Source organism: Eschrichtius robustus, chromosome 11, assembly GCF_028021215.1.
Source record: "Eschrichtius robustus isolate mEscRob2 chromosome 11, mEscRob2.pri, whole genome shotgun sequence".
NCBI lineage: Eukaryota > Metazoa > Chordata > Mammalia > Artiodactyla > Eschrichtiidae > Eschrichtius > Eschrichtius robustus.
In genome coordinates this window covers 67490643-67593766 of record NC_090834.1, presented here as the reverse complement: position 1 = coordinate 67593766, position 103124 = coordinate 67490643, and the positions used below count along the sequence as shown (strand labels likewise).

Here is a 103124-nt window from a genome sequence, read left to right as displayed (position 1 = left end):
AAATGAGAAATGGTAGGACCACCACCCATTCGTCCTTTAAGTGGTTAATGGTGGCATTCGTTTCTGCCATAACCCCTGGGATGAGATGTCATTTTTTATTTACTACCTTGAGCAGGGTGAGGGAGTGAGAAGGCAGTTTCAGAAGTTTCCACTTGGCCTTCTCTACTATGAGAGCTCCTACCCACTGGGCCAGGCACCCAAGGCGGGGTTACCCCTACTATCAGAGCACCTGAATTCTAGTTAAACACTGGAGTACAAGGGACTGCCGGGTGGGTTGTGGACCCAGTGAGCCCACTGCAAGCCAAACTGTAGCCGGGATTCCACTTGCTACCTGACCTCCATAGGCCCCGCTCCGAAAAAGGGCCTGTGATGATGCTTCGGGTCTCCAGGTGTTAATGTCAACTCAAACTCTGTCTACTGCTCCCCTTCCTCTAGTGGACAGTCACCCAAACAAATGGCCATAGACCTTTGGGGAAAAACTGAAGGAGTCCTCATGATACATACTGGTTGCAGTTTTGCAGGGTCCTTCCTCCTAGAGACTTGGCCACCTCTTCAGTCGATGGGCTCCATATCTGAAAACTGGCTCAGGTCTGGGGACTCAGCAAGGGGCCATGACTTGCTATTGCCCCTGCCTCCTGCTCCTCCCTTCCTGTCTGCTTTCCTGGCTGTTGATATTAAGCAGAGCCTACTGGCTGCCCGTCCGTCTTGCCTCTAGGGACACCATGCTCTGTTCACCATCTCTACAGCTTTCTGTAGGGCAAGCCCCCTTGTCTGCCCTCTGTCTTGCCCGTCACTACTGGCCTTACATAATACGTCATTCCAGGTGCCCATTTCCCTCAGCTGTCGTAAATTTCTTCTCTACCATCTGCCAGGGGAACTTGGGTATTTTCATTGCGTTGAGGGGCAGCCTCTGCTTTGTCCAGACCTCTGAGAGAGTCTGCTCCATCCCCTGGCATCCTAGCTAGGGTATTAAACCTTGTGTCTCAACAAAGTGTCCTCACGTCAATGGAATCTTGCTTATCCGGTCTTATGCTCCAGCTGCCTTAATCAAGCACTCTCAGAATCCAATCCCAGGAGCATCCCCTCCTCCTGCCAGTATCCACGATCGTTCCTATTCTTTCACGAGATAGTCTCTTTCCCCCTTATCAGGTCCAGCACGTCCCCAGCCAGATCATTCTGGAATTCAACCCTAATCATTGTCCTTGGCAGACAGGAGAGGAAGCAGGGGCAACTCCTGGGAGGGCACTCGCGGGGGCGAGGCCTCTGTGGCATCTTTCAGTGCAGCAGAGATGGCAGTTCTCATGAGGAAGGGTGGGTCACCCCTGCCAGCCCAGAGGGTCAGGGAAGATGTAGCACCAGTGACCTCAGGGGTGCCATGCAGATGCCTTCAGCTCAGGTCTCAGGGCTCCCGATTTCCCCAGCTGGGCCCGGTCCTCACACAGCTACCTTGGCTGAGGGCTCAGACTCATCTGGAGCTCTGCAACTCTATTTGTCTTCACCTGCCACTCAGCTGGACCTGTCCCCCACTCCGGGGGTAAGGGCCCCTTTTCAGGCACACCCCCCGCCCCCGGGATCCCTGCTGTCACACTCACCCACCGGCTGCTTGTTAGTGGCCCACTGTCCTTCTTCCTCCCTCTGTGGGGCATCAGGACGAGCGAGCAGTAACCAGCCGATCTTTAGAAGGCACTCTTCCCCCCTTATTTTTCAAATGCCTGAATTATCACCCCTGCCACAGAATTCTTCTCCTCTAGGAAATTTTCCCAAGTCCTCACCAGTGAAATATTTAGCATTTGAGCTACTACCTGCTCTAGGGACCATCTGGGGCGCCCACCAACCAGGACGGCATCCTCCTCCCCTGCCCTCCGAGTGAGACAGTCTCAGGTCCTCTTCTTACACTGCTTCCTCAGACCATTTATGTCAGTTCTGGTCCTTAAAGGAGTAGACAGGAAGACGGGATTCTATGTGCAAGAGATTTCCAGGGCTAACACCTGTGAGGGAAGGTGGGCAGGGAGCAGGGAGTGGGGGGCAGCTGGGAGGGACATCAGACTCATGTAGGTTTGACCCCTACAGAGGAGAGACGGGAGGACAGAAGGTGAGCAGAAGAGTTTTAGGCTGCGGTTCAGATCTAAGAAAGCAACAAGGCCAGTGGGGGAGACCTCGTGCCAAGACTGCCTGTCAGGGCAGCCCGGGAACCTGAGAGCAAATGGTGACGGGGGTCAGAACACTGCAGCGGGGCCAGTCTGAAACCTGAGAGGTGCCTTTTCATGGCCACCACCAAAGGTCTAGGGGCTTGTCTCTCTTGGAGCTCCAGACTCAAAGGAACAAAGGTGTCAGCCTTGTCTACCTGAGGTCAACGTCCACTGAGCTTCTGCTCTGTCACTTACTCTTTGGCCTTGGGTGGTTCCTAACTTCTCTGAGCCTCAATTTCCTCACCTATAAAGTGGGAACAAAAACTGTGATGATATATGTAGACTTACCCAACACAAAATGGTTTCTCCACAAATTGTTGGCTGAATCAGATTTATCCAACAAATATATAATAAACACCTAGTGCGGGCTGGGCACTGTTCTGCTCTTGAGGCATCTGCAGATGTGTAAGACACAGCACAGGCCCAAAGAGCTCACAAGTGAAAGAAGGGACAGACCATCTCTGATGTGCAGAATAATGTCGTCCCTGCACCGCCCCCAAAGATGTCTGCGTCCGCATCCCCAGAGCTTGTGAAGATGCTACCTGATGTGGCAAAGAATTAAGGTTGCAGATGGAATTAAGACTATTAATCAGCTGACCTCGAGAGACTACCCCGGATGGGCCCAATGTCATCACAAGGGTCCTTCTAAGCAGAAGAGGGAGGCAGACGCGACCGTCAGAGTGATGTGATAAGAGAGAGACTCAGTCAGCCATCGCTGACTTTGAAGACGGAAGGGGCCATGAGCAAAGGAATGTGGGCAGCCTCTGGAAGCTGGGAAAGCCTCCACGAAGGAACACAGCCCTGCTGACACCTTCATTTTAGCCCAGTGAGACCAATTTTGGACTTCTGACCTCCAGAACTGTAAGATAATAAATCTGCTGTTTTAAGCCACTAAGTCTGTAGTAATTTGTTACAGCAGCAACAGAAAACTAATACAGCATCATACAGATGAACTGCCGTGATACACAAAATTACAGATGTTGTGTGTAGGGCACCGGAGCCCTGGGCAGGGATGCCGCATGGGGGATGGCCCAGGGAGAGGCAGGAGGGAGGCAGAGGGCGGAGGTGTTATGGAGGGTATGGCCTCGGGGGGCTGGGCTGGGTTGGGAAGGAGTTGCTGCAAGGCCCTGAGGGGGGCACTCACACACACGCAAACACAGTCCTGACACACAGGCAACAGACAAGGGCTGCGTGTTCACACACGTACACTTGCACGTGTACACACCCCAGTGACATAGGCACTTATACATGCAGACGCTTTCCGACACGGGCCCACCCATTGCCTCTGTCAACATCCAAATTTCCTGGGGGCAGCTGAGTTTAGCAGGTGGGGCTGGGGGTCCCTGCCATGACCCCATCACTTGAGCCTCACCAAAGGGAGGTGACCAGAAGTTATCTCTCTGCCCAGGGCCTTGGTATGTGAGGTGCCATGGTCAGCCCTAATAAGGGGCACGTTCCCCCAAACCTCCGACTGTAGGACGGAACCTACTATGAATGGGCCCATCACCCCAAACTATGGTGTGTCCATCTTTTCAGGCATTTGTCCATCATTCTTGCTTGCTGTGTGCTGATGCCTGTTCTGGCTACGCTGGACCCCAAGTAAAATAAGCCATTATCCAGACATGCAAAGTTTGATATCTAGTGTAATCAAAGCTGTGACAGGGTTGGGACAGCGAGGGGCCTGTGGAAAGATGGGAGGAGATCCTAATCCAGTCCTGAGGACCAGAGAAGACTTCCCTGAGTGACTGACATTTAGGCTGAGTTCACGGATGCAAAGGTGCACGGAGGAGGGCAGGGAAGGCAGTTAAGCCAGGTTGTGATGCGGTTTAAAAAGATCTCCCGAGTGAAGAACACACGGGGGAGAGTGAGAAGGGAGGGCAGCTCGCGGCCACTGTGGTTGTTCAAATTTGAGAAGGCAGTGCGGCTGGCTAGATGTGGAAGCCTTGGAGACAGGCCTGAGGTGGCATCTGTAGGACCTGGGGCCCGGCTGGTGGGCGGAGGGGAGGGAGGGGGAGGGGCAGTCAGGACAGGCAGGTGGATGCCTGGGACACCTGAAAACGTCCCCAGCCTCAGACGCAACTGCCGGGAGACAGGGAAGGACGGCCAGGTGGAGCGCGGGTGCCCTGGCCCCACCTCCCCAGGAGGCCACTTGCTGCTTGGGAGGAGCAGGGGGCACCTGCAGAGCGAGGGCATGGGCAGCCCTTCCGGGCTCTGGGAGGGGTTCTGTCCCACAGTGTCAGGCAGGAGACCTTCTGCCCAAGTCACAGAGCCACCGTACCACTAGATGGAAAGAGAGAAATGGAGCAGCCCCTCCCTGCTTTGCAGCTGAGGGGCCAATAGTTTAGAAAGGTTAACTGACTGGCCCAAGGTCCCACGGCAGCATCTGACGGAGCCAGGTCTGCACCCAGGCTTGCGTGACTGCATCCCCGGCTCGTCCTCCCTGGCATCGTACTTCAACCGGGCCAGGGACCCATGACCTCTGCCTCCCCCTGGGCCTGGCCAGGCCACTTAGAGGCCACTCAAGGCCAGGACTCCATGGCCTCACCCTCCTAGGGCTGGACCAGGACGTAGAGTTCCATCTGTGCGTGGAATGAGCTGGGGTCCTCCAGCGGGAGGACACGTGGGCCCTCAGCTGACTCACAGCTCGCATGCACGCCCTCCCCACGCGGACTGCCCACCCCACAGCTAGACCACCTGGGAAGCACGCATCCCGGGCTGGAAGTGAGGGTTCCTGCCTCCCTCCAAGAGTGGCACAGACCTAGCCCGCTTGTTCCCCACTGTCACACAGCTCAGCAAAGCTGGGCCTTCCAGGAAACGCAGCCCTGGCCAGAAGAAACAGAGTTCAGGGCTTAGAACCAGGATGCTTGTGTGATCCTGTGAGACCTGGTCCTGTCTGAGCCTCTGTTTCCTCATCTGAAATGTGAGGTTGGGCTCCTTTATCCTAAAGCTCCAGCAGCTGTGATGGATTTTTGCTCTGCTCTACAGCCCCTGGCCCCCCTCCAGCCAAAGGGTTGGACGGAGAGGCCTGGTCCCTGCAGAGGGCCCCCGACTCTGGCCTCAGCACATCCACCTCCTCACTCCCCACAAGTCCCCTGAGGTCCGGCGTGGCCCCAGCCAGAGGAATGTGAGCCATTCCCGGCATCTCCTCCCCTGTGGCCAGCCCGGAGAGGGGCTGGGGCCTCTGGGCCACTCTGACAGGAAATTAGCTGGGCCTGGCCTTCCCCACTACCAGCTGCTCCGCTGACCCTGACCCTGTGTTTTCCGAAACCTGATACTGCAAATTTCACAGCCTCTTTTAGGTTCCTGAGGAGGCCTGGCAGAGCTCTGTGTCTAACGGGCCTCCAGCCTACACGCGGTCTGCCTTCCTGCCCTGGAGACTCCAGCCCCTGCTGTGACCCTAAGCCGGCCCTGCCCTCTCCAGGCGAGTCGTCTCCCATCTGCGTGTGTGAGAGCTTCTCTGACTGTCCTCCTGAGTAGCAGGCCCTCTGCCCCCCCGTGAACCACAAAAGTGACACAGGGGGGGAACGTGGGGAGGGGGAGGGCTCTGTGGAAAGAGGAATGGTCCTCACCCTCTTGCCAGGGACTTGCTTTTTAACTTTGCTCTTTTGTAGAAGGATTCTGAAAGAAAACCAATAAAATGCACCTAAGCCATCAAAAAAAAAAAAAAAAAAAAAAAAAGCAGAATCCTTGCGCGAAGCAGCTGCAACATGGAAAATGGGCCAGAGGCACGTAAGAGAGGATGTGGGGAGACCACTTAGGAGGCCGTTGTGGTCCAGGGAAGAAGGACGGTGGTTTGGATTCGGATGGGGCAGTGACGATGCAAAGCGCTGCACACAGTCCAAAGCGACTGAGGCAATAAGATGGGGCGAGATGTGGTCATCTGGCCACGGAGGCCCAGGGGGAGAGGTGTCAAAGGCCTCCAAGTTTCCGAGGGGCGCAGCTGGCTGGTGCCTCTCACCGGGCGCTGGCCAGGGCTGCCGCCAGACGGGACAGGACGGTAAGTTTGGCCCCGGGCCCGTGGAGGCTGCCGTGCCTTTGGGATGGCCTCGCAGCAAGGAAGGGGCTGGAGGCGCACATCTGGGGGACAGAAAAGTAGGGACGGCCATCCAAGCCGAGGGCGAGAGCTCAGAGGAAGAGGGAAGAGAGGCAGCCTGTGGCTGCAGGGCACTGGGCGGAGGGCGGACCTGGCAGGAGGGGCGCCAGGGGTGCGGAGAGAAGCAGGGGAAGGCAGTGCCACGCGCGGAACGGAGAAGAGCGGTGGGAGAAGCCAGGAGTGCTCGGAGGGCTGGGGCGCTGCGTGGCCGGGGAGGGGCTGAGAAGTGGGCTCAGCGCTTGGCGTCCTGGAAGAAGCCAGCGACTTGACGGGCGCGTCTGAGTGGAGGGCGGAGGGCAGAAGCCAGACTCTGGTGGGCATGCAGGTACATGAGAGGGGAGGAAACTGAGACAGGCGAGCAAGCAGCTCTCTGGAGGACGTTTACTGGGAATGGGAGGCAGCAGCTGGAGGGGATATGGGGTCAAAGGGGCTGTCTGTTCGCTTTTTAAGGCAAGGGAGACTTGAGCATGTTTCCATGTTGCTCAGGAGGATCCTGTTGAGACGCAAGGTTGGCAAACCTGAGAAAGCAGGGGTGACAAACAGAAGGATGGTTTGGGCCAGCAGGGGGCCTGCCTGGGCCGCTCTGCTTGTCTGCAGCTGGGCTAGAGGGGGCACGACCCACAGACTCCAGCCCGGGGCGTCCTCACTGCCCGCCCAGCCACACTGCGCCCCAGAGCCGCCGGGAGCAGCCCCAAGAGCCATCCTGGCCCGTTCTGGCCTGACAAGAACACCTTCTCTGGGATGCTGAGGTTAAGGAACACTGGAGTGGCTTCCAGCACTTCCGAGGGCAGTTCCTGAGGTACAGGGGGCATGCAGGGGTTCAGGGAAGGGATGTCTCTGCCCCGCGCACTGGGCTGGCCAGGGCACTGCCCCTGATTGCTCCATGTGTCCACGCCCCCAGCCTTCGCTGGCCAAATGCACGCACCTTATGGACCCCATTTAACCCTAGCTGTGGAGGGCAGGGATTGGAGGCAGACAGACAGACAGTGCTGGGCGGTGGCAAGAGTGCTACATCTCCAGGGGAAGAGCCATGGGCCCCTAGGCCTACCGTGGACAAAGGCCTGTTGCCAGTGACAGGACGCCTGGACACCTGCTGGATGCCATCCCCATCCCTCCACCTGGCCTGGCAATGCCACCTTGGCTGTTGTTTTGTAGGACAATCCCAGGCACCCCAGAGGGCAGTGGTTCTCAGAGCACGGTCCCTGGATCAGGAGCACCAGCAGCCCCCGGAAACTAGTTAGAAATGCAAACTCTCAGGCCCTACCACGGATCTACTGAATCAAAACCTCTGGGGGCTGGATCCAGCAGCCTGTGTTTCACAAGCCTGCCAGATGATTCTGAAGCGCCACTGCCACAAGGGATCAAGCCATCCCTCCCTCCATTCACTGTCCATCCATTAACCTAAAACTCACACACCCATCAATCTAGAGTCATCATCTACCTGTCATTTCTCTATCCAATTTAATCATCCGACCAGCTACCAATCATCCCTTTTAACATTCTGTCCAGCCGCCTCTGCCCATCTGTCTGGTCCAGTCTGACCTGATGGCTCATTGGCCTAAATAAAGATTCCTTTATTCATATGACATACACACTAGTTATCAAGTCACTATTCTCATAGCCCATTCATACTAGAAAAGAGTATTTACAGCTCTAGTGCTTCCCCTTGCTGAGGAAAATGGACACAAACATTTCTTTCTGCATAAATCTTGAGGGTTATATCATATGTATTAAGTGAAATCAGTTCTACTTCCTTAACCCTGATTAGACCACAGCCTGGTCCTTGGGATTCCTCAACTAAGGCAACTGTGTTTCTGTGTGCACAAATACACAACGTGAGCAGCCTGGCAAAAAAACTCTGCCCAAAGAGGTTGTCTGTGTTCGAGGTGACAGACTTAGCCAATCACATGGTGCCTTCCCTGGAGAGGACGAATGTTAGGTATTACTGAGAAGTCAGGTCCCTTCACGCTCCAGACTCCATCCTGAGCGACAATAAGCTTTCGTTCTATTAAGTTTCCCATTAACTGAAGTTTTCCATCAAGCCTGCTGCTCGCCTCTGCTTTGGAAGAGTGGGACCCAGAGCGACAGTACAGCTCAGGAGCTGCGGGGACCCCGGGCACCCGCCACGTCCCCGTGTCATTACCCGAGACAAGGGCGGCGGGGGCCACAGTGCAGTTCCTCCTCATCCAGGCTGATCTGCACGACCACCTCCCCGGAAGCAGAGCCTGCAAACACCGGGCAGGACTGAGAACCCGGAACTGCTGTGTCCACCAAACCTTCACTCCAGCCTCGTCCTTCCTGAGCCGTCAGCAGCTCTAGGTGACGTTCACTCCCTCCAGCTTCAGACATTTTCTTTGCCCCCTCATCTCCTGCTCTCCCTCCAGCCCCACTGGCCGCTCCATCCAGGTCTCTGTGGAGATTGGTCCTCCCCTAAACCTCAAACACTGGCATGGCCCAGAGGTCATGCCTCGAACCCTTTGCCTGTCTGCACTCTCCTTAGATGAACTCATCGTCCCCTGGCTTTAAATGCCATCTACGTGGCACAAGCCCCCCATCGGGACCCCAATTTAGAGCTCCTTCCTAAACCCCAGACTCTTACATCCAACTGCATCTTAACATCCCCCCTTGAGCATCAGTCTGCAACGCAATCTGAACTGTGATATAACACCTCTCCCTGCACCGCCTCCTGCCAAAAAAGACAACTTACTTCTTCAGAAACAGGAGCTCCATCTTCATAGTCGCCCTGGCCAAAAATTTTAGGGTCACCCTTGACAGAATTTTCCTCTGTCTCACAGCCACAGCCCATCCATCAGCAAATCCTGGTAACTGTGCCTTCAAAACACATCCTGAACTGGACCACCTGTCACCACCTTTGCCACTGCCGCCCTGGTCCACCTCCTGGATTTCTGCAGGAGCCTCCTAACTGCCTCTGTGCCTCCACCTCTAGCACCTTCAGTCTGTTCTCCACACAGCAGCCAGGCGGCCCTTTGAAAATATAAGAGCCTGTCGCTTCTGTGTTGAACATCCTCCAACGCCTTCCCCTCTTTCTTGGGGTAAAAGTTTAAGCCCTAACGATGGCTTGTAAAACCCTTGGTGATCAGTCCCTCTGCTAATCTGACCTCACCTCCTACCTCTGTTCCCCTTGTTCACTCTGCGTCAGCGACACGGGCCTCACTGATGCTCCTCAAACATGCAGAGAGGTCCCACCTCCGGGCCACCGCACTTGCCATTCCTCCTTCCTAGAACACTCTTCCCCCAGATATCGTCAGGGCTCACCCCTCACTTTGTTCAGATCTCCGCTCAAACACTCCCTGATCGGAGACATTCCCTGATCATCCTCTGCCCCTCTCCACTCGCCTCCCACCTCCTCGCCCTGCACTGCTGGCTCCACAGCATGTAACCACCTCGCATGTAACTGCTTAGCGTCTGTCTCTCCCTTTAGAAAGCACACTCAGCAAGGGCAGTAACTTATTGTTCACAGTCTATTTTTCGGCACACAGAAGCAATGCTGAGGTGCAAACAGGCACATAACCAGTCACTTGATAAAAACTTGAGGAAGGAAGGAGCAAGAGTAGCTGAGAGGACGACTGCTGGGCCACGAGGAGGAAAACCAAGCCAGGCGGGAGAGGAGTGAGTGAAGGCACCAAAGAGCAGAAGCGACCAGACCAACCGCTGCTCAAGACACGGGGAGAAGCCGCAGTCCCAACCTTCGTGAGGCCCGGACGTCAGTGAGGTCTGCAAGGCACCCAGGTCACAATCATCCCCTGCCCCTTTCCTGATGACATGCGGCAGGGGGGCGGGTTGTTCCTTGGAACCAAAATAGCCTTGACTTCCAACCACCCACCCATCCAGCCCCTACTCCTAGCCTCCCAATCATCCAGACATCTCATAATTTGTCTACAAATCAAACAGTCCATGGGCCCCTCCATCCCTATAAGCATCCATCAGCCTAACGTCCACGAATCCACCCGTCAGCACATAACCAACGATCTCTTCATACATCAGCCTTTCAAAACACACATGGTAGAGCAGGGCCAGGTTATGAAAGGGTCTTGGGTGCGAGGCTAAGGCAATCCAACTTTACTGCTAAATAGGGGGGAGCGGAAAGCTATGGAGCTTTTGAGCGGAAAAGTTATATAATCAGGTCTGTATTTTAGAAAAATAATGCTGCCAGCAGTGAACAAGATGGACGAGAGGGGGTAGTCTTAAGGCAGGAAGATCAGTTGGGGTAATACTGTAATATTCTGGATAATGAAATAGGGCAGAGGCATAGCCGCTAGAGAAAGGAAGAGTCAAGCTGCAGGCGGGGAACGGCCCTGCAAGCAGGCCTGCCCAGATGGGGGACCATCTAAGAGGCCTTGGTTGGGCACCCACCAGAGGGACCCAGGCACCGTGCTTGCCCCGCCCTCAAGAGGGGCTGTGCCTCCTGCACATTTGGCCCAAGACATCCAGGAGAGGTAGTTCCCAGGGGCCCAACCCAGAAGTGGTCCTTTCTGGGCCCATCTGCAGAACCGTGTGCCCTACAGCTCAAGCCGCTGACATTTGAGTACACAGTCACCCACCAGCTCTAGTCTCACACTTCAGCCCTGGCTGTGGAAAGCTGGGGCCTCTTCTCTGTTAATTTTCTCCAACTCCTCAGAGGCTGGGCCTCAGGCCCAGTGAAGTCACGGTCTGGGAGGCAGCCCTGGCTCCCTGCCCGCCCACGGAGGCTATATTTGGAGCAAGACAACTCCCTGCAGACACAGACTCGGGACCCACCCTGCAGCACTGCCCCAACCGATTTTACCGAGTTTACAGGAGTTTCCAAGCAGTGTGGGTGTCACTCACATCTTCACGTGTTTGTTCATTTACTCATTTGTTCACTCATTTATCCATTCCACAAATATTTATTGATCCCCTGGCACGATGTAGCAGGATGCATGGCGGCACGTACGCGTACACGCATACATATGGGTACCTGCGTCTAAATAGGGAAGGCAGAACATACTCTCGGTGCCCTCCCTCAGGGTTCAACAGCTCTGGTGACTCAGAATCAGGTGCATGCGGCGTCCGCGGGCACCTGTGTGCATGTGCGTGCAGGCACGTGCTATCGGAGGAGGAGCTACGACTCAGCCACACGGCGTCTGCGCATACCTGTGTGGATGTGTCTGTGTGTGCGGGCGGGGCGGAGCGGAGGCTCCGGCCCCCAGGGGGTGAGGGAAGTGGTGGGGACTGACTCAGCTGCATACGGTGACTGAGCGCCCGCAGGCCAGCTATGACTTTATGGCCTTGCTCACTTGCCAAGCCAAACAGCCAGTGCTGGGTGCAAATATCCTATACAGAGGAAGAGAAGGTCCTGAGCAGGAGAGACTGAGCAGCCTGGATGCAACCCCATTTGCCCCGGGGCGCCCCACCTGCCCCTCCGCCGCAGGTACAGGGCCCCCCATCTGGATGCTCGGCGGTCATGCCCCCCACTGGCTCTCCAGCACCCTCACCCACCAGTCCCAGGTTGGCGCACGTCGCGTACGAGTGGCCCAGAGGGGCGGGGCTGCCAGCCCAATCCATTTTCCCACCACACAAAAACCCTTCTGTTTCCACCATGATTGCATCTTTCTCCAACACCCGAGCCCAGTCGTGGCTTAGCAAGCGCGATCAGGAGGCTCTTCTGACCTCTGGGGCTCCAGACCCACTGCCTGGGCTGCTGCCCTGCCCCTGCCTGCACCCCCATCTCCTCATCTGTGTCCCTCGCCCTATCTGTGCCCGCTGTCTCTCCTTATCTGTCCCAGGGTCTATCTTTGTCTCTTCTCCAGGCAGGCTGTCTGCAGCGGAGGCTGCACAAAAGCAGAGGTGCTGACAGGGAGGGGGTGTGGGGAGGACACTCCGTGTCCTTTTTTGAGCCTTATTGGGAAAAGCGAAGTTGCTGCTCAGGGCGCAGGCTGGAATTTCGCCCTGGATGACCTTGCTCAGTTTGCTGGGGCCTCCCTGGGGACAGCCGGGGTCAGGCCAGGCAGGAAACAGGCCCCTGCTTGTTGGCTGCTCCGCCTCCCTCCTCACCCACTCTCACCCCTGCCGGCAGCCTCCAGCCAAGCGCGTCCACACAGGGCAGAGGGCTGCCCCCTTTCCGAGGCGCCTACAGAAACGGGGCCCCGGGCTGTGTGCCCCGGGGGGCGGGGGAGGGGCGAGGCGTGATCCACATGCCTCCGGGCGCCAGCAGGACCCTCCTTAGGCCCCCAAGAGGAAATCCCCAGGGGCTGAGCAGGAACGGGGTCTCCCACCCTTGCCCCACGTGGCCCCCAGGCCGGCCTGAACCTGCCTGCACACGCACGTGCTGGGAATGGCTGGGAGCGGCCCTGGAGTCGGGACACCTGGGTTTTGCCCCAGATCCCTCGTGACCTGTGTCCCCTTGGGCAACTGCCTAACTCTCTGAGTCTCACCTTCCTCATCGGTAAAATAGGAAAGCAGCGCCAAGCTTCCGGGTTGTTGAGGATAAAATGAGCTGAAGGCAGGGCTCGCTCCCGGTGGGGCCTGCGCCTGGGGGCTTCCTCCACCCTGGGCCCCCGCCCCGCCCCCGCCGGACGCCTGGCCCGAGCCCCCGGGAGCCGCGGAGCGGAGGGCCTGGTCCAGGCGGGACCCGGGTCCGCGGCACACGCCTGCCCCCTGGCGGCCCCGCGGGTCCCCGCGCCCCGCACGTGGGCTTTTCCCCACAAAGCGGGGACCTTTCCCTGCCTCCGGGCCGGGGCCGCTCGAGGACCTGGTCCGCTCGAGGACCTGGTCCGGTGGCTCTGGGTGTGGGATTGTCTTTGCGGGGCGGGTTAGAGCGCAGGATTTCGTTCTCTGCATCCCTGTCCATTTTCCACATTGTGTGGGTATTACCTTGTGATAAGAAAAAATCTTACAAACATTACTGCTTTTTTTAAATCACATGGAGCCTGTCCAGCCAAGGGAATTCTGGAAGTTCTGGGTTTTCTAGCGTCTCCATTGGCATGAAGTCTCCCAGGGTTGGCTGGAAGAAAGGAAACTAGGACTTGCATCATTGGAGTTGATGGTCCACCCTCCACGTATGCTGGGATTAACTTTCTTTAAGAAGAAAGGGAAACTGTCCCCAACCTCAGGATAGGGTGGGGTAAAAGCCACCAATGAGAGGAGAGTTGTAGGGCGGGTCAATCAAGCTCTGATGGTGCCCAGGGGGACTGTATTGGGAACATATTTGAGACCAAGGATTTATTTCAGAAAGGGGCTATTAACAAGCCAACATTTACGAGGAGGCTGCCTGCCCTTCCCAAGCACTGGGCTTGCCTTTGGGAGAGTTCATCAGAGCTGAAGCGCCGGTGGGAGCCGTACCCCACTGGTGTTGAGGGGGAATCAGCAAGAACGCTGGGTGAGGCCCCAGAAGGTACGGTGGAGAACAGCTCTGGCCACCACAGAGAAAAGCTGAAGTGGCCACAAGGAAGACACAAGATCTCTGAGGGGAAAGCAGAGCCTGGGGTCCTTGGGGGTCTCCGGGGAGGCGGCCATCCCAGGCCCTTGAGATCCACTTTGCAGCCTGCTGGGGCCCTCCAAGCGGCTGGTGTGAATGGGCATGTGGGAGCCTGGCTGGGAGGAGCCTTCACTCTAGGCCCTCGCTTATTCACTCAGAAGTGACACTTGCCCATGGAAGTGTAGCCCCCATGACTGACCTACCTCAGTCACCTGTGGGATTTCCTCAGAGCTTGCCAGTCTGCCGACAAAATCCCCATTAGGGGACCTGCCCTGGCCAAGATGGAAACCCCTCACCACAAGACTCTAACGAAATGCACTGAGACAACACATCAGCAGGGAGTGTGTCTCTGCGAAGTGGAGAAACCTGAGCCGGTTATGCACTCCCTCACCGATGAGGGACAGATGTGCCTCCATGTGTGACACCCTTAGAAGGACACATTCCCTCTGAGAACGCAGACTCTGAACCCAGCTCACCCAAGGTGACACCGCAAGGTAGAACCATGAGTAGGACCCAGGTCTGCATCACTCTGAAATCCAGGTTCTTTCCAACTCAGTACTTTTGAAAGCCAAGCACTGACCAGTTAGAATCTCAGGCTGTGAGGGCAGCCACTGTAGAAAGAAGCCATTCACGCTGTCCCTTTATCTTGCAGCTAATTGTGCTGTGAGGAGAACAGGGCCTTGGGACTTGGGGATGAAATCTTCTACCTTTTTTGGATTCCCTGCATGTCCCTTGTGAACAAATATTTCAGGCACAAATGCCCTCCACATGGGAACAGAGCCCAGTTCAGCAGTGTTGGGCAGTGCGTGGGGGGGTAGGGCCTGGGCTCCGGAGGGGGCTGCGGGACAGGTGAGCATGGAGGTGACCGCAGTCTTGGCACCCCTGAAACCAGCCTGTGGGCTTACAGTGCATCTTCCCAGGGGAACCAGCCCAGGATGGTCCTGGCTGACCCATAGGAGGGGTAGAGACTTTGAGAGCAGAGGAGAGAAGACATGGAAAATAGGACCCCAAGGGAGGCTGCTCTCAGAGACCCATCGTGTGAGAGAGTGGCCAAGACGTTGCAGGAGAAAAACCCAGAGCTCGCCTCCTCTCACGAGCACACCAAAATTACAACTATCTGCAGGACAACCATCGGTGAAAAAGACCGGAACCTACCATAAAAGATCTTCTACAACGAAAGACATAAAGAAGTGTTGCCAGGGGCTTCCCTGGTGGCGCAGTGGTTAAGAATCCGCCTGCCAATGCAGGGGACACAGGTTCGAGCCCTGGTCCAGGAAGATCCCACATGCCGCGGAGCAACTAAGCCCATGTGCCACAACTACTTAGCCTGCACTCTAGAGCCCACGCACCACAGCTACTGAGCCCACGCGCCACAACTATTGAAGCCCGTGTGCCTAGAGCCCGTGCTCCGCAACGAGGGGCCACTGCAACAAGAGGCCACCGCAACGAGAGGCCACCGCAATGAGAAGCCCGCGCACCACAACGAAGAGCAGCCCCCGCTCGCTGCAACTAGAGAAAGCCCGCGGGCAGCAACGAAGACCCAACGCTGCCAAAAATAAATAAATAAATAAATCTATTTTAAATAAATAAATAAATAAAAAGAAATGTTGCCAGAGCTGCTCCAAGTCTTTGCTCAAAACCCATCAACACCCAACTTTAGCAGGGGTGTCTCTGCTCACAGCCTACCAACGCCCCCTATACCCTTTAGCAGGAGTGAACATAAATCTTTAAGTTAAAGGGTCCAGAGATGAGAAATGAAATTACTCACACACAAAAAAGAAAAACCAGCAAAAGTGGATATTTAAGTCTATAATCTAAAAGCTCTCCTCATTTAATCCTACTCTTCCAGAATCTGGTAAAAAAAAAAATAAACCATGGTGTTAACTTATACCATCCGTTCAATTTGCTCTATCTTCTGGGCTTCAGCAAAGAAACACTGATGGCAAATTTAAAATGTGACTAGCTCCTAATTTACCGCCTCTGTAGAGCTTCTATGTTTTCAACCAATGTTCTGATTCTAGGCTTTTATTCTGTTAAGAATATATTTTAATGATATACCTAGTTGTGTTGTATCTGTCAAGGATTTTATTTTGGTGACATTTCAAAAGATTAGTTTTTAATCAGCCTCTGGTAAAACTCTACATTACTTAATAAGAAAAGCAGATTTTTAATGGTTTAAAAAAAAAAAGAAAAAAGAAAAACCCAGATAGAACCGGCTGGGGCCAAGATGGCGATGAATCTGACCCCCAACAGACCCCAAGTCTCATTATACATTGATTTTACTACATTAGCATATTAAATAACACACCTACCAGCAGCCAAGACCAGATATTAAGGACCAAAAAGGGATAAAAAGGGGATGGGACCCCACTCCCTCAGAAAAAGCCCTCCCCTTCCCCCGCAGACTAATGCATATGCTTCCACATAGTAAGCCTCGCTCCTCCTCCCTTTGTCTTTACTCTTTAAAATTAAGTCCCTCCCGCCAGGTGGGAGAAGTTGATCTTAGTTCCTGCTTCTCCATTCTCTGGCCACTGCGTAAGCTTATGCTATGTCAATTTCAGCTTTGGTTTCATTATCTGCCGCTTGAACCCGAAAGGAAAAAGAACTCTACCCCACCAAGGCAGAGAGCCTCAGCTGGGCTAAAGGGCCCAAGTAGGGTCCATACGACTTAATTCGGTAACAGAAGGAACCAAAACAAGACAGGTAGGAGGGACAGACTCGCAATATAATCAAACCCTATTATCCCGGGGTGGGCGACCCTCAGACTGGAGAATAATTATACTGCAGAGGTCCTCCCACAGGAGTGAGTTCTGAGCCCCACGTCAGGCCCCCAGCCCAGGCGGGGGTCCAGTACCAGGAAGACGACCTCCGGAGCATTTGGCTTTGAAGGCCAGTGGGGCTTAACTGCAGGAGCCTCTCAAGACGGGGGTAAATAGAGACTCCACTCTTAGAGGGCGCACACAAAATCCCACGCACACCTGGGCAAAAGCAGGAATTTGATAGAAGCCTGGGCCAGACCTACCTGCTGGTCTTGGAGAGTCTCCCGGAGAGGCAGGGGGCATGGCTGTGTCTCACCCTGGGGACAAAGTCACTGGCAGCAGCTTTTCTTAGGAGCTGCTTCTGCTGCGTGGACGCCAGAGCTGGTGGACGCCGGAGCTGGCGGGCGCCATTTTGAAAATCTTCCTCCAGCTCATTAGCCCAACAGCCTGCAGGTGCCGGCGCTGGGACGCCTCAGGCCAAGCAACTAACTGGGCGAGGACACAGCCCCAGCCTTCTGCAGACAGGCTGCCTAAAGACTAAAGAGCCCACAGCTGCCTTTAGACGCAGCCCTAGACAAGGCCCTGCCCACCAGAGGGCCAATACCCAGCTCTACCCACCAGGGGGCAGAAAACTACAGTTCCCCAACTGGGGCCTGGCTGGCCCTGTCCACTTGTCCACTCGTCTGTTCGTCCTGTTGCAGACGAATGCAACCTTCGGGACACCCTGAACCTTATACCCAGGTGTGTCAGGAACCACCCCCTGCCCAGCAAATGATCTAAAGCAAGCTCCAGGATCCCTGGGCCCTGCAGCCAGACTCCAGGAACCAGCTCTGCCTGCCAGTAGTCCCGCACTAATCCCAGGCCCTGGCTTCACCTGCCAGTGGGTGGGCAACAGACCCAGAGTCTTCGGGACCCTGACTCTGCCCACCAGTGAGCCAGCACTAGCCCTGGGGCCTCCTAGGGATGAAGGAACAAGACAAAACCCCAGAAGAACTAAGTGGAGGTAGGCAATTTACCCGAAAAAAAGAGTTCAGAGTAATGATCGTAAAGATGATCAAAGAACTCAGGAGGAGAATGGATGCACAGAGCGAGAAATTAGAAGCTTTTAATAGAGTTAGAAAATATAAAGAACAACCAGAGATGAAGAATACAATAACTGAAATGAAAAATACACTAGAAGGAATCAATAGTAGACTCAGTGATACAGAGGAACGGATCAGTGAGCTGGAAGACAAGAGTAGTGGAAATCACTGCTACAGAACAAAAAAAAGAATGAAAAGAAATGAGGACAGTCTAGGAGATCTCTGGGACAACATCAAATGCACTAATATTCACATTATAGAGGTCCCAGAAGGAGAAGAGGAGAGAAAGGGCCTGAGAAAATATTTGAAGAGATAATAGCTGAAAAATTCCCTAACCTGGGAAAGGAAACATTCACCCAAGTCCAGGAGGCGCAGAGAGTCCCATACAGGATGAACCCAAAGAGGAACACACCAAGACACATTGTAATTAAGAGACCCATTGTGGGCTGCTGGTCAAAGCAGAGAGTGTTGGTTAAGGGGAAGAGGCTGGGTGATACGGGACAGGAAATGAGAGATTCAGTTGGGGAAGAAGGGCAGGCTGCGGGGCTCAGGGCTGAACAGAATGGGGGTTGCTAGACAAAGCTTCCCTCTCCCACTCATCACGTCCCGCTGGCCCTCAGCCGGGCCCTGAGGACTGCTGTTGAGGAGGTGGGCATAAACAGTGAGGAAGGCCTTCATTCCTGTGGGTGCACAGCCCTGAGAGGCAGTGTGCTGCATCTACGTGGTAGAGGTGGAAAAGGAATCTGAGGGTAGCCCTGGATGGAATTTAGCGTCCACCACAGATTCACCCACTACCCAAGGCCAAAGACTCAGCAACCTCAGAGAGGTCAATGGAAGCTGAGCACAGGACTAGGAGGGGTCAGGGCCACTCCTCCACAGAGGGGTGAAGCAGGGACACGCAACCGGCTGCGTGATGGGAGATAGAAAAAACTGAGATTAAAAACGTGTGACATCAACTGTATGTAAAGGACCCAGCAGGGGGCAGGTGCTGTCATGAACCACATCCTGGAAGAGGGGCAGCTGTTCCTGGGTAGATTTGGCCCATCCCCTTCCAGGTCCTTCTCTGCAAAGTTGAGGGCTTTGGACCAGCTGACCCCTAGGGACTAGTCAGTCCAGCATTCTAGAGGCACTAGTTACAAAGAGCAAACTACAAATCTTGAGTGTAAAGTTGATATAGTTTACTTATGTAACCGCTACCCATTTCCAGCATCCCAGAAGGTGCACTTGTTTCCAGTCAATAACCACCCTTCCCACCCCCAGCTAACCACAATTCTGACTTCAAAATCCACAGATTAGCTCTGCCGGTTCTGGAAATCAATATAAATGGAATCAAACAGTATTTTCTCTGTTTGGCTTCTTTGCTCAACATAATGTCTGTGAGATTCATGCATGTTGCTGCATCTCTCAGCGACACTATTTTGAAATAAAGCATCGTATCCTTGGTCTGAATATACCACGTTCATTGATCTGTTCTCTGCTGATGAGCACTTTGGTTGTTGCTGGTTTGGGTCATCCTGAATGAAGCTGCTGTGAACCTCCTTGCAGGGTCTTCTTGTGGACACGTGCCTCATTTCCCTTGGGGGAACCGCTGGTCCATAGCGTAGGTGTTGTCTTTAGCTTGAGTAGATATCACCATATGGCTTCCTAAAGTTGAGGGGTGACTTTTACAGGTCTCAAAATGAATATAAAAATAAGGAAGGAAGTAGAGGGAGAGCAAGAGGAAAGAAACAGATAGACCTTAAAGTATTCCCAAGACTGATTCTTTCAGTAAATGTTGAGCCCCTACCATGAACTGGTAACAGCTGGGCCGCACCTCGTCCCCACTTCCCGTGGCCTGGCGTCACCTGATCCCTGCTCCACTAGGGCAGCTATGCCTTGCTGGCACAACCCTGAAGGCACGACAGAGGCTTTGCCAAGTGGAACAGGCACCAGTGCTCTGTGAGGTACATCACCAGCCAGGCCATAAATCTGAACACTCATCCCTCACCAGCGGCTGAATGGTTCCGACAGCCCCTCCCCGTGCTTAGCCACTCACATGAAGAAATCAAGGTCATGGCAGCTTTACATTTCACGCCTCAGCAACCTGCATCCCAGGGAGACTTTAAAGCATATCCAAAGCATTCCCTTTGCACCTATGCTGAAAAGGCATTTACAGAGTTCCTGAAGCACAACGCCCCGCACGGGGTGAGCCAAGGCTCCCGCCCTCTGCTCTCTGCCTGCTCACAGAGCACACGGCCACTCTCCTCCCACATGTGCCCCATTTATACCAAAGAGGTCAACTCCTGGTGCTCCTCCTGGGGAAACCCTGACTCCAAGAGACTGTTGTGCTCCGAACCTAGATCTTGCCTTTCTGCAGAGAAGGTTTTCTCAACCTCAGCACGAGTCACATCTTAGGCCAGGTAAGTCTTTGTTACAGGGACCGTCCCGTGAATTGTAGGATGTTTAGCAGCATCTCTGGCCTCTACCCTGTAGACGCCTGTAACAAACCCAGTAGTGACAACTAAAATGTCTCCAGACACTGTTCCTCCAGACTTCTGCTTGGGGGTCTGGGGGGGGGTATCATCTCTGGTTGAGAACCACTGCAGTAGAGAAAGAAGTTAGGGACTTCCCTGGTGGTCCAGTGGTAAAGAATCTGCCTTCCAATGCAGGGGACGCGGGTTCGACCCCTGGTCAGGGAACTATGATCCCACATACCGCGGGGCAACTAAGCCCGTGCGCCACAACTGCTGAGCTCGCGCGCCTCAACTAGAGAGCCTGTGTGCCGCAAACTACAGGGCCCACGCGCTCTGGAGCCCGCGTGCCACAACTACAGAGCTCACGCACCCTGGAGCCTGTGCACCACAACTAGAGAAGAGAAAAAACCCGCACGCTACAACTAGACAGAAGCCCGCGAGCCGCATCTAGCAAGGAGCCGGAGCACAACGAAGATCCCGCGTGCTGCAACTAAGACCTGACGCAGCCAAAAAAAAAAAAAAAAAAAGTTATAAAAACACCAACCCGTGTGTTCTCTCCTCTAGAAGGAAACGATCAGTTTTCCAAGACACAATCAAGCTGGACTGAGTGGGCCTGCTTAATCCACAAGAGGCGTTTTAATCTTGGCAACTGTGTAAAACCAAAATAAAAAAAACCACACTGTTTACTCTGGTAAAACTGAAAGAAAAACTGAGAGGCATAAAAAGAAAATTCGGGAAAGCAGAGGTAAGAGGATTTGGAGGGCACAGCAACAATGAGGGAGAAATCATCTTTGTAAGTTCCCGTTTGTGAGCTGACACATCCACCACGGTTTCCCACATCAGTGACTCAAATGCCAAACTTGAGGCCATAGCTAACTTCGTGATAGCACTGGTTTGGGGGCTCCAAACTGCAAACCCAGTGTTTTCAGGAAGTGTCCCTAAATCCAAGTTCATCTCATTATGTGAAAACATGCACACATATACACAACCTTACCCTCCTGTCCTATCAAATCAGACAGCTGAAAATGTATGCTCTTCTGGTAGTTTTTATTTTCTTACTGATTCCATTTTACTAAAACAAACAAAAACCATACAAAACACTTTTAATATATCTTAGAAAATTAGCAAAAAAATTAAGAAAGTTCAGCATATTACATTGTACAATATTTAGGTAAGAATGTTTGAAAATTATAAATATTTTGTTCCCTCTCAACATAGCACATCACAAAAATACATTTTAAAACTTTTTTCATGAATGATTCCTAGAAATGATCATATCCCTATTTATCAAGGAAAAGGTCTGATTAGGACAAGCATTCACGGACACCTGAAATGTTCTGTACAGTAACTACAAAAGTAAAACCAAGGGGTCTGCCGGCACTTGGACAGTTGAAACCATTTTAAATATTAGGAGGAATTCAGTTAGTATCAAAACATCATTCCAAATGGGATTTACTTAGTTCATCTCTGTGCTGCCCTTGACTCGTAAGTATCTATCTCAGCCAAAGCATTGTTTGAAAGACTTCTGCCTCCTTGAGATAGCGCCACTGGGGCCAGGATGCCAACCGGTCACACTGCATGAACCTGCACAACCAGAGACATGGACGGCAACCGCTTGGTCAGAGCGAGGACCACATGCGGGAGAAACGCCTTCTCCAGTAGAGCAGCCGTGGTCACAGGCAGTCCACAACAACCGCGGGCCACGGCGAGCAGACTGGCCCATCTAGTTTAGGAACAAGCACTCGGAGGAGGAAGAACAACGGCCCGGCCCGCAGAGGTTCTGATAGCCGGTGAGCTGAGCGCCACCCGCCGCCAGCCACACGCCGCGGGTCGACGAGGGCGCCACTGCGCGGTCCGTGCACGGGCTCCGCTGACAACCTGAGGGAGCTAACGGGGACTTTCAGAAGCTGCAGTTTTCAGAGAAAGGGTAAATAAAGAGCTTGACGATGCTGACTTTTTTTTTTTCTTTTCAGGTAAGCCCTTCTTTACAGGCAGATAGGTAAGAAGGCTTCCTTAGTATACTGGCCCCACAGGAGGCGTTGAAAGAAGAGGAGTTAGAAGCAGCAAAGCCAGGTCCTTTTGTCTTTAGCGTAAAGCTTTCCAGTTATACTCAGAACCTACATAACTGACATGACTTCTGCTCACTCCGTGGCCTTCTTTCCTTTCCAGCTCTTCTCTCTCTCTTCAAGTTCTGCCTGGGTGAAAGCTGCAGGGCCCCAGTTAGTGATCAGGTGAGGGTTTTTTGAACCTAAGAGACAAACATGCATTAAACACAGGAAGTCTTATATTCTTCAATTAACATGATCATTTTTCCACAGACAAAAGAGTAACTTTTCTACTTTATTTCTTCTCTGAGGAACATCCATAAAGGTTATACCAGCCAAAACAACTAGAAGATGTATACAAAAGGGATTAACCAGGCCTTCTTATCTATCAGAGGGCAAGTGATTATTCAAGAGAAATTTACTGTAAACAGCTGGGTTTCTGTATATTTGGGCTGAGGAAGTTTGTTTTTTGTTTTTGGGGGTATTTTTTTTTAGCACAATTCAAGTACACAAATAAAACAGAAAAATAAATTGACTAAATATCTGATTACTTCAAAGAGTGTGTTACCTGGCTCTATCAATCGAATTAATCCTTCATGCTGGGCCACTTTGTCCTTCCAGCTCTTGGTCTTGTTAGTTGCCATCTCCAGCTTCTTTTTAACTCCCTGGAACAAAAGCAGATTTTAGACTAGGCAAACACACAGGTAGTTTAAGAGTCAAATAACGATGATTAGGCACTTACTATATACTAGTGGATTATCTCATTAAATCGTCACAGCCATAAGAAGCACGAAATATTATTATCCCATTTTACAGATGTGGAAACTAGGATTCAGAGCAGTTAAGTAACCTGCCCGAGGTCACACAGCGGACCTAATTCGCACTAATTATAGATGAATATATAAGATCCTTGTGTGCCAGTTACGGCTTACTGCCTCTGGGCTCCAAATGCACCCTTCGCTGTCTTGCCTGTGCTGTTAGGCTAACGCTCCCTCGCCAGCTGGCACCACTTAAGCTTCGTTAGTGGAGGGGCTGGCGGGACACTGGAGGAGGCTCCACTGGGCTCTGCTCAGCAGCTCCTGCGGCAAGTGGGACGCCCATGGTGCTCACGCCAGTGGGTTTTAGCGGCACCTCCGCTGTGGGCAGCTTCCACCAGCGCCCCAGAGGGTGGCTTCCCAGTCTCAGCGCCTCGCTGAGCTTTTCTGCCACACAGTGGGCGAAGGCCATGCCCTCTCCAAGAAGGACTGGATCACAGCACTGGGCTAACGGGGCAAAGAGGATGTGTTCCTCCCCTGGGTGCTCTGCCTCAGCCCTAGAGGCAGGGGCTGCTTCCTGTGTCTGCCCTTCCTGCAGCTCAGAGTTTTCTTTGCTGCTCAGGAGGTAATCCCCTGTTAGAGTTAACAGTTGTTTATCTTAAACCTTCCCTGTTCATATTGCCGTGTAGTTTCAGTCTCTTGATGGGACTCCAACTGTTACGCCCCATCGGCTGTAAAAAAATTCCTACCTACAGCTAAACACAACTCTTACACCGCTTCTTACAGTAAAGCAAATATCCTGTTGTTTTAAATGTTTAAGAATATTTAAATGCACGTGTTTGCAGGGCTGGGTTTAATGACCTCGTACTGCTCAAGTGCTTGTTTCCGCTCAAGCTCGAGCTGCCGCAGCTGCTCCACGGCTTCCTGGAGCGCCTGCTCCTTGACGGCGCGCTGGTTCTCCAGCTCCTGCTTCTCCGCCTCCGTGGTCCGAATGGCCTGCTGCTGCTCCGAGTGCCATTTCTCCAGCTCGGCCCTCTTGGACGACTCTTCCTCCAGCAACCTGCGATGCGAGCTCGGCGTCAGACCCGCCCGGTCACCGCCCCTGACCCAGCAGATGACGGAGCACGCCAGAGCCGCAGAGAAGCCTGGGGGTCATCTAACCCACCCCTCATTTCACAAGAAGGAAACTAGATTCACAAAGTGGCTAAGGTGACTCATGAGTCCTGCTCCAAGCTCTGTTTCACCCTTTTATGAAAAAAAAAATGACAATAAAAATAACATGAGTTGAAGGCTTAATGGGCCAAGAAGGAAGTGTGTTTTCTCAATTAATCCTCACAATAAACTTAAGTACTATTATTATTCAGTTCAGAGATGAAAAAAGTGAGGCCCAAAGGTTAAGTGACCTGCACTAGGTCATTCACCTGGCAGGCAGGTGGGCAGGGCCATGTTTTGAAATTTGCCGGGTTGCTATAACATTAAAACATTTTTTATCTAGCGAAAACCTATCACCAAGGAAAAAGCTGACTAATGAAAGCAAGAGAAGAAGGAGCTGACAAAAGGTAGAGTAAGCAGACACCATTTACTACCGAAGCACTGCCTGTCAGGCTCTTCACCTTCACTGCTGCTAAACCTCCACAATTCTGCAAGGAGTTATTATCCCTGCAGATGAAGTCAAAGGGTTTAAAAGTCTGACGCACAGGTAAGTAATGGATTTCAACCCAGGCCTGTGTGACTTCAAAATGTTATCTTTTAATAACAGGCTACCTATCTGAGAATATCCAGCTATGCCGGTATTTAATAAATAAATTAACATGCAGCCCTACCTGTACCCAAAGTGTAGACAATGCGGTTAGATGCCAGCCCAGGACAGGACGCATCTCTACCAGCTTGACCATCAGAATTATGGTAACAAGCCACACGGCAGGCCAGTAACTACTACCTAAGAGCGTTTGCGCTTCTAAAACCGACAACAGCAGAAGTAACGTAACAGACTCTACAGCCCCTATCTGACTACCCCAATCCCCATCCCCAGTCCCACACCATGGTAAGGATTCCCTCTACAACATCCTACAGGGTGGTTCTCCAGTTCTGTGTGATGGGCCACGCCTCACAAACCGGGTCAGTTTATTTCTGGCAGCCTTGATTCTTATAAAGTTCTTCCTCAGGTAAGAAGAGCTCTCCCATCCCCTACCCTGGGTTCCACAAGGGCCAATCTGCACCCTCTGAGACGTCCCTCAGAGTGTGACATCCGCAGTCAGCACAACACTGCCAACGTGGGCTGACCAGTGCAGAGTGGACTCACTCAGTGTGTATATATTCCACACCGTCCATGTGCTTTTCTAGGCACAGGGGATACAACAGTGAATGAGACCGGAAGGATTCTTCATCCTAGTGGTGAAAGTCTGGAGGGGAAGGGACATTTGCAGGAGGTTAGGCTGCCCAGCCTGAATCCCCTTCACGTGTCTAGGGATGTCTTGATGGAAGCCACTGACACAAAGGAGCAGAGACAGTGAAGAATTTATCTTTTGGTGGCAGCAACATCTAGTGTCAAGTGATGGCAGGAGCAATGGGGACAACTGACTGACCGACCCATGGTGCCAGTGTCGACATCAGTGGCACTCTCGCTGGGCTCTTGCCGTGGCCTGGTCGGGGCTGCTCAGCCTCCCTTGGTTCCTGCCTGTGTTCAAGGCCTGGCCACCTGCCTTTCTGTGGAATTGGTGAGTTTCTCAAGAACCTTCCAACAAATGCTTTTATTGCTTTAGCTAACTAACCCAAGTTGGTTTCTGTGGTTTACAAACAAGACTCCTGACTAAAGACTTGAACCTTTCTGTGCCTCAGTTTCTTCATTTATAAAAAAGGAATAGGAACTATACCTACCATCAAAGGTTTGCTGATCCATTAAATGTGATAATGCAGGTAAGGTACTTAGAACAGTGCCTACCATGTCATAAGTGCTGAATAAATATCAGCTCCTATTTTTATGGTGGGACTATTACCTCATTTGCTCCGAATACTTCATGAAGGCTGCCTGAGAGTACATGAGGTTTTCGGCAATCAATCATATCAGGGAAGTAAAACCCTGAATCTTTTCAAATGAGCTGCTATTAAGCCAAGTATCCTGGATCCTATACTTGTTCTGTTGATATTTTAAATTATCTTCTTGCTCTAAAACCATCATTCCAGCCTGTCAGCACCTTTTTTGAATGCTTATTTGACATTCTATACATTGTATATCTTCCCCATCTGCAGATGAGCTGAAGGAACAGAAACCAACATACTCCGAGTGACTACCAAATCCAGACGTTACACGAAACTCTTTGCAAGCATCTCCTCCTTTACCCTTCACAACAACCCTACGAGCTTATTGTATAGATAAGGAACTGAAGGCTGCAAGAAATGAACTAACTTTTCTAAAATTACACAGCTAGAAAGTACCAGGGTTGGGAATCAAACCCAGACCTCACTCCAGGGCTCAGCGCCAACCTGCCTTCAAATACATGAAGAGTATTATCGCATGGAAGAGACTGTTGTTCCACATGGCCCCATGAGTAGAACCTGGCTCCATTCGTTCAAAAAAGACTCCCTGGTCCCTTACTGTGTGCCATACACTGTACTAGCTGCTGGGAATACAGACCTAAGGTACGCTCCTAGGCCTCACAGACACAAAAATTTAGTGGGCGGAAGTTATAATCGGACAGACTATGGCTCCGTCTCACGAACTTTCCAATAATTGAGTTGTCCAAATGTTAAATGAACAGTTTCCTTCCGAGTTCCCATTCAGGAGAGGATAGATAACCTTCAGGATTACACGTTAAAAAAAAAAAAACCTTCAATTTTAGTGGGGGGAGAAAAAAAAAACAAGATGCAGATGGCTCAAGTCAAAGTTCTTGTATTTAAACAATTCACTATAAAAAACATCTCTGGGAAAACTTAAGACACTGACAGAGAAGGCACCATCCATTGGAAGAACAATGAGATGCCAAACATTCCAAGAATGACTTGCTATTGCTTAAAGAAAGGACAGAGGCTAACTAAAAAGCCCTCTAGGGCTTCCCTGGTGGCACAGTGGTTAAGAATCCACCTGCCAATGCAGGGACACAGGTTCGAGCCCTAGTCCAGGAAGATCCCACATGCCGCAGAGCAACTAAGTCCATGCGCCACAACTACTGAGACTGCGCTCTAGAGACCACAGGCCACAACTACTGAGCCCACGTGCCTAGAACCCGTGCTCCGCAACAAGAGAAGCCATTGCAAGGAGAAGCCGACGTACCGCAACGAAGAGTAGCCCCCACTCACCACAACTAGAGAAAGCCCGCACGCAGCCAAAAATAAAAATAAATTAAAAAAAAAAAAGCCCTGTATATACACCCTCAGCCTAAGATCATGTTACAGTTCATTAGTACCAGACTTAAATGTTTCTATCTCAACTCCACGATGACTTCCCTTAATTTCCTACCCAGAAAGGCCTACCCTGAGGAGTGGGAGCAAGGAGAAAGCCCCCTTTGCCAATCTGACAGAATGTCCCTCTGAATCAGGCCCAGCCTCCTGTGACTTCGGGAAAGAGATGGACTCGCCTCACTTAAAAATGACCACTAGAGGGCGCGAATCTGTCCACTTCAAGTTCCAAAAACTAAGGTAAAAGAAAAACAATTTAGAGTAGTAAAATTCATAAAATGGCCTTATATACCCCAAGAAAATGTAGTTAGTTTTTGTGCAGTAATTTCAGCTTATTGGAGCAGAGCTGTATGTAGTAGTTATGTTTGCATTTAAAAGGTTGAAACCATTTTGCCATTTACTTAAATCAGAGTGTACAAAATAATTAGCCAGAGGTTTTTTTTTTTTTGGCCGCATTGCACAGCATGCGGGGATCTTAGTTCACCGACCAGGGATAGAACCCGTGCCCCCTGCAGTGGAAGCACGGAGTTCTAACCACTAGATCGCCAGGGAATTCCCTAGCCAGAGCTTTTTAAATAACAATACTCATGCCTGGGCTCCTATCCACAGATATTTTGATTTAGTAAATTTGTGACAGGCCCTACATGAGTATTTTTTAAAAGCTTTATAGGTGATGATGATATTTACCACTGGTTAAAAACTACTGGCATCCATTATCCAAAACTGTCTTATTCAAAACATCACTCATTCTATAAACATGAAATAACTAATACTTTAATAAATTTCTAGAGTTATCTGGTTCCCTTTATGATCTAATCTCTGCCGTGTCATAATTAACCTCCCTCAAAGCTTTAGAGAAGTAAATATATATAACGTATCCCACCTGTGAATTCTCTGCACGAGGCGATCTATAAACTTCTGACACATCACAAATGATGAGGAGTTCCAAAAACGTCTAATGTCCCTTAGAATGTCTCTCTTTGCAAGTCACATGGGCCCAAACCTTCCCATGCAGTGGATGGTGTGCTAACATCACTGCCCAATGACAACAGGGTGGTGGTGGTTCCCATCCCCTGGTTAACACCATGGTGAACACACACTTGTGGGACCCATAAATGCCAGGCAATGTGCTAGGCATTTAATTTTGTGTTTAGAAGATAATTTTTTCCTTAATAGAATCAAACTTTTCAAAACCTAATTCATTTATTTTTGAAGTCATTTTTGGCAACATACATAACGAAGAAACCTCCTTCTTTCTTTCCTCCTGAAGATTAAAAGAACACCTGTTGCTGCTCCACGTGTGGCATGGCAGCCATGGAAAATGTACCCCAGGTCATCCCACAAGTGCTCCTAAAACAGGGGGCGTAGCTTAAAGCACAAGATATGCCTGCACTGACCAGCTGAAGTTTTTAGCGCTGCATCCCCTGACATGACATCTTAAAGAAAGCAAATGGGGAAGCAAGTTAGAAACTGGGAGAGGGTAGCTGAGGCCTGTCTTTAGCCCTAGAAGCAAGGGTCTCCCAGCGGCCCAGACTGGGAATAAACAGCCCAGCCAGCCAAGCCTCCAGGGTCTCTCCAATCTGTCAGAGACCCCTCCCTCTCCAGCAGAGTTAGTCATTCCTAGAAAGTGTATGAGGAGTCCAGGCAAAGCACATAAAGCACAGAGGATGAGGCGATCGGCACCTGGCCTGAAGCTTCCGCACAGTCTCTTCATCTTGCCGGGCCTGCCTCTCATCCTCGAGAGCCTCCTGCAGCTTTAGGTACATGTCTTCCAGCTCCCGGACCCGCTGCAAATACTGTTCCAGTTCAGAGGACTTCTGGGCAACCTGTTCTTCCATCTGCTGCCTGATCTGACGGTATAAAAGAGTCGTGTTTAAACTCAGGTTGACTTCACCCTCAGGGAAAGCCTCCCGCTCCACCCCCACCCTGAGTGAAGCCGCAGCACAGCCCACAGCCGCAGCCCATCAGGGTGGGCAGGGCCCCGTCCTTCACTCCCCGAAGACCGAGGAAGCAAGAGCACCATACCCAACACCAAGACCCAAGAACACAACCAAAGAGTCTGGGTACACAAACTACACCCTAAACGCTGTTCTCCTGCCCTGGTATGTTTCTCATCCCTTTCACTCCACATTTCAGACTCAAGAAAAAAATATTTCCCTGTATAATTTCTCTTTAAACTCCTTTCTGTCTTAAAATCACCACCTTTCTACCAAGAGTCTCCTCTAAAGGGAATGAACCTTTCCCCAGTCAGAACAGCCGAAGGGTTAAAATAAGGTGGAAAGGAAAGACTGGCCTGCAGTGAGCCCTCCTGCACTTACCTGGCTGCCCAGCACCCCGTCCTTTCTCCCTCCCTAAGGCACCTCCTGCCCGGGGGACCTCAAGCACTTAATTAGTGTTCTAACACTTTTATGGTTTCTCCATTCTAGCTTAAAGAGCTTTGAATCTCTGCCTTATAAGTTAAAAGACAAGGACATCCTAAATGCACTAACATACACATTAGCATACGTCTCTGCAGTTTATAAGATAACTTTTACTTGCATTAGCTTAGTTCACCCTCATAAGGGTCATGAAGGATCATATGACTATCCCCCTAATTTGAAAAAGAGAAACGAGTTATTCATCAGCAGGAGCAGAGGGCACGAACCCAGATCTTCTGGCCGCGAGGGCAGCACCCCCCACGTCACACGTGCCTTCTTCTCGCGACACAAACATGTCCACTTCAAGTCTGAGCAAAAAAAGGTGCTAAAGGAAATGTCACAGCGCCTATTTAATAGGCCCTGGGCCCAGCCCTCTCCCACACACTGCAACTCATGTGAGGAGACCTGCGTTCCAATTAACCAGCTTGCTGCCTGAAGCGACCTGGACCTTGGGTCTCTTGGGGATGAGAACCTCTAACCAGATGATGAGTCAGAGCTGCCAAGAGCGGCAGACCAGCATTCATGTGTTCTCCTGACTTCAGAACCCTCACTTTGCTCATGACAGAGGTGCAACGTCATGGAACTTATGCTTACTTTTTCCGTAGCTATTTATTTTCCAAGCCAAGACTCTGAAGGATGAAGGGGATGCTATTAATAACTGTACCAGGATGGCAGGGACTGTCGCAGGCAAACCAGGAACTTTAGTCCTCCTACCCACAGTACGTATCATCCCATTCCATAAATTTCTACGAGGGGGTCTTGAGTGCAAGGTTTACCTTTATATCCTTGGCATGGTGCCTGGCATATAGAAGGTGCTCAATAAACTGATAATGAATGAATAACAAACATGTAGCTTCCCCAGGAGCCCACTGCAAGTCAGCAGCAGAGCCAAGCTGGCAAGATGATCTCACTCTAGCCTCCCAGCTCTTCACCCTCCACCAACCCAGGCTGGCCTTTGCCCCTCTGCCGACCGGGGCTGGCTCTGTGAGTTAAGGCCGCGGCACCTCTGGGCATGTGGTACTCACAAGCTTCTCCCGCTCCAGCTCCGTGCTGAACCTGGCCTGCAGTTCCACTTGAGTCTGAAGGCGTTTCTTTTCTTCCTCTGCTGCCCGAGATGCTGCTTCTTCCAGTTTCTACCCAAAAACCCATCCACAGAAAAGCAGGGAATATTACAATGGAAGTGCATTTGGAGAGAAATGGTCACACTTAAACATTATGGAGGAAGTCAAACATTCTCAGTGTTCAATAAAGACAGAATAAAACTTGTAGATCCACTGGAATTCCATTCCAACAATTTACCCAGTCAACATACAAAACAAATTAGGTAAATGAATGATTCCTAATAACTCTGAACAACATTTTGCCAAGAAAATTTTAGTACAGTCATTAAGTTAAATTCACTTGCAAATGCATTCATGAGGTTCGAATCTATTTCTTGAGCTTGTCCTATACAGTTTTGTCATCTTAACATTATTCCTTAAAACTTTACCAGAGCTCAACTTCCCAAAGGGTGCATGAGGAACTCCACAGACCCTTTCCCTGGCAAAACAACATTTAGAAGAAAAGCAAAAACAACCATTTAAAGTCTCTGGGAATTATCCTAAAGGCATACAGCAGACGGAGAACACTTATCCAAGAAAATCAACTAAATCTCAGCAAGAATAGTGAAAGTCTACGGCATGTGAGCCACGGTGCGGCCCCCTCTCTGCCTACTGCTCCCCCGGCCATGGCAGCGGAAGGAGGCTCTACCCCATGGCCATGGAACCAAGAACACAAGGCTCCCTCTCTCCTCAGTTTCCAATCTAGGGCTAAGGTATCTCACAGGAGGGTGCAGACAAAACAATGTTGCTTGCCATTCCAATAAACAAAGAATATTGCCCACCATCAAGCCATCAGCCACTGCAGCTGTCCCAGCAGTGCACCCTGAGAGGAATTCAGGATGGAGGAAAACAGGATACTGGCCCTAGATAGTTAAGATGCATATCTAAGGAATAATTTTAATGAGCTCAGATTTGCATCTTCCCATATATTGAAAAGCACTAAAATCATTAACTTGAAATATCTGTTTTTTGTGATTAGCAGTAACTACATGTTTTGTTTTGTTTTTTTCAACAAAAACTCCTACGTATCCTGGCTCCCCGCTTACCTCTTTGGAACAGTTCCTCAGAGCTGAGAAGCTTTCTCCCGGGCTGGCTAGAGTCCTCAGCAAAGTTCCCGAATAAAACATAACTCTCAGATTTTAGGCTGTGTGTTTTTTTTCAGTCGACGAGACCAACAAACTAAACCACAGGCCAGCTAGAAGTCTGACAGGGGAAGCCAGGGGAAGACAGCAAAGAGCCCCCGTGTAGTAGGAACAAGTCTCAAAGATAGGTCTCATAAACTACATGTGGGCCAGAATTTAAATATCAGACTGTGGGGCAAGGTAGGTCCCAGGGCATTGTTGAAAACAACAGAGCAATCACTGTGAGATGAACAACTGGAGGTGATACCAACAGAGGCAGCCGGCTTAACAGAGAGCTGAGAGACTAACAGAGATCAGAAATGGAGACAAAGAGCTCTGCTGCCACATACAAAAATAAGCTCAAAATAGATTAAAGACCTAAATGTAAGACCAGTTACTATAAAACTCCTAGAGGAAAACACAGGCAGAATACTCTTTGACATAAATCACAGCAATTTTTTTTTAATCTATCTCCTAAAGTAAAAGAAATAAAAGCAAAAAGAAACAAATGGGACCTAATTAAACTTTAAAGCTTTTGCACAACAAAGGAAGCCACTGACAAAGCAAAAAGACAACTTACCAAATGGGAGAAAATATTTGCAAATGATATGACCAATAAGGGATTAATATCTAACATATATAAACAGCTCATACAACTCAACATCAAAAAAACAAACAACCCAGGGCTTCCCTGGTGGCGCAGTGGTTGAGAATCTGCCTGCCAATGCAGGGGACACGGGTTCGAGCCCTGGTCTGGGAAGATCCCACATGCCGCGGAGCAACTAGTCCCGTGAGCCACAACTACTGAGCCTGCGCGTCTGGAGCCTGTGCTCCGCAACGGGAGAGGCCGCGACAGTGAGAGGCCCGCGCACCGCGATGAAGAGTGGCCCCCGCTCGCCGCAACTAGAGAAAGCCCTCGCACAGAAACGAAGACCCAACACAGCCAAAAATAAATATAAATAAATAAATAATTTTTAAAAAAAAAACAAAAAAAACAACCCAAAACCTTGTACACTGTTGGTGGGAATGTAAACTGGTACAGCCACTGTGGAAAACTGTATGGAGGTTCCTCAAAAAACTAAAAAGCAGAACTACCATATGACCCAGCAATTCTACTCCTAGGTTTTTTTGGGTTTTAATATTTATTTATTTATTTGGCTGTGTCAGGTCTTAGTTGTGGCACACAGGATCCTTGTTGCAGCATGCAGGGTCTTTTCGTTGCGGCACGCGGGCTTCTCTCTAGTTGTGGCATGCGGGCTGCGGAGCGCGCAGCCTCAGTAGCTGCAGTGCATGGGCTCTCTAGTTGCGGCACGTGGGCTTAGTTGCCCTGCAGCATGTGGGAGCTTAGTTCCCTGACCAAGGATCGAACCCGTGTCCCCCTCATTGGAAGGTGGATTCTTAACCACTGGACCACCAGGGAAGTCCCCACTCCTGGGTTTATATCCGAGAAAAACAAAAGCACTGATCTGAAAAGATACATGCATCCCAATGTTCACAGCAGCATTATTTACAATTGTCAAGATATGTAAGCAATCTAAGTGTCTATCAACAGATGAATGAATAAAAAATAGATGTGGTGAATACATATCTACAATGGAGTACTACTTAGCCATAAAAAATAATTAAATTCTGCCATTTGCAGCAACATGGATGGACTTGGAAGGCATTATGCTAAGTGAAATAAGTCAGACAGAGAAAGACAAATACGGTATGATATCACTTATATGTGGAATCTAAAACATACAACAAACTAGTGAATATAACAAGAAAGAAGCAGGCTCACAGATATAGAGAATAAACTAGTGGTTACAGGGGGAGGGCAAGATAGGGGTAGGGAAAGTGGGAGGTACAAACTGTTGAGTGTAAGATAGGCTTAAGGATGTATTCTACAACATGGGGAATATAGCCAGTATTTTGTAATAACTGTAAATGGAGTGTAACCTTTAAAAATTGTATAAAACAAAAGAATGCCAAAAAAAGCCCTGCTGACACCTCGGTCACCCCAGGGCACTGTGTACACGCCCAAGGTTGTGCTTTGGAGGAGGACAGTCAGAGGCTGCACACCATGAGGCAAACAGACTTCACTGAAATAATCCAGCCAAATCATGAAACAAATAAATGAGCAAACAACAATAACAAGCCTTTGGGGGAGAGGCGAAAGCCATATCTAGAGTTGCTATAATGTATTATCTAAAACATCCAGTTTTCAACAAAAAATTATGAGATGTGCAAAGAAAGAGAAAAGTGTGACTCATACACAGGGGAAAAAAGCAGGCAACAGAAACTGACTTTGAAGGGGCCCAGATACTGGATTTAGCAAAGACTTCAAAGAAGTTATTATATGTTCAAAGAACTAAGGAAACCATGCTTAAGGAAGTCATAGATGATATGATATCCCATCAAACAGACAACATCAATAAAGAGACAGAAATTATAAAAAAGGACCAAATGGAAACTCTGGAGTTGAAAAGTACAATAACTGAAATGAAAAATTCACTAGAGGTTCTCACACATACATTTGGGCTGTAGGAAGAATCTATCAAAGATAGATTGATAGAAATTATGCAATTTGAAGAACAGACAAGAAAACAGCATCAGAGAAATGTGAGACACCCATTAAGTACACCAACATTCACATAACAGGAGTATCTGAAGTATAGGAAAGAGAGAAAGGAGAAGGAAAAATATTGGAAGAAATAGTGACTGAAAACTTTCCCAATTTGATGGAAAATATTAACCTACACATCCAATAAGTTCAACGAACTCTAAGATAAATACGAAGAGTTTAACACATACCTCATATCATACAGACATACACATCATAGTAAAACGGTGGAAAACCAAAGACAAAAAGAAAATCTTGAAAGCAACAAGAGAAAAACGATTCATCACACACCAGAAAACACCAGTAAGATAGACAACCAACTTCAGAAACAAAGGAAGTCAGCACAGAGTGTGGCATTTCTAGCAGTTGCAAAGGGAGAACCCCGCCAGGAATCTGGGGCCTTAAACTATGCCACATCCCAGGGCATAGGTGCTGCAAAGGAGGACACAAAAGGATGCTTGAGCTTGTGGTTAGCAGGTGCTCAGTGATTCAAGGCAGACAGGATCAACCCAAAGGTGCCCCAAATAAAGACCATGACCACACACTGGGGACTCAGCACCATACCCAAAATTGTGATATACACAACCGAGGAAGAAAGTTTCCCAATGAATATCAACTATCTCATACAGCCTGTGGTACTTGACCTCCTAGCCCTGAGATGGAAAGAGAAGCTGACCCAGACTGTATCTTTGACTCCAAACAATAAGTAAAACCGCACAATTCTAACACTAAGGGTCTTCCAAGATCCTCATGAGTGAAGACGGGAGCTAAGGGGGAAAACCTAAAAAAGCAATAGATCCTGTCCAGTTCACCAAAAGTGACCTTGACATCCTTAGGGGAATACAATTTCTCATCTTTCTCTGACAAAATTCAACTGTGCTCATTGTTCTTACAAATGTTCTTTTCTGGTCAATGAAATGTCCCTGCTACCCTGAGACCCTCATACTTTCAAGGGCTGGGTAAACCAGGGCGTCTCACTCAGTGGTCTAGATATACTTCCTGCGAGCACTGTTCACAAAAAAAATCTCTCTACGGCTGCATTAACCTAGTCTTGGTAGAACCAAAGCTCTACCAAGTAAGTAAGGTCGCTGTGGCTTCTGCAGTGAAATGAGAGCCTGCCCCCAGCCCAGCATCCACTCCCACCTTCCTCACGGTCTCCAGCTCCTGCTGCTTGTTTTCATTTGCCACCTGGAGCTCCTTCATCTGTCGCTCCAGCTCCTCCTGCTCAGCCAGCAGCTTCTTCCGGAGTTCTTTCCGACGCTGGCGGGCTTCTTTGTGTGGTGGGGGGCTGCCCAGCTTCAGCAGATGGATGGTAGAATGGATGGCTGTGAAAGGCATGGGAGAAAAAACAGGGAATACCCTTTATTCTTTGTAAGCCTAACATGTAAATGGCATAGTGGGAATAAAACCAGAGACCCAGGATAATTCTGATCCTGCCACTGAGCAGTGGTGTGACTGTGAGCAAGTCACAGAACCTCTTACAGCATGGGTTTCTCATCTCTAACATGAGAGAGATGACCTCTGAAGTCCCTTCCAGCTCCAAAGTTCTGTAACTGCCTATCTGTGCTTAAACAGATCTTGATTTGGGAATATCACACACATTTGAGGAAATCCCAACACTTCCAACTCCCTTTCCTATACTTCCCAAAAGGCCAAGTAAGAACATGACATAGCAAGGGCTGAGATATAAAGTTCCTGGTATCTGATTTGCTACCTGCTGTATTTAGTCTGCCCCTCATCTACACCTTATGAAACCATCTCCCTATATACTCCCTTCCCGAGGTGGTAATAGCAGCTACCATTTATTGAATATTTGTTATATGTACACCCTTTACATGCATTATATAATTTTTACGTGAAATCTGATTTCTTTCCTGATTGTTTCAATTATTTAAAGAGCTAATACTTTCACATTGTTCAAACCCAAAAGCATGAAAGGACATAGATGAAGTCTCCCTCCTACTCCTATCCCCCAGTACTGAGTTCTCCACTCCACTAGCAACTAATGCTAACAGTTTCTGTGCATCTTTCCTGAGATACTTTAAGCATATACAAATAAACATGTATATACGTTCTCCATCTTCTGTTGACACAAATGTTGGCATAACACACTCTTCAGAGCCTTGGAGAGCTTTCCATATCAGTACATACTGCACAGTACTGCACAATTCTCCACTGTGTAGCTGTACCATAATCTGTTCAACCACTCCCCCATTAATGGACATTTAAGTTGTTTGCAATCTGTCACAAACATTTCTGCAATGATGTGTCATTTTTTAAATGTGCAACTATATCTTCATTATCTAATTATGAACCCTCACAACAACCTGAGAGGTCGATACTATTATTTGCCCCATTCCACAGAAGAAGAAAGCTGCTACAGAATTCCTAACTCAACCCCAGAAGCCCAGGAGAGAGGATTCAGACCCAGGTACACTTGCCTCAAACTCTTAAACTACATCAAAATGACCATAACTTTCAATAAAACAATTTTACCTATGTTCAAGAATATAACATTCAGAATCCTCTTTCATGATTAAAAATAAAATCTCATAAATAGTGTTTCATTCTTTACTAATTTTGGAGTAATACTTTAGTTTGAAAGTTATTAAATCAGAAGTTTGCGTTCTTGAGATAAATTATTTGAAACTAGTGATTTCTTGTGAAAGTAACAGATCTTGAAAATTACCTGAAGTATTCAAAAGCTATTGCACAATTCCTTTTTTGTTTTACACATTACTAAATACTCAAAATGGCTACTTTAAAATTCTTTACGGTCCTTAAAAGGGGAAATTCCATGTTCTTTAAATAGTAAGAGTAAAAAAACCTAAAATGTCCAGTTTATAATTTTCCCACAAATTCATCAGGCAAATGAAATTGATGAAAATTTTGGGAACTCCTCTCAATTTGTTTTTTTTCTAGCTACTGCTTCACATAGAAATAACTATAGACAATGAGGAAACAATGCCGAGTATCTTTAATGAGATCCAAAGCTGAAAGAGCTCTCAAGTTATGACAAGTAATAAAAATTACCTTACCCTGAATCCACTCTTGTTTCTTCTTCTTATCTGAAGCACTGATTTCAAAGGTCTTATCAAAACATTTTATGAGAAAAAGGCATTTCTTTCCATCTTTGTCAGGCAAGGACTAAGACAGAAAGCAAAATTAGTCTTTAAAATCTTATTTTCAAGTATTTAGATTAAATTCAATCTTAATTATTTATATAAGAAGTACCTATAAATGAATATTACTGATTTACTAATGCTGCCCCCTAGGCAACAGTACTTATGGTAAAAATGACCCTGGATTAGTGTACTACACCTAGACTGGGAGAACCAACACCCCCTGATGGGCCATGCTTTGGGCTTTCCTGAGCACAGCAACTCTTGTACCTTAGCACATCTCTTACGGGAACCCTGGAAGATATACCCATGGACTGTTCCAATAGGTCTTGACTCCTATGGGATATGAGGCTTCTAACCCAGGGTGATTCCCACACCCTCCAGATGCGTCTCTCCCTTCCTTGCACCAGAGGTATTGTTGCTGGCAGGCTGTGGTTCTTGTCCTATATCCTTATAAGTAGACTGGTATGGCCTGTGGTAATCTTGTGAGTCTCCATGTTTACTTGAATCTAAGAAGACCCCTTACTGGGCACTGCATACCCTAAGACATTAATACATACCATTTCATCCATCAAAACACATTATTGTTTATGAATGAGATCTTAGGTATTTTAAATGTTCTTCAACAAATACAGATGTGGCAATAGTTCAGCTATAAATTAAAAACTCAAAACTTTATGTTCTTGAGGACTTCACTTCTTTACCGAATTAGCAGCTGCGACTAAAATATTCTGAAAGTCACCCTAAGTATTCCAAGGCAATGCTCACATCTTCTTTTGGTTTATTTATTACACTCAAAATGGCCCAGGTTTTCTGATATATTCATGATTTCAAACACTTTCTTACTGAATTTTTTTTTGCTTTCTTATTTATGACTCCATTTTATTCAAGAAATGATCCCTTAAATGTACAAACGAGATTTAATCCCTATATTTTATTCTCGAGTATAAGAAAATGAATTCACATTAGAAAAAAATGTTGTCAGGTATCTAATTTTTTGGTTCAGAAACTATGGCTACTGTATGCCTATTTTATTTTAGAAATGTAAATTTTAAGATTATTTTTAAGGCTCTGGAGTCTAGAAGAAGGAAGATAAACTACTTGAACAGCAGGGGGCAGCACTAGAAAGAGGTAAGCGTTGACTCTTACCTCCACACAGCAGTTCTCATCCAAGAGAATGTCTCCTTTCTTATCTTTCAGATCCTCACTCACATAGTAAGAAATTATGTTGGGTTTTAGTACAAACCAGCGTTCAGTCCAGTTTTTCCGTCTATGGCCTTTTTTCATCATGTAACCCTATGAAAGATTAAATCTGATATAAACTCCTGTCCTTTTATTTATAAGAGCTGATACCTCTTCCTTGATATTCTTGCCTACTCCATTATCTGATGTGTGGCCTTGAATACATGAATATCAAAGGTTCTTGCCCTTTGTGGATCATGAACCCTTTGAAGAGCTACAAAGGCAGGGCACTATACCCAGTCAAATTCATGCAAGCATGTGCAGATAAAAGTTTACGTAGAATTTTAGACACTCAGAGATATCTCCTCCCCCCACCCAAACCCCCCAACCTCGCCAAAAGCTATATGCAGATAAGAGACTGCAGGACCCCTGATGTTAACAGCATTGTGGGGTTTCTTTTTTTAATACCTTATCTTTTAGGGATGCCTACTGAAATATTTATAGATAAAACGAAATGTCTGGATTTATGTCAAGATAAGACAGGAGAGGTCAAAGTAGGCGGGGAGGATTAACCAGGTATCAGTGATTCCTGGGGCTGGGTGATGGGTATATGAGAGAGTTCATTATACTATTCTATCTGTTCCCTTTAAAACAGAAAACACAAACACATGCACACACGCACACACACAGCGATTCTGAGATTCTCAGTAAATCTAGACCTAGACCTCACAGTGATTCTCAGTAAATCTAGACCTCCATCAATGAAAATGCTAAAAGCTATCAGTCAACTTGGCCAAGCATATCTTCTCAGCCAGTCACCCTCTGGCACCAAAGTACCTCTCTACCTGACCTCTCACGATTCTGGAGAATGAACTCTGCTCCAAAGGAGCAGCAAAAGAACTGGACCAGTAGTTAGGCTACTGGCTTCTAAGTGTAGCTTCTATGCTCACACTTACTAGCCCTGTGCTTCCTTCCCATATATCAGCATCAAAGATGTGTGATTAAAAATTTTACTTCAGCAAAACTGTACACTTATTATAGGCCAAAATGCTTCAGGACTATTCAAGAATAACTCACATTTTAAATAGTAAATCTATAGGTGCTGATAGCTTGTGGTAGACTATACACATTGTTAAATATATGATAATATCTTGGCTGTATCATTTGATTATTACACTAAGTTCTAATCATATTACTTGTTCAGTTTGCTAATCCTTGAACATTTAAGCCAAAGCTATCTCATACTGCAATTCATCTGTAGTTCCATATTCTGCCATCCTAAACTGTCTGGAAATTCTCTTCAGACAGAGACCACGTCTCATAACTCTTTGCAGCACCAAAAACTTACACAAATTAAGCCTCAATTAATTGTTTTGATGGGCTCCATTTGAAGAAAAGAGCAAAAACAATATCACCTAACAGAGCAAAGAAAGGACCAACGTAAGGAAATCCCAAATCAGAGCTATTATTCAATGTAATAATGTAAGAAATCTAATCTAATCCACTAAAAATATATAAATTCTACTTAATAAGCATTAAGCCTCCCATATGTGTATCAGATGCTATGCAGGTGCTGAGAAAACAAACCTTATAATCTAATATGATAAACACAACTTTACTATATAAAGGTATTTTTTCCCAAAAGTGAGAATATTTTTATGATTTTACAAAAATAATACATATCATATATATAAAGAGAGATCAACATGTATAAACATATATAATAGTAAGTCCAATAATAAGAAAAGAACAAACAATAAAATAAAATTCACAGACATCCCACAATCCAGCGGCAATCACTTTTAACATTTTGGCACTCATCCTTCCAGACAGCTCTACAAACACAAATCACATTGCATGAAAGGGATGACAAGACACCTACTGTTCAACAACCTGTTTTTTTCACTGAACTATATGCCATGGGATCTTTCAGATGAATAAGTATGGATGTACACGTGACATAAAAGTACTTTAAAAATGCTTAGAAATGTGATCATTTAAACAGTTCTTCCAAAATAGTAACTTCCCAATGCTTAACTGTAATTCTTTACAATGAAAGCCTAACACAAGACCGGGAAAATAAGAAACTTTATTCCTGTTCTAAATCAGTGTAAAAGTATAAGTGACTTAGACTCATCTTTGTGATGCAAATTTGTTTTATTTCAAACATGTCAAATTCTAAAGGTGAGGAGAAATAGTGTTATAGGACTCTTACCTGTTTCAGCACATCTAATATAAGCTCATTAAAGACCTCGTTAATTGCCATGGACACTGTCTGCCGATCCATGCCTTTGCTAAACTGTCCATTTCCAATAAGCTCAATCAGTTCCCACACGGAAAGGCCATCTTTACTGTCATCAAAGTTGATTTTATAATTTTCAAATTCTTCTTGTTGCCAACCTCCTCCCATAGCTTCTGTAAGTTTCTTAAGCAGGTATTCAATCTATATAAAGAATTTTTAAAACATTATTTCATAGCAAAAAAATAACTTTTAAACTTAGGTATGTACCTGTGTTACTTACACTGAAAGGTCAATTTAGGAAATATTCTTTTATAGTTCCAAAAGTGTATCTTTCAAGAATCATGATACTACCAGGGAGAAGGGTATGGATAAAATGCCATTGATTCTATATTAAACTAGAATAAGTAATCAAAACCTGGAACCTTTAAGAGTATAGTATATTTGCATACAGAACTAAAGCAAACTGCACACATACTATCATACACAAACTAATTGATGTGATCTGATTACTTTGTTGGATTTCAATATATCAGAATATTAATTTTACTGAACAATAAGCATCTCAAAGTATGTAAAAGTTAGTCACCAATTTATTAATTTTCCACATAAGCCAATTATTTGAAATTAATGCTGCTGCTTCTCATTAGAATGCTGACAATGTTGTAAACAATGGTGAATTCCTAGCCTGGGCCAGAAAAGTCTATTAAATGCCAAAACACATAGCTTTGTATAGAAAAACAGTAGAAAATACTGCACGCGTCCTTCCAGACAGCTCTACACACACACACACACACACACACATCACATTGCATGAAAGGGATTACAAGACACCTGCTGTCCAACAGCCTGTTTTTTTCAGATGAATGAGTATGGATGTACACGTGACATGAAAGTACTTTAAAAGTGTAAATGAAATAGTAACAGTTGAACAAAACAGTGATGCAATAATACTGAATGAGAATTGATCTCTCTTATCTTCTGGAAAGCCTGGGTATCCTACAGTGCTCTCTCAAACTCAACATGTCCAAAAATGAATGAATCATCTCTACCTTTCAAATGGCTTCTCCTCCAATTATGGATTTCAGTTGGGAACAACACCATTCACCCATGCCAGGACCCTTTTCCCCACTCCCTTACATCAAATCAGTGACAAAATCCTACTGTTTTCACCTCCCTTCTTTAAACCCTGCCTAGCTCCCTATCACCTCAAAGATAAAGGCCAAGCTCCTCTGTGTCCCCTGTGATCACCCCTGCCTACTGTCTCTAACATATTTCCTGCCATGCCCTACTGCAGATTTTACACTCCACCAATAACCACCATCAACACAGATCCCAAGCATGTTCTGTAAAGGGCTAGCTTGTAAACATTTAAGACTTTCTACATCTCTGGTATATGTTCTTCTTTGTTCGGGTTTTTTTTTTTTTTTTTAACAACCTTTAAAAACGTAAAAACTATCTTAGCACATGGGCTATACAAAAACAGGCTATGTGGGCTGAATTCACCCAGCAAGCTGTAGTTTGCCAACACCTGCTATAGATTATAAGTAGTCTACCCATTTAACACATTTTTTTATGCCCAACTCAAAATAGTCCAAAATGTGGACCAGCAGCATCAGCATCACCTGGAAGCCTGTTGGAAATGAAGAATCTCATACCGCACCGAAGACCCCAAAATCAGAACCTGCATTTTAACAAGAACCCCCAGTACTTCCATATGCACATTAAAGTTTCAGAAGCACTGCTCTGGTAAAACTGCTCTGACCCAGGTCAGGTGTGCCTCTTCTGTGCCACTGCACTCAGCATACTGTATTGAAATTATCTCTATACTCATACGCTGCCCCCTGTAGATTTTCTGAAATCCTTGTAGGAGGGACAATGTCCCACTCATCTTTGGATCTCTAGAACTCAGAATCATACATAGAATGTAGTAGAGGTCAATTAATGAAATGGAAATAAACTAAGCTAGGTCTCAATTTTCTCATCTATGAAATGGGTATAATAACACCTATCATACAGAACTACTATGGGGATAAAATGGGACAAAAATAGAACACTGTGCACAATGTCTGGCACAGTATGTACTCCATCAATGTTACTTCCTTCTGCACTGAGTAGAATATTATTCAACCATTTGACATTACATTTAAGGCAGACTGGTTCAAGATGGAGGAGTAAAAGGACGTGCACTCACTCCTTCTTGTGAGCGCACTGGAATCACAACTAACTGCTGAACAACCATCGACAGGAAGACACTGGAACTCACCAAAAAAGATACCCTACATCCAAAGACAAAGGAGAAGCTGCAATGAGACAGTAGGAGGGACACAATCACAATAAAATCAAACCCCATAACCGCTGGGTGGGTGACTCACAAACTGGAGAACAATTATACCAGAGAAGTCCACACACTGGAGTGAAGGTTCTGAGCCCCATGTCAGGCTTCCCAACCTGGGGGTTCGGCAACAGGAGGAGGAATTCGCAGAGAATCAGACTTTGAAGGCTAGCGGGATTTGACTGCAGGACTTTGACAGGACTGGGGAAAACAGAGACTCCACTCTTGGAGGGCACACACAAAGTACTGTGCACATCAGGACCCAGGGGAAGGAGCAGTGACCCCACAGGAGACTGAGCCAGACCTACCTGCTAGTGTTGGAGGGTCTCCTGCAAAGGCGGGAGGTGGCTGTGTCTCACTATGAGGACAAGGACACTGGCAGCAGAAATTCTGGGACGTACTCCTTGGCATGAGCCCTCCCACAGTCCGCCATTAGCCCCACCAAAGAGCCTGTAGCCTCCAGTGCTGAGTCGCCTCAGGCCAAACAACCAACAGGGAGGGAACCCAGCCCTACCCATCAGCAGACAAGCAGATTAAAGTTTTACAGAGCTCTGCCCACCAGAGCAACACCCAGCTCTACCCACCACCAGTCCCTCCCATCAGGAAGCTTGCACAAGCCTCTTAGATAGCCTCATCCACCAGAGGGCAGACAGCAGAAGCAAGAAGAACTACAATCCTGCAGCCTGTGCAGCAAAAACCACATTCACAGAAAGACAAAATGAAAAGGCAGAGGACTATGCACCAGATGAAGGAACAAGATAAAATCCCAGAAAAACAACTAAACGAAGTGGAGATAGGCAACCTTCCAGAAAAAGAATTCAGAATAATGATAGTGAAGATGATCCAGGACATCGGAAAAAGAATGGAGGCAAAGATCACGAAGTTGCAAGAAATGTTTAACGAAGACCTAGAAGAATTAAAGAACAAACAAACAGAGATGAACAATACAATAACTGAAAAGAAAAATACACTAGAAGGAATCAATAGCAGAATAACTGAGGCAGAAGAACGGAAAAGTGACTTGGAAGACAGAATGCTGGAATTCACTGCCGTGGAACAGAAAAAAGAAAAAAGAAGAAAAGAAATTAAGACAATCTAAGAGACCTCTGGGACAACATTAAATGCACCAACATTCGCATTATAGGGGCCCCAGAAGGAGAAGAGAGAGAGAAAGGACCCAAGAAAATATTTGAAGAGATTATAGTCAAAAACTTCCCTACCATGGGAAAGGAAATAGCCACCCAAGTCCAGGAAGCACAGAGAGTCCCAGGCAGGATAAACCCAAGGAGAAACACGCCAAGACACATAGTAGTCAAACTGAGAAAAATTAAAAGACAAAGAAAAATTATTAAAAGCAACAAGGGAAAAACAACAAATAAAATACAAGAGAACTCCCATAATGGTAACAGCTGATTTCTCAGCAGAAACTCTACAAGTCAGAAGGGGGTGGCATGATATATTTAAAGTGATGAAAGGGAAGACGCTACAACCAAGATTACTCTACCTGGCAAGGATCTCATTCAGATTTGATGGAGAAATCAAAAGCTTTACAGACAAGCAAAAGCTAAGAGAATTCAGCACCACCAAACCAGCTCTACAGCAAATGCTAAAGGAACTTCTCTAAGTGGGAAACAAAAGACAAGAAAAGGACCTACAAAAAAAACCTCCAAAACAATTAAGAAAATGGTAACAGGAACATACATATCGATAATTACCTTAAATGTGAATGGATTAAATGCTCCAACCAAAAGACACAGGCTCGCTGAATGGATACAGAAACAAGACCCATATATATGCTGTCTGCAAAGGACCCACTTCAGACCTAGGGACACATACAGACTGAAAGTGAGGGGATGGAAAAAGATATTCCATGCAAATGGAAATCAAGAGAAAGCTGGAGTAGCAATACTCATATCAGATAAAATAGACTTTAAAAAAGAATGTTACACGAGACAAGGAAGGACACCACATAATGATCAAGGGATCAATCCAAGAAGAAAATATAACAATTATAAATATAAATGCACCCAACATAGGAGGACCTCAATACATAAGGCAAATGCTAACAGCTATAAAAGAGGAAATCGACAGTAACACAATAATAGTAGGGGACTTTAACACCACACTTACACTAACGGGCAGATCATCCAGACAGAAAATTAATAAGGAAACACAAGCTTTAAATGACACAACAGACCAGATAGATTTAATTGACATTTATAGGACATTCCATCCAAAAACAGCAGATTACACTTGCTTCTCAAGTGCACATGGAACATTCTCCAGGATAGATCACATCTTGGGTCACAAATCAAGCCTCGGTAAATTTAAGAAAATTGAAATCATATCAAGCATCTTTTCTGACGACAATGCTATGAGATGAGAAATCAATTACAGGGGAAAAAAAGGTAAAAAACACAAACACATGGAGGCTAAAAATAAGTTACTAAATAGCCAAGAGATCACTGAAGAAATCAAAGAGGAAATCAAAAAATACCTAGAGACAAATGACAAGAAAAACACAACGATCCAAAACCTATGGGATGCAGCAAAAGCAGTTCTAAGAGGGAAGTTTATAGCTATACAAGCCTACCTCAAGAAACAAGAAAAATCTCAAATAAACAACCTAACCTTACACCTAAAGGAACTAGAGAAAGAAGAACAAACAAAACCCGAAGTTAGTAGAAGGAAAGAAATCATAAAGATCAGAGCAGAAATAAATGAAATAGAAACAAAGAAACAATAGCAAAGATCAATAAAACTAAAAGGTGGTTCTTTGAGAAGATAAACAAATTTGATAGACCATTAGTCAGACTCATCAAGAAAAAGAGGGGGAGGACTCAAATCAATAAAATTAGAACTGAAAAAGGAGAAGTTACAACGGACACCGCAGAAATACAAAGCATCCTAAGAGACTACTACAAGCAACTCTATGCCAATAAAACGGACAACCTGGAAGAAATGGACAAATTCTTAGAAAGGTATAACCTTCGAAGACTGAACCAGGAAGAAACAGAAAATATGAACAGACCAATCACAAGTAATGAAATCAAAACTGTGATTAAAAATCTTCCAACAAACAGAAGTCCAGGACCAGATGGCTTCACAGGTGAATTCTATCAAACATTTAGAGAAGAGATAACACCCATCCTTCTCAAAGTCTTCCAAAAAATTGCAGAGGAAGGAACACTCCCAAACTCATTCTATGAGGCCACCATCACCCTGATACCAAAACCAGACAGAGATACTACAAAAAAAGAAAATTACAGACCAATATCACTGATGAATATCGATGCAAAAATCCTCAACAAAATACTAGCAAACAGAATCCAACGTTAAAAGGATCATACACCATGATCAAGTGGGCTTTATCCCAGGGATGCAAGGATTCTTCAATATACGCAAATCAATCAATGTGATACACCATATTAACAAATTGCAGAATAAAAACCATATGATCATCTCAACAGATGCAGAAAAAGTTTTTGACAAAACTCAACACCCATTTATGATAAAAACTCTGCAGAAAGTGGGCATAGAGGGAAACTACCTCAACATAGTAAAGGCCATATACGACAAACCCACAGCAAACATCGTTCTCAATGGTGAAAAACTGAAAGCATTTCCTCTAAGATCAGGAACGAGACAAGGATGTCCACTCTCACCACTATTATTCAACATAGTTTTGGAAGTCCTAGCTACAGCAATCAGAGAAGAAAAAGAAATAAAAGGAATACAAATTGGAAAAGAAGAAGTAAAACTGTCACTGTTTTGCAGATGACATGATACTATACATAGAGGATCCTAAAAATGCCACCAGAAAACTACTAGAGCTAATCAATGAATTTGGTAAAGTTGCAGGATACAAAATTAATGCACAGAAATCTCTTGCATTCCTATACACTAATGATGAAAAATCTGAAAGAGAAATTATGGAAACACTCCCATTTACCATTGTAACAAAAAGAATAAAATACCTAGGAATAAACCTACCTAGGGAGACAAAAGACCTGTATGCAGAAAACTATAAGACACTGATGAAAGAGATTAAAGATGATACAAACAGATGGAGAGATATACCATGTTCTTGGATTGGAAGAATCAATATTGTGAAAATGACTATACTACCCAAAGCAATCTACAGATTCAATGCAATCCCTATCAAATTACCAATGGCATTTTTCTAGAACAATTCATTTTAAAATTTGTATGGAGACACAAAAGACCCCGAATAGCCAAAGCAGTCTTGAGGGAAAAAAATGGAGCTGGAGGAATCAGACTCCCTGACTTCAGACTATACTACAAAGCTACAGTAATCAAAACAATATGGTACTGGCACAAAAACAGAAACATAGATCAATGGAACAAGATGGAAAGCCCAGAGATAAACCCACGCACCTATGGTCAACTAATCTATGACAAAGGAGGCAAGGATATACAATGGAGAAAAGACAGTCTCTTCAATAAGTGGTGCTGGGAAAACTGGACAGCTACATGTAAAAGAATGAAATTAGAATACTCCCTAACACCATACACAAAAATAAACTCAAAATGGATTAGAGACCTAAATGTAAGACCGGACACTATAAAACTCTTAGAGGAAAACGTAGGAAGAACACTCTTTGACATAAATCACAGCAAGATCTTTTTTGATCCACCTCCTAGAGTAATGGAAATAAAAACAAAAATAAACAAATGGGACCTAATGAAACTTCAAAGCTTTTGCACAGCAAAGGAAACCATAAACAAGATGAAAAGAAAACCCTCAGAATGGGAGAAAATATTTGCAAATGAATCAACAAAGGATTAATCTCCAAAATATATAAACAGCTCATGCAGCTCAATATTAAAGAAACAAACAACCCAATCCAAAAATGGGCAGAAAAGCTGCTCAACATCACTAATTATTAGAGAAATGCAAATCAAAACTACAATGAGGTATCACCTCACACCAGTTAGAATGGGCATCATCAGAAAATCTACAAACAACAAATGCTGGAGAGGGTGCGGAGAAAAGGGAACCCTCTTGCACTGTTGGTGGGAATGTAAATTGATACAGCCACTAAGGAGAACAGTATGGAGGTCCCTTAAAAAACTAAAAATAGAATTACCATATGATCCAGCAATCCCACTACCCAGAGAAAACTATAATTCAAAAAGACACATGCACCCCAATGTTCACTGAAGCACTATTTGCAATAGGCAGGTCATGGAAGCAACCTAAATGCCCATCAACAGACGAATGGATAAAGAAGATGTGGTACATATATACAATGGAATATTACTCAGCCATAAAAAGGAACGAAATTGAGTCATTTGTTGAGACGTGGACGGATCTAGAGACTGTCATACAAAGTGAAGTAAGTCAGAAAGAGAAAAGCAAATATCGTATATTAACGCATGTATGTGGAACCTAGAAAAATGGTACAGGTGAGCCGGTTTGCAGGGCAGAAGTTGAGACAGAGATGTAGAGAACGGACATATGGACACCAAGGGGAGAAAACCGTGGTGGGGTAGGGATGGTGGTGTGCTGAATGGGGCGATTGGGATTGACATGTATACACTGATGTGTATAAGATTGATGACTAATAAAAACCTGCAGTATAAACAAACAAACAAACAAAACAACTAATACTAAACTTTCTTTGGGTTATTTGTATGGAAATATGTTAATATAAATGTTTCAGACATGAAATTTCTAAAAATTTCATTACATGAAATTTCTAAAAATCTTATATGTTCTGGTATAATGTTATAAGTCATAATTCTAGTTATTACTTTAAAATGTATATCTCAGAAATAACTAAATTTCCTAGTCAATTGCATTATTATGAACTTTCATCAAATCTTTAACCATGGTCATTTTTAAGTCTTTTGTCATTTACAGACAGTTCTGGGTGTACTCTGATGCTTTTGCAAATATGTTTCTATAAAAGGGTTTCATCTTCAAGGAATTCATGGAAAAGACTCTGACAAGTACAGGTTTCTGGTAACTGACTATGCTGCTGAACTGAATGAATAAGCATTTTCAGAACTCTAATGGAAAACTGATGAACTCATAAAAGCGCTAACAAAAGATCAAGATGAAAAAAAATTAATTACATGGGACTGAGTGAACTGATGAGGATGATTATAATTTTTGTGACTTTCTGTTTCAATAAACAAACAAACAAACAAAAGACACATGCATCCCAATGTTCATTGCAGCACTATTTACAATAGCCAGGTCATGGAAGCATCCTAAATGCCCACTGACAGACAAATGGGTAAAGAAGATATGGTACATATATACAATGGAATATTACTCAGCCATAAAAAAGGAACGAAACTGGGTCATTTGTAGAGACGTGGATGGACCTAGAGACTGTCCTACAGCGAGAAGTAAGTCAGAAAGAGAAAAACAAATATCGTATATTAATGCATATATGTGGAATCTAGAAAAATGGTACAGATGAACCAATTTGCAAGGCAGAAATAGAGACACAGATGTAGGGAACAAATGTATGGACACCAAGGGGGGAAAGTGGGGGGGGAAGGGGGGGATCAACTGGGAGATTGGGATTGACATGTATACACTAATATGTATAAAACAGATAACTAATAAGAACCTGTTGTATAAAAAATAAATAAATAAAATTAAATTTTTAAAAAACAGAAAAAATAAAATTACATTTAAGAAAGCATTTATGAAATAACATTAAGTGAGGAAGAATGCAAAATTAAATTTACCCATGATTTCCACTGCACATAAATATTTTGAAAAATACTAGAGCAAAATATTAGAGCCTAATTTGTTACAGATAGGATTGTGAATTAATTTTTTCTTTCTCTTCTTTGCACTTCCAATAATGATTATAATGTCGTTTGTGAAATAACATACTTTAACAGAAAAAGAATGCCAACAATAGGAAAAACATGTTTGCAAAGAAATATACATGCGCAAAATATCACAAGGTCAAAAAATATCAAGAGTTCTACTGTAATTTGATGAGATATTATAAGCTCCTCTTGTATGCAGATTATCTAATACCCTAAATCTAGCATACAGTAGGTATTCAACAAATGTTTACTTGCTGGAGAAAAACACACTTAGGTCTTTCCTTTCTCTTGCTGAAGATGTATCATCTGCTCTTTAGCTTATCAGATATTATTTTCTTGGCTTTTAAACAGAAGTAATAGGGATAGGCAGTGGAAAGGAGAAAAAGAAAATTATTAAGAAGAAAAGAAAGGGAAAAGGGAAGGAGAGAACAGGACGGAAAAGAGAAGAAGGAAAAAAGCTTAAAGGCAATAAGACACAAGAGAGAAAAAGTCAATTATATAAATAATTGACCAAAGTAAAATAACTTAGAGGTGTTACCATGCACAGAAATTCAATCTCCCTAAGGCAGCAAAAAGAGGGCCCATGCTGCCTGATCACAACTTGGGATAAAGGTTGTACAGGCACTACTGGAAGTTGTTGGTAGTGAGGCCATGGGTGTGGCCACATGCATGGACAGGATAACAAAAAGTGGGCATGACAAGTCAAGAAACAGGCTTAGCTTTTCCTCACCTACCACTGTGAATGAACCCGTGCCCCTCACACTCTGAGCTTCAATTCCTCATGTATATTGGAATGTCTTTAACATTGTTTCCTGTTAGCAGCAAACACAGCTCTAGAGGCAGCTTCCCAGGTTCATCCTGAACCCTTCTGAAGGTGCCCCCTCCCCCAACCCTCCAGAGTTTGTCATCAGCACCCAGCATCTGCTCTGCATTCCCAGTGACTGTTCTAGGCAACTAATCTAGATTCATTTCCTGTTGGCTTTCAACACAGTCATATACTTAACATAACCAAATAACTTAAGGACCTCTTAGTTCATTATATTGGGCCAAGGAGAGACAAACATTCCCATTCTCAGTAACTATTCCACGATACTAAATAATAAATCACGTTCTGCTGTGTTAGTCTGAATGGACTGCATCAATTCTAAGAGCTCATTCAGTTTCAGGAAGCAGCTTACTTCCTCCTCCCAAGGCATGTTGCACCAAAAATAACAAAGAATAAACTTTCAAGCTGCATGTGATTTCTGAGGCCTCTGGCTCCAAAGTTTATTTGTTAGAAGTTGTTTCCCTGTAATCATTGAAGAGGGCCTTTATTAACTTAATAACAATTCAGATTTTATTTCTTAATAAAGGATCTCTTAAAACTATTTCAGGTTTAATATTTAATTGCAAGAAGGCAATTCTTCCAAATAAGCAACAAACATCCTGTTTTGTTCTTGGCTCTGTGGGAAATGAATACTAATGTAAAAACTATACTTTACAGACACACATTTCCATGAACATAATTTGACAAAAATTACAGAACCATCTCAAATGGAGACATGCAATTTCTTGACTTTTGGTACTAAGTCACTTTCACTTAATTTATTCAATATTCTTGATATTGATTGATATTCTGGGTGGTGGGAAACTGAGTCAAAAGCAAACTAACCCCACTTAGGTTATTCATGTAACTACCACTGTTACTTATATCTCATACAGTATTAATCGAAGCTGGAGAATTAAATCTTAAGACTTAAAAATATTTTGGACTTAAAATGCAAACCATCATTATGGTAAATGACTTACTGGAAACATAAAAATTACTTTAAATTTATAAAGCCTAAAAACTGTTTGTAGTAATACAAATCAAACTCATTCATGACAAATTAAGACATTATACTTCAAAATTTATTCTTAAATGTACATTTTCATACCTAATTTTATTAAAATCTGTAAGTCTAAAACTCATTCAAAATATAGGTTTTTTTAACGCTATTAAAGTACTTAGGAAGGAAACAAAATCTAACAGAGAATGGGCACCTTAAGAAATGACTCTACTGTTTTTCATAAACTGTGCAACTTTGAATTTGCAGTGCTTGGCAAAGACCAGGAGATGTGCTAGGAGCTCAATAAATATAAGGCCATATTTTAAACCTTAGGAGGCCGGTTCAGCAGCCAGACAAAGCAGTTCTACATAAATCTGTTTTAATGATCCCTTCTTTCCCCCCACAAGTACTCCTGGCCACAGAGGAATAATCTGTAAAACTAACTCTATTTCTACTTCTAATCAGAAGAATGCTGAGGGAGCTAAGGACATCGAAACAACAGAGTTAAGTCCAAACAATGACATGACAAGGTATGCTACTTGACTATCCTGACAAGTCAAAAAGAGGCCATTCCCGTCTCAAATAAGATTAACTTGTTTAGGAGAGGAGGAAGACATTCCTGTCAGCCTGCAAGGAGGAAGGCAAGCAAGCAGTGAAGTCTTGGCTGGGCTCTGGGTGCATAAAAATAAAGTCATGGCCCACACCAAGTCTTATGTAGGTCCCAGTTTTTCGGCCACCTAGAGCAGAAATCTTTTTTTTTTAAGCTTCTTTTTTTTAAAATTATTTATTTATTTAGTTGTGGCTAAAAAATTTATTTATTTAGTTGTGTTGGGTCTTCGTTTCTGTGCGAGGGCTTTCTCCAGTTGCGGCAAGTGGGGGCCACTCTTCATCACAGTGCGTGGGCCTCTCACTATCGCGGCCTCTCTTGCCGCGGAGCACAGGCTCCAGACGCGCAGGCACAGCAATTGTGGCTCACGGGCCTAGTCGCTCTGCAGCATGTGGGATCCTCCCAGACCAGGGCTCGAACCCGTGTTCCCTGCATTGGCAGGCAGATTCTCAACCACTGCGTCACCAGGGAAGGCCTTTTTTTTTTTTTTTTAAATAAATGTATTTATTTATTTATTTTTGGCTGCGTTGGGTTTTCGTTGCTGCGTGCGGGCTTTCTTTAGTTGTGGCGAGCGGGGGCTACTCTTCGTTGTGGTGCGTGGACTTCTCGTTGCGGTGGCTTCTCTTGTTGTGGCGCACGGGCTCTAGGTGTGCGGGCTTCAGTAGTTGTGGCATGTGGGCTCTAGAGCACAGGCTCAGTAGTCGTGGCGCACGGGCTTAGTTGCTCCGTGGCATGTGGGATCTTCCCGCACCAGGGCTCGAACCCGTGCCCCCGCCTTGGTCGGCGGATTCTTAACCACTGCGCCACCAGGGAAGTCCCGAGCATAAATCTTTTGAGTGTCATAGGCAGAGCAGTCAGGAAGCTGATACTGACTGGCTCCCTCCATAGCCTGTGACTCAGTGATAATCTAAAGCTAATGACAAGTCCTCCACATCAAGTAAGAGCTGCTTTGAGGAATATGGTAAGTCTCCTTACAAACTAATTTCTAATTCTGAAATCAGGACAAAGCCAGTTTCAAGTCCACCGTGAATATTTTAGGGATGGAAAGAACCGAAAGATCACAGGTAAGAGACCCACCACATCTCCAGTTCTAAAGAAAACGCAAATAAATTTAGAACACTAAGTGTAACTACAAAATGTCTTAAAAGACAATACTGGGGATTTATTAGCACAATTCTTCCAAGCAGCAGCTAGGTTTTTCTTTTTTCTTTTTTTGAAAGATTTCCTTATAGTCACTGTTGTAATATAGTTGTTTTTTTTAACATCTTTATTGGAGTATAATTGCTTTACAATGTTGTGTTAGTTTCTGCTATATAACAAAGGGAATCAGCTATACGTATACATATAATCCCAAATTCCCTCCCTCTTGCGTCTCCCTCCCACTCTCCCTAAGCAGCAGCTAGGTTTTAAAAATACCATTAGCATATCTTTTTCTACATCTATCAACATTCTATTCCCTTCTATATGTTTCTGTATTAAGAAAATTTTTGTGGACAAAAATTCCATAGCATGTTTTATTTTTTATTTCCCCTTTCACATACGTGCACAATTACATTATTATTATTATTATTAAGCACTAAGAAACTGTCCCCACCGCTACAGTGAAACTGCCTTTTCCTTGCTTACCAATGACCACCTAATTGTTAAATCCAAGGGCAACTTCTCACTCATTACCCTCTAATTTTTCTATAGAATCTAATGCTAGGAACTACTTTTCTGCTTCTTAGAACTTTTTCTTTCTTTGGCACCCATGACTCAACACTCTCCCAGTTCTCCACCAACCTCACAGACTATCCAATTCTGCTTCCTTTACCAAATCTACTTCCTCCCCCTGCTACAGAAATGGGCCCAAGGTTCTGTCTTCAGCCCTCGCTTCTCCCACTACTGTCTCTTCCTCCCTGATCTAACCTACTCCCATGGCTTCCCTGTCTCTGTCTCCAGCCCTGGCCTCTCACAGCTCTAAACGTACTCTTTCAGTTCAAACAGGACAGCTCCACAAGGATGATCCACTCAAAATGCCAAATGTACCAAACCCATCATCATACATCATATCCCCAATTTGTTCATCACCCTGTCATTCATTCATACACACACACACACACACACACACACACACACACAATTTAGTGAGCATTTATCATGGAGCCAGACATTAAGTTAAATGCTTCACATACATCAACTATCAGTCCTCACAAGAGTCCAGTGAAGGAAGTAGTGATCCCCATTTTCCAGATGGGGAAACCCAAACAGGGAGATTAAGTAATCTGTTCACAGTCACAGAACTAAAAAGTGGTCAAGTAGGGATTTAAACCAGGCAGTCTGATTTGAAAGACCATGCTTTAAACAACTGTACTATATTACCTCCCAGTCGCCCAGACCTGAAACTTGTCTCTATCTCTGTACAGCCATCATGTTCTAGTTAGAAAGGGCATGTCATTCTTTTTGACTGCCCAGCACCTAACCCCCTTCTTATGTCTGGGGAATTCCCAATATGGAAGCTAAAAACACAATTGGACACTTTCCAGGCCTCCTTTGCAGCTAGCTCATGGCATGTGACCTAGGTCATAACAGTTAGATGCATCATGCCCTGACTGTGATTGAGAAATAGGCACAGAAAACTCTCCATGGTAGCAAGAACAGTTACTTGCAGGAAGATTTGAGTTCCTGGACAGCACCCAGTGTGCAGGGCCAGAGGTGTTCCGTGGTGCAACACGCATTTTCCCTGTGGTTCCTCACTGCATAGCCTCCACACCTGGTTTTTCAGCCATCATAGCCATTCTGTAAGCTACCCAACATCCTTTTTAAAATTCCCTTTTTGGCGTAAATCAGTCAATCCAGCTGTTTCAAAGACTGGCGGTTCAGTCAAGCTGGATACCTCACTCATCTCCAACATGCCCTTCCTTTCCTTTCCTGCCTCGTATAACCTTGCCCACTGTTCCCTCCAACCGGAAGTCTTCTCCTCTCCCTTCTCCATTAGTCAAAATTCTTCCGTCTTTTAAGGCTCAGCATAAATGCTACTTTCCCACTAAATATAATAAGTAACATTTAATGAGTACTTTCTAAGGGCCAGGCAGTCTTCTCATTTGATATTCACAAGAGCAGTTAGGAGGCAGATACTAGCATTAGCCTTATTTTACAGTTGAGGAAACTGCAGCAAAAACTAATGAAGTAAATTGCCCAAGGCCACACAGCTAGTGAGCAGTGATGAAGCCAGAATTCAAATCCAAGAAATCTGACTCCAGACTCCTGCTCTTAACCAAGGAACACCAAATTACAGCCCATGAGTCAAATCTACCCCAGCTGCCAAATCTGGCTCTCAGCCTGTTTTTATACACCCTTGCTCCAAGAACCGTTTTTACATTTTTCAGCAGTTGGAGGGGGTAAAATCAAAAGAATAATAATACTTCATGGTCCATTAAAATTATATGAAACTCAAATTTCAACATCCATAAGTAAAAGTTTTATTAAAGCACAGGAACATATTGTCTTGTGGCTGCTTTCACGCTATTAACAGCAGAGTTGAGTAGCTACAACAGAGACAATATGGCCCAGGAAGCCCACAAAACCTCAAATATTTTCTGTCTGGCCCTTTACTGAAAAAGTTTAAGACCCTGCTTTTAACCACTACATTATACTGCCTCTCTTAAAAAGCCTTCCCTGATCCCTGACCTCCCTCAAGCTGGAATAAATCGTTCCCTTCTCTGTATTTGCATGGCATTTGCATCTCTCTTATAACAGGTAGTTTATTTTGCTTTGAATTACTCTTGATTTTTTTCTTTTCCTTGAGCAGACTGCATATTCCTTGAAGGCAGGAAGTCTTCTTTTTCACTTTGTATTCCTCTTATTGCCTCATTTACTGTTGCCAGTGGATAAATCCTTGCTGACTTGAAATAAAATATTGCAGTGTGAACTTTTAAACAGATTTTCCTAATATGAACATGAATCATACAAATAAATCACAGACTAGACTCATGCTGGCAGGATGGATAATAATGGGCACCCTCAATCACTACTGTAGGTATATAAATGGTACAGCCTTTCTGAAGGGCAATTCTGCTTCGTTCATCTCATACCCTGAAAGTGGGCATTTTTTAGGACTTAGAATTCCACTGCTGGAAATTTATCCTAGTGTGCAAAAATGTATGCAATAATATTAGTCATAGGAGCTAACATTTACTGAGTACATATCACGTGCCAGGCACTGAGCTAAGTCATTTATTTTTTCCCCCTAGTCGCAATTTAATTTTTTTTTTAATTTTAGATTTTTTATTGAGGTAACATTGGTTCATAACATTATATAAGTTTCATGTATACAACACTGTATGTCTACTGCTACATGCACTATAGTGTGCTCACCACCAAAAACTTAGTTTCCAAAAAGTTGACCCTCTGTATCCCTTTCAACCTTCCCAACCCCACTTCCCCTCTGGTAGCCACTATTCTGTTCCCTGTATCTACATGTTTTTGTTTGGTTTGGTTTGTTCGATTATTTTGTTTGTTTATATTCCATATATGCATAAAATCATACAGTATTCCTCATTCTCTGACTTATTTCACTTACTGAACTAAGTCCTTTAAATACAGAGCTTCACAACCCTTAGAATAAACATTTTTATGAGCCCCATTTTATAGATGAGGAAATTAAAACTCAAGAGGTTAAATCATTTGTCCAAGGTTAGGGGATTGCAAATGACTTTTTTTAAGGGGAGGACTATAGTTGATTAATCTGCATATTATTAGTCTTTTCTAAATTTACTACTGTAATAAGCATGTATTACATGGATCATTTTTTAGGGCAGTAAGAGAGCACAGAATCCTTACTCCTGTATTCCCCCTGTCCCCCCCCCCAATCCCCCTGCCCCTTGGAAGCTCAGGGAAAATAACCCAGAACAAAACAAGCAAATGTCCTTTTTCATTTACTTTAGAAAGTATGGTTTTACAAAAGTCTCCATCCTTGGGCTTCCCTGGTGGCTCAGTGGTTAAGAATCCGCCTGCCAATGCAGGGGACATGGGTTCAAGCCCTGGTCCGGGAAGATCCCACATGCCACGGAGGAACTAAGCCTGTGCGCCACAACTACTGAAGCCCGCGTGCCTAGAGCCTGTGCTCCGCAACAAAAGAAGCCACCTCAGTGAGAAGCCCGTGCACCGCAACGAAGAACCAACACAGCCAAAAATAAATAAATAAAATAAATTTAAAAATAAAAAAAAAGAATTTAAAAAAAAAAAAGTCTCCATCCTTGACTTTGAAACAAGAATAGTTATTTCCTCACATAAATCAGCCTTGGGAACAACATTCTGGATCCTACGTGTTTCCCATATAGCATCACTCAGCCATTTCTTATGGTTTTGCCAGTATGTAAGTAGACAGAAAATTATGTTGTGACTTGTACTGAATAAAGACTCTTTGAACATGAGGACAGATTTGTCTAAAATTATAGCAGTTTAGAGAGGAAGAGTCCCACCCTGTGTGCAAATCTCCATGGTTATTGCATGACCCTAAATCACTAAGTTTTGGACTTTTTTGGATCCAAGCTTTTTTGCCTCTGATCCAAAAACACTAGTACAGGATCTCCTTCCATGTCTACACTGAAATAACACAAATACTTCCAAGTTAGATCTATTAAATACTAAGATGGCCCTGTAAAACTTTCCAGAGCCACACTTACCTCTTCTGGCACAATAATTAGCGGGTACTTGTCCTCAGATAAAAAGTTGAAAATAACCCATACTTTAAATGCATCATCTTCTGTAATGAGCAGGAGACTCTTTGCGAGGTTTTTTTTGACACAGAGGGTCCAACACATCCTATTGAATTCAATCTTGTCAAAGTTGTCTTGGACCTAAAAAGGAACGAGGAAAAATTCCAATGAACCAGTCCAAAATAAGCAGCATGTAAACCAAGTAAAACAGAAAGACAAAACCTACTACAGGCTTCTATTTTAATCAATCCAATTAACCAATAACCATTTCCTAAGTAGTTGCTTAGGTACCACACTTTCAAAGGCTCGATTAAGAATGTTATATTGAGGGACTTCCCTGGTGGTCCAGTGGGTAACACTCTGTGCTCCCAATGCAGGGGGCCCGGGTTCGATCCCTGGTCAGGGAACTAGATCCCACACGCAGGCCGCAACTAAACATGCCACAACGAAGATCCCATGAGCCACAACTAAGACCCGGCACGGCCAAAATAAATAAATATTAAGGAAAAAAAAGAATGTTATATTGAGCCTGACACTGAAGCAACATCTGCCCATATCACTCAGTCGGCACATAAAATACTGGCTTGTCAAATAGGTTTTTTTTCATGTATAAACATTATCTTCTAAACAGATTACCAATCCTGATACAGAGAAGTTGAGAATGTCAATTACTCAATATGAGCCACATGCAGATATCTCATCTTTACCTATATGGTCAAAGAAGATACTTTCTCTTGGGAAAAACTGTTGAACTGAAATTCTAAAAAGACAGCCCTGCCACTCAGTCATTCAGTTATGCATTCAACATTCTCTCAGTGTCTACTATGAGCCAAATACTATGCTACAAATTAAGGATATAAAGGTGAAGGAGAACTTGGCTGCTGCTCTTAGAATAGTCACAGTTTATTAGGAAAAACAGACATGCAAATAGACAAATTTTAACATAACACAGTGCATAATTCAATAGTTTTTCACTCATTCAACAGATAAAATTTAGATAGTAATTATTATCTGCCAGGGACAATGCAAAGATACTGAATATACTACTAGCCCATGTCTCCAAGGGATGTCAAGGCAATTACAATATAGTGTGATAAGTATTATATAGAGGTAAGCAGAGGATTCTGTGGGAACACTGAGAAGCTAACCCAATCTTAAGAATTGGGGGAAGTTTTGCAGAAAAAGTGACATAACAGAGCTGAGTCCTAAAGGACCACCAAGAGTCAAAACAATTTGAGAATGAGGTAAAGAGTGTTTCAGGTAGAACAGAATGTGAGAAAGCCCAGAGGTAGAAACAACCATGGTTAGTTTGGGAGAACCGCAGAAAGGTTAATGTGAATGGGGCACTTGGTACTAGAGGGCGGTATGAGTCAAGGCTCTTTATAAGTGCAAATAAGAGAAATGATCTTGAGTTCCTTTAAACAGATAAGGAATTTATTGGAAAAGCAATGGGTAACCTCAAAGATCCAACACAAGGGCTGAAAAATCTAGACTATGAAACTAAGCTGTTACCAATCTAGGCTAGGCAGTCAGAACTGCAATTGAAACTACTCATGGTACCAGCGGGTGGAGACACAACTGCCAATATAACATGAGGCCATCACTGTTGCCACTGACCCAGTCCTTGATCCTCCGTGTCCCTCAATGCAGATTCCAAGTCCCACCAGGTCACATTCCTATGCCCTAGCTGCCAGGGAGCAGGGAAAATGAGGATCTAAACTTTTCAATATCTGAGATGTGAGATAGGTCCTGTCCTCCACCAAGACACTGTGGAATTTCCCAGACATAAGAAAAGAGTTGATACTGGTCAGATGAAAAAATGACAAATGTCCACTGCATGGGGCACAGTGAAAGACTAGGCTAGAGAGGTAGGTCAAGACCAGATCACGAAGAGCCTTATAATTCACAGTAAGGAGTCAGGATTTATCTGTACTGAAAGAGAGGGAGGGGACAACATATACAACCTGCATTTTAAAAGCCATATTGGGGACAATATGGAAAATGTATGGGAGGAGGCAGAGCGGGTGACAGGACAACATGAGCAAAGCATTTCTTTTTAGAGAAAGATGAATGAAGTGTTGTGTGTAATGTAAGGAAGAAGTCACTAGTTGGCTGCAGGAAGAAGTTTCTCTCATTCTCTAGCTAGAATTTGTCATTAGTAAACCAGTTCCCCACAAGTAAGAAGATATATCCTTTGTGCTCTGCCTTGAGCACCCTGTCTCAGTCTGACACCATTTCCCACGCCCCCATCGTACACAAATGACCCCATGAAGGGAAAGTAATAGCTGCTGCTTCTCTTTTTTCTTCTCTTCTCTTTTCATTTTTTTTTTTAACACCATTTACTGAGGACTTAGCATATGCTTGGCATTTTTATTTATTTATTTATTTATTTATTTATTTATTTATTTATTTATTTATGGCTGTGTTGGGTCTTCGTTTCTGTGCGAGGGCTTTCTGTAGTTGTGGCAAGCGGGGGCCACTCTTCATCATGGTGCACGGGCCTCTCACTATCGTGGCCTCTCTTGTTGCGGAGCACAGGCTCCAGACGCGCAGGCTCAGTAGTTGTGGCTCACGGGACTAGTTGCTCCGCGGCATGTGGGATCTTCCCAGACCAGGGCTCGAACTCGCGTCCACTGCATTGGCAGGCAGATTCTCAACCACTGCGCCACCAGGGAAGCCCTTTTTTTTTTTTTTTTTTTTTTTTATTTTTTATTGTGGGCCGCCTTGGTGGCCAGCTGCTTGCGCGGCGCCTTACCGCCGGTGGACTTACGCGCAGTTTGTTTAGTTCGAGCCATCGTAAGAAAACAGAAGAAAAAAACCAAGTTGCTTGGCATTTTATATGCAGTATCTTATTTAAACTTTGTATTGGCCCCATAAGGTTAAATACTCTCCCAATTTTACAGATCAGGAAATAGAGGTTCAGAAAAGTTGAGTACCAAGTTTACATGGCTAGTAAATATCAAAACCAGGGTTTAAAATCAAAGCTCAAATTCTGTCTCTTTTCTCTATGCCAAACTGCTTGTAGAATTCAGTAGATGGAGGACGTCTATCTATGTGATAGAAGACATCTCTACAGGACTAGTTTGAAAGGCCACTACTATCAACTCTATCCACCCACACCCCTAAAAAGCACTAAGTGGAAGATATGCCACCAGGGGAAATGACATGTGCATGAAAGCATACAGTCTTGCCCCGAGGAACAAGAAGTGATTCTCTGTGGATCATGAGGTGAATTACTGAGTTCCTGAGGGGGAGTGGCTAGATTTATGGCTAGAAAAGCAAACACAAACAAAAATCACAAAGAGCTTTATAGTTTTAAGAAATAGCCTGTAGGAAACTCCCAAGTTTAGAGCAAAGAACGAGCAGGTCATCTGCAGCCTACATTAGTACTTTGCAGAAAAGATGGTATTTGAGGCAGACCTTGAAGTATATTGAAAAGTACAAGGAAAAGTACTCCAAAGGATAGGAAAGGAAATGCCATGAGCAAAGGCATGGCAGGAGCAGCACACCAACCATGTCTGGGGATGGCCACAGCATGAAGAGGACAAAAACAAGGGAGAAAGAAAGACAGGTGTTCAATTATGCAAATCTTCAACCTGCAGTTCTGGGAAGACATTTAGATGGAGGTGTCCAAAGACACTCAAGGAAGGAACTGTAACCTAACAGAAGAGGCAGATTTGTGAATCAACTGCATGTAGACAATGACTGAAGCCACAATGGTCAGTGAGATCACTGAGAGAAAATGTAAAGTGAGAAAATAGATGGAATCAAAAACAGAACCTCAAGGGACTCGCGCACATTTACAAAGCAAGAGGAGGAAGAGGAATTATGACTGGAAGAACAGTCAAAATGGTAGGAGAACCACAAAGACATGAAAACTGAGTGAGGAAACAGTAAGAGGAAGGTTTGATCAACCCAGGAGTCTCCCCTTATCCACAAGGGGATAAATTCCAAGACCCCAGTAGATGCCTGAAACCACAGGTAGTACTGAACCCTATATACACGTGTTTTTTCCTATACATATAAATCTATGATAAAGTTTAATTTATAAATTAGGTACAATAAGAGATTGACAACAATAATTAAAAATAAAATAGAACAATTACAAACAATATATTGTAATAAAAGTTATGTGAATGTGGTCTCTCTCCCTCTCAAAATACCTTACTGTACAAAATTTTTTTTTAATAAATTTATTTATTTATTTTTGGCTGTGTTGGTTCTTCATTGCTGCGCGCAGGCTTTCTCTAGTTGCAGCAAGCGGGGGCTACTCTTCATTGCGGTGCTCGGGCTTCTCATTATGGTGGCTTCTCTTGTTGTGGAGCATGGACTCTAGGTGCGTGGGCTTCAGTAGTTGTGGCACTAGGGCTTAGTTGCTCCGCGGCATGTGGGATCTTCCCGGACCAGGGATCAAACCCGTGTCCCCTGCACTGGCAGGTGGATTCTTAACCACTGTACTAACAGGGAAGTCTCTTACTGTACAAATTTAATGCCTTTTCCATCTTTAAGCACTTATCATGTACTTGGCCATAATTTTTGCAGTTTGAGGTGCAACAAGAAAACCAGCAGAATTTCTTTTTCCTTCTTCACAATTTCACGGATAGAAGATTCGTTCTTACCATAGATATTAGCAAACTCGGCATACAGGTTTTTTTTTTTTCCTTATTAAGTATAGAAGTTTCACCTTTTCACTTAAAGGAAGCACTTTAAGGCTTCTCTTTGGCTATCTGAATTGCCAGCATCACCACTCCTGTGCTTTGGGGCCATTTTTAAGTAAAATAAGAGTTACTTGGGAATTCCCTGGCAGTCCAGTGGTTAGGACTTGGTGCTTTCACTGCTGTGGCCCTGATTCAACCCCTGGTTGGGGAACTAAAATCCTGCAAGGCTCGCGGCACAACCAAAAAAAAAAAAAAGAGTTACTTGAACACAAGGACTGCAATACCCCAACAGTTGATCTTTAACTCAGATAGCTATTAAGTGACTAATGGGTGGGATACACTGGACAAAGGGACAATTCATGTCCTGGTGTCCTAGGCAGGACAGGGCAGAAAGGCACAAAGTTTCATCACGCTACTCAGGACAGTGCACAATTTAAAATTTATGAATTCTTTATTTCTGGAATTTTCTATTTAATATTTTCAGACCACGGTTGACCACAGGTAACTGAAACCATGGAAAGAGGAACTATGGATAAGAAGGGGCTACTGCAGCGCCAAATGCTACCGAGAAATTAAGGAGGAGTCGTTTAAGAAAAGACTACTGGTTTTGCAATTCAGTGGTCACTAGTTAGTTACCTTCAAGACAGCTGAGAAGTCTGGATACAAGTCAGACTGCAATGGGATCAGAAACCAAGCAAATTCTCCATCAGTTAGTTTTCCCAGGAAATAAATAGTGGCTTTTTGGTGCAAGTTCTCTGTGTCTTATTTAATTTTAATAAATTGTCTGTTTGGCTCATTACTTCTCTATATTCTAATCTACTATTCTTTAGTTTAATCATGATCAAAGGTAGAAGTATATCAAATGATGGCATTTACACCTTTAAAAAAAGAAAATATCAGATCATATATGAAAAGTCCACAACTAACATCATACTCAATGATGAGAAACTGAAAGCTTTTCTCTTCTCTTAGAGAAGAGATGAGGAACAAGACAAGGATGCCCACTCTGACCACTTCTATTCAACACAGTTCAGAAAGACTCAGCCAGAGAGATTAGGCAAGAAAAAGAAATAAAAGGCATCCAAATTGGAAAGAAAGAAGCAAAATTATCTCTGTTGCAGATAAAATGCTTTTTCTTATGTAGAAAACTCTCGAGATTCCACCCAATAATTGGTTTATTAAAACTAATAAACCAATTCAGCAAACTTCCAGGATACAAAATCAACCCTCAAAAATCAGTTGTGTTTCTATACACTAACAATGACAATCAGAAAAGAAAATTAAGAAAACAATTCCATTTGCAATAGCATCAAAATGAATAAAATACTCAGGAATAAACTTAACCAAGGAGGCAAAAGACTTGTACATTGAAAACTACAAAACATTACTCAAAGAAATTAAAGATGACACAAATAAATAGAAAAACACTCTATGCTCATGGACTAGAAGACTTAATATTATTAAAACATCTATACTATCCAAGGCAATTTACAGATTCAACACAATCCCTGTCAAAATCTCAAAGGCATTTTTTTTTTTTTTTGCAGAAACAAAAAACATCATCCTAAAATTCATATCGAATCTCAAAGGTCCATGATAGTCAAAACAATCTTGAGATGGGACTTCCCTTAACTGCAGTCCAGCAGTTAAGACTCCATGCTTCCAATGCAGGGGGTGTGGGTCCGATCCCTGGTTGGGGAACTATGATTCCATATGCCCTGTGGCACAGCCAAAAAATTAAAAAAACAAAAAACAATCTTGAGAAGAACAAAGTTGGAGGCCTGATACTTCTTGATTTCAAAACCTATTACAAAGCTAATAGGTAATCAAAACAGTATGGTACTGGGGAATTCCCTGGCAGTCCAGTGGTTAGGACTCCACGCTTCCACTGCAGGAGGCATGGGTTTGATCCCTGGTCGGGGAACTAAGATCCCACAAGCCATGTGGCACAGCCAAAAAAGCCCAAAACAAAACAAAACAAAAAACAGTATGGTACTGGCATAAAAACAGACATACAGACCAATAGAACAGAATAGAGAGCCCAGAAATAAACCCTAATGTATACTGTCAAGTGAGCTTTAAGAAGGGTGCCAAGACCACACAATGAGGAAAGGACCATCTCTTCAACAAGTGGTATTGGTAAAACTGAATATCCACATGCAATAGAATGAAGATGGACCCTTATTTTACACCATGTTCAGAAATTAAGTCCAAATCGGAGTAAAGATCTAAATGTAAGACCTGAAAGTATAAAACTCCAAGAAGAAAATATAGGGGAAAAGCTTCATGACACTGGAATGGGCAATGATTTCTTGGGTATGATTCTAAAAGCACAGGCAACAAAAGCAAAAACAGACAAAACTACATCAAACTTAAAAACTCCTGCACACAAAGGAAACAATCAACAGTGTGGGACATGGGTGAAACAGTCCTTGCCATCCCAGAACTTACACTCCAGGCGGGTAATAAGATATCAAACTATACCGCAATAACACAACCACCTATGTGGTGAAAACTGTGGCAAAAAGGAAAAGCACAAAACGTTGCAAGCATACATTACAGGAAAGCTGGTTAGGTCTAGAATGGGTGGGGTGCTACCTGGAGAAACCTCGCTGAGGAAGTGACAATCAAGCCAAGACCTCCACATTACGGGTGGAGGAAACTTTACAGCAGAGGAAGCAGCATGTCTGAAGACTCTGTGGCAGGAAGGGTCTTAGTAATCTGAGGAAGGTCAAGGTGGCTGGACTGAAGTGAACAAGAAGGGAGGAGAGAGGAAGAAGAGGAGGCTAGAGAGGTTGCAGAGGCCACACTGAACATGGCCCTGTGTGCCATGATAAAGATGTTGGACTTACCTTAAAACAACAGCAAGGCATTGAAGGGTATGGATTCAATATTCAATATTACCTCAATGAAAATAAATCCATAAATTGAAATGGTCTCTAGGTCTGTTCTAACTACAAAAGGTCTAGAAATCTATGATTCCATACTCCATCTCATCTACAATTACAAACTGTGCTCCAAAATTCCAGTTTGTATGACACATATTAAATCAATAGTCTCACATTTAATAATAATGGCTGCTAGTGGTTTCAAGGTGCCCAAATGGAGGATAATTTCCCAGAAAGAAAGTGTAGAGTCGTTCTTATTTTTAACATATAATTACTTTACACCAAAATTCATACATATGAAGAATAAGGTATCACCTCAATTCTGACTCAAAGCACTAAAAGTATTTATAAAACTAAACTCACATGTTCTCTAAACTAGAAATTTCATACAAACCAGCTCAAGACAAAAGTGGCTGTGGAACAGAGACAGTTCTCAGAAGACAGGGAAACTGGCCAATTTGACGCTTTAGAAATTGATTGCAGAAATTTTTTTTCTCAGAAAGCATTCAAACTCTTTGATTAGTGATTCTACTTCAAATAATCTATCCTAACAAGTGAATCCGAGTCAGATAAAGATTTATCTAGGATAGTCACTATTATTTATAAGAGTGGGGAAAAAAATTAAAAGTCCACCAAAAAGGGAACGGTTATAAAGTCACAGTACAAAACTATTATACAGTCACTGAATACCACTTAGTACTTGGGTGACCTTGGGCAAGCAATTTAACCCAAGGTCCGTCTCATCTTTAAAATGGTGGTAATGATGGTACTTAACCTACAGAGTTGACATAAAGACTTAATTAGAAACCTGTTTAAAACATTTAGTACCTGATACACAATAGACTCTAAATAAATGTTAGCATCTGTATACTCAACGTCTTTTTTAAAAAATTTAATGATATGGAACAGACAATATTAATGTTAAGTGTTCAATATGATCCCAACTTGAAAAATAATACATAAAAACATATTTTAAAAAATAAAAACTTGGGAATTCCCTGGCAGTCCAGTGGTTAGGACTCTGTGCTCTCACTGCCAAGGGCCTGGGTTCGATCCCTGGTTGGGGAACCAAGATCCCGCAAGCCGTGCAGCGCAGCCAAAAAAATAAATAAAATAAAAAATAAAAACTCAAAGCAAACATATCAAAATCACCTCTATATGTTAAAGTTATGGGTGATACATATTTTCTTAATAAGTTCCTTTTTTTTCTTAATTTCAACAATATCCTGTTATTGCCTTCACAATAAAAAAAAACTTTAAAAACAGTATTTTACATTAATTATCATGGAGATGCAAATCAAAACACAGTAAGATTCATACCCACTGGAATGCCTATAATAAAAAAAAAATGTTGGTGAGGATATGAAGAAATTGGACCACTCAGACATTGCTGGTAGAAAAGTAAAATGCCCAGCTGCTTTGGAAAACAGCTTAGCAGTTTCTCAAAAGGTTAAACACAGAGTTGCCACATGACCCAGCAATTCCATTCCTAGGTATATACCAGAGAACTGAAAATATACATCCACACAAAAACTTGAACATGCATGCTCACAGCAGTAAATTCATAATAACCAAAAAGTGGGAAAAACTCAAATGTCCATCACCCAATGTGCAAACAAAATATGGTATATCCATAATGAAATATTATTCAGCCATAAAAAGAAATGAAGTACTGTTATGTACTACAACATGGATGAATTTTGAAAACATGATGCTAAGTGAAAGAAGACATACACAAAAGGCCACATATTATGATTCCAGTCATATTGTATGAGTTCAGAATAGGTAAATCCATAGAGGTAGAAAGTAGATTAGTGGTTGCCTAGGGCTGTGGGAGATGAGAGTAAGGGCTAATGGGTACAGTTTTTTTGAGGGAGGGTAATGAAATCTTCTAAAACTGATTTTAGTGATGGTTGCACAAAAATGTGACTACACTAAAAACCACCAAATTGTACACTTTAAGTAGTTAAACTGTATGGTATATGAATTACATCTCAATAAAGCTGCTATTTTTGAAAACAATATTTCTTTAAACTATGTCACCCTTAGATTTATATTGCTGGCCAAAGTATTCAATGACATAAAGTCATCCATATTCTCAGCATGGAACCTCTTTAATCACTCCGAAGTTTTTAGTCCTGTGTAACTTTACAAATCTGATCAAAATGTAGAGTCCACCTTGACCACTGTACCAAATTAATACTATATAACTTTCAAGCAACAATGAAAGAAAAAAGTAACATAGGCTATAGGACAATAAGAAAGAACTGTACAAAAGCATGGTTTGGGGAACTTAATTAAGAGCAGTACCCCTTCCTATTAAATGACACTTGTTAGGCATACATTTGACCACATTTTGAGTGCGAAGGCATATTCATTCCACTAAAAGGAATTTGAAAACTCATTTTATGGGAGAACTATAACTAACACAGGAAGAGCAAGCATCCGGTAAGAAAGTAAAAATGTCCGGCCTAGGAAAACAGAAAGCAGAGACTGCTAGACTCTAGAAAAGGGACATTATATTGAACAAAAATTTTTCTCTTTGTGTGTTTTTCTTTTGTGTGTGTGTGTATGTTTCCCAAAAAAACAAACAAAAAAAAGGATTATGTTAGAAAGCAGCAAATTCCCCAATTAGGACTTGGCTTATTGCCAATGAATTACTGGTTTTTAATCATCAAACAGCCCAGACCAACCTTTAATGTGTAGAATCAGGGAAAATAACTGACCATGATTTGGACCAAAAAGCCTATTAGGCTATTAAATCTCATGGAAGGCTTAGTTTGCCTCATAAACATGCTGAGGCAGAACTAGTTTTTTATGTAGTCTACTAGGGCTCAATAGTAAAAAGTTAACAATATAACACTTTCTTCAATTACTATCAGGTAAGCCAGCTGCAGTGGTTTTTTTGCCCAAAAAAAAGGGGGGGTGGGGGGAAGCTCACAAAAAATTCTTCCTAGATGTTCACAGAATCCTATTCTTTTATTTATTTATGTATGTATGTATGTATGGCTGCGTCAGGTCTTCGTTGCTGTGCGCAGGCTTTCTCTAGTTGTGGCGAGCGGGGCCTACTGTTTGTTGTGGTGTGCAGGCTTCTCATTGCGGTGGCTTCTCTTGCTGCAGAGCATGGGCTCTAAGCGAGCAGGCTCAGTAGTTGTGGCACACGGACTTAGCTGCTCCACGGCATGTGGGATCTTCCCGGACCAGGGCTCAAACCCGTGTCCCCTGCATTGGCAGGTGGATTCTTAACCACTGCGCCACCTGGGAAGTCCCCAGAATCCTATTCTTTACTAAAGAAGAAATTTAACAAATAAGAAAAAAAAAAGTTAACAATCAGCGGAGGCAAAATATTTGCTACAAGAACACACATGTTAATCATCTGAAGCCTCAGGAAAGCTGAAAATAAATTCTATCAATGTGAAGAAAAACAGGAATTATTCTCTCTGAAGAAGCAAATATAGAAACCAAATAGAAAAATTACTTTTTGCAAAGCAAGTTTCATTATAATTTATCTCTTGGTCTCAACCCCTTCTGAGTAATTCTCTTAGGCAAAGGCAGAAAATCTCTCAAATAACCTGGGGGGAAAAATGACCAAAATGAACACTGAGGGACACCAGATACTAATTAAGAAGAAAAAAATCACCTTAAAACACTTGAGAAAGAACCTAAGAGAACTAGAAGGAGGCTGAGATAGTCTGAGATGATCAGAATGGCTTTTAAACCATTCTACCCCTGCCCCTACATATCCAGTAACTGGAACACATTAATTCTGGAAGGGAGTAATTAATCCCTCAATAGTACATATAGTTAAAAGAACACTGGTCTAGAAGTGAAATGGCTTCGGTTCAAAATCTATCTACCCCTTTTTAGCTAGGCAACCTTATGCATTCTATTTCCTCCCGAGTTAAATGGTGATAAGAGTGCCAGTTATGCATCATCACAGGATTACCATGAGGATCAAATGAGACTTTATACACACACATACAAATATATAGGAAAGCACATCTTGCAAATGTTTAATCATTTCATATTTTCATTGCATAGCTGATGACAATCTCTAAGTTTTTATGTTAACGTTCTTCAGTCACTATTGGCATTTATTTCAACCAAGTTTCAAAACAAGGCACAAATCTTTGCTCAATTTAAACCCACACCACCACGAAAACCTTGCCTGCTTTATTTGGATTGAAGGCCAGGCAAAATGCCACTCCAGGTGGCTAAGCAATAATAAACAAGGGCTCACTGTTTCATCACATCCTCACTTGCTCTGTGAATAAAGTTTTTCTCCAAATTTTGTGACTAATTTTGGACTTTTTATAAATACTGCTGTATTTTCTCCCCCAGTTACAAAACTTTTAAATACCTAAATACTAAAACAAAGAACATTTTAAAACTTTAAAATTCAAGATGTTTAAACAGAGTTACATCAAGGAGAACAAAATGTGGTATCAGGGTACAGCACTTCAAGATATTCAACCATGTTTCTCTATCTACTAGTCCAGCCCACACAAATTCTCGCACTGAAAAACAAAGCAATTTCCAGACTTCTGAGAATCCCCCGGTATGTTTTATTTATATATATATGTATATATATATTTTTTAATATATATAAATTTATTTATTTTATTTTATTTATTTTTGGCTGCGTTGGGTCTTTGTTGCTGCGTGCGGGCTTTCTCTAGTTGTGGTGAGCGGGGGCCACTCTTCATTGCGGTGCGCAGGCTTCTCATTGTGGTGGCTTCTCTTGCTGCGGAGCACGGGATCTAGGTGCGCGGGCTTCAGTAGTCGTGGCTCCTGGGCTCTAGAGCACAGGCTCAGTAGTTGTGGTGCACAGGCTTAGTTGCTCCGCAGCATGTGGGATCTTCCCGGACCAGGGCTCAAACCCATGTCGCCTGCATTGACAGGCAGATTCTTAACCACTGTGCCAGCAGGGAAGTCCCTGTTCTATATATTTTAATAACAGACATAATTCTGCTTATTGTCTTTAGTTTTTAAGATTAAACACATGCACACAGTAGGTCATCAAACATTTGCTGAATATAAGACATATTTACTATGTGAACTGTCTTTGGTTTTGATTTTAGTTTAAATAAATGGAAATTTTTTAAAAAGTAAAAATATGATGAGGTTATAGTATCTGTTCCAAATACATTTTTGTATTTTAAAAGTAGGGAAGACAATAAGTTTTTATTTTTATTTATTTAAAGTCCATGATGCCAGAGTGCTAACACATACTTTAGGGGAAAAAATTAGAGAACTAGCCGTTGTTTGTCCTAGACGCACAGAGAAAAGGGAGTCCTTTGGATTTGATGGTCCATTGCAGACTGACTGTCTTGTTTCTAGTTCATAGGGCCTAAACTTGATTAAAATAGCTATTGGGAGAAAAAAAGAGGGATATACCTAATTTTAACCCCTTCTGTGGGATCTGGGCATGCATCATATCCTAACCACTTGTCTTAGGGGTTGTTAATGGAGTGTAAATGTTCTCACCACTATGGTTGTATTCAAAACCTCCTGTCTTTTATTTAAATTAGTGCAGAAATATCAAACAGTAAACTCAAGGATTCTGAAGCTGTTGTAACTAATCATGGTTAAGAGAATTTCTTTAAGATACAGAAAAACAAATACTATATGTTCTCAGTTATATGTAGAATATTTAAAACAATGAACTCAAAGAAATAAGAGAGTAGAATGGTGGTTGAAAGGAGCTGGGGGGTAGGGGAAATGGCGAGATGTTGGTCAAAGGGTACAAACTTCCAGCTTTAAGATGAATGAGATCTGGGATCTAGTGCACAGCATTGTGACAATAATTAACAATACAGGACTATATACTTGAATGTTGTTAAGAGAGTAGATCTTAAAAGCTATAACCACAGGGGGAAAAAAAAGGTAACTATGGGAGGTAATGATAACACAACTAACCTTACCGTGGAAATCATTTCGCAATATATACATATATCAAATCATCACGTTGGGGGACTTCCCTAGTGGTGCAGTCGTTAAGACTCCGCCTGCCAATGCAGGGGACACGGGTTCGAGCCCTGGTCCAGGAAGATCCCACATGCCACGGAGCAACTAAGCCCATGCACCAAAACTACCGAGCCTGCGCTCTAGAGCCCGAGAGCCACAACTACTGAAGCCCACACACTTAGAACCCGTGCTCCACAACAAGAGAAGCCACCGCCAAGAGAAGCCCATGCACCACAACGAAGACCCAATGCAGACAAAAATAAATAAAATTTTTTAAAAATTTATATTAAAAAAAGTCACGTTGTACACCTTCAATTTACATACATTAGGCGTCAATAATATCTCATAAAGCTGGGGGAATTTTTTATAAATAAAAAGAATTTCTTCACAAAAAAAGACATATTTACTTATAATACAACTACAAACACAAATGAGCTACCTGATTAGTAAACAGAAAGGCAGCCCAAAAAAGCCTTAGAAAATAGTACAGCATCATACTGTGAAGTTTTGAAACCTCACACATCAGTTTCTGTATAATTTGTTTGAATCTTTTTTATCATGATATAATTCACATTCCATAAAATTCACCCTCAAAGTGTACATTTTAGTAGTTTTCAGTATATTCACAAGGTTTGGCAACCATCAACTATGTAACTCTAGAACATTTTCATCACCCCAAAAAGAAATCCCAAACCCATCAGTAGTCACTCACCATTCCCACTTCCCCTCAGCCTCTGGCAACCACTAATCTATTCTATATCTCTATGTGTTTGCCTATTTTGGGCATTTCACATAAATTGGATCACACAATATGTGGCTTTTGTGAGTTTGATCAAGTCTTTCATTTCATTATGGTGTGGTTTCTCCCTCTGCAGTTGTTTCTAATTAAAGCATGACCAAGTATATGTATAAAACATACACACACAAATAAAGAGCAAAAAATTGTATTGTGAGGCTGATATGGAATAATAGATATAGGTACAAAGAATACTACCTAGATGAATACACTGTAATTTTGACAATCTTTGCTGCAAAATTTCTGAAAGATATAATGTGATTTTTAAAAAGAATGCTGACCAACATTTTGGTATTTTCCATACCAGTAACTTAAATTATTATTATAAATTTTAATTACTGTACTTTGCTATTATAAAAAAGACACTTAACTATAAAAAGAATTGATACATATAAATAGCTATAAAAATCCCAAAAAAGTCAACAGAAAAAAATACGTCAATAGTTACGGCATTTAGGTGATTGGAAAACAGGCTTTTTAATGTGTTTTATTTTTAATTTAAAAGTATTATCACTGTCACTTTTTGAAAGACATTTTTGACATATATCCAAAAATTTCAAGCTTGGTGTTATAAATAAGCAAAAGCAGTAATTCCCAACCCTTCATGTGCATATATGATTACTTTCATACCTAAACTAAATGTACATGATATGGAAAGATGACACTAATATATTGATCAGTTAAAAAAGTAAGTTGAACTATGTGTAGCATGACCCTATTGGTACAGAAACAAAACACTATGTATTGTATAGGTGTGTATTTGCATGTCTATAAAAAGGTCAGCAAAGATATTCATCAAACAGTTAAAAGTGGTTACTCCTGTAGAGTCAGACTAAAAAGGGTAAAGAGATTTTACTTTTTATTTCATATATTTGTATTAATTGCCTATTTAATAACAAAGCTACCTTTTGTAATTTTTTAATCACCAATGTTTTTAATTAAATGTGCCATCAATTTAGATTTTCTTTAAAAAAAATAAAAGAACATTAAAGTCAAAACTTTAATGTGTCAATTTTTAATTATCCAAACCAAGGGAGAAACCAAACCCAGCAGAAAATACCAATATGGCTTCCAAACACATAATCATTTTTTACAGCATCTTTACTCATAACATATCCCAGAGGAAACATCCAAGTGGCACCCGAAAAAGTCTAGGATGAAAGCTTTGCTGTATGATATCTATAAAGATAATTAACATCACATTTTACCCCATCATATCCATGCTTTAACAATCATTGCCAGTACATGTGGAACCAGAATTTAAAAAGAAAAAACAGCTCCCTAAGAGAAGACAGGTACAGATTAATACAAAATACTTAATTTCCAAAAAAGAGCCAAGTCGTAAAAATACCGAACAAAGTTTTAGAAGGCACTGGAGAAGAGAGAGAAATAGGAAGTACTGTCAGTCTCATTCTTTCTTTCCTTTCTTATTTATCTCGTGATGCTTCACACCTAAACTCCTTAGTGAACTCACCAACAAGGGGCTATGGGGCCCACTTGAAATGTGCAATCTGAACAATGCTGTAAGCAAGAAAAGATTAGAGTCATACCTTTTCCAAAATGAACTTGTTTAAATACGGCATGTAGCCCTGATTGGAGACAGGCCCCTCATCATCATCCCGGAAGTGCTCTTCAAGGGCAACAGGGTCATGTGGAACCTTCAGCACTGTGCACAGGTTATGGGAAAGAACCTAAGGGAGAAAGAGGGTAGTTTAGAGGCATCCACTAACCAGCACGTGGCACCTTCACTGTCCGAACACAACTGGCTGCTCCCTGTCCTGGGGAGAGAAAGATGAAGAATAAATTGCCAGCTGCCAGCTCCCCACCTGTTACCCATAGTGTCTCATTCCCTCCCCAGTTTTGGTCCACTTCAAACAAGTCTCCCTTACATGCCTTACAATGAGCCAGGCTCCAGGCAAGATCTGTGACTACCAGACTGCTTGTAGTCTTTTATTAATTGGCCCACATTAGAAAGAAAAAGGGGGGAAAGAGCAAGAGAATGTGTTTAAAATTAAACTTCTCCCCAAGTAAAGCAGTCCGTCAAGTAGAGCTGTAAGAGAAAGAACCTGGTTCTGAACAGCTGCAGCTGGGGGTTCTGGACAAGGTGGCTGACCTAGGCCCAGCCACAACCTCTCTGGGCTTCAATTCTCTCCTTTGTCCAATATAAAGGGCCAAGTTAATATACAAATATACCAGATATTAATTAGTAATCTCTAAGCATCCAAACATCTCTAAAATTCTATGATGCTAGGCTAAGTTTTCAGGATGAGTATAAAAGAGTATAAATATAAAAAGAGAAAGAAATCAAGGGCCCAATTTAGAAATACATGAAAAATCAATAGCAAAAAAATCTCAGGAGTCACCAAAATGGTTGAAAATATTCTGTCGAAAATCTGCATCCTGGTCTTGCAATAATCGAAGTGCACACTTTAACATTCAGATAGTTGAGTGAGCAGTCTGGGCTCTTTCACTACTCATCAGGAAAATCTAGGGCTTCCCTGGTGGCGCAGTGGTTGAGAATCTGCCTGCCAATGCAGGGGACACGGGTTCGAGCCCTGATCTGGGAAGATCCCACATGTCGCGGAGCAACCAGGCCTGTGAGCCACAACTACTGAGCCTGCGCGTCTGGAGCCTGTGCTCCGCAACAAGAGAGTCCGCGATAGTGAGAGGTACGTGCACCGCGATGAAGAGTGGCCCCCGCTCGTCGCAACTAGAGAAAGCCCTCGCACAGAAACGAAGACCCAACACAGCTAAAATAAATAAATAAATTTATAAATGAACATCTAAATATAAAACTTAAATCCCTTCCATCCCATTTGTGCATTCTAAACAGGTCAAATTACATAGCTAAGGCCATGCTGCCTCTAACACAGAATCTTATTAGATGTTAAATCCCAGGTTAAAATCTTCCCTATTTGTCTCAGCCCTACCCATTTAATCGCTTAAGGAGCCAAATTCATCTCAATGAATACTTTCAATTCCATAAAGCAAGTTACTTTTTTCTGCATACACATATTTCGTTAGAATTTTTTAAGATTAAAAAAATTAACCTATTAAAAAACATTTGCATATCTTCTTTCTACATTTGTTTTGTTTCTCAAAGCTTCATTTATGTGGAGATCCTTTTCTACATGCTCTACTGGTTTTAAGGAAGTAAGTAAAGTAAAGGAAGTAAACTCACAAATGGTTATAAATGAAGTAATGAAGACTTCTATCAGCCCCTACAAAGCAGGCTGTTTTTCTCAAGTAAAACTTCTATTTGCCAGTAGTAGAGCACATGAAAAGGGCACGGTGGAGCTTTTACTGAATCTTGCACCACAGTCAGCAAAATCCTAGACATTTCCTTTCTCTATTTACCTAGTAAAACCTACAGAGTAATTATCTACCTTCAAAAAGGTTTTGTGAGAATCAACTTCAGGAATGTAAGGAGCTTAAAAACTGCAACATACCATGGAAATATAGAGCATACTCCTCACATAAGGCTCAACAGTCATTCACATTTTAAAATTACTTGGGACTTTATTCAAGTAAAAATTCCCAACCACAGGTTAACCTATGGTACGTCCATAAAACGTTAAGAACAGTGAGGAACTCACTGGGTAGTGATACGTAAAGATCTACAAGATAACTTAAGTGAAAAAAAGCAATATACCTAAGACTACATATAGTGTGTTATCTTTTGTGTAAAAGAAAAAGGAAGAAGAAATAAGATACTCTAGAAGGATATATAAGAAACGAGTAACCATGGGGAGAAAACTAGTATGACTGCAGACCAGGAGCAAAAGATTTCTTACTGTATCTCCCTTTTCATTAAGTTTAGGAAAAAATTTTACGTATTCAAAAACATAATAACTATTTTAAAAAGTAAACACACACACACACATACACACACGTATATATACACACATACACACACACATATATACACAGACATATACACACACATACACACACACAGACATATATACACACACGTATACATACACACGCACATACACACACACACACACACACACACACACACACACTTTTCTTAATGGCCAGCTTAAGCCCATACAGCTAAATCTACTTATATTTGAACTCTACACTTTTTCTTCTACATTAACTTACTCCCTAAAGTTTAGGTATAAAAGGAAGACATATTCCACAGCAATGTACCATGACTAATGGATGAATAAGATGTAAGGGCAATAAATGAGCTCAGAGAGAATAGTGTGTGCTACAATGACTTCACAGATTAAGTGAAATGTAACCTAGGCCTTAAAATAAAAAGAGCTTTTGGATAGGAAAAGGGCAATTGGAAAGCTTTCCAATAGAGAAATAACATGAGAAAAGTAACTGATTAATGCAACATCCTCAGGGTACAAAAAGCAGACACCAATCTCTCTCACACCCATCCCTTTCTTTGCCTTTGGGTTTCACAGATCCTCCAACTAAAGCCCTGGCAGGGGCATTAGATGCCATATTGTCATCTTTCTCATCTTATAGATGGTGAGTACTGGCTCAAAGAGATTAAATTTGTTTTTCTTGACTAAGGTTACTTAGGAGAACTGAGACTAGAAGTCAGGTTTTGTAATTGCTGGTCCAACACTCTCTAGTAACAAGGAACATTATGTTTCCAGTTTTCTAAAGTCAACAACATCTTTGCATAGCTGCTTTAGTTCAACCAGTGATCCCACTGAAGATTTAGATTTAAACTCTAGACTTCAGCCTTGGACAATTAAATACAGGGATAACTGAATTCAGTGATAACTTTCTCAACCACATTCATTTAGTTAAGCAAACTGTGAGGGAGGCAGCAGATTATATTAAAGGACTCTGGAGGAGGAGACCTGAGTACCAGCCCTATTCGTGTGGTCTGTTCCTGTACAGTGGTTTGCCATTTACCCTTTTTAAATATTAGAATATTTTGCTACTTACTCGCTTAGTCTCAGTATCCTCACTGCAAAAGGAAGAGTTGGTGACTTGTCTCTAAAAATAATGTTTTTAAAAGCTCAATCCTTAACTATCAACCCAAACTCATTTCATGAACTCAACAGAAAGAACTATAATTTAGATCAGAAATTCGGCTTTTTTCATTGTTAGTAAGGCCTAGAACTGGGAAGTCTTCTTCAAACAAAATAACAAACTGAATAATAGATAATTGGAAAAGTTTTGTAACTAAAAGAAAAAAAAATGTGCCATCTTTTAAACTTTAAAAAAAATTTATCAGTAATTTTTTTTAAAGCCTAGACAGTATCTCAAGTTTTTTTTTAAAGTAAAATGTATTTAAAAAAACAAATTCTTGAAGGCCAGAATATAAACTAATAACAAGAAGTAAAATCTCCATAAGCTTAAACAGCAGTTTATGCTTTTTTAGAGTAGACTCACATCATCCATTAGTTGGTTTTAGTCTCACCCCTGGAAAGTATATGGTATTGCTACTTTACAGATGAAGAGGCTGAGTGAGAGATAAGGAGATATCCCCCAGATGACAGAGTTTTAAGTGCCGTGAAACTAGGTCTAGAATCCAAACCTTATACTTTGGTGCCCTTTCCCTGCCCTGCCACATTCCCTCTCCTCCTGGAAAAACAGAGAGCCCTGCCTATACAAAAGTGACATGCATGCTGTGGCCATGCATGTATGTTATTGCTAAGGTGCAGTGATGGACTGGTGCCCACCCGGTCAGTTCTCCAGCACCCAGCAACATGGCTGGAGCTATTCAGCGGAGCCAACTTAAATCCAGTGGTGAAGAACACATCCGTCTAGAAATCTGGGACCACTCTCTCTCTGGAAGCCCTCATCTCTCAGCACCCGCCTTTGGGGGAAACTGTTCCAAGAGGTACTAGCATCCTCTCCAGATGAGGAAGCTGGAAAACAGATGAGGACAAAAGCAATCAGGAGGAAATAGGACTACAAGTTCTTGATTTGTAAAAGGACTGCCCCTGAATCACTCTAATCAGTGTTTGCAAGTTTCTTGAGAAAGTTGAATTTACCCTACTTCAAATGCCTGCTCCTCCAAAGGCCATTCTTTCAACGCCCACATAATTGCTAAGCAACTTTGCTCTCAGGCCCCAATTTGAAGAATAAACTATTGTTACTACAATAAAAGATCCATATCCATGCCAGACCCTCATCTCTCCAGTTCCTTCATAGCTGTCTGCTAGTGCCTCTGCAGGGCCTCCGCTGACAAGAGATGACTAATTAACTGCTCGTGTGGTCTGTTCCTTTTCAGCAGTTTGCCATTTACCCTTTTTAAGCATTTTGCTCCAACTATCCTGAAACGATATCAAGGATGATGAATGACTAAACAGTATTTTAACACACATGAGTGCCTAATGCTTACCCTCCTCCCTCCCAAAGATGTAGAGATTACAAAGGTTCTCTGAAATGAGCCCCCCAGTCACAGACTGTTTCCCTTCACAGGATGTGCACAATGGGCAAAATTCAACACTGAAAAAAAGGGGGGTAGGGATCGCTATTCCGACAAGCTTATCTGAACCGACACAATTACAGAACTATAATTCATAATGGGCAAACTTTTTTTTTAAATGTGAAAATTCCTGTCTTTTTTATAAAATTTCAAGCTCATGGCGAATTACCAGAAAACTCTTCCTAACAGAATGACCAACTTCCTACCAGTGCTATGCCCTGCCTTAAGAGCATTGTCTTAATAGAAGTCCCGCCCCTTACCACAAGGACTCATTTTCCCTTTCCCGACAATATCTTTTCATCCTGCTTGGCACTGCTTAAGGCCTGCTTGCTTTCTGTTAAATTATCTTTATCATACTCAGCCTCAGAAATCTCAGTCATCTTCTGACTCAGTCCCTGAATGCAATCAATCACCATCCTAGACACTTTTACCAAATTAATCTTCAAAGGCTGCTGACCTCACATTATCACCTTGTCTGAAAGTCATCAAAAGCCTACGGAAGTAAAAACCAGAGGTATCTGAGCTCTGCATTTAAGTCACTTGGCAAGCCAGCCCCACTTTACATTTCTAGCCTTATTTTTTCCCACCCCTCTGCACCAACTGTACAAATCTAGTCAAACAAGCTTACTCACAGCACCCCAAACAAACCCTGTATCACTCCCCTGCTCCCTCCAGGCCTCTGCTCTAATCACCCCTACACCTCCATTTCTACCTAACATAACTGCCATCCCTTTCTGAAGCCTCCACCACCCAAAATCAAGATGGTCTTCCCCACTCTGCATTTCCCAAGCACTACGTATTTCTTATCTTACACTACCACACATGATTTTCCCTCTCCCATAAGACTGTAAATTTCTGAAAGGCCCATGTCTCACCTATGCTTGCATCCCCACAGCACTTAACGTGCTACTCAGAATCTTGCAGACAGCTTTCAATAAATGCTGAACAAATTCTTTCTAAAAATCCTCTTTTCACAGTAAAACCATAATACTTTAACAATGGCAATGCTCTTAGGAAATATCCTACCGCTATCTCCTTATTTCACTGATAAAAAGACTGAGGCCTGAGACTTGCCTAAGTCACAAACCAATTAGTAACAAATCAACAACAAGAACCCAGGTCTCCTAACTGCCTGTCCCTCAATCGTGCCCTGTCCTGGAAACATTCTCTTTTGCCTAGTCACATCCTTCAAGACTGGGTTATTCTTCATAAGCTCTAGGAAACCTTCACCGCCCCCTCTGTCCACTGAACTCCTCCTATTCAGCACTTACGTGAATTCTGTTTCACATACCAGTAATATCTCAAATACCTAACTGCAGCTCAGTAAGGGAGGAAAGCCTGCCTAATGTTGTTCTTCCATATCCTTTACGGTGACCAGCAGAGGGTTAAGGGAGGACTCAGTGGGAGCATAACACTTATGGACACATTAAGGAAGGATATCTAACTCAAAACCGTCTGTTGTGATGTGTCCACAGAACGTATACCATTGAACTACAGTATATGCCACTGGATTATATTCTAAATAGACTACCTTTAATAAGATATTTTGGATAATTCACTAAGTTAGCCCTCTTCAGAAAACAGAAAGAAAATACTGGTAAATTTGACCACATAAAAATTCTTAAATTTCCCTTTAAAAAGAGACACTATAAACAAACAAACAAAAAAGGCTAATAGCTCCAATATTCAAATTACTCCTAGAAATTATTAAATAAAAGGTGAACACCTAATTTTAAAAATGGACCACGGGGGCTTCCCTGGTGGCGCAGTGGTTGAGAATCTGCCTGCCAATGCAGGGGATACAGGTTTGAGCCCTGGTCTGGGAAGATCCCACATGCCGCGGAGCAACTAGGCCCGTGAGCCACAATTGCTGAGCCTGCGCGTCTGGTGCCTGTGCTCCGCAACAAGAGAGGCCGCAATAGTGAGAGGCCCGCGCACCGCGATGAAGAGTGGCCCCCACTTGCCGCAACTAGAGAAAGCCCTCGCACAGAAACGAAGACCCAACACAGCCATAAATAAATAAATAAATAAATAAAATTTAAAAAAAAAAAAAAAATGGACCATGGACACGAATAGAAAATTCACAAAAGAAGCTAATGACTAATAAGTATAGGAAATGATGCTTAACTTCGCTAGTGATCAACATAATGCAAACTAAAAGAGCTACTACTTTTTGCCTGAAAAACAACACCTGGTGTTTAAGCAGACACAGGGGAGTAAAAATTGCCAACACCCAACACTGGAGAAGGTATAGAGCAGGTTTTCTCTGTCGCTGCTGACATTTTAGGCCAGATAATTCTTTGCTGGGGAGCAGGGGGAGGTGTCCTATGCATTGTAGAAAGTTTAGCAGCATCCCTGGCTGAAAACATCAAAACATCTCGAATATCTGTGAATAGTAAAGTAGTTAAACAAAGCATAACTCATCAACACAGTGAAATAGCTCATAGCCATAAAGGATGATGGTGTCTGTATCTATGTGCACTGACATGGAAACATGACCCTAACACACTGTTTAAGAAAATAGGCTACAAAAGCATATGAAATAGGATCCTATTTACATAAAAGGATATATATGTATGAGTATATGCACATATGTGCATGCATGTGTATACATGTAGGAAGTAAGGGAGACAGAGGGAGAAAGAGGGAGGAAGGATGGTGAGCGAAAGATGTTAGAAAATCATTGCAAAGTTAACTGCATCTGCCTTTGGTGGTAGAATTTCAAGTGCTTTTACCTTTGTCTCTATACTTTATTTTTTTTTAAAGATTTGTTTAATATTTATTTATTTTATTTATTTTTGGCTGCATCGGGTCTTAGCTGCGTCACGTGGGATCTTCATTGAGGCATGCGGGATCTTTTGTTGTGGTGCCCAGGCTTCTCTCTCATTGTGGTGGTGGGTTTTCTCTTCTCTAGTTGTGGCACGCAGGCTCCAGGGCACCTGGGCTCTGTAGTTTGCGGCACGTAGGTTCTCTAGTTGAGGCACACGAGCTCAGCAGTTGTAGCACACAGGCTTAGTTGCCCGCGGCATGTGGGATCATAGTTCCCTGACCAGGGATCAAACCCACGTCCCCTGCATTGTAAGGCGGATTCTTTACCACTGGACCACCAGGGAAGTCCCTGTCTCTATACTTTAAAACAGGGGTCCCCAACCCCCAGGCCACGGACCAGTACCAGTCCGCGGCCTGTTAGAAACCAGGCTGCACAGCAGGAGGTAAGCAGCAGGGGAGCAAGCAAAGCTTCATCTGTTGCTCCCCGTAGCTCCCTATCGCTCACATTACTGCCTGAACCATACCCTCCCCAACGCCCCCATTCCGTGGAAAAATTGGCTTCCATGAAACCAGTCCCTGGTGCCAAAAAGGTTGGGGACCTCTGCCTTAAAGTGTTGTTTGAATATTCTATGTTCTCCCTTTATAATCAGAAAAAGTGAAGCTTTTATATTTATGTAAAATTTTTAAATTAATTTTTTAAATTAATTTTATTAGTGCTCTCTATCTGGGGTTTCAGCTAGAGAGCACCAATAAAATTATAAAATATGAAGAGATCATTGTAGGACTATAAAGTTGATGAAATTAACTCACTCGAGTCATTCACAAAGAACTATGCTTTGCCATGCCTCTTGAAGAAGTCACACTATGGGCAACAAAGTCTCCTGATCTGGGCAGCCTCCTTAGATTCCAGCCTCCCACTGGATCACAGCATAAACAAATGTCTTTAAGAAGATAAATCAGGGACTTCCCTGGTGGTCCAGTGGGTAAGATTCCGCACTCCCAATGCAGGGGACCCGGGTTCGATCCCTGGCCAGGGAACTAGATCCCACATGCATGCCACAACTAAGATTTGCGTGCCACAACTAAGGAGCCCACATGCCGCAACTAAGGAGCCCGCCTGCCACAACTAAGACCCAGAGCAACCAAAGAAATAAATAAATATTAAAAAAAAAAAAAAAAGGATCCTGCGTGCCACAACAAAGACCTAGAGCAGCCTAAATAAATAAATATTTTATTTAAAAAGGAAGATAAATCATGTATAAGAAGATTTAACTCCAGTAAGTTTCTGTTTCTATTTCTCCCACTACTCTGTAAGCTCCTTAAAGAGAAGATCTTTATTGTATCTATCCTGCAATATCAAAACCTAATAAAGTGCCAAGGGGAGAGTGCCTGATGTCAACAAATGTTTGCTAAATGAGTCCCATTTAAGAATTTTCTTTCTTTCTTTTTTTGTTTTTTTTTTGTTGCTGTTGTTTAGTTTCATTTAGTTTGCTTCTCTATCACCTTTATTTAGATGTGAGTCTTTCAATGTATTTCACTATACTACCAGTATATTCTTTCCAGGAAGAATTTTTGTTTAATTGGAATCTCTAATTCAGGTCATTTTTGAAGTAAAAAAACAATACCTCCATTAGTTATTAACACTACCAGAACTAGCAGGCAGTACTCATCTGACCTGAGATCTAGTAAAGCAGCCCAGTTTCTAAAAATTCCACTAAAGATTTTTTAGGAAAGGACTCAAGAGGAATTAACAGTGTATGAGAGAGAAGTCTATAGCAGAAGACAGAGAAATTAGGTAGTTCAATTTAGTACACTCTTCTCCAAGAGGAGATCTGAAGCCACAGTGTACACCCAAGGTGATGATAAAGATCACAAATCTGAGGTTTACCTCTGCTGCCCCATCCTCTGACCACTCTGTCCCCTTGTCCCCTTTTAGTCACTATAATATGGCTTCTTTCTATCCCTATCAATGTTATGAAATAGCTTTTTCAAAAAGATTCTGTGGTAGACACAGAGCTGCACCACTCAAGAAAGGAACTGCTGCCCAGCTACAAGGACTGTGGTTAGCTGAGAGCCTCTAGTTATTAGTACTTCCGGGGTCCACCTCAGCCAATGACTAAGCAAGCTGGTGACACCATTTCTGCCCAGGGTGGACGTCCTCTAACAGGCCATCTTTGCTCCAGAGCTCCTGCTTTTGTTAAGTCTGTATCATGACTGGACAGCTCCTTTTCCCAATCCTGTTTCCTCTCTTTTTTCCCATAAGCATTTCTTCCCAATAACCCTTTTGCACTCCCAGCTCTGTCTCAGCATCTGTTTCCTGGAGAACCCAACCTGGGATAGATACCTTCTAAACAATTCACTCTCCCAAGTCTCTGGCACTGGGCAGTCTGGATCATCCTCTCAAGACTTTTTTTGGTCCCATGATATACTATTTTCTAAATTTCTCAAAGAACTTACTCTATCTTGGTCTACCTTTATGGGGTCACCTCCCTTACCCTTCATTCTCCCAATCTGGACATTCCCCAAAGCCCAATTTTGAGCCCCAAGTTCTTAAAAAAGTGCTTCAATTCTGAAAACATTAAGTCACCTTAATGACTCTCAGATCCCTTTCTGGTCTTGACCTATCAACTGAGCTCTGGTTTATATCACTAAGATGAAAGATTTCTATGCTAAATTTGCCTCACATCCAAAAAATCCAAAGGAGAGTTCATTACCTTTCTCCCCAGAACAGGTTTCCCACCCTGATTCTAACTTTGGTACCACCATTCCCTTAACAACAAAACTATGGACTCTCCTATTCTTGTACTTTTTAAATTTATAGTTTGTCCTATTTCTGGATCCAATTCAGCCCCCTGGCCCAATGCCATTCCTCTCTCCACTGAGTGAGCTTCTCTGTTGGCTAACCAGAGAATGTGGGACTGGGGAAACAAGGGCTCCCTGCCCCCAGCAGCAGCTCCCATTCTCCGTTCTGAGGCCCTAACAAAGACCACTCACCAGGATAAGACCGTGGTAAACATATCGAGCTGACAAAGTTCAATTAGAAGGCTAAGCCTTGAAGATCTTGTCTGCTATTCCACATTTCGCAAATGAGGAAAATAAAGCCCAGCAAGGAGAAGAAACCTTCCAGGGTCACACAAATAACAGAGCAGAGACAAGTCTCCTGACTCCCTAACCAGTGTTCTCTCTCCTGACACTTTTTCCTGTGCCTCCGAGGGATTTACTTTCCAAATCTTTCATCACAATTGTTCTTATAGAGGAGCTTCACACATTTCTTAAGGTCAGTGACAACTGTTCCTCTAGAAGCATTCTCTGACCTAACTCCTCCAATCCTCACCACAGGCTAGGTAGGTTCCCTTCCTCTGTGTTTCCCAGCGCTATGTACTTTATATCATATTTGAATTGTTGGTTTGCTGATCTATATCACTCACAAGACTTCAAGCTCTATGAGGGTAGGAAGCATATCGGTTTTGATTCCCCTGCCACCTTCCCAGTCTAGCACGCATCAACTTTCACAGCAGTCCCCCACTTGGTCTCCCGATCTCCAGCCTCTCCCCTCATGTCAACACACCCACATTGTTAGAATAATCTCAGAACTCTACCTCTGTCATATATCTACCCAAAAAGTATTAATAACTTCCCCTCTTTACAGGATCAGTTCTAAACTACTCATTCTAACATAGTCAACAAATACATATTAATCATCTATTCTGTACAAGAACGAAACCGTCTAAAATGTAACCCCATCTTCCTTTAAATCCTAATTTTCCACCATGCCTCAAATTAAACACTACTCCACCCAGAGTATATCCTTACTGCTCACAAATACTCCAAGTTTTAGCTCCTGCTCTTATCCACAATGCCACCATCATACCTGTCATCTTTCTGTGACTATACTGGACAAGATTTGCCCCATTCCCTCCAGAAGCAGCTGACATTCCATCTCCTCCATGAAACGTTTCTTGTCTACAACTGTCTGCATCTTTTTTTTTTTTTACAGATTTATTTAATTAATTTATTTATTTATTGTTTGGCTGAGTTGGGTCTTCGTTGCTGTGCGTGGGCTTTCTCTAGGTGCACGAGCGGGGGCTACTCTTCATTGCGGTGTGCGGGCTTCTCATTGTGGTGGCTTCTTTTGTTGCAGAGCACGGGCTCTAGGCGCGCGGGCTTCAGTAGTTGCAGCACGCAGGCTCAGTAGTTGTGGCACACGGGCTTAGTTGCTCCACGGCATGTGGGATCTTCCCGGACCAGGGCTCGAACCCATGTCCCTTGCGTTGGCAGGCAGATTCTTAACCACTGTGCCACCAGGGAAGCCCCTAAAACTGTCTGCATCTTTTTCTCTATTTCCTTTAAACTTCTACAGCAGCTCCATCTGACGGAAATATCATGCAAACTACATATGGAATTTAAAATGTTTAATAGCCACATTTTTAAAACACAAAAAGAAACAGGTAAAATTAATTTTACTAATGTATCCAAAATATTATAACTACAACATGTAATCAATATTTTTAAAAGAGATATCTTACATTATTTTCTTGTACTAAGTCTCTGAAATCCTGTGTATATTTTATATTTACAGCACATCTCAATTCAGACTAGCTACTTTTTCTTTTTTTCTGTTTTTTAAAAAATATTTATTTATTTATTTATTTGGTTGCTCCAGGTCTTAGTTGCAGCAGGCGGGCGTTGCGGCATGCGAACTCTTAGTTGCAGCATGCATGTGGGATCTAGTTTCCTGACCAGGGATGGAACCCAAGCCCCCTGCATTGGGAGCACAAAGTCTTATCCACTGTGCCACCAGGGAAGTCCCATGGACTAGCTACTTTTCAGTGCTCAATAGCCAGATGCGGTTAATGGCTAATGTACTGGACAGCATGGCCTACAGACCTCATTTTCCACACTTTCTAGAACTTGCTTATACGTTATCTTGTTGTAGTCATTTCATGTATTATCTTCTTTACTAAACTGCACACTCCTCAAGGTAAGGGACAATGCTGTATATTTTTCACTTCCCCAGAGTCCCTAGCAAAAGGTATAGATTAAAACCTTCAAATTTATATACTGTTTTGTAGATCAATTTTCTTCAACATCAGTGTTTGGTAAGAAACAGTTGGCTAGTAAATGTTCTGTTGTAACACATAGAGGTTGTGAGCTCCATCTATACAAGCAAGTATACTGTTAAAATGTCTTATTATTCCCATTTAACAGCGAGTCCTAAATACAACAAGCAAAGCAAATTCCCCAAAATCACCCCAGTGAAGAACTTCAGAATTCCAACCTAGTTCGATCTAACAGCCTGGTGTCCCATTATCTAACAGCATTTTCTCAAATCATCACTGAAGGAAGTCACTGAGAGTCAAGTCAGCTGCCTACCAGCTCCTGCTCTCAACTCCAATGTAACAGCATCTGCCTGAGACATACAACACCCTATGAACGAAAAGCACTGATGAGGAATGGACTGGGAGTTTGGGGTTGGTAGATGCAAACTATTACATTTAGAATAAATAAACAAGGTCCTAATGTATACCACATATATAGCAATATCCTGTGATAAACCATAATGGAAAAGAATATAAAAAAAGAATATATATATGTGTATAACTGAGTCACTCTGCTGTAGAGCAGAGATTGGCAAAACACTGTAAATCAACTATACTTCAATTAAAAAAAAAAAAAAAGAACTGATGGAGATGTGCTGCCTGGTAATGCAGGTAGCGCTCCATCCTCCCAGAGGTGCCTACCCAGTGAAATATAATACCTTCGACATTGTCTATCTGACAGAACAACTTTTATCCTAACTGCTGTCACTTCTGGTTGGTAAGCCATTGTGGCTGTAAAGCTAAATATTCCTAAGGAAGCAAAGGGTAAAGAAGGCATAGAACCTTGAGACGAAAAAACTAGTTTTTCTGATATTGTAGAAATCTCTTCCTAACTGTAAGATCTCCTTATATGAAATTTGACTATATGCAGATTTACTCCCAAATACCTTTCCACAATTAAAAATTAATTTCTGAAAACTGCAGTTTCAAGTAGACACAGATTTTGGGTTAAAAAAAAAAAAGGAATCTGAAGGTAGAATAAGAAGAAGGAAATAAAGCAGAAAGCAGAGCAGAAAAATAGATTTATGACATGAAGCCTTGGGAAACATAAAGGAAGCTGAGGCAAAGACTAACTTAGACTTACGTTGCAGGATTTGGATTCCAATGTGTTAATAATCACTGAGGGGATTACAATAACCCTCCTGGGGGGCGGGGTGGGACGGGGAATGAGAGGGCAAACTGAATAAGTGAGAAAAGGTCATTCAAAGCCTCTTCCGTCTCTAGCTTCCAGTTACTATGCACCTCTGGGACTGCAGTAAGACCCCAAAGGAAATACAAAATGGGGACCAGGAAGGTTAAGAGCCTCTGAGTCATAAGATTAGAAATGCACTGGCTGTTAAGATGGAAGGCCACACACACAAAAGTGCCTCGTGGATTGAATATAATCCTCAATAAAGCAAAAGTTTACATATATTTCTAAAAAACAAAAACTTCCAGTCTATCTTACTGAAAAGTTTCTAGCAAGTAAGAAACGGAAAAAGGAAATAATCCAGAATCCATTATTACCATTTTAAGATTTTTAAATGTCTCTTACATGCCCTTTATTTGGAGAGCTGTCTTTACTGTTTCATTTTGGTGAGATACAAAAAATATTTATAAAGACTTTCACAGGCTCGCTCGTGAGTCATGCTCTGGTTCTCTAAATGGGTTTTTTTTTAAATTAGATTTTTAGAACAGAAACAACTTTAACCACAGGGGTTAACAGAAACATAACACTAAAGATTAGGGAGGGAATACTATACATGCCAAGTTCACAAGAATTAACCAAATCTTTTACATTGTGTTTCACACAATAGAAGCCCTTTACTGCAACTTGCTTCCTTTATATTTTCAACAGACCACTGGCCTGGCTCAATTACTTTTTTTTTTTTTTTTTAAAGCTCAAATTTTTTTTTTTTTTTTAAACTTTGGGTTTATTTTTATTTATTTATTTATGGCTGTGTTGGGTCTTCGTTTCTGTGCGAGGGCTTTCTCTAGTTGCGGCAAGTGGGGGCCACTCTTCATCGTGGTGCACGGGCCTCTCATCATCGCGGCCTCTCTTGTTGCGGAGCACAGGCTCCAGACGCGCAGGCTCAGTAACTGGCTCATGGGCCTAGCTGCTCTGCGGCATGTGGGATCCTCCCAGACCAGGGCTCGAACCCGTGTCCCCTGCATTGGCAGGCAGATTCTCAACCACTGCGCCACCAGGGAAGCCTCAATTACTTTTGTAACTAGCCAGATTAAAAATTTTTGAAGCTAAATGCCTACATGGGAACAGAGCACATGACATTATTCACAAGATACGCAAATCAACTGCAGGGCAAAAATTAAAGAACATTTAGTTGAAAATCTATCATTGAGAAATGAATAAAGATTCAAACTACCCATGTTGTTCCTCAATTTTTTTTCATTTACATCCTCACTAGTTGTGAGCTCTTTTACTTCAAAAGGGCACAATTTAAAACAAAACAAAACCCTCATTTCTAAAAACAACAGGATAAGAGTGCAGAGCCAATAAGCTTACTCAAGACATTTCCAGCACTGACATGTAATTCACACTGCAACCATAACTGTAAAGTAAAATTATAACAGATGTTTGAAAACTATCACTAGATTTTGCTATATTTAAGAAAACAACACTAACTATAACAATAAGAGTACTAATTTTAAGATACTTTTTTATTGAAGTATAGTTGATTTACAATGTTCTGTTAGTTTCAGGTGTACAACAAAGTAATTCAGTTATATATATACAGATATATATTCTTTTTCAGGTTCTTTTCCCTTATAAGTTATTACAAAATGTTGAATATACTATATATATATTATGTATAGTAGTGTGCATATGTTAATCCCAACCTCCTAATTTATCCTTCCCTCCTCCTTTCCCTTTTGGTAACCACAGGTTTGTTTTCTATGTCTGTGGGTCTGTTTCTGTTTTGTAAATCAGTTCATTTGTTTTTTTTTTTAAGATTCCACATATAAGTGATATCATACGATATTTGTCTTTCTCTGTCTGGCTTACTTCATTTAGTATGATAATCTCTAGGTCCATCCATGTTGCTGCAAATGGCACTATTTCATTCTTTTTTACGGCTGAGTAATATTCCATTGTGTGTGTGTGTTTGTGTGTGTGTTATATATATATATATATATATATATATATATATACACACTACATCTTCTTTATTCATTCATCAGTCAATGGGCATTGTAAACAGTGCTGCAACAAACACTGGGATGCATGTACCTCTTTGAATTATAGTTTTCTCCAGATATATGCCCAGGAGTGAGATTGCTGGATCATATGGCAATTTTATTTTTAGTTTTTTAAGGAACCTCCATACTGTTCTCCAAGTGGCTGCACCAATTTACATTCTCATCAACAGTGTAGGAGAGTTCAATTTTAAGGTACATTTTGATTTCTGGAAGGAGTACAAAAAAAAACTAGTAACAATGGTTACCTCAGGGGCAGGTAACTAGTGTGGGCCAGGGGTTGGAGGAAACTTACTTTTCACTTTTGTAAATGCCCTTTAGGACATTATGCATTTTATACCATATGTATATATGAACTATTCAAAAAGTTTCTTTTTGATGTACATTTGTTTAAATGATAGGCTTCATCTTTTCAACTTCTTGGAATTGCATGTATTTCTAAGTAACACTGGAGGTTTAGTACCTTTCTGCAAGACCATCAGAATTCTAAATAATTTGAAGATAATTTTTAAACACCAACGGAGAAAAATGCTTCTCCTTCAAATAATATGTCCAATACCTATTTCCCTTGTGACTTTTGCAAATTTACGTAACCTGAAAGTAACAATGTCTGTTTCAGATGGCATATTAATAAAGTTTACTAAAATATGGAATCCACACACAAATGTCCCTCATTAAAAAAAAAAAAAAAAAAAAAGACAAAAGAAGGGCACAAACATCAAAACCAAGGGAAAAATCGGTGACAAAAAAGTTCAATAATGTTTACTCAGCCGCCTACATGTATGGAGCACCTTCCTATAGATATAAAGAAAAGTGTCCATCAAAATCTCTCCCAGTAGCTTTTAACTGCATTCAAGATGAACATAGCCTTAAACTACACAGTTTTTTCTAAGGAAGGGCTATTAATGAACACAAGTATAAAAGCAAGTAAAGAATGTGTTTCTGAAGATTTCTCTTCCACCATAAGCCTACTGCTATCTACTTCAGCAGCTGAAAAGTAGATCTCTACACAATTAGAACAAGTTTAACTTAAAACAATAACTTAGTTTTTAGTATCCCTCTGTATTCCAGCCTGAAAAATAGTGACAGCAAATCAATGACAATTACAAAAATGAGTTGCCGGCTTCCCTGGTGGCACAGTGGTTAAGAACCCGCCTGCCAATGCAGGGGACACGGGTTCGAGCCCTGGCCCGGGAAGATCCCACATGCCGCGGAGCAACTAAGCCCGTGCGCCACAACTGCTGAACCTGCGCTCCAGAACCCACACGCCACAACTACTGAGCCCGCGTGCCACAACTACCGAAGCCCGTGCGCCTAGAGCCCGTGCTCCACCATAAGAGAGGCCACCGCAATGAGAAGCCCACGCACCTCAACAAAGAGTAGCCCCCGCTCGCTGCAACCAGAGAAAGCCCGCGCACAGCAATGAAGACCCAACACAGCCAAAAATAAAAATAAATAAAATAAATAAATTCATTAAAAAAAAAAAATGAGTTGCCTTCTAAAAATCCAATTACAGATTAAGCTAATACAGCTAATGACTGCTATGGGGGGTGCACGGGCTGACTGTGCCGGTGGAGACCTATACAGCTACAACTCAGGTAGGGAGCCAGAAATGCCACAACTGGAGCCAAAGAGACAGAGGTACCCTGGAGAGGGTGCACAGATTGCCAGGAGGAAGCTCAAGGAAATCACAGGGAATGTGGGAGGAAGAGGGAGAAAGAATCAAGGTAAGGAAAGTGAGGCAGAGTTGGTTCCCTATTTGTTGGAGGGCGTGGAGGTGATAAGGGGTGTTCTTTAATGAAGATCAAGATATTGACCTGCAATGACCTCATGCCCAGCTGTTTTAACAAGAAACGTCACTGTGGCTAGAGGAGGGGTCCCCAACCCCCAGGCTGCAGACCAGTACCGGTCCGTGGCCTGTTAGGAACTGGCCGCACAGCAGGAAGTGAGCGGCAGGCGAGAGAAGCTTCATCTGCCATTCCCATCGCTCCCCACTGTTCGCACTACCACCTGAACCATCACTCGCATTACCGCCTGAACCACCCCTCCCCCCACCGCCGCCCTGTGGAAATACTGTCTTCCACAAAACCAGTCCCCACTGCCAAAAAGGTTGGGGACTGCTGGACTAGAGGACAACCCAACATCTGCTACTATAGTAGCTTATGTAAGTCACAAGTAGTTTGTAAATTCTGTATTCTGTATTTTTATCTTAATCATAAGTTTAATGAAAATCTATGTTTGCCTCAACAAATATCTTTTATTTTTAATAAATTTTTTTCTCTTTGGCTGCGTTGGGCCTTCGTTGCTGCGCACGGGCTTTCTCTAGTTGTGGCGAGCGGGGGTTACTCTTTGTTGCAGTGTGCAGGCTTCTCATTGCAGTGGCTTCTCTTGTTGCGGAGCATGGGCTCTAGGTGCACGGGCTTCAGTATTTGTGGCACGCGGGCTCAGTACTTGTGGCTCACGGGCTCTAGAGCACAGGCTCATATAAGTTGCGGCGCTCGGGCTTAGTTGCTCCGTGGCATGCGGGATCTTCTCAGGGATTGAACCCGTGTCCCCTGCATTGGCAGGCGGATTATTAACTACTGCACCACCAGGGAAGTCCCAACAAATATCTTTCTTATGTTAATTTTTTCTTTGTATTTTAAGTTTCAAAATTTATACAGATGGTAATTTTTGTTTTACTCAAAAATATGTTATTACTCTTCAATAAGTGGTGCTGGGAAAACTGGACAGCTACATGTAAAAGAATGAAATTAGAACACTCCCTAACACCATACACAAAAATAAACTCAAAATGGATCAAAGACCTAAATGTAAGGCCAGATACTATAAAACTCTTAGAGGAAAACATAGGCAGAACACTCTATGACATAAATTACAGCAAGGTCCTTTTTGACCCACCTCCTAGAGAAATGGAAATAAAAACAAAAATAAACAAATGGGACCTAATGAAACTTAAAAGCTTTTGCAAAGCAAAGGAAACCATAAACAAGACGAAAAGACAACCCTCAGAATGGGAGAAAATATTTGCAAATGAAGCAACTGACGAAGGCTTAATCTCCTTTAATATGAGCTGCTCAATATCGAAACAAAAAAACAACCCAATCCAAAAATGGGTGGAAGACCTAAACAGACATTTCTCCAAAGAAGATATACAGATTGCCAACAAACACATGAAAGGATGCTCAACATCTCTAATCATTAGAGAAATGCAAATCAAAACTACAATGAGGTATCACCTCATACCAGTCAGAATGGCCATCATCAAAAAATCTACAAACAATAAATGCTGGAGAAGGTGTGGAGAAAAGGAAACCCTCTTGCACTGTTGGTGGGAATGTAAATTGATACAGCCACTATGGAGAACAGTATGGAGGTTCCTTAAAAAACTAAAAATAGAACTACCATTCAACCCAGCAATCCCACTACTGGGGATATACCCTGAGAAAACCATAATTAAAAAAGAGTCATGTACCACAATGTTCATTGCAGCTCTATTTACAATAGCCAGGACATGGAAGCAACCTAAGTGTCCATCGACAGATGAATGGATAAAGAAGATGTGGCACATATATACAATGGAATATTACTCAGCCATAAAAAGAAACAAAACTGAGTTATTTGTAGTGAGGTGGATGGACCTAGAGACTGTCATACAGAGTAATACAGAAGTCATACAGAAGTAAGTCAGAAAGAGAAAAACAAATACCGTAGGCTAACACATATATGTGGAATCTAAAAAAAAGAAATGGTTCTGAAGAACCTAGGGGCAGGACAGGAATAAAGATGCAGACGTAGAGAATGGACTTGAGGACATGGGGAGGGGGAAGGGTAAGCTGGGACAAAGTGAGAGAGTGGCATGGACATATATACACTACCAAATGTAAAAGAGATAGCTAGTAGGAAGCAGCCACATAGCACAGGGGTATCAGCTCGGTGCTTTGTGACCACCTAGAGGGGTGGGATAGGGATGGTGGGAGGGAGATGCAAGAGGGAGGGGATATGGGGATATATGTATACGTATAGCTGATTCACTTTGTTATACAACAGAAACTAACATACCATTGTAAAGCAGTTATACTCCAATAAAGATGTTTTTTAAAATGCTATTAGTTAGTAATAAAATTTAGGTATAAAAAATAAGCTTTTTGGCTTGTGGTTGCCAAGTGGAAGGGGAGGTGAGAGAGGGATGGATTGGGAGTTTGGGATTAGCAGATGCAAACTATTATATATAGAATGGATAAACAACGAGGTCCTACTGTACAGCACGGGGAACTATATTCAATATCCTGTGATAAACCGTAATAGAAAAGAATATGAAAAAGAATGAATATATGTATAACTGAATCACTTTGCTATACAGCAGAAATTAACACAACACTCTAAATCAACTATACTTCAATAAAGTAAATTTTTAAAATTAAAAAAAAAATTTTTTTAAGTAAGCTTTTTGGGGACTTCCCTGGCGGCACAATGGTTAAGAATCCGCCTGCCAATGCAGGGGACACGGGTTCGAGCCCTGGTCCGGGAAGATCCCACATGCCCTGGAACAACTAAGCCCGTGCGCCTAGAGCCCGTGCTCCGCAACGAGAGAAGCCACCGCAATGAGACGCCCGCGCACTGCAAGGAAAACCCAACGCAGCCAAAAGAAAAATAGTAAGATTTTTGTACTAAACTGGGGGCCCTCAAGGAAAATATTTACTAATTATAGCAGTGACCCAAACACATTTATCTAAATGAGTACTGTACTGCAAAGAAATCTCCTTAAAAGTCAAAAATAAATTTATTCCCAAGATGATGCCAATACTCCAAACTTTTCACAACTTCTCTTCACAAAAGAAGAAATAATGTAGTTTATTATAAGCTACGGCAGGGAAGAATCAATATCATAACTTTACAATCTCCAAAATATATGTACATAGTAATAATAAATTAACTCTCAAAGATAACAGACGATGTTTTCCTTGAAAATCTCTTCTTCCTCAGCGCCAGTGTTGCCCCAAAGTGGTTCTTATATCCCATTTCTGGTCCCCTGGCTTCCATTCTTCCTCTCACCACCTACTCTAGCCATTCCCCAAGGCCACTGTTGAACCTCTTCTCTCCTTTTTCCAAGCTTCAACTACCAAGATCCTGTACCAACAGCCCCACACTTACCCAGGGACATCATCTCCAGCTAAACGTCCATCCATCAAAAACTCTTTCTTATACATACACACAAACACACTCATATCCTACACTCCAATCAAAATAAGTTACACAGAAGTCCCTATAAATGCCTGATTAATTCCTGTGGCCTGCAGTAGTTCACAAGGATCCCTTAGAGCTAAAAGCAGTCAATAGATACCCATTGAAAGAATGAATGAATGAATGAATAGGATGGGCTTAATCCTCCCCCCATTTCCACATAATCACATTCTAGCTTTCTTCAGAGGCAATTTCAAAGCTTTTTCATGAAGTAATTCCACCAGTAAAAAGTACTGGTCTCTTCCTCTAAAATCTCATGGGCTCTTATCTTCTATCACATTCAACATCTTCCTCTCCATAGTATTCCTGTACTTCTTATCTCTACCACCAGATCTTACATTTTTTTAAGGATAGGGTAATTGTCTAAGTAATATAATCTATATATATACACAGAAAGACAGAGAGACTTCTCTAACGGTTGCCTATTCTTTTAGTTTGCCTACCAACATTTAAACTCTTTGAAGGCAAAAATTCGTATGTTTCTTTTTCCGCCACCTTCACTATCATATCACCCTTAGAATTAGGCACAGTATCTAACACATGAAGTGTCACCACTCACGTCAGAAACTGTGAAGGTAATTCAAAAAGACAAGTGTCAAAACTATTTTAGAATGCCCATACAGTTTTCCAAAGAGATAAATTTTAACCTCAATTTGGGTATGTAATTTTTAGTCTGCTATTTAATAAATCAATTGTATGATATTTCCTCCAAGGAGATATTAACTCTTAAGAGCCTAAAAATACTTATCTTTTTATGAAATTAGCATGGTACCTTACACAAAGTATACGCAAAAGGTTATTTATGAACAAATGAATGAATGAGCAAATTTAAGGCAAAATCTCCATTCCTAGCCAATGGATCAATGAACCTCGAACTTTAGAGTCAAAACTCCAAAAAGGAGAGAACTAAATAGAAACTTTTTAATATTTCCAATTCCAGAAACACTGGCAAGATGAACAGAACTGAATCAATCCCAAAATCTCTCAGTTAAGCAGACAAAGAGACAAAATACAACTGCACATTTGCATTATCAACATCCTGTGGGTAAAAGCTATGAACTAGGATTTAATACTTCCTGCCAAGCCTGCAGTCAAGAATCCTCTGGACACGTTTTCCATAAGCAGCCACAAAGACAATTTTGAATGGTGTACAACAAAAGTAATAGAAAATATTTCGTTAATGCCATCAATTGGAAGAGAAAAAATAGTGAAAACAAACAGAAACCAAATAGTAAAATGGTAACCCTAAATCGAACATCAATAATTAAATGTAATTGGTCTAAACACACCAATTAAAAGATTGTCAGAATGGATTAAAAAAAAACAAGACCCAACTACATGCCATCTACAAGAAACTCACTTTAAACATAGTGGTATAGGTAAATTAAAAGTAAAAACAGTGAAGAGTAAAATGCAACTCTATTCATAATCACCAAAAATGGAAATAACACAAATGTTCTTCAAGGGTGAATGGATTAACTACGGTACATCCATACAATGGAATATTGCTTAGCAATAAAAAGAATTATTGATACATAACAACATAGGTGAATCTCTCAGGCATTATGCTGAGCAAAAGAAGTCACTGTCAAAAGGTTACATACTGTATGACTCCATTTTTATGACACTGTAGAAGAGACAAAACTATAGCAATTAAGAACAGATCATTGATTGCCAGCAGTTGAGGAACAGGGGGGCAGCATGAGGGAACTTTTGGGGATGACGGAACTGATGGAACCCTGATTTTGGCAGTAGTTATACAAATCTATATATGTTAAAACTCAGAACCATCCACCAAAATAGTCAATTTTACTCTATGTTAATTTTAAAAATAAAGTCAAATAAAGATTAAATGGATGATCTCTATGAATCCTTCCAGACTATGATTTTATGAATGAGAAAAAAAGAGGAGGGTAAAAGGAAAACAGGCAGAATGCTAAGTCCTACTGGCATAAAAGCCACTAGTCATAAGAACCTCCTGATTACTGAACAAAATATACAAAGCAAACTCAATCTTCAGAAATTCACTCCCAGAAGAGGCTAAGAAAACCAGACATTCAGATCCAAAATGTGTATATTTTTAAATGCCTATGAATGGCTCTTCTTGTCTGTTTCCATATTTTACACTTTCAAGAAGCTGCCAATTTCTCCTGGCTAAATGCCACTTACCCTGCTTGGGGTTACTCAATTTACAAGCATTCCTTTATTTATACCTTATACGCTCATTTAATGATGGGGTCTTTGGCAGTCACAATAAAGACTCTGCAAAAGCACTTGCTTTTGCAAAGTGCCAGATCAGAGCTCCTCACCCGGAAACTAAGGTCCCTGCGGGACACGGCACACCCTCGATTCGTTCCAGACCTGAGGACGCTAGGTCTTCCTCCCTAGTCGGAAAGGGTACCCCACCGCCAAAGCGCCCCAAAATTGGAGGCCGCTGCGGGCCGGGCTCTGGGGCACTTCTCCCTTCTCGGAACTGCCTGGTTGCCTGGAGGGCAGCTGGCCGTTTTGAGAACTGCCCCGGCGCGGAGCGTGCCCCTTAGAGGGCTCTGACCAGTCACCTTGGGCAAGTCCCTTCCTCTCCCAGAGCGGGAAGGAAACTTTGGATAGGTTTCCTGAGGGAGCTTCCCACCGCCCTCTCCGAGTCAAACTTTCTGGGCCTCCCGCGCCAACAGGGAGACCGGCTCGCCCTTCAGAGCCCTCACCCGCGCCGTCCCTTGCTCACCAGGAGCCCTGAGGGAACTAACGCACCGGTCCGAGCGCGAGGCCCGAAAGCAAGAGGGAGGCGAAAAATGCCAAATCCCGGTCTCGGCTCCCTCCACCCCGAGCAGGCCGCTCGGCCGCATTCCGGTCCGCCATTCCCTATGGTCACCGCCCGCCTGCCCGCTTCCACCCGGTGGTAGTAGAGCACGCGCCGGGGAGGGGCGAGTGCGGGCCCGGGGGAGGCGGGTGCGCCCACCTTGAGCTGGGACTTGGAGACCTTGCCGCTGTGGTCCAGGTCGAGCGCGGTGAAAGCATGCCAGATGGCCTTGAGCAGCTCGTCCTTCAAGCCCCCCATGGTCGCGGCCCTGATACCCCGGCTGCCGCGACTGTCCTGCCAGCCACTCGGCGCGTCTGACACCCCTGGGCCTCTGCCGCCACCGCCCGCCGCGCTGTCACCTGACAGCGGCAGGCCCCGCCCCCGACAGGCCCCGCCCACTCGGCGCCCGCGGCGGACCGCGCTGTGCAGCGGGAGCGCTGGGTCGGGTGGTCCGCCTCTCCCTGCCTGTGGGGACGCCCGGCCGTCTTTCCCGGCTAGAACGGCAAGCGCCACCACGCATCCGCCTAGTGCTCCCAAGACCAGCTCGGGCCATTTTCGGTGCTCGCATGCTCCCCAAACAAGAGCCCCTATCCCGAGAAAAAATATGAGAGGCCGGCGTCCCACAGTGAGAAATGGAGCCCTGCTCCTGACCCGGGGACGGGGTTACTGTCTGAGGAGGCCAGACAAGGTCCCCAAAAGTCCCCGGTCAGGGGCTCAAATGCTGGCACAGTACCTAGTGGGAGAGGAGGGGGAGGGGAAGCAGGGAAGGGCCTCGAGGGAAGTTGGTTCATGCATTTCCCAAACATCTCTTGATGCCTACTGTGTAGTGGTCTCCGGGGGCAAAGAGTCGAGGTTTAAGGTGGGTTTAGAAATCAGAGGGTCAGGCAAACTGTTCTAACTCTCAGCTGTTGAGGGACAGTTCACAATTTAGGAAGGGTTTGATGTGGGTAATGCTGCTGTTTCCTGATGTTTCTGTGCTTGCATAATAGGAGATCTGGAAAGACCCCAGCAAATCACTCCACCCATCTTACTAATCAGACTGGGTGGACCATTTAAAAGAACCTATCTATGCCCGGAAGAGCGTCCTCCACATTGTAGATGTTCATTTGATATCTGTTAACAATGATCACTTGACCTCTTTGGGCTTCAAATGTTCCACGTATGAAATGAGCATGGTTGCTCCAGATGTTCTGGAAGGGTTCTCCTAGTGCTCGCATCCTAAGATAATAAATATTGCTGGCTGACTCCAGTCTGATTAAGTCACCAGGCACGGTGCCTTGCATCTCCAATCCAAGACCAAATCTGGATAAAATGGAGAGAAAAACAAATACCAAGAGTTTTCAAAGGGAAACGGTTCTCAGATGAAGTTTGGTTTTGCTTTCCTCTTTTATGTTCCTAAATGCACATATATGAACTTTATTAAAAGGAAAAGGGCATCATAAGGAAGGGGGATTTGGAAAGAGCAGAAAAGGAAGGAGCAGCTTCAGTGAGCTTCAGGCCACAGGGAACTTGGTGGGGCAGAGGAAAGGATGGCCCAGTTGAAGGGAAGGGGCAAAAGCAGAGGGACTATCAGTCTCTCAGTGTGAGGGCCCTAGAGGCCCCACTTCTCCATTTGTCAGGACTTTTCTTGCTCTGCCAGAATCCAGTCTCTATCAATGATCTTCCCCAACTCCAGCTCAAGTCTGCCAGTCAACAAAAACACATGATTTAACCTCTAATTTCTTCATGCCAACTCAGCTTTCCCTAGGTAGTGACAAAAAAGAAACCCTCCTAATTCTCAAGGTTCAGATTAACCACTAGATGACACTCCTTCTCTCTCTGTATCTGGAAGCACCAAAAAGATATTTCAAAGCTTTTCTGGGGCGGGGGGGGGGGGCGGGGGGGGGGGGATCACATGACCAGTACATTCTGAACTTTCAAATTCCTACTTCTTGGACTTCCCTGGTGGTGCAGTGGTTAAGAATCTGCCTGCCAATGCAGGGGACACGGGTTCGAGCCCTGGTCTGGGAGGATCCCACATGCTGCAGAGCGACTAAGCCCGTGTGCCACAACTACTGAGCCTGCACTCTAAAGCCCGCAAGCCACAGCTACTGAGCCCACGTGCCACAACTACTGAAGCCCGCATGCCTAGAGTCTGTGCTCTGCAACAAGAGAAGCCACCGCAATAAGAAACCCGCGCACCGCACTGAAGAGTAGCCCTTGCTCGCCTCAACTAGAGAAACGCCCGTGCACAGCAACAAAGACCCAACGCAGCCAAAAATAAATAAATAAATAAATGTATATTAAAAAAAAAAAAAATTCCTACTTCTTCCACAATCCCCACTCTCATAATCTGAACAAATTTTAAAGCAAAATGATGTCATGGAAGGAGCTGTGCTTTGGAACCTAACAGATTATATTAATTATCTACTGCTGTGTAATCAACTAACCCAAAATTTAGCAGCTTAAAACAATAATAAACATTATCTCATATTTTCTATGGGTCCAGAATTTAAAGGCCATTTAGCCATATAGTTCTGGCTTGAGGTCTCCTGAGAGGTTTCAGTCAGGATATGGGACTGTAGTCATCTGAAGGGGAGGCTGGTGCTGTAGAAATTACTTGTACCATGGCTCACCCACGTGGACTTGTTCACAAAAGGCCTCAGTTCCTCCCTGTATGGGTCCACCTACAGGCTACTTGAGTGTCCTTACAACATGTCAGCTGGCTTTTCCCAGAGCAGGTGGTCCAAGAAAGAGAAAGGTGGAAGCTGCAATGTCTTTTATGATCCTGCCTCAAAAGTCACTTATCATCATTTCTGCAATACTCTACTGATTACTCAGGTCAGACCTATTTAAGGTGGGAGGGGAAATACAAAAGAGCATGAGTATCAGAAGGCAAGAACCACTGGGACCCATCTTGGAAGCTGGCTACCACACAGATGTAGGGCAGAATCCAGACTCCACCATTTGCTTACCTATGAGTAAATATGAGTCTTCATTTCTTTATATGTAAAGTGGGAAGGCTAATATTTATCTTGCAAAACTGTGATGATGAGGCTTAAATGAGATACTAGTACATATGAGACACAGCATCCTGGTACCAGGCAACTGTTGATATTTGGCTCATGTGGTGGTTTTGTGCTGTGTCAATTTAACTAAACTGAAATTTAGTCCCCCAAATTTCCCTTCCCAGTCTGGTTCCAAGATAGGATTGGTCACAAGAGAAATTTGTGTAAGATTTGAAAGGAGCAAGTGAAGCAGCAGCCCTTGTGCTCTGAAGATGCCAGGTACCAGCTGCAGATTGTAAACTTGTTACTGACCTGCTGGCACATTGTTGGTGCAGAGCAGCAACTGGTCCCCAGCTCCTCCAGCTCCCACCATATCTCCTATTTCAGCTTCTCCAAGCCTCTGGGGCAAGGCACACAAGTAGTTCTGTGGTAAATGCATCAACTTCTCCTGCAGACCACCTGCATCAGCAGCATGAGAGATAGCTATGGGTTCCGTTTTGTCCTCATAGGTTCCAGTTTGTCCTTGTGGATTCTAGTTTGCCCTCACTCTCCCCCAGTTCAATCCAAGCTGTCTTCCTGACTGCTAGCCCTGATGACCTATCAGTTTCAGGCCATTTCCGGATGCAGAGGCTACAACCTTCCATAGAATTCTTCACCAGCTTTCCTTTGTGATCCCTGGTTAGTTTCCTTTGATCCTCCAGCCATCTCCTTCCAGACTTTTTCTCCTCCAGCTTTTCCTACAATTGTGCTGTATTTAATCCCTGTGATAAATCCTGTATTCCTTAGTGGTGCTGCTTCCCTGACCAGCCCCTAACTGATATTGAAATTTGTGAAGTTAGATACTGTTAACAAAAAGCATGTGTTACTGGCTTTGGGCAGGGGGGTGGCAGAAGCTAAAAGGATCTCAAGTGAAGGTTTGAAAGACAGTGAGGAAATTGTTGTTGAAAGTTGCTGCTTTCAGTTGAATTGTCTCTCCCCAAAATTCATATGTTTAAGTCTTAATCTCCAGTGTCTCAGATGAAGTTTTACAGAGGTAATCCAGTTAAAATGAGGTCATTAGGGTGGGCCCTAATCCAATATGACTGGTATCCTTATAAAAAGAGGAAATTTGGACACACACGGGAAGAATGACATGTGAACATGAAGACAGAAATCAGGGTGATGGGTCTACAAGCCAAGGAACACCAGAGATAGCCAGCAAATCACCAGAAGCTAGGAGACAAGCATGGAAAAGATTCCTCCTCATAGCTTTTTGAAGGGACAAACCCTGCTGGTAGCTTGATCTTGTATTTCTAGCTTCCAGAACTGTGAGACAATAAATTTCTGTTGTTCAAGCCACCAGTTTGTGGCATGTTATCATGGCACCCCTAGCAAACTAATAGAGTTGGACAAAATGTTATAGCTGGTGAAAAGTTTGGCAACACTGTTGCCTGAGATAATGTAAAATCTAGGAAGAGTATCTAATGAAAACTAGTAAAGATACTTAATGATCTTGTGGATCTGGCTAAGGAGATTTCCAATCATAACATTGAAATTGCCAACTGGCTTCTACTATTTCTCTAAGACAGAATACAAAAAGGGAGTTGAACTAAGTTTGAATTGTTCAATTTTCAAGTAGAATCTAGAGGGACTGTAAAGGAGCCAAGATATGCTGGTTTCAAAAATAAAATTCTTCCTAATCCCCAGTCTCTCCTGGTAACTGACAAGGAGCACTAGGCCTGCCAGTGAGCTCTATCGAGCTCTCATCTTATCTTGGCCAAAGGCCTGTGGCGAAGAAAAAAATCAACTCATAGTCAATCTAAGAAAGAAATGGAAGATTTTATTCAAGCCAACCTGAGGATTATAATGCAGGAAGCAGTCTCTCAGAAAGCTCTGAGGACTGTTCTGCCTGTTAGAGGTCAAAGCACAGGTATATAAGTTTTTGAGACAAAGGGTTCTACATCAAAAGACATACTGACAGCGGACACAATCAGATCTGCAAATACGAAGTGGGTCATCATGACCCCTTATAAGATTAAGAAGGAAAACATT

The 103124-nt window shown here is 43.3% G+C and overlaps 1 protein-coding gene and 1 long non-coding RNA gene across 3 annotated transcripts; one reads left to right on the top strand and one right to left on the bottom strand.

Annotated features, from left to right (window-relative positions):
* The first annotated feature begins 6092 nt into the window (after positions 1–6092).
* Positions 6093–12964, top strand: LOC137772521 (uncharacterized). Its single transcript, XR_011075489.1, has 4 exons — positions 6093–6186; positions 6769–7081; positions 8473–8601; positions 9783–12964. It is a non-coding gene; the product is annotated as an uncharacterized lncRNA (long non-coding RNA).
* An 8205-nt stretch (positions 12965–21169) lies between these two features.
* Positions 21170–98442, bottom strand: SWAP70 (switching B cell complex subunit SWAP70). Of its 2 annotated transcripts, none has more exons than XM_068555611.1 (12): positions 98058–98157; positions 74141–74281; positions 58249–58422; positions 40990–41217; positions 38742–38888; positions 37509–37617; positions 35614–35795; positions 30670–30777; positions 28911–29077; positions 23694–23892; positions 22646–22742; positions 21170–22280 (listed from the first exon to the last, which is right to left on the bottom strand). In XM_068555611.1, exons 2-12 carry the CDS (start codon positions 74171–74173, stop codon positions 22174–22176), a joined length of 1551 nt encoding a protein of 516 aa, XP_068411712.1. In that variant the 5' UTR covers positions 74174–74281; positions 98058–98157; the 3' UTR covers positions 21170–22173. The 2 variants fall into 2 exon arrangements, with proteins under 2 accessions (XP_068411712.1, XP_068411711.1); XM_068555610.1 differs by lacking the exon at positions 98058–98157 and adding an exon at positions 98266–98442 and having other exon boundaries at positions 21171–22280.
* Between the last annotated feature and the right edge of the window lie 4682 nt (positions 98443–103124).

What these genes read in the sequence shown, in the direction of transcription:
- SWAP70 (XM_068555610.1), bottom strand. Translation starts at nt 98,364, where the DNA reads ATGGGGGGCTTGAAGGACGAGCTGCTCAAGGCCATCTGGCATGCTTTC. An exon ending in TATTAGATGTGCTGAAACAG is followed by an intron (nt 38,889 to 40,989) that starts GTAAGAGTCCTA and finishes AATCTTTCATAG; the next exon opens with GGTTACATGATGAAAAAAGG. An exon ending in AATTCGATTGATAGAGCCAG is followed by an intron (nt 22,281 to 22,645) that starts GTAACACACTCT and finishes TTTGTCTCTTAG; the next exon opens with GTTCAAAAAACCCTCACCTG.